Source organism: Tenrec ecaudatus, chromosome 15 (assembly GCF_050624435.1).
Source record: "Tenrec ecaudatus isolate mTenEca1 chromosome 15, mTenEca1.hap1, whole genome shotgun sequence".
NCBI lineage: Eukaryota > Metazoa > Chordata > Mammalia > Afrosoricida > Tenrecidae > Tenrec > Tenrec ecaudatus.
In genome coordinates, this window is record NC_134544.1 from 25671632 (window position 1) to 25814802 (window position 143171).

Below are 143171 nucleotides of genomic sequence, written 5' to 3' on the forward strand. Positions count from 1 at the left end.
GAGGATTTGGCCAGGAACGGGAGGGGTATTCCTGCTAGTATGTGGGAGGTGGGGAGAGCCTCTGTGGCCTCAGAATTTAGTCCTCATCACCCCATCTTGAGCACAGTTCGCTCTCCCCTCCCATCTCCACCCTCACCCTATCAGGCTTACTCCTGCTCTTTCTGATACTGCCCTTCCACGGAGGGTAGCCCTGTGGGGCAATCCAACCTTGACCACTCAGTGGAGTTTAACCGTTCACCTGTTGGGGGCCGAACGGAGCCCACGGGCTGCTGCAGCAGTGCTGAAGGTGGCCAGGGAGCCCCAAGGACCCCCCGCTGCCCTGTGCTTTGAGAACCGCGGGACGGCATGAGCCCTGTGAGCACAGCCCAGGAGTCTGCGAGGAAGGCAGGGCCTGCTCAGTTCAGACCACAGTAGACGCCTTCGACACCAGACTGATAGCACCTCACTGGACGAGCATGTGAGCGTGTTTCTTTCTTAGTCTCTTGGGTGCTGTAATCTGGTGTGTGTGTGTGTGTGTGTGTGTGTGTGTGTGAGAGAGAGAGAGAGAGAGAGAGAGAGAGAGAGAGAGAGAGAGAGAGAGAGAGAGAAATGGGTGTGTACAGGGCATATTTAAGCTGGGCTACTACAGGGAGTATATACTCCGAAATATAAACTACTTATCAAAGAGCTAGGAACCCTGGTGGCATCGTGGCTGTGACAAGGGTAGCGTTGGAAACCACCAGTCAAGATTCAGGAGAAAGACAGACAGGGACCAGCGTGAGCATCCACAGATGTCATCCTCCCCTGTCCTATAGGGTCACTGTGAGTCGGAATCGACTCCATGGCAGTGAGTTTGGATTTTGATTTTGGATCCCACCAGGACAAATCGCTCATAGCTGGAGTTACTGTTTTTTCCTTCCTCCTCCCTCCTCCCTCTCTCCGCACTTCATTTGGCAACTAAGACTTGGGCCTTGGGACTCGCTTGCTCAGACACACAGTTACATTCTTAAGAACCGCAGACTGTAGAGACCACGCTCATCGCTCACATTTCCCATCACTTCCCGAGCGCCCTCCTCTATGAAGAACTGCTGGTCTTCACTTGGGACTCCACTTAGAAGGGCTGCCCTCGGATTCTGCCCACCTGGCTGCCCTGGCATGAGCTAATGTCCCTGCTCACTATGGGGAGAGCAGGTGCTGGCCAGCTGCAGGGGGCCCCAGGCACGTGTGAGGCACTCCTCACGTCTGGGTTCATTGATCTCATTCTGAAATGATCTGATGACCTTGTGGGACAGGCCTGCTTGCCCTGGGCTCCCCTCAGGGTGAAGCCTCAAATGCAGCCACTGCCGCGCCGGAGGCAGACACTCCGGGTTTGTCTTGGGTTCTTGGACTCGCTGCCAGGAGTCCTCGTGGTACAGCGGTTAAGCGCTCAGCTCTGCACTACTGGAGTGACGTGAACGTCCCAGCAGCTCCATTCCACAGGGAAAGATGGAACAGCCAGCTTCCTCCAAACCACAGCTGCGGAAACCAGACGGTTGCCCTTGGAATCTGTCCTCAGGGCTCCATGAGTCCGAACCAATCCCTTGGCAACTGTTCGGTTCGGTTTTGGTTTTAATTAGTTGCCAAGCTGCTTGGATGGTTTAAAGGTCAGCCAAACCACTCCTTGCTGACTCACAGCGACCCCCCGTGGGGTTCTAAGACTGTAACTGTTTATGGGAGTAGAAAGTCCAGTCTAACTCTCTCAGAGCTGCTGGTGGTTTTGAATTGCTGACCATGGGGGTTGCAGCCCAACACGTAACCACTACACTGCCAAGGCTCCTCTCAAAGGTAAAGTGGTCAACAAAAACACCTATGCAGTATCTAGCTAGATAAGAGGTGGGATAAACAATCTGGAGGAGAAAACAACAGGACCGATGGTTCAGGGGGACATGGGAGAGGGAGGTGGGGAAAAGAAGTGGGTGTTAACAAACCCAAAGACAAGGGAACAAGTGATCTAAAATTGATGATGAGGAGGGTGTAGTAGGCCTGGTAGGGCTTGATCAAGGGCAATGTAACTGAGAGGAATTACTGAAACCCGAATGAAGGCCAAATATGAGGGGAAGTGCAGAGTGGAGACCCAAAGCCCATCTGTAGATAATTGGACATCCCCTTACAAAAGGGTCGAAAGAAGAGACGAGCCAGTCTCTAGATATTTAATGCTAAATCCCACCCACTATCATGATCCCAATTCTACCTTAGAAATCTGGCTAGACCAGAGCATATATATAGTACAGATAAGAGCTGGAAACACTGGGAATCCAGGACAGATACCCCCCCTGAGGACCAATAATGAGAGTAACAATTTCAGTAGGGTAAGGGGAAGATAGGGGAGAAAGGGGGAACCCATCACAATGATCTACATATAACCCCTCCCTGGGGGAAAAACAGAAAAATGGGTGAAGGGAGACATCGGTCAGTGGATGACATGAAAAAACTAATAATTTATAAATTATCAAGGGTTTGTGAGAGAGGGAGGGTGGGGGAGGGAAGGAAAAATGAGGAGCTGATACCAATGACTCAAGTAGAAAGAAATTATTCTGAAAATGCTGATGGCAACAAATGTACAAATGTGCTTGACACAACAGATGGGTGGATAAATTGATTGTGATGAGAGCTCTATGAGCCCCAATAAAATGATTAAAAAAAACCCCAACCCTATGCAGGAGCAAGCGCCCAGAGAGTTCTTGAGGCATCTGAGCAGGCAGGTCTCCAGCTGTACAACCGGCTAGGCCATCTCAGAGGGAGGGGGCCAGGTGGGGAGGTCTGGGGGATGGGGATGTATTCCATTAGGGCTTCATAGATGGAACCAGACACCTGAGACACATGGGAAACCCGTCTGTTCTCCGTCTGGTTTGTGTCAGTGGCCTGAGAGAGAAATGCTAGTTACGGCAAAGTCCGCCTGGCTCCCAGGACATCCAGGGAAGAACACAGGAGAGAGCGAGGGGCTTCTATCTGGGCTAGAAGTCCACTCTCACCTCAGAGAGGAGAGAATGAGGGGCTGGAATCGGGAGCATAATTGAGGGCCAGGGCCTTGTAGAAGGCTGAAGAAGAATCGATGCGGTTGAATTGTGGTCCAGGTGACGACTATCGAAAGTACTAGACTGTCCAAAGGACAAAGAAATCTGTCTTGGGAGAAGTACGATGTGTGAGTCTGGGTGCTTTAGAGAAACAAATCCACAGCAACTCATGTACAAGAGAGAGTTTTATATAAAGGGTAAGTGCGCATTAAGAAAACATCCCAACCCAGTGCTGCCCAAGCTCACAAGTCCAACATTACCCATGTGTTCCACACCAGTCCACAAAGTCCTTCTCCATCTCACAAAACACACGCAATGATGCCGCCGACTGCAGGGAGGAAAGCCGAGTCAGTGAATGTGTAAGCATCTCAGCGCTGGCAGGGGTTTCCACACGGCTGCTCCAGCACCCAGGGCTGCATTGGGGTAGGTCCATGTGGCTTCTCCTCGGGCTTGCTTCCCATGCCTAGCTCTGAATTTTCTGATCTACCTGCAGGTGACTACCTGCAATGCCATCTTGACTCTTCCCTCCATCTCTGTGGGGATTTGCAAGAAATCTGTTGCACGAGGAGAGGCAGGGATGCAGCTTCCCGGCAGTCAGAAAGCAAGAGGCGGGGGTTTTCAGGGCCAGATGGGAGAGCAGGGCAGGCCAGCGACCAGGTGTGGGTGGAGTGAGAGGACCCAGGACACCAGCGAGTGGGTGTGTACGGCTGAGCAAAGGCCATGCCAGCACAAGGGCCTTTCCTTTCATTGGGAGGTGTGCCAGGCTGCAGACCCCACAACGACTAGTATCCTGGCACCCTTAGCCCCACCTTCTCCAGGCCCTTCCAAGTTCAAGCACCGCCATAGCATCTTTGAGGTCATCAAATGCCCAACTCTGGGCCTCTCCCTCTCCCTCCTTTCTGATCTACCCCCACCCCCAGTCTTGCTAGTTTTCCTCTTTAACACCCCCTGATTCCCCTACCTCATGGTTTCACTTTGCTGCCAGGCTGCAGAATGAGTCCCTGCAGGACACTACACCTTCATCTGTCTCTCCCCACTGCTCCCCTGTGGGCACCAGGGGCAGCTTGCCCTCTTGTCACTACAAAGGCCGCCACCCCAGTCCCTATGGGTTTGCTCTCTCCCTGCAGTCAGCCCTCTTGTGGCCCTGTGGCCCCATGAGTCAGGGTGGCCACCTCCTCTGAGCTGTGGGAATATGTGACAAACTGCTGTCAGCTGTCTGGCCAGCTCATAGGACTGAGGGTTGAGGATCCCTGCTTGACCAGCCCGGGGAGTAGGTAGCAGTCAGGGGCCTCCTCTCGCACACAGTCAGGGGCTGCCCAGCCAGCCTCCGCTCCAGGGCACAGGAGCCCCCTCTGCCTCCCCTGCTGCACCAGCAGCTACCCACAAGATCCAAGTGGACGTGCTCAATTCCTGGCGCTTCAGTCTGGGCAGGCAGTGTCTCAGGTTAGGGAGAAGGGAGAAGATGTTGCTGAGTGGCCAGAAGAGGGCAGCATCAGCCCAGTTTTTCATCTTCTAAGCGCCAACCTCCATCAGGTCAGGGCACCCACAGGATAGCCATGCCTGACTCTGGAGTTTTGTTAAAGCTTTTGTGCTGCTGCTGGGGTGGAGAAGGAAGGGCTCACGTAGGGGTGGGGGCATTCCAAGGTGTCATCATTCCTGACATCAAAGGCAGGACATGTTCTCCCCATTCCTGCTAAAAAGGCTTTAAATAGGTATTTGTTGAAAGGTTTCTCGGTGTTTAGCTGGTTGTTGACTAAGGGGTCTCCTTGCTAGGTTATGTGAAGGGAGGAGCCTGCTTTCTCTACCTCTGGCCACAGCTGCACCTCTAGGTGTTGGCCCCCCACACCCTGCCCCACTCCCCTTGGACTGGGCTGCCCAGTCCAGGCACTGCAAGTTCAAGGGTTTCTTTGTTTCCCTAGGCAGGTCAATCCCCCAGTTTTGGCATCAGCTCAAGCCCTTCCCCTGGGTTTGTAATGCCTCCTGGGCAATTTGAAAGATGCCCTGGTGTGCTGAGGATTAGACAGAACACAAGGTCAGGGGTTCAAACCCACCAGCCGCTCAGAGGGGAGAGGAGGAGTCTGTCTACTTTCTTCCACAAAGATTTGCAAGTTCAGAAATTTTCTATGGGGTTGTTATAAATCGGAATCAGCCTGATGGCTTTGCTTGGTTTGGATGATTTGAGAGTGCTTTCTATTTTCCGACTCCTCAGTTCCTCTTCTTAAAGATGTTCTCTGTTCTTGCGCTCTTCTTCATGACCACTCTCGATGCTTTCTTTTCCTTCGGCCCACAATCAGCTCCAAGCCTTAAGGAGCTGAAGCTGCTGCTAGACTAGGAGTGGATCTTTTATAACAGCTAAAAGCAGGCATTTGGGGGAAACCAGCAGGGGCCACAGAAGCCCTACCGACAATAAATGAACTCCTTCTCCATTCTGGGTGGGAGAAGGACTTCTGGCTTCTCCACCAATACCGCAGGTATCCAGTGACGTCATCACAGACAGGGAGGCAGGCAGATTGAGTCCTGACTCCCCAACTCACTGAGGTCACCAGCACGCAAAGAGCTGGAATCTAGTCACACAGATCAAGGAAATCAACTCTGCCAACGGCCTTAATGAACTTGGAAGTGAATTTCCCCCCAGTCAAACCTCTAAATGAGAACACAGCCCAGCCAGTACTTTGATTGCAGCCCTCTGGTTCTGCTTTGGATGGCCAGCCAGAAGGTCAGCAGTTCAAATCCACTGGCTGCTCTGTGGGAGAAAGATGATATGGCAGTGGGTTTTGGAACTCGTGCCCTGGAGGTGCAATGAGTTAAGTGACAGGCTGTCAACTGCAAGTTTCAGACCCACCAGGCGCTCCTTGGAGAAAGATGTGGCAGTCCACTGACATAAAGATTTGCATATGTAAATATATGTATATATAATGAGTGGGAAACAGATCTATGTACATATATTTATATGTTAAGTATTGAGGTAGCAGACGAACATTGAGCCTCTACTGAGATACTCCCTCAACACAAGAATACTCTTCTACTAAGCTGGCATTCTGTGATGCTCGCCTTCCTGAAACGATCACAGAAGACAAATGGGTACATAAGCAAATGTGGTGAAGAAATCCGATGGTGCCTGGCTATCAAAAGATATAGTGTTTGGGGTCTTAAAGGCTTAAAGATAAACAAGTGGCCCTCTAGCTGAGAAGCAACAACGTCCACATGGAAGAAACATACCAGTCTGTGTGATCATGAGGTATCGATGGGATCAGGTATGAGGCTTCAAAGACCCAGAACGAAAAATCATATCAATGAGGGGAAGTGCAGAGTGGAGACTCAATGCCCATTTGTAGATTACTGGACATCCCCTTATAAAAGGGTCACAAAGGAGAGATGAGCCAGGCAGGGTGCAGTACAGCACTGATGAAAAATACAACTTTCCTCTAGTTCTCTAATGCTTTCCCCCCACCCCCCCCCCCGCTCCCACTATCATGATCCCAATCCTACCTTACAAATCCAGCTAGACCAGAGGATGTACACGGGTACAGATAAGAGCTGCAAACACCGGGAATCCAGGACAGATAAACCCCTCAGGACTCATAATGAGAGTAGCAATACCAGGAGGGTAAGGGGAAGGTTGGGGAGAAAGGGGTAACCAATCACAATGATCTATGTATAACCCCCTCCCGGGGGACAGACAACAGAAAAGTGGGTGAAGGAAGACATTGGCCAGTGTAAGATATAGCAAAATAATAATAATTTATAAATTATCAAGGGTTTGCGAGGGAGGACGGATGGGGAGGGAGGGGGAAAATGAAGAGTTGATACCAAAGGCTCAAGTAGAAAGAAGATGGACATGCTCATTGTGAGTTCCATAATTCTCTACATCACGTTTTACAAGCTCCGACATGGATCCAATAGTAGGCTTATGCTTCTGATGGAAAACCAGGGCTCTGGGATGAAGCCATCTGCCGGCAGGGGTTCTCGTCTGTTTGAATTGCAGGGATTCACAAAGAAACGTCTGCCTTTTGAACAGAACATAATTAAATAGCTTTTCTTGAAACCCCGTGTCAATCTGATTAGTTGATAGCAAGGGCTCGAATAGAAAGAAAATTGTGTGTGCGCCTTTCGGATTGGTTGGTTTGTCTCTCTGGGTTGTAAATATTCTCTGTCTTTTAACTCCATTTTTCCCCCCAGAAGGGATTTATGACACTAAGTGACAAAGTACTTTCGGGTTCAAATGATTTGTTTCAGAGTCTCCCTGTTAATGAAAAGCTTATCCCATCTCAAAGGGACCGGTACCTCTGAGTGTGTATTTGTGAAGTAGAGCATTCAATCTTTCAACTCCACAGACCTCACCCAAGCAATTCCAGTTCATGATTCTCTGCCTGCGACAGGATATGAAGTTTCTTCCATCCTGGTGGGGTCCCTGTGATGCAGCCTGGTGGTGAGGGAACTAATTTCCTTGCCGGGACTTCCTAGGCTAGAGCTTTGACTTGGGCCAAGGAGGGAGGACATTAACACAAGGGCCAGGGGGATGGGCGGAACCCATGAGGCTTAACTCACACCAGTAACTGCTGAGAAATGAAGATTTCCAGGTCTCAGTGCAGAGCACAGGATTCAAAGGGATCAAGAAGATGGGTTAGGGATCACTAGCCCATGGAATTCACTGGTAAAGAACAAACTAAAGAGCTGTGACACTTTTTTTGTGGGGGGAGGGGGGAGGGAGGTTCTCTTTAGTATTTGAATTTTTGTTCTTTTGAATGAAGAACATTTCATGTAACATAAAAGTCCTCTCTTTAGCCATTTCGATGTGCCCTGATGGCACCGTGATAACATCTTGGGCTGAAATTCCTAAGGCCCACAGTTGGGAAGTACCAGCCACTCGGCAGGAGAGAGACCAGGCTCTACTCCTGAAAACAGTGACAGCCTCAGAAGCTCCCCGGGGCAGTTCTACCCTGTCCTATAGGGTCACTATGAGTCGGCATTGACTCCATGTGATGGCAGTGAGTTTGGTTTTTGGAAAGTGTACAAAATCAGTGCATGTTAGTAAATTCATGATGTCTTATGACTGTCATCATGATCTAATTCCAGGACATTCTCATCCTTACTCCAAAGGCACTCTGTACCTGTTGACAGTCCCTTCTCATTCTCCTTGGTCCTGGTCACTGGCCCGCATGACCCTGCTGGCCCTGTGGTGTTGCCGTCCCTGGACAGGTTGCTGTGATGGAATCATACGCAGTGAAACTTTTGTGGCTGGCTTCTTCCACTGACCAGGGTGTTTCTACGATTCAACCGTGTTCTATCGGGACTTTGTATGCATATAGATGCGTGGCACTCCCTTTCATGGGTAGACTGCGTTAATTTATTCAGTCATTGGCTGATGAAGTCATTGAGTCTGCTCTAGCTCTTGCAACCGAGTGTGAGTGACAGAAGAGTGTCCCATTGGGCTTTCTAGGCTGTAATCGCTACAGAAGAGATGGCCAGGCCTTCCTCCCACAGCATTGCTGGGAGGGTCCCGATGGCCAGTGTTTCAGTTAGCAGCCCAGGGTTTAAACACCGGCCCCACCAGGGCTCAAGTGCATGTGTGTGTGCACACATAGGAGGGAAAGTCAAAAAGTGTTGCTACCAGCTTTCCAGCTCTTACACGCACAGGTGTATGCCAAACCACCATGTTCAAGGTCCTCTCGGCAACCCATGGATGGCTACAGACAGTTCTCTCCATCATACATTTGTCTTACTTCCATTGAGAGATGTCCCCCAAACCCAGCTCACTCTCATCACCTTGGTGCTGACTCATGGTGACCCTGCAGGACAGGGTAGAACTGCCCTGGGCGTTTCTGAGATGGCCGCTCTTTACGGGAGCAGGAAAAGTTTTACGGTTTGGGACCAATGGACAACCTCATGATAAAAGGAGCAAGAGTGATGTTGTCCAGGATTTCATTTTATTCGTTTTATTTAGATCAACAATCCATGCTCATGGAAGCAACAGTCTGAAATCCAATGGTGCATTGCACTGGGCAAATCTGCTGCACAAAACCTCTCTAAAGTGTGAAAAGAGCAAAAATGTCGATTAAGGAACAAGACGTCCCTGACCCAAGCCGTGGCCTTGTCCTTGACCACATATGCAATCAGAAGCTGGATAGGGAAGACGCGATGCACTTGAATCGCAGTGCTGACAGCGGATACCGAGTGCACCGTGGGAGGCCAGAAGAAAAACACACCCGTCTCAGAGAAAGTACAGCCAGCACGCTCCTCGGTAGCGGGACATGCTCTCAGGAGAGATCAGCCCATAGAAGGACATCGTGTGCAGTAAGCAGAGGATCCTCAAAACAGAGGAGGACTTTCCACGTGATGAGTCCACACAGCACCAAGGGGCTCGAGCACAAACGGTTGTGAGAGTGCCACAGGACCTGCGAATGTCTGTTCCTTTCCTCATTTATTTATTTCCATTGTTTCCCCGCATCATTGTATCGGAGGCTCTTTCAGCTCATAACAATCCACACATCAATTGTATCAAGCATATCTGTACATATGTTGCCATCATAATTTCCAAGATATTTTCTACTTGTGACCTTGACATAAGCTCCTCTATTCCCCCTCCCCCTCCTGTATCCTTGATCGATTATATATTATTATTGTTATTTCAGATCTTACACTGTCCTGTGTCTCCCTTCACCCACATTTACATTATTTGTCCCCTTTTACGGAGTGGGGGGCCCTGTATATCTAATCTTGTCGTGGGTTCCCCTTTTCTCACTCGTCCTCCTCCCTTACAAGCCCCCTACCCACATGATATGGTTACCCCCGTGACTGTTACTGAGTGGTTTATCTTTCTTGAATTCCCTTGTGTTGAGAGCTCTTATCTGTACCAATGTGTGTTGTTCTCCGGTCTAGCCAGATTTGTAAATTAGAACTGGCTCATGGATGTGGGGTGGAGCATTCCGGAACTAGAGGAATGATGTGTGCTTCGTCGGTGCTATACTACATTTTGGTCGAATCATCCCTTCCTTATACTACTTCTGTAGGGGGTGGGTATCCAATGATCTACTTTGGGTCTCCACTCCAGCCCCCCTCTTTTGCAACGATGTAGTTTGTTTAGATCTTTTGATACCTGTTGCCTGATCCTGTCAATGCCTCCTGGTCACACAGGCTAGTGTACTTCTTCCATGTGAGTTTATTTGCTTCCCTGCTTTTTTGACTTCAAGCTTTTAAGATCCTGGCTGTATAGCCGGGCACCATCTGCTCTCTTCACTACATTTGCTTATATGCCCGTTTTGCCTTCAGCAATTGTGTCAAGATGGTGAGTATCAAAGAGTGCCAGGTTATCAGAACACAGTGTTCTTGTGTAAGGGAGGCCTTTAGTAGAGGCCCAAAGTCCATCTGCTATCTTAATGCTTATCATGTAACTATATGTACCTTGGTCTCTATCCCTTTCATCATAAATTAATATACTTGCATATATACATGCCTATAGCTATACCTCGATAACGAGCTTCTGCCTCCTATTTCTTTCCTCTATTTCCTTTTACCTTCCTCCTATCGCACTATTATGCTCACCCTCCATTTGGCTCTCAGTTTTTCTCTCAGGTACATTGTTCTTGATCAAGCCCTACCCTGCATTAAATGCCCTCCTCACCATCAATTTTAGATCTCTTGCTCCCTTATCTCTGAGTTTGTTGGCTCCCCACTCCCCCTCTCTGCTCTATCCAGGACCTTCGCGTCGGATCTTTTTCGGAGAAGTTGGCAGTGGTACCAGGGAGCATCTAGTTCTTCTGCTCTCAGGCCTGTGGAGGCTGACGTGGGACTCACTGTTTCCATTTGTGCTGGGATTTCCATCTCCCTGGTTTCCTCTGGGGGCTAAGCCATGGCGCAGGGAGAGGATGGAAATGATGGGCGAATCAGAATGCATATGATTTGCTGAATGTAAAGCTGAGGAGCTACTCTATAACCATTCACCCGAGGCACAATAAAAACCGACGAAACGTTTCCCTAAAGAGCAACACAACAAGAAGTGTAATGTGTCACTTGGATTCAAACAGACAGGTCAGTAAGACTGTCAAAGAGCGCTTAAATGAATCTGTGAGCGCCATTTCTAAAGTGAACCATTTTGCTCCTATTGCGAGAAGAAATACGTCTTTAGCTAGGCTCCTAATGTTCAGAACACCTTTCTGTGGGTTGAGCTCATCAGAGCCAGGCAAACAATGCCATCGTGGGTTAATGAGTCTCCAAGATGATTGGGAAAATCACCTTCCTGCGACAAATGTGGCTCACAATTTCAAGTGAACACCACCACCTTCTCTGACAAACAGCCTTGCAAATGCAGTTGCGTAAAACACACACCCTGATCTCAAAACACAAGTCAAATCCCTAGAACCACGAGGGGGAAAAAAACCTACTTCAGTATTTCAGCAAAGCGTTCCCCACTTTTTAGCCACCTAGACAGGATCTCAACTCCAATGACTACATGCTAAATGTGGACCGAATTCTTGTAAGTTACTTGTTGACAGGTGTGTAAATGTTTACCGATATTTCCCTTTTCTACCCAGAAAGATTGCATGGCTGTCTTAGAACTTGTTTTCTCAAAGCACCTGCATCAATAATCTCTCATTTGATCAGGATTCTCTCTCTCTTTATTTTTTTGGCAACCACTCACTGAGGGGTGGAGCTTTTGTTTCTCTCCAAAATGTGCAGCCAAAACAGAATGAAAGAGTTTATATATGCTTGTGTATTTGTGTATTGCATACATTTATGAAAGGCGCCCTGGTGAGGCTGTGGGCCAGGTGCTGGGCTGCGAACCACCATGCCAGGGGATCCAACACGCCTTTTCCTCAGGAGGAAGATGAGGCTGTCTGCTTCTCAGTCAATATTTCTAGTCTCAGAAACGACCAGCCTCTGTGAGTTGGGATTCACGCGGTGGTCATGGGTTTGGGATTGGTGGTTGATCATCTTGGTTCCCACAACCCCGCTTGGGAGGCAGGGACTTCAACGTGCCTTGTCACCGAGATGGGGAAAGCGGCTCCAACTGCCTTTCCTGGTCTTCCAGGCTCCCGGTTGATTCCTTGTCTTGTATCTGTCAGGCAAACAGGCAGCTGAAAACCAACCACACAATCTCCTTGATTAAAAGTACTTGCTTGTTCCCTTCCAGGATAAGGGTCATTTCATACTGCGTTGATTTAGAATTGAGAACAGAGATTATGAAGCAATTCAAAACCAGCGGGTTACTTTGTATAGCTCTTGGGAATAACGTGGGCAGAGTGGGTTGTATCTTAGCATGAGCGGCCCTTACAAAGCAGAGCCTGGATGAGGGCTTTCAGGCAGGTAGCTGATTTGGGTAAAGGGTCTGAGGGACTAGGAGTGGGGAGAGGGTGCACAATGGAATTGGTTGTTGCTATGGGCAACTGAAGCACCCACCTGCTGGGTACCTCTGAGGAATGTGGTGTGTTCTTCACAGAATTGTCTCCTTTGAATTGGTAGAGGAGAGTATTTATTCTTCTTTAACTCAGAGCACCTTCTTCTTCCTTCCCGGATACAAACAGACAAGCAAGCAGACACACAACAACAACCAGTTGTCACAGAGTCATTTCCAACTCTGGTGTGAGTGGAAGTGAAAAATACATCATTAGCAGGGTTCTGGTTCCTAAAGGCACGGATTTATTGCCTTCGTGATCAGTGGATGGCCGCAGACAAGTTTTCTCATTAATGCACTTGTCAGTCTTGTTCAGGTGACTCCAAAGAAAATCTAATCAAAACAGTGGCTTCCAAGGGGGATCTGCTGGCCCAGGTCAAGTAAAGGCAGCGAGATCCACTCAGAAGGTCGTGGCGACTGTTTGGGGATCCCAAAGCAACAATTGTGATCGATTTTCTTGAAGGACACAGGATGGTCCCAGAGGTTTTTAATGAAATTTTAATAAAATTAAAAGCTGCACTGGTATGGAGAAAGGTCAAGAAAATTGTACCATGGGTCCCCTCCCCACCCATCACCAGGTTGGGTACCCTGTAAGGTTGCTATGAGTTGGCATCGACTGGCTGGAAGTGAGTCTGGTTGGTTTTGGACCAGTCCCTGAAAAAGCACATCATGGTTGGTAACAGAGTGTGAACCACAAAGAGGAAGGTTCTCAACACGAGGGATGGAGCAGGGGCTGCCACGGTGAGCTCAAACGGAGCAGCAGTCGTCCTGGGAATGGTATAGGGCCAGGCAGTGCTCTGTCCTGCTGTAGACATGGCTGCTGGAGACTGGGACCAATTCTACAGCACGGCACCTAATGACCACTGAGAGCCTAGCTATCAGGCTGGCTCCTTCCGTGTTCAGCCAAGCAGAAGCACTGGCATCACAGTGACGTGCTGGCCTGCTAGCCACCAGGCCGCCCTCTGAAATGACCAGTGGCTCAGCCGGAGGAGTTGCTCCTGTGAAGAGGAGACTCACCGGCACAGCCCAGCATTGTCCAAGAGGGTGGCTAGGCGTTGGAATCGACTGGCTGGCAGTGGGTTGGTTTTCCTTCTTGAAAACCCTGCTGGTGTAGCGCGTGATACATTGGATGGCTAACAGGAGGTCAGCAGTTCAAAACCTACTGCCACCCTGGGAGAAAGAGGGGGCTTCACAGGCTCAGAAACCTACGGGGCAGCTCTACTGCACCTTATAGTGTTGCTATGGGTTGTGATCGACACGAGGGCAGTGATTTGTTCTTTTTGTTTCTTCCTTGATTTGGTGGACACAAAAGAAGGCCCAATGTCACAGTGGGTTGAGCACCGGGCTGCTCAAACCCCCAGCCACTCTTCAGGAAGATGATGAGGTAGCTGCTTAAAAAAAAAGTTAATATATAAATCATTTTAGTGGGGGCTTTTATAGCTCTTATAATGATCCATACATCAATTGTGTCCAGCACATTTATACATATGTTGCCATCATCAATTTCAAAATATTTTCTTTCTGTTTAAGCCCTTGGTATGAGCTCCTCTTAGGGAGGCGGCTGATTTTGTAAAGGATCTACAGCCTCGGCTGTCCCTCTGGGGCAGTTCTGCTGGGGGTATAGAATCACTCTGAGCCCAGCTCCCCTCGGCCGCAGTGGGTTTGGTTTTTGGTTTGGGCGGCACAAATTGCGCTCAACCGCTAACCTGAAAGTTGGTCATTCCAACCCACCCAGTGGACCCACGGGAGAAAAGGGCTGACCAGCTGCTTCCCTTAAGATTCCAGCCGTGGGGACCCGATGGAGCCGCTCTTGGGCACCATGCGCAGCGAGTTCAGGCAGGGATGAGTTTAACTCACCCTGAAATGGGCCTGGTACATGGGGACTGCAGCCAGGAGCAGGTGGCCGGCACCCAGGGACAGGGTGCTCCTCCAGCTTGTCCCTTTGCTTTTGTTCCGTAGAGTCAGATCGCATTATCTTTCTCAGCAGGCCTCTGCAGCTGCTGCGGCTCCATGCTCCTCCGTGCTCCCCCTCCCTGCCCGCTGCCCACACCCCTGCCCCACTACTCCATGTACTTCCTGGTAATTTTATCATCAGGCACTTGATCCAATTGTGGCCCCATGGCTTCCCAGGAGTGGCAGATGGAAGATACCAGAGTCCCCAAGGGAGGGACAGATTTGGAATTCCACCTGGGTCAGACTGGGGGTGTGCAGGGTCTAGCCAGGCACAGCCTCCCTGTTGTTTTGTTGCTGGATAGGGCCAAGACAACCACACAGAGGCTTGATGTTCCTTTAACTTTGGCCACCGTTTCGCCCACTGACCCCTTTTATTTTCAGAGCAGAAGGGAGGTAAGAGGGGGCTGTGCATGGGCCACTAGGGGGTTACAGGGAGATTGTGGATGTCTGGGGCTGATGTATGCATATTGGAGGCAGGTTGGGGGGTCCCCAAGTGGAAATCTGGGTAGCTGCTCTCTGTAGAAGAAGCCCTGGTCGTGTAGTGGGGTACCCGTTGGACTAACAGCAAGGTCAGCGGTTTGAGTCCACCAGTCTCTCTGTGGGACAAAGACGAGGTTTTTTTACTCCAGTAAAGCTTTTCCAGAAACCCACAGGGCCGCTTTTACTCTGTCCTCAGAGGTCGCTATGAGCTGAAATTGATTGGCTGGCAGTGAGTTTGGTTCTGCGGGGTGGCTTCATCCTGGGGGGCTCAGCTGACCAAGTCCCACCCTTATTAGTGTATAGTGATGACATAGGCCCAGCTGACCGCCCCCCCCCACTTTCACTGGACGTTTACAGTCAGTATTAGCTTGAATTAGCCCCCTCTTCCTCTGTCCATCATTTCCCACACCCACCCTACTCCTACCCCCAGGTGAATTCACTTAGCTCTCATCTTAGCTGGTTCACAGTGATGAATTCACACAGCAGGATCCTTAACAAACCCACCTGCGTCGTAAACTTCACAGGCAACCACCCATACGCAGCAGCATTTATACAGCGTCTCTGCTGGTATAAAAGGAGACTTCGGAAAAGATCTGTTTTGACTCACAGCCACCCCTGAAATGTCCCACAGGGTGCTGGCCTTGGTGGGAGCAGGCCTTCAGGTCCTGCTCCCAAGAAGGTGGTGGGTAGGTTGCTGGTGCCACAGTCTACCGGGTGAAAGCCCAGCCAGCAGGCTGCCTCAGCCCCGGGCTCTTGGGCTGATGAGAAACCCGTCACCTAGCAGATGGTGGCACGTCAGGCACATCTGGGCCCTAGCCAGGACTGGCCGGTGGGGCTGTGGTCCTTTGGACAGGACCCAGGATGGAGTTGGTGTCAGAGAGGCTGAGACAGAGCGAGGGCTGGCCTGCTCATAGTGACATTTAGATTCGACAGCATTCCTCCCACAGGGACCTCACCCCCACCCCGGACTCCTCATCCTCCCTGGGAGGTCAGTTCCTGGGATTCCAGGCACCCGCTGGTTTGCGCAAATGAAATGTCTCCCCCAGGCTGGGCTGGAGCAGGTGAGAAAACAATCACGGAAGTCACCTGAGGTGACTGGATTTGGCCAAAGGCCACCACCAAGGGGTGTGAAAGGTCAGAGGAAAACAAATGCCACGCGTCACGTGGGTGGAGGTCCTTGGCCCATCAGGCAGGTGTGCTGGTGGTGAGAAGGCTCTGCTTGGACCTGGCCTGCGCCTCCTGCTGGGTCTCCCCGGAGGGGGTTGTGCCTGGCAGGAGGGCAGCTGGTGGTGGGCAGGTGGGAGAACCCTCCCCACAGCCAGGCCCGTGTGTACCCTCACAGGGCTTGCCCCTAGGAGCCCGTTGTGGCTAGGGGCATCAAGCCAGCTCCTGCCCATAGCGCCTCTGTCTACAGTACAACAAAGCTCCACCCAGTCCCGGCCTCCGTGCAGCCGCTGACTCGTTGCACTTGTTGACCTCAAGGTTTAGGGGTTCGGACCCGGACCACTGCAACAATGCAAATGTCACACTAGAGCAGGCCACACGAGTGCTTTGGCTTCCCGGTGCGTATAAAAGTTATGCCTGCCCTGTTCAATAGGCTACTAAATGTGCCAACGCATTATGATAATGGTTTGGAATACTGTGAGGATTACCCAAATGGGACCAGCCATGAAGCGAGCCACAACGGTGTTGGTGGAAGGGCGCCCGGAGAGTTGCCGGACGCGGGGTGGCCCCGGAGCTTCCATCTGGGAAACAAACAGACTCAGAAACAAGTGAGGTCCAGTGGCATAGTAGCTTATGCCTTGGGCTGAAAACCACAAGGTCAGCAGTTCAAAACCACCAGCTGCTCCATGGGAGAAAGAAGAGGCCTTCTGCTCCTATAAAGATCCACGGCCTCGGAAACCCACAGGTTCACCATGAATCAGGGTAGACTGGATGGCAGCAAGTCTGGTTTGGGGGTCAGCTGTTCTCCAGGGTCATGTTGTAGGCCTGGCAGCCCTGGCTAATTCTTCCTCCCATCATTCCTGGAGTGCCAGCATCCCCTTCTGTGGGCGCCAAAGAAGCCATGCTGGTCATCACATGGCTGCTACCATTTCCTGCCTTGTTAGCCCAAGCTCTGAGGGGCCATGCCTCCTATCAAGGTCAGCGGGGCCTGATATCCAAGTGTTAAGTGTCCTGGCCACAGGCGCTATAGGGAGGTGATGGTGGAGTCCCACACCTGTGGCCCCAGGGTCTCCTACACATTATATAAATACAGACATTTTACCTTGCTCTGTCATGGTCTTCTCACAGGCCTCCAGACAAGCCTTCCTTCTCCTTGGTCTCAAGGCAAGTGAGAAACAGGTCACTCCTTGGTCTTTCGATGCTTGGAAGTCAGTTGATTGAGAAGTGAAAGGGTAGGGGGCTGTTGGAGTTCGGACCACAGATAAGGAAGCCAGAGGCAGCGCAGATGTGTCTGATTGACCGTAAGGGCAAAGAATCCGTATTGACATAGAGCCCAGATGCGCCTTAGAAGTGAGGCAGGTGAGACTTGTCTCCGTCTTTTGGGCGTGTGGTGGGCAGTCCCGGAGAAGGAAGGGCAGCGTGCAGGGTGAAGCACAGGCTAAAGAAATGCTATTTGCTTTACATACAAGGCTGGCTTGGTCTTCAGGTTCTAAGACTTGGGAAATATGCAACATAGTTTTTAACAGAATTATCAACTGCTCCACTGCCAAAGGCTGAGCCCTGGGGGGCTTCAGACAGACACCAGGCCAACCCAAGGAGACAGCCTCTGAGCTGCTCAGAGTCTGCAGTGGGGATGAAGTTAAGGTCAAGCACACCCAGGCCCCACAGTCAGTGGGGTCCTGTCCAGAAAGTTCCTCCTCCCCAGCCTCCCCCAATCCACATCCTCTCCAGGTTCCTCTCCCCAGTCTGAGGGAAGGCAGGTGCCCCCCTGAGCTGAAGGAGCACGATTTTCAATCCAGGACATCAATGGTGACACCCAACACCCAGCATTCCCCCAGAGGCCTTTTGCCTTCTCTCCGCACAAAATTGCCTTCTGAGTCCACTTCAGTCTCGAGCTTCAGCACCAAGGGGCAGCGCTTCTTCCACCTGGTTTCTACCGCTTTGCTTTGGGGAAAAGTTGTCTTGCAGGCTGCACATTGCTATCTCAGCAAAATGGAGCTGATCTCAGTCCCTGGTCCCTGGGCTCTGCCCTGAATCCAGCTCAGTGGCTAAGGAGCTCAGGCCAGTGAGATGTGGCCTTCCATCCTGGCAATGTGGTTTCAGGGGAAACTCATTGTGACAGGAGAGGTTTGGCTCACCCAGTGATAGATGTTTGGTGTGGTAGTTATATAATCTGTTGTCAATTTGAGACTTAAGAGTGAAGGGGTGGAGTTTAGCCTGTTAATCAGGTCACAGCTTGATAAGGCGCTAAGGAGATAAATAGCTCACTGTAGGTGGGACACTGACTCACTCCCTGAGAGACATCCCTGTTGAGAAGCCACATGGAGAGAGGCTGATGGATCCAGCCCTCTGGACCCAGAGGAGCCACATGGAGACCCCTGCCAGCACTGAGATGCTTACACTTCCACTGGATCCACAAGACCTTCCACCCACTGGCCTGTGATCTGCCTGCATTTGGTCTCATTGCATATGTTGCGTGAGTCTGAAGAGGACTTACAGACTGGTATCAAACATATGGGCTAATATCGGACTTATGGATTTGATGTGGACTGGGCTGGGGTGTTTTCTAAATATTCAATTGCTCTTGTCTATAAAGCTCCATCCCCCAGGGAGGAGGTTATATGTAGATCTTTGTAATTGTTTCCCCCTTTCTACCCCACCCTCTCTCCACCCTCCTAGTATTGCCACTCTCACCACTGGTCCTAAAGGGATCATCCTCCCTGGATTCCCTGGGTTTCCAGTTCCTATCTGTACCAGTGTACATTTTCTGATCTAGCTAGATTTGTAAGGTACAATTTGGATCATGATAGTGATGGTGGGGTTGGGGAGGAAGTATTTAGGAACTAGAGGAAAGTTGTATGTTTCATTGTTGCTACACTGCACCCTGACTGATTGTCTTCTCCCTGAGACCCTTTTGTAAGGGGATGTCCAGTGGCCTACAGATGGGTTTGGGGTCTCCACTCCACCCCCCCTCATTCACATTGATATGATTTTTTGTTCTCACAATGCCTGATACCTGATCCCTTCGACACCTTGTGATCGTATAGGCTGGTGTGCTTCTTCCATGTGGGCATTGTTGCTTCTGAGCTCGATGACCGCTTGTTTACCTTCAAGCCTTTAAGACCTCAGAAGCTATATCTTTTGATAGCCAGGCACCATCAGCTTTCTTCACCACATTTGCTTATTCACCCGCTTTGTCTTAAGCAATTGTGTTGGGAAGGTGAGCATCATAGACTGACAGTTTAATAGAACAAAGTATTCTTGCATTGAGAGAGTACTTGAGTGGAGGCCCATTGTCCATCTGCTACCTTAATACTAAACCTATAAATATATGCACATAGATCTATTTCCCCATCCTCATATATAAATATATGTACATATGTATATGCCTTTATTTAAACCTCTATAAATGCCCTTTGCCCCCTAGCTCTTTCCTCTATTTCCTTTGACTTTCCTCTTGTCCCACTATCACGCTCAATTTTCATTTGGGCTTCAGTAATTCGTCTTGGTTACATTACCCTTGATCACACCCTACCAGATCTCCTACAACCTCCTCACCACCGATTTGTATCACTTGTTCCCTTGTTTCTGGGTTTGTTAACACCACTACCTTTCCCCCCACCTCCCCCTCTCTTACGTGCCCCCAGAACTGTCGGTCCTGTTTTTTTTCCCTCCAGATTGTTCATTCAGCCTATCTTATTTAGACAGACCTGTAGAGATAATAACATGCACAAAAACAAAATGCAGTAAAACCAAGCAACAAAATACAACAAAACAACAACAGCAAACCAATGACAAAAAAAAAACAAAACACAACAAGAAAGAAAAGCTTGTAGTTAGTTCAAGGACTGTCTGTTGGCCTTTAGGAGTGTTTTCCAGTCCAGTCTGTTGGGGCACCAAGCCCTGGTCCCAAAGTCCACCGTCAGCATTCCCTAGGGATCTCGCTGTCCCGTTCCCTTGCTGTTCTGTTCACCCCCTTAGTGTTTTACTTCAGTGTGGCGGGATCAGATTGGGTGCTATTCCCACACTGTGTCTCTGGTGTTGTCCCCTGTAGGGCTATGGGTCAGTGAGGGACGTCATGTCTCATAGTGGGGTTGGCCATGTGGTCTTCTCTGTGGACTGGCTACTCTGGGCAGGAACATCATTCTCAAGGCCTGGTGGGTCAGGATGTGCTCCACTCTCTCCTCCTCCCCCTTCATCTGCTCCCGTGTGCTCCGATCAGACATGTCCCTTTCCCGGAGCTGCAGATTCAGTGCCATCTTCTGAAATAAATTCTTCTGGAGGGTAAAGCTCTTTCTTACACACACACGAGTATCTATGAATTTTGTTTCTCTAGTCAACTCAGACAAACACACTTGGTGTAGCACAAAACAATAAAACCAAACTTCACCATCATCAAGTCGATGCCAGCACAACGGACCATTTAAGACAGAGCAGAACTGGTGCTGTCAGCTCCCTAGAGTGGAAATCTTTATGGGAGTAGAAAGCCCCCACTTTCTCCCCTGGAGCCACTAACAACTTCTGACTGCTCACCTCATCAGTGGCCCAACTCGCAAACCACTATATTGGGGTTCCAGTGTTTAGCATGAGGAGCTTACCATTGGCTACAACCCCAAAGACCCAGCCAATGGGGCCACAGAAGGTAAGGTTTGGTTCTGCCTTCATAGTGATTACAACCCAGAAAACCCGACTGAGAATATCCAGTCTGTCACACCTGGATGGAGTCTCTGTGACAGACCGGAGTGGGGAGCTTTACCCCACTCCATTGGGGGTGGCCATCCTCCCCTCACCACAGGGCTGACCCTGACTGCTCTTGTCTCAAGTCCATGAGATTCTTACGAGATTCAGTTCTGTTTCTACCACCTTCTGCACATGCAGAGCTTCACAGTCACGATACCCCTAAAGGGGTCCCCTCCATTCTGACCTCATGTGGCAGGCCTAGAGCCAGCCTCCCCAAGAGTGCAAATGCCTGGCCCCCAGTCCCCTCATTAAATCAGCGGGCACACTGGGCAGCAGTTCCTGCTCCTTTCAGACGAAGACGGAAATGTCTTCTGCATGCACAAGGCAGCCTGAGCTCATTGTCAAGTCTAATAAATAAATCACAGCCTAGAGCCACGGGACCCAAATGTAAAATGCATTGTCTGGCACCACCGGAGAGAAAGAAATCATTGTAATTCAGTAAGCAGGTCATCTTGATTCCCCGCTCTGTTCTGGAGACGTCAGTGATGGATTTTGAGTCCAAGTTCAGAATCGAATGGAGTGAAAGTGGTTGGACCCTTTGAACGGGAGGGTGAAGCCAGGCTTCCCAAGGACTTGAGCTGAGGCCCAATGAGGCCCAGGTCTGCTTCTTGCTTCAGCTTCTGAGAGATGCTCGAATATCTATTGGGTACCAATTTCCCTCAAGCAGATTCCACTCATAGCAACCCCGTGGGGGTCAGGGTGGAAATGCGCTCCCTAGGGGGTTCCGTGGTTGGTTTTCTGGAAGACGCTCCCCAAGCCTTTGTTCAAATTGCCTCTGGGTGGACTTGAACTTCCAACCTTTTGGTTAACGTCTGCCCCAGTGCCATTTTGTTGTGGTTGTTGTTTAGGGTAGCTTTAAGACACTTTGTTTACATGACGGCAGCACATGTACAAAGGTGCTTGACACTATGTATGTATGGATGGATTGTGATAAGAGCTTTAAGAGCCTTCAATAAAATGATTAGGAAAAAAAAGAGAGTTTACAAATGCTCTTTGAGACAAGAGGCCAACGCTTGTGAATGATATGATTTGAACAAAACCTGGCTCACAAGGCCTAACATCCGGAGTTCTACAGAGTTTGAGAAGGTGATCCCCTTGCTGAAATGAAACAGTAGAAAATGATTGAAGCCCTAAGGCAGCCAATAGCTACACTGTCCCATCTCCAACCTCCCTTGCCATCGCCTCATGGTAGCCCGATAGAACAGGATGGAATCGCCCTTATGAGTTTCTGAGACTGTAAATCTTTATGGGAGGAGAAAGACTCATCTTTCTTCCATGGATTAACTGGTGGTTTTGAACAGCTGACCTTGCAGTTAGCAGCCCAATACATAACCACTACGCTGCCAGAGCTTCTCATACTACTTCTCACACTATCCCATGGATATCTAAGATAAGACACATGTGTAATTTAAACTGCCTGCTTTAGCCAGCCATGTTTAAAAAAGAAATGGGTGGAACTAGTTTTAAGATACTTAATTTTACCAAACTCAAAACCAAACTCACTGCCATTGTGTTGATGCCGACTCACGGAGACCCTATAGGACCAGGTAGAACTGCCCCTGAGACTGTAACTGCTTGTGGAAGTAGAAAGCCCATCTTTTCCCCATGGCGTGGCTGGTGGTTTCGAACTGCTGATCCGTTGGGTTAGCTGCCCAATGTTTAATTACTGTACTACAGGGCTCCCACTTGATTTAACGTCACCAATCCCTCTGCTGTGGAGTCGATTCCAACTCGACAGGATCCCGCAGGCAAGGCTAGCACCACCTCACAGGGTGTCCAAAGCCGTACGTGGTTACAAAAGCTGATGGATGGCCAGATTCTCCCAGGAAGCGGCTGTGGGTTCAAACCACTGACCTTGCAGTTTGCAATGGGAGTTTTAACCACCAGGGCTCCTGTTTTAACACAGCTAGCAAGAAGATGATCATTTCAATGTGCAATCAATAGACAAGTTACGAATGAGCTGTTTTTCTCTTTTTGGCACGGTGTCTTTGCCATCTGGTGCGTACTTTGTGTACATATAGATTTCCTCAGTGATGCCGCCCTAGAATTTTCCTACAAAAGCTTTCACAAGCCACGAGGGCAGAGCGTGGCTGCAATTGCCGTGAGTCGATATGGGGAAAAAACATCCGAACATTCTCAGACTCGAAAAGTAACCTACCAAATTCTGCCAAATGACACACAAAACCTCAACACCGTGCTCACAGACCCAGCTGGAGGCTATGGTGGCTTGAAGCCAGAGGAAGGAGTTTGGGGATATGGGGACACCTCTCTGATGTCAGGTACACGCAGCTCCTCCAAACCCTTTCCTGACCCACAGGACAGATATCACCTGCTACAGCCCTGGGGCCCGTACTGCCCACCTTGAGAAGCTGCTGTCCCAGTGGTCACACAAGCTGCCCCCTGGTGGGGACTTGAATAACTGCGTGCATCAAGGCACAGGCCTTACTCCACCAATCCTTGACCACTGGGGACATGTGCGTTCCCCATCACACCCAAATTCACGCCCACTGCCATGGAGACAATTCTGGCTTATAGGGCAGTTCTAAACCACCAGCCACTCCGCAGGATAAAGATGAGATTTTTCACTCCTGGAAAGGGCTATAGTCTCAGATACCAACAGAGACAGTTCTACTCTGTCCTATAGGTGTCCCACATAATTGTCTCAGCATCCATATTACCTAAAAACATGTTTCCCCACAACTTCAGCATGCCTTCCATGACTGAAAACACGCATCAATAAAAACCATAACGAAAAACCAGAGCGTAACATAACTCAGCCCTGAAAGATCTAATGGTGGCTCGCTGCAAACACAACGCTGAATGCTAGCTTTCCTTTCCCCCTTTTTTCATCAAAATGAAACTCTTCCAATTTCCTCTGCTTCCTGTTGTTCTCAGAGAGAACAGGTCTTCCATGAAAGGGGAGTGGTGGCAAGATAACCTTGGCACAGTGGGGGGTACCTGCATCTCAGTTGGCACTGGTCACATACCAAAGGCTCAAGTCTTAGGTGCCCAGTGACCACTTACCTGGAGAGTGCAGTCTGGGAATGTCCACGAAACAGGGTTTCAAAGGGATGAGGAATTGTGATCCTGTGCCATCAAGGGGATTCCAGCTCATGGTGATCCCAAAGGACAAAGCAGAACTGAGCCAAAGAGCTTCCTGGGGGTAAACATTTTTTGAGGGCCTTTCTTTTTTGGGAAACCATTTTTTTGACACTTCATCTATATATTATGAAATTCAGTAGTTCAATCATATAAAAAAGAGTTGTACAATCTTCATCGCAATTCATTTGAGAAGAGTTTCCTCTTCCTTGTACTTACTGTCATTAGTGTAATTACTCGTTTTTAAAACTTGTTGCAAAAATATACACAACACAGCACTCTCCAGTTCAAAACTCCTCCATGCATAGCTCAATGCCATTGGTTATACTCTTGGTGTTGTGTAACTATCCTGGATCTCCATTCCCAAATTATTCTACCGCCATCAACATAAACTCAATGCCCCTAAGCAAAAACTCTTCCTCCTTCACCACTGGACAAATTTGGTTTCTTTCTTTAATTTTTTTAGTAGTTTTCTTGATATAAGAAACTATATCATACACTTTCATAGGTAAGTCATTTTAAAAAGGGTTGTATAAACATCATCACAATCAGTTCCAGTGTTTCCTGCCTGCTCTCACGTTCATTGTTTGCTCCCCAATCCCGCTCTCTTTCCCCACCCCGATAAACCATGGCATCTTGTCTCTGTGCATCTATCCTGCGATTCATAAACTGGGAAACCTAACAGAAACAATAGAAAGCAAAACCAAAACAGAGAGAAGAAAACAATAGTAATAAGATAAAAATAAAAATAGAGAGTATGAAAGAAAAGACCACCAACAATATTAAAAACAAACAAACCCAGAGAAGAAATTTCTGTCATGAACAGTGAGAAACATTGAAGCCTGGAGCAAATTCAGGTTGGGTCAAGAGGGAGGCCAAGTGACCAAGTATCATATTATACCATGGTCCAACCCACCACAATCAAGTTTACAATAGTCTGTCTCATAGTATAGCTATCTAAGGCTCCTGCCTGTGACCAGAGGCTTAATCTGACTCGATACTCTGCAGATGGATTTTAGGTTTCCACCCCCATCCCTCCCTCTGTAGCCTTCTAAAAATGGACAAATTGGGTGTTTACAATTTAAGCTCTGACATTTCTCCTTTCACTACATTTGGATTTTGTCATCATCGTCTTTGGACCACACAGACAGGTGTGCGCCCCTCGTGTGGGCCTGGTTGATGCCTCGCTTAGATGGCTGCTCGTTTGGAGACATAGGTGGCAGCCTCTATTTTTCAGGGGGCACATGCCCAGATTTTTTCTCCCGGAGAGCCACTGGTGGGTTTGAACTGCAGATCTGTGGGTTCGAAGCTGAGTGCTTACCTACTGGGCCACCAGGGCCCCTTGGGTGGAATATAGAGTGAGTCCCTTTTCATGAGAAGAGGATTGCACGGGGAGAGAACTCACCGAGATAACGGTGCGATGGAAACAAAGCATGTAGGAGCTGTTGGGTGGAAAATGAATTTGCTCTGTACACTTTCACCCCAAACACAATAAAAACACTAACCACCGTGGCAGAGGGAGATTGGTTGTCATGGAGGATCCTTGGTCCCGAGTCCGGACCTCCCCTCATGGGGAATGGCTGTGGGTATACAGCCCTGGGCCGAGAGTGTGATTCTGTAGGATTTCTGGACTGGACCTGGGACACTCTCTCGAGGTCTCGCCCATCACCGAGGCCATGCTTCCCCCCTCCCTTAAGGAGAATCAAGACCGGAGACCCTGAGGGAATGGGGCTTTTGCTTAGAAGCCTGTCTTCTCACATGCAGAGGTGAGGGGCAGGGCAGTTATTAAAGACAGGGAGGAGGCTTGCTGGAGGGACCGGTGGGGGGAGGGGCGGTGCATTCCTGAGAGGGGCAAAGTGTCAACATGGCAACAGTAGGCTGGAGAGATAGAATGGCTAGAGAATTATAGGTTAAAGACACAAAACTAATGCAAGAAGGTTTTCCCCAGGTGGCAGGAGGAGGGAGTGGGGCAAAGAACATACTAGCTGTATAGAAAGTCTGAAACAGAGCCAGGCTCTAAACTGTGGCTTGAAATTTTGGGATCTGTGTTTGAAGAAAAGTCTGATCCTCAGAACAAAAAATCCTATCATTGTGAATGAGGGGGAGTGCGGAGTGGAGACCCGAAGCCCATCTGTAGACAACTGGACATCCCCTTATGGAAGGGTTGGGAGGAGATGAGCCAGTCAGGGTCCAGTGTAGCAACAATGAAACATACAACTTTCCTCTAGTTCCTAAATGCTTCCTCCCCCCCACCGCCACTATCATGACCCCGATTCCACCTTACAAATTTGACTAGACCAGAGGATGTACACTGGTACAGATAGGAACTGGAAACACAGGGAATCCAGGACGGATGAACCCCTCAGGACCAGAGGTGAGAATGGTGATACCGGGAGGGTGGAAGGAGTGGAAATGGGGAACTGATTACAAGGATCTACATATAACCTCCTCCCTGAGGGATGGACAACAGAAAAGTGGGTGAAGGGAGACATAGGACAGTGTAAGATATGACAAAATAATAATTTATAAATTATCAAGGGTTCATGAGGGAGAGGGAGTAGGAAAATGAGGAGATGATGCCAGGGGCTTAAGTGGAGAGCAAATGTTTGAGAATGATGAGGGCAATGAATGTACAAATGTGCTTTACACAATTGATGTATGTATGGATTGTGATAAGAGTTGTATGAGCCCCTAATAAAATGATTTTTTAAAAGCCTGGTCCTTTGCCACGCCAGGCACATCGCTGGGCAGATATCTGCCTTGGGGTTAACTCATGGGTCCACGGAAACCAAACTCACTGCCATCGAGTCAATTCGGGCTCACAGGAGAGCAGTGCACTATGTCAACTCTCTACCAAGCCCCTGGGAGCCCAGATAGCCACTCCTTGGATAAGGGCAGGAAGGAGCCCAGAGAGCAGACGGATCAGGACTTCCAAATAATCCCTGCAGTCGCTGGGATCCCTTCAGCTGCAAGTAAGCGGAACTTGGAGCTGAAGACTGTGCCTTCATCGGAATGATGCCAGCTTGTTGTGCTGTGGGCTGTGGGCTGGCGGGTTGCTGTGATGCTGGAAGTGACGTCATTGGTATTTCAACCAAGAGCAGGGCCACGCCAAGTGCACAGGGTTCAGCAGAGCTTCCAGACGAAGAACAGACGATGGAGTAGTCCCTGGAGACCCGATGGTCAGCATCGGACATGTGTGCATCAGCTCGCTGTGCGTCGGGCTGACTTGGAGGCTCTTACCAACATGTGTCACCCACTGCCCCACGGCAGCTTCTAGGAGCTGGGGCTCGTTGGAGCTCCTGGGCTTGTGGATTCTCCTGCCTTCTTGGCCTTCCAACTGTATTCCCTGTGCTTGTGTCCTGTTGGTGTGTTGACGCTGCTTCTTTCAGTCACTCAGCGGGGATTCTGTTTAGGACTTAGAAAAGCCAAGAAAACCCTCTTTCCAAGTGGGATTCCATCCACATATATAGGGATTAGGAATCATCCAAAACCCCAAACCAAACTCACTGCCATCGAGTCAATTCGGATTCAGAGTAACCCTACAGGGCAGGGTAGATCTGCCCCTGCGGGCCTCATCTTTCTCTCTCAGATCAGATGGTTAGTTTGAACCGCTGACCTTCAGCTTAGCAGCCCAACAGGTTGCCCACTGTCACCGGGACTCATATTCTGAGGTGGGGGCAAGAGGAGGGCATAATTCAATTCCAAACAGACTGCTTTCTTTATCCTATCTTCCTTGTCTTTTGACATCGTGTGAAGGTTGGAGCCTGGACCATGGCTCAGCCTGCTTGTCGACACCCTCAGCTCTCAACCTTGACTCTCGCCTCATGTGACAACCCCTCTCCACTGGGCAGCTGCACAGCCAGGGAGACCCCTTGGCCACTGACTCTGAGGACCCCTGCCCTGTGATGCAGTAGAGTTCTGGGTGAGCTGGAAATGATTACTTTCAAAGACATCCATCAGGCATGTAGCACCCCAGTAAGCAGCCCCACACCGATGGAAGAAGCGGGGCGCTAGCTTGCATATCTATTGACAGGCTCAGCTAAGCAGACCCTGATTTAATAAGAAAAGTAATCTCAGGTGTTAGATTGGCTCTGCTTCCTCATGCATACCTTTATTACTGTGATATTTTACTAACACGGCATATGCCTAAAAGGGGGTGGACATGTTGTACCACATAAATTCTGGGTGATGCAGGCAGTCCCTGACTTACAACAGTCAGGATGGGATGAGCCAAGCGAATGCTGGTCAGCATGGAACCTGGAGACTGCCTCTTCTACACACAAGTTTACAGCCGAAGTCTACGCTGTGACGTCATGCTTCTGCGTGATGGTGCCAACCCCTAGCAACAAATAGGAAGCTGATTTATAATGATATTGATGATAAGAGACAAGAACGAAAGCAAACCAAAGGAAAAACAACCAAGCATTTGACTCGAAGCTGAAGGGACTTAACCAGGGGTCGCCTGAAGTGAACCGTGTCGTGAGGGGAGGACTGCCTGCCCTTGGCTGTGCTGCCTGTGTTTTGGCATGCCGTTCCTGTTAGGGTACCTGTCGTCCACAGTTACAGATTGCTAGTTGTTGTCCATGGCTGTCAGCGCCGACTCATGGAGTCCTGCCACTCTTCTCTGGTGATCCATTGGGTTTTCATTGGCTAATTTATGAAACTCGATGGTCAGGCCTTTCTTCCTTGTCTATCTTTACTCAGGAAACGCTGCTGAAACCCACGGCGGTTGACCTTGCTGTGATTTAGAATACTAGTGACAGAACTGCCAGCATCTTAGCCACACACCAGCTACCACAGTGTCGAACCATCCCACTGCCATTGCGTGAACCCTGGCTCCAGGACCACATAAGCATTGCTGAGGCTGTAGATCTTTATGGAAGCATATATTACAGCCTCAACTTTCTCCCAAGATGTGGCTGATGGGGTCAAACTGCCAACCTTGCTTACCTGATCGCGCCACCAGGGTTCCTTACAAACAGCATCACTATTGAGTAAAGGCTTCATCCAGCAGGTCCTGGTTTCTCACTGCCATTGAGTTGCCGTGACACTATTGGACAGGATAACACTGCCTCTTTATGTTTCTGAGAACTCTAATGGAGTTGAAAACCTCATTTTTCTTCCACGGAGTGGCTGGTGGTTTCAAACTGCTGACCTGGGGCTAGCAGCCCAATGTGTAAGCACTACACCACCAGGGCCCCTAGAAGGTCCTGGTTGCTCAAACCTAAAGACAGCCCTATCTTTAGGAGGTATGGCCCTTGCTTTGACCTTGGGATATAACCTCCAGCCCTTGGAATATCCTGCTTGAAGAGTAGGTCTGGTATGCCTGAGGGCCTGAGAAGAGCCAGACGGGCTGGAGATGGAGTAGCTAGTGTGACATGGGCACTCGTTCCATGCCTATGGGGCCAATTCCCTGTAAAAACCCTGGCTACCAAGACCCGAGTGAGCTTTCCTTATGGGCCATCATTCCTGGGAGTTTCCAGGTGTCTGAACTGGAGGGGACACTTGGAAGCCCCTGCCTGGTTCTCTCAGACTTGGCTGCCTTTGATCTGCATAATAAACCAGAGGTATCAGCTCAGTCCAGTGAGTGCTCCTGGTGTATCATCAAGCCCGAGTGCAGCCTTGAGGTCTTCCAGCACCCTCACTCTTCGGAGGCTCCTGGGGTGGGGACGAGTGGTGACAACGTACAATCGGGGGCGACTGAGCAAGAAACTGATCATGAAGGAGCTGCAGCTAGGCCTTGGGGGCACTCACCAACTGGGCAGCTTTTCACTTTCTACTTTCTCACGCAGGTTCTTCTTTGACCGCTGGATTCCACCGTGTGCAGTGTACTGCTAGGCACCACAGCTAGGACTTTACCCAGAGGGCGAGCATACCCACCCCAGCCGTTACACAGCTCACAGCTGTTCCCAGGAGAACTGCCATTGCCTGAATGGGTTTTGCCTCACCCCTTGAGGTAGTTAGTTTATTGTGCCAACCTGGCCGATAAACACATGTGGGGTTAATTGAAAGGCAGAGGGATAAATAGCTCAGTGAGCCTCGCCTTTCTAGTTCTCGGGTCTGTTGCTTTGTGATGGTCGGACCAGGGTGCAGCTGCTTTAATCAATTGCCTGCTTCAGCTGGCAAGGCTTATTTCCTACAAGACATCCTGAGGAGAAGTAGCATGGACCTACTCCAATGCTGCAGCCCTGGATGCTGGAACAGCCATGTGGAGACCCCTGCCAGCGCTGAGATGCTTACACGTTCACTGACTCGGCTTTCTACCTGCAGTTGGCATCATAGTGTGTGTTCTGTGAGATGGGGGAGGACTTTACGGATTGGTGTTTGATATATGGGTTAATGTTGGACTTGTGGGCTTGGGCCGCACTGGGTTGGGATGCTTTCTTCATGTTGGGATGTTTTCTTCACTTACCCTTTATATAAAACTCTCTCTTATACATGAGTTTCTGTGGATTTGTTTCTCTAAAGTATCCAGATGAACACTCCTCATCCCAACCCCGCTCAGCCGCTCAACCCCACTCGCCTGATTGACATGAGGAAACAAAAGGTCTTCCCCTTCCCCCTATTCCGGCCACCCCTCCACCCCACCCTGGTGAGATCAGCTCCAGGATGCCACTCATGCTTCGCATTGTATAGGCCCGCAGCAGGTCACAGGCTGGCTTCCCATACTCCCCTTCTTCTCAACCTGCCACCTGCCCAACAATCGCCATTCCTGGGCTGGTGGAAGGAACCAACCCCAGCCAATGAGAACCCAACTCCAGTGGCCACTGGAACGCCCACCATCTTACTTTGGAAGACCAGTGAAAAGAGCCCGAAGTAAGGGCATGTGCTTGGACCTGCCCAGACATTCCCTAGGCTTTGAAAGCTTGACCTCAGCGGAGAGCCCAGGAATGAAAGTGGAGAAGCTATACAGCTCTCTCCTCTCTCTCTCTTTTTTTGTGTCTACTGGTTGGCAACTCCGGGAGCGAGAAGAGGCAACTGGGGCAGATGAGGCTGCGCTCTTGGCCGGAGCTTTGTGCCATACGAACTCTTCTTCCTTCCTAGCAGGACTGGCTGGCTCTACACCTGCCCCCTAAGGTAAGGCGACCAGACGTCCCACTTTTGGCGGGATTGTCCCATTTTTAACAATGTTTCCCGCGTCCCGTGGCATTCTTAAAAAGTCCCGACTTTTGGAAAGAGTGCACGACAAGCTAGGGTATACGGGTTTCAGCTGCCATGTGGCTATTTCGCCAGGATATGAGTTTCATCAATAGTGTCCCGCTGGTATCCTGCTTTACCAATGTTAAAATCTGATCACCGCACGCAGGGGGCTGCTGGGATGAGTGTGCGGAAGGGCTGGACTGACCCCACGGGCAGGAATTTGATACAAGTGCCATTTACGTGGAAATGGCCTCTGTGAGGTGTGGCTCTGGCTGACTGTTCGCTCCCCCAGCTCCCACGATGTAAGTGGCCTTTTGTGACCAGAGGGGAGGACCAGCCCTGGTCCGAAGGTGGAGTTGTTCCCCAAGGATTGGATTTGAGATCCACAACATGGTCCTCAGCCCTGACCCAGAGGATTCTGACACCACTCTGATGACCAGTCGGCAGGGATTCCTCCTCTCCTCCAACCTTAAGGTCACTGGCCTTCTGTGAGGAAGCCGGACAGGCTCTGAGACTCCTGTTGCTATCCAAGGCGGGAGCCGGTGAGAAAGAAAGGAAAGGAAAGTGGCTATGTTCCAATAAAACTTTATTTGGCCTGTCCAGATCAAGCATAGTAGCCTTTGATAGATTTTTATCCCGCCTTTCAAAACATGTAACCACCATCACTTATCAAACTCCCAGTCATCCTCAGCAGCGTGTGCCTGTACCAACAAAGAGAAGCCACCCTATGAGGGCAAATGGCATGTGGGGCGGGTGGCGGAGGAAGGCAGCCTATCTTTTTTTTTTAATTGTTAGAAAATAATGAAACAAAAAACTCCCAGACACTTCCTATTTACATACTTTCTGTTTAAAAAGTGGTCAATGTGGTGAGTTCTGCGTTTTCCGAATGTAAGTGTCTACTGTGTTGCAGGTTTCCGTGTACAAACTGTAGTGAGCAGATTCAATTGAAGGTGCTGCGAGGTGAGTGGGATTTGGGAATCCTCCACTTCCGGACAGGCCAGACTTCCTGTGGGTATCTCTGGGGACTCTAGGGCAGGGTGTGTGAGAAGAGCTGAGTTCCAGTGGGGGTCATGGCAAGGTGCTCCCCTGGACTGGGTTTGGGGGACTGTTGGTGCACCCCATGCTTTCGCTGAGGGCCGGTGAAGTCCACCCCCTGCCTCCCCAGGGTCTGGGTGTGGTGGACCTCTGAGTTGTCCGACTGCAAAGCCATCTTGGCCTAAGCTGAGAGGGACAAGGCTGCTTGGCGTCCCTTCCTGTGGCCTGTGGGCCCAGGCTGGTTCCTGAGCCTGCAGGCTTTCAGGGTGGCACTCTGCCATCCCCATCTTCCTTTCTGGATTCCATGCTCCCATGTCTCTAGGTCTCCAGCACAGTTCTGTAGGGTCTTCTCTTTGCCAGGGAGATGCTTATGGGGGTGGGCTCAATGGCTGCTCCAACCAAGGGGCAGGATTCAGGAAGCACACCGGCTTCTGGGAAAGCCTTCTATGGTGGCGTGCTTCCTCCATGGAGGACACTCAGGGCTGCCATCGGCATGGGCCATTTGTGTGGAGAACAGGAGGACCCGCCCAAGGTAGGAGAGGAGCTGGGTGCATGGGGTGGTGGTGATGTATGAGGGGTCTTCGGGATTCATGGAATGGCTTGTCCTCAGACTCATCTGTGATGACCCAGGGCCGTCTCTTTGGGTATGTGTGTGTGCATGCGTGTGTGGCAGGAAAATGCACAGGACGTGCTGCAGAGCTGTGTGCCCAGGCCTGGGAGAGGCTGGCATGTACGTGGAGCCCCCAGTAGGGTCTGGCCTGAAACCAAGACTTCTGACTACATGGGGAGGGAGGCGGCAAATACGGGGGTGTGGCAGGCAAGAACATTTAAGCACTTGAGGAAACAGAAAAAAATTTTTTCTTGATGATGAGGGAGTATATCTCGTGGCTACTTGCCGGTTTCTGAAAATAAACATTGATTTGATGAAAGGCCTGTAAAACAGGCCAGGCGGGAAGGGGCAGGGAAGAGACGTCTTGGCCCTGGTTTTCAGACTGGATGGCCAGAGGGCCCTGGCAGAGGAAGACTTTGGTGCGGAGGCAGGCATTGGCCTGGTTACAAGAGACTGGGATGCCAGGCTTGCCTGGCACTGACTCACCTGCCATCTCAAAGCTGGCTGCTTTCCTACCTGGGGCCTGACTTGCTGTCTTTACTCCTTAAGCCAGGTGGCTTCAGTGCCTTGTCTGCAGGCTTCCTCTATCCCAACACCCAAGTAAGACCTGCAGAGGCCTAAGTCTCTGATTGGTCCCCGCATGTCCCCTTACAAGACACATAGGCCTTCCCTGCTGTGGGCAGCCCCCGAGGGAGGCTCCTGTTCCAAGCCGCTCCCAGAGGTTAAAGGCTAGTTATTAAGGCAGTTTAGGGAATGGACATTCCTTTCGCTCCTAGGATCCTTCACTGTGGTCTGCTAACCCCAGGGAGCAGCGAGGGGGGTCGGCTCCTGTCAGGCCCTGCTTCCCCAGGCAGTGGCCCACCCCTGGTTGGGTGGGGGACTGTGAGGAGGGACCCTCCGCCTCCAGCGCCCCCCTCACCACCTTTCTTTGGAGAAGACCTCTGTCTGCACCAGGTCACCAGGGTGCTCCGGGATGCACGCTCCGTTGAGATCGGCCAGCTTATTGTCCGGCAGGTCCTCGGGCTTGGTGCAGAGCTTCAGCGCCCTTGAGATGAACACGTCCAGGTCGAACTGGGGGCTGGCACCGCCGTCGCTGGGGGCCGGGTGGCCTGGGGGCGAGGCGGCCAGGTGGTGCCCGGGGTCGTCGGGGGGCGGGCTGGCACTCTCGGGGCAGCCCTGCGTGCTCTTGACCCACTGGGCGATCTCCAAGAAGAGGCTGGCGGGCTCCTCTTCGCGCGCCACCGCGTCCCCCGCCACCGCGGCCGTGGGGGGCGCGCCGGCCGCCTGCTTCCAGTGAGACAGGTCCAGGATGAGCTTGGGCTCGGAGTAGTGGTGCGGCTTGTCGCCGCGCCACAGCAGCTTGTCCAGGTAGGAGGGTGAGCCCACCTTGTAGTCGCAGGAGCGCCCGTGGTCGACCTCGAAGGCGCGCTCCATGGACGAGTGCGAGCGCTCCAAGAAGCGCTCCGAGCTGCTCTGCGAGTCCTTGCGGGGGTCCACCTGCACCTCCTCGGCCAGCGGCGCTGAGCCTGCGCGGGGGTCGCGCTGCACCTCGCTCGCGTCCTGGGGCCGCCATTCCAGGTCGGACGACAGGCTCACGGGGTACCTGCCACGGGACACACGGGGCGGTGATTGGACCCCCAGCGTTGGGCATTTTCATGGAGGAAGCCCAGTCCTACCCCCAAAATGAGAGGGTGATGGGACAAGGTTCCAGTGGGCATTGAGGGCTCAGAGGTGGGGGTGGGGAGGGGTGCTGGTGCTGGACTTGGTGAGGTTTCTTTTGCATTCCTTCATACAGGGGCCCGGCAAGGAGAATGCCAGGGGCAACTTCTAAATGACCCCTCACCCCAATTTTCACGATGAACACAGGTTGAAGCCCCGGCAGAAGTGTCTTGCCCTCTTACGGGCTGCTTCAGACAGGTGCCCTCCTTATTGCTGGCACCTGGAACGTCCTTCCCTGTCCCCTCTGGCACCTGCGGGGACTTGAGTGGGGTGGGGTGGGGACAGCTCCAGGCAATAGCCTGAGATGGTCCCCGTGTTTTAGGAAGAGGAGAGGAACTGCTCAGTGGAGCCCCCTTCAACCGGCCCCCAAGGCAAATGCCGTATCTTAGAGAGAGAGGCCTCTGCACACAGCCGGGCACGTGCTTATTGAACATCTACTGTGTGCCCGGCCTGGTTCTCGGCAGTCCCGCAACAAAGCAGGGATTTCCTGCTCACTGGGTGCTCCCCCCTCCCAATGCACCCAGCGTCCCTCCAGCGGCACATAGAGCAGGGTATTGCTAAAACGGGTATCTTGTGGAAATGCAGATTCTGGGTCAGTAGCTCTGTCTTTAAAAGAAGTTCCCAAGCAATGCCCATGCTGCTGGTCCTCGTTGGCAGATTAGCATCACATCCTAAACCAGACTCCCTGCCATTGAGTCCATGCTGACTCATAGTGACCCTGCAGGGCAGAATAAAACTGTCCCTGTGGGTTTCTGAGGCTGTTTATCTTTATGGGAACAGAAAGCCTCATCTTTTCCCCTTGGAGTCCCTGGTGGGTTCGAACTACTAACCTTGTGGTAAGCAGCCCCCTGAATAACTCATACCACCAGGGCACCTTTTAGCATCAGATGGAGGATATAAAATAAAATGCCTGCAATCCTAATTCTGGTTCTGCTGACCTAGGGTGGGGAGCTGGCTCACTCTGTTTTTAAACTTGCTAGATGATGCTAAGGCTCAACTTAGGCTGAGACCCCTACCCTCGTGGATCTGGCTGCGTGTCCCACAGCACCCTGTAGAGAGGCAGAGCAGGTGGAACCTGTGGGCCCAGGACCCATTATAGGCAGCTTTGGAAAAACTCAGGGGTCCTGGTGGTGTAGTGGTTATGCGTTAGGCTGCAGTCCTCCTGGTCGACAGTTCGAAACCACCAGCAGCTCCATGGGAGAAAGACTGGGCTTTATACTCCAGTAAACACTGACAGTTTTAGAAATCCACAGGGGTTCACTTGGAGTCAGCATTGACTCGATGGGAGCGACTAAGTCTTTGGAGAGGATCGGGGTCCCTGGGATTTGACTCCTGGTGGCTGTTCTGTGCCATGGAGTTCAGAGTCAACTTTTGAGGTTGTGCACTCTTGAGTGGATCCCACTCAGAGCAGTTTTACAAGACAGGAAAACTGCCCCGCACAATTTCCAAGGCTGGTGAACCTTTCTCCCATGGCGTGGCTGGTGGGCTCAAACCAGCATTTCCGTTAGAAGCTGAGTACTCTCACCACTGTCCCTGGGACTCCTAACCAGATGCAGCGAATCACTAATGGACTGTCAGCTGGGGCTAAGCCCTTCCCCCTTGGCCAGGTGCTTCACACAGAACTGAGGGGATGTAGGGAGCCCAGGGCAGGCATCAGCCAGCAGCCAGTTGGTCCCCAGACAGGCCACCTAGTGCTCACACAGGAAAACAGGTAGACAGGTCAACAGCCATTCCCTGGCCATGACTGACTGAAGCCATTAGAACAAAAATCTCTCTCCGGAGTATCTGAAAACTCCAGGGGTTTCTGGGAGGAAGAAGACCTGGGACCCTTGGCTGCTCCACGCTGTGCGTGTGCACGTGCGTGTGCGTGTGTGTGTGCACGTGCGTGTGCGTCTGCCTTAATAACCTGCCATCTTCCTAGCAATCCTGGGAGTTTGTGTCATCAGTTCTGCTTTGCCCACAGGAAACTGGGTTTCCAACAGGGCCAGTGGTTTTCCCAAAGCATCTGAGCCTGTAGGAAGGGCCTTGCTCTCTGCTGTCTCTCTCATGCAGGTGGGACAGGAAAGGGCAGGTGCTCCAGGTAAGAGAGAGCTAGCCAGGGTTGCTGGCTGGTCGGCAAAGCAACTCTGCTGAAGTTTGTGCTGGCACCGTACTGTCCCTGAGCCACTGCTGTGACCAGCTTCATTCAGATGGGGATCGGGGAGCCAGTGCTCTGGGGCCCCAATGCGGTGGAGTGGGGTGGGGAGGGGGGTGGCTTGCAGGACCCAGAGAAAAGGCCTTGAATGGAGTGGCACAAGAGAGTCTTCATTAATTTCCAACTGATGGGGCCAAGCATTCCCAACCGCCACTAACCAGCAGGCCCATCCCAAAATAGCTGTGCTGCCCTGGCCCTCCCGTGGCGCATCTTTATCAGAGAGCTATCCTCTGTCATGTGACTGAACAGAAGACACTGCTCATCTGTCATTTACGTAACTAGCTGTCACTGCCCACGGCACTGGGACTCCCACTTGGGTCCCCTCAGTGTTCTAGCTGCTGAGCCCTCCTCGGCGTCTATTTCTAGACAGCAGTTACCAGCATTGCCGCCCAGGATTCGCAGATGGGGCTGGCCCAGGATTGTGCTGCAGGATCTAAGGACGCCAGAACAGAAGGGACAGCACAATGCAGTCAGGGCCTAAGCAGAACTGTATTAGTATTCATATTTTTAAATAACGAAACCTGTCCTCTCCTCGGTCTTAATTTGTCCAGTGGTAAGACGGATTCTGAGGCTGGCGCCTGTTTGGCAGGAAAAGTAAAACACAAGCAAACTCACAGCCCCAGTGTGAGTCGATTCTGCAACCCTGCAGAACCAGGTAGAACGTCCCCATGGGGTTTCCGAAGCTGTAATGTTCGGCCGGCCGCGGCTTTCCCACTGAGCAGTTGGTGGGGTTGAACTGATGACCTTGAGATTGGCAGCCAAACACATAACCCACTATGTCACCAGGGCTCCTATCGACAGGGAAACAAATCCTATAATTGTTTACAGTGTCTGACATGGATGCAGAGGGGGGAGGGCCCCACCTGGGCCAAGAAGGACCTGTGTGATGCTGAGCAATCCCTTAACCTCTCTGAGCACTAGCTTCCCCACGTGTCAATGGGAAAATCCCCATGAAGGAGCCCTCTCGATGGCATAGTCAGGGGGTGTGCAGATGGTATAACACACGTGCAAGGGCTTTGTAATGAACAGGCAGTTTTGCTTGTGTGTGTGTGTGTTTGTGTTGCCTGGCCCCACTGCAGTTTTCTTGGCAAGGACACATTTCCAGCCTGCTCAAGGCAAATCCCCTCTGCAGGGCTCTTTGGACCCCCAGGCAGTGATTGCCAGTTGCTCTGGAGTGGTTTCCTGATCATCTTAAGTAAGGTGACCAGATGTCCCGCTTTGGCGGGACAGTACCGATTTTTAACAATTTGTCCCGCGTCCCATGGTGTTTTTAAAAAAGTCCCAATTTTTGGAAAGAATGCACAACAAGCTAGGGTAGACGGTTTTTGGCTGCCATGTGGCTATTTTGCCAGGATATGAGTTTTCTCAATGGTGTCCCACTTTACCAATGTTAAAATCTGGTCACCTTATCTTAATGGAAGGTTCCCTGGCATAGTAAGGGTTGAGTGCTCAGCTGCTGATGGGAAGGGTGCTGGGCCACCCACTATCCAAAGTTCACAGCCCTTGGGGAGAAGTTCTATTCCATCCTACAGGGTTGTCATGAACCGGAACCGACTTGATGGAATGCAACAACCATCCGTGATAGGTAGGTTTACTGTGCCAACCTGGCCTATAGGAATATGTGGGATTAAGAAGGTCACAGTTTGATTGGAGGGCAAAGAGATTAAATGGTTCAGCAAACCCAGTCTCTCTTTCTCTTGCTTTCTGGCGTTCAGACCAGCGTGTGGCTGCCTTAGTGAGTTCTCTGCCTCAACTTGTGAGCTACACTACCTGTGGGACAGTCAATCCGAGGATAGTGTCCCTAAAGCTTGAGGTTCCTTCGAGACCTGCTTCACCACGCTGTGCTGTGGACATTGCTTGAGCTTGAGGCTGGTGGGGTTTGTCTTCTTGCTGAACTGTTGGTGACCCGCCCTGCTGTGTGTTGTTTGTGGCTGGACTGTCTGCATTGTCCTACAGAAGACTCAGCTGTCTGCTTCCCGGACAGCTTGGACCCAGTGGCCCTCGTGAGTTGAAGGACTTCCAGTGTATTAGCTGTCTCGCAGAAGTGAGTTGAACTGAGCCCTCTGTACTGCTGTGTGGACTAATTAGCTGTTATATTTCTTCCTGCTTTATCTATCTATCTGACTATATATGTATGATTATAAGTGTCTTGTTTCTGTTTCTCTAGAGAACCCTGTCTCACACAGCATCTAGCATCTAAAGAGGCAGGTTGCCAGGTGCTTTCTTCTTGCTGGGTGGGTTTACATGGACACCCCTTAGGGGAGTGTAGGTAGCATAGTTATGCATGGGGCTGCTGAACCACACGGTCACCAGTGCAAAACCACCAGATGCCCCACTGGAGAAAGACGAGGCTTTCTACTCCTGTAAAGCGTTACAGCCTTGGACGCCCACAGGGGCAGCTCTGCTCTGCCCTGTCGGGTCACCATGTGTCAGAACTGACCAGATGGCAATCAGTGTGGAGTGTTTGGCGTCCTGGTGGTACAGTAGGTTATGTGTTGTGTGGGCAGTTAACTGTAAGGTCAGTGGTCAGGCCCACCAGCTACTCCTCAGGTGGAAAATGAAGCTGTTTGTTGCCATAGAGATGTACCACCTCAAAAATGCAATAGGAGAAGTTCTATACAGTCCTACAGGGCCCCTATGAGCCAGGATTGACTCGGGGGCACCGGGTGTTGGCTTCGTATGCACGGTAGAGGAACCTCGGTGACACAGTGGTTAAAGCACAGTGGTTAGCAGCCTCTCAGCAGAAGATCGGTGGGTAGAGCCCATGAGTCCTCCTGTAGGAGAAGCACGTGGCAGTGTGCTTGCTTCAAGACTCACAGCCTGGGAAACTCAAGGGGCCAGTTCTACTCTGTCTTCCTGGATCGCTGCGAAGGCTTTCAGGAAGTGGGTTTGGGTCAGATAGAGGAGGTGCTCATTTAAAGCCTGCTCAATGCTGTATCTAGTCTTGTGCTCAGCCCACTGGTGGGGGCTGTGTGCAGACAGGAAGGACCCTGACCTACATAGGCGAGGCCCAGCTGGGCACACTGGGGTTTGACTCTTTACTGGGTGGGTGTGGGGGCAGGAGAGAGAAGCTCAGGAAGCCAAGTTGGAGTAAGCACCCAAGGGACTATGAGCGTGGAGGACAGAAGGACTGGTCGCAGAGACAAAGAAGAGGAGGGAAGGTGGGGGTGGGGGCTGGAGCCAGCAGGCCCGGGGCCCCTGGAGCCACACCTGTCCCAGGCGGAGAGCTGGCTCTGGTTGGAGGCCATCAGTAGGATGTCGTCAATCTCGTCCTCAATGCGGAAGGGGTGGCGTGAGGTGGGCTCATCCTCGGGACACGAGTAGGGGCTCATGTAAGGGTGCCGCAGCCCCATCTCGGCAGTTAAGCGATCCATGGGGTTAAAGGTGAGGATCTTCTCCAGAAAGTCGATGGCTGTGGGGGCCAGAGGGGGACAGGCAGGTCAGTCGCAATCCTGCCAGGCTGAGAACAAGACTCCCGAGCATGGGGACCACCCAGTGTGCACTGCTGTCTGTTAGTCCAGCTAGTGGTGGAGGCAGCATCGACACTACTGTGCAACTTCCCAGATCAATAACCAGGGGCCCAGAGGGGAGGATGCCACCATGGGTGGTGGGGGGTGGGGTGGGGGACCAGGACAGGTACCGTGCCTTGGGTTGAGTTTTCTAGAGACAGAAGGCGAACAAGGATATGGGGCTGATTGTTCACCTGGCGGGTGACCTGGGAAGCACAGGGCGGGGGAGCAGGGAAGAAGCCATTCCAATGACCAGTCCTCTCCCTGCAGACACTCCAGACCCGGTGCAGTTCAATGGGCACTGAGGGGTGGTCTCACGGACCAGCCCAGGTCAGAATAAGGAAGGGTGTGGGGGCTGGTACGTGCGGCACAATGACCAGAGGGTAGCTGGGCTCTGGGGCCCTCTGAAGACAAGCTGTCCCTTGAGGACGAGGCAGCTGGGGTACTGGTAGACCTGTTTCCTTTGGTCTGGGGTTGAGGGTGCTGGGTAGGGCCGTGCATGTGTGTGTGTGTTTCTAGGAAGCAAAGCCCTTGGGGCAGAAAGTCAGGTGCCTCAGGGACAGGGCTCATTCTACTTGGTGCTGCTTACCCTCCTTCCCTGCTGGTCTTGATGTCAAATCCCCAGCTTGATGTAAAAATATTTCACAGGCAGGGGAAACCAGGCCCTGAGGGCCCCCTATTTAGTAGCTTATCAGTGGGTAGTTGTGGGTAGCTGGGACCTGGGGAAGGGCAGGGACACTCTGGAACCTGTAGCACAGTGGTCCCTGGGCAGCCCACTGGAAGGCATTTCAGGATGTCAGCAGCCAACAGGTTGTGGCGGGAGTGTGTTGGCCTGATAGGTACTGGGACCTGTCACCTCTGAGCAGCAGTGGGGGCCTGACTGTCCTGTGAGCTTGGGCCTGGAGACCTGTGTGTTTCCCAATGCTGGAGTTTCTTGAGGGTCATGACATCATGCCATGCTAATCATGTTACAGCCCACATGAAGTACGAAATGGAGCCAGCTCAGTCCCAGGCTGCTGCTTTTGCCCCCTCCCCTGGTGGGCCTTCGCCGGCACTAAGAACCTGCCCCGGGCTCTCTGCAGAATAATTCATCAATGATTCAGGAAATCATTGGGTCTAGAAAGTCACTAGACTCACAGGAGGCTGAGATGGAAAGGTGAGCAAAGCTACAGGAACCCTGGCAGGCCCACCCTTCTGCCACCCTCTGCCGAGGGGGCCCGGGGTCCAGGATGGAGGGACAGGAAGAGGATCAGCCTCCTTCTCACCAGGATCCAGCAGAGCCTGCTACTCTAGGGCAGGGCCTAGTTCCTCACCAGGGGTCATCCCTCCCTCTGTGGGCTCTCTCGGTCCCACCCCACTGCACTAGTCATTTCTATCAAGCAAGACAAAGGTCAAAGTTGGACACACTGGTTGGCTCCATCAGCCTCATGCTGGCTGGCCTCTAGTCACTGGACAGACACTCCGTGTCCTGTCTCCCCTCACCCCCAATACTTCACTGATGCCTCATTGTCCCGACTGGGAGGTGACTGGGGTCCCTGTTCAAGGCAGAGAGCTCTGCTTAACGAGGGAAACATAAACTGGGCTTCAGCGCACATCTGTCCAGATTCAGGAGCTGGGCAACCAAAGGCCTGCAGCTTATCACTCCGCCTCACCTCTGCAGTGTCACCTTCTACAAGCGAGCTGTGACCCATCCTGCCAGGGGCCACCTTCCCCTGCACCTTGTCTAGGCTAAGCCAGATTCACTTCTCCCAGAATCCTACTCATCTCTGCTGAATAGCCCATCTTCCATGCTAGACTAGGCTGCCTGTCATCTAAGTTCCCAGCCCTAGCACATCTCTCTGCCCTCTGGTGGTTCATACCTGTGGTCGGTACATAATCTGTTGTCAACTTGAGATTATTAAGCGTGAATGGGGTGGAGTGTAGCTTGTCAGTCAGGTCACTGCTTGATGACCTCATTGGGTGGTGCTAAGGAGATAAAGAGCTCACTGGAGACAGAAGACACACACTCTCCCTGCAAGACATTCCTATTGACAAGACACACGGAGCTACGCTAGAGCCCTGGAGCTGGAGGAGCCATGTGGAGACCCACACCAGTGTTGAGATGTTTCTACTGCCACTGGATCCACAAGACTTTCTACCCACTGGCCTGTGATCTTTCTGCAATTGGTGTCATTGCATGTGTTGCATGAGTCTGAAGAGGACTTTATAGATTGGTATTGGACATATGGGCCAATATTGGATTTATGGATTTGATCTGGACTGGGCTGGGATGTTTTCTTATTGTCCAATTACTCTGGTGTAAAGTTTTCGCTTATACATATGAGTGTCTATGAATTTGTTTCTCTAGTCTATCTAGACAAGCACACTCCCCATGGCTGGGGGTGGGAGCACAGCGAGAGGGATGGGGCAACTCAGCATTGCCGGGACCTTCTCCAGCTTCAAGACCAGCCTGTGGGAGGGGTAGGAGGTCCATATTCAGTGAAGAAAAAGGAGATTCAGGAAGGTTGGTGACTTTCTCAAGGAGACACACCTAGTCATTGGCAGAACTGGATTTGACCCCAGGCCTGTCTCTTGAACGCGTGAAGTTCATGTTCTTTGCATACACTATACCATGTCCTCCAAAAGGAAACATCAAGGAGGTGGGGTAGGGAATGGGAGAGGGCAAGACAGGAAGAGGAAGGAACGAGGCAGGAGAACAGGATGGGCCACAAAGGGATGCTCTGAGAGGCATCTAATGGCAACTGTAGCACCTGGTGCCAGGGGGCCTCCTCGCCCACATCTGGGGCCTGGGCTTTCCTCCTCCCACAGGGAGCTCCACCTGCCCGTCTGCCCCGTCCTTGGAGGTACGGCCGGTAGCTACCTTCGCTGTCCACTTCCGGGAGCAGCTTGCGCAGCGGCCTCTTCACCTCCCAGGTGCTGCTGACGAACGAGGGCATCACCCGGAGCAGCTCGTCCCTGTCCTCCTCCCGGATCACAGGGATGGTCTCCAGGATGAGCTGCATCTGCTCCAGCTCGTGAGCCCCTGGGGAGATAGACGGGGCGGTCACGGTGCTGCCCAAGCGAGGGCTGGCTGGGCACACGTCCCCACAGCAGCACCCCGTGGCCTGGGAGGGGCCGCTCGCTGGGCACACTGGCCTGGGCAGAGGGGACTCACGTTAGGGCCTCCACCCTGTCACCCTGTCGCTACCTTGCTACGTGACTGTGAGGCAGGGGCTTGTCACATGGAGGGGTGGATCAGGCCATTTTGGAGGCCGCACTCCCAACAGTCTGGGACTGGGGCTGATGGGCCAGCTTGAGGAAGACCGAGTCAGCCACAGCTGAAGGGACAGGGACAGACCAAACTCAAACTCTCTGCCTTCGAGAACTCCAACGAACAGAGAGACTGCAGGACAGAGTAGGACGTCCCTGTGGGTCTGCAAGACTTTATGGGAGTAGAAAGCCTTGCCTTTATCTCAGAAGGGGCAGGGACAGGTCTGGCCCAGAGCTTTCCAAGGGTGCGTGCCCGCGCCTCTGTGCCCACCCTGTAACAGGCCAGGGCAGGGAGCGATGTTAAGGCTGGGAAGCTGCTTTGTCCTTTCGTCTCCATGAGATTTGGAAGTCCCGCAAGAGAAAGACAGTTAAGAGGAGCAGGTTTAGTTGCAATGTGGCTTGGTCAACGGAGGTGACACCCAGCAGAGACAGCTGCTTTGCTCCTTGGGGCACAGGGAGGGGCCAGGCCAGGCCTGGGGGAGAAGGATCAAGGACACACACACACACACACTCCCTTTCTCTCATTCATTCAACAGCTATTTATCTACTGAACACTGTCTCCAAGCTGAGCCTCCTGCTGGATGCTGGGAAGGCACAAGACCTAGGTCTCACCCTTGAGACACTGGAAACAGTGTGTATCTCAGCAACTCATCTCGTCCTACCTTCCGCCCCCAAAGCCATTTCTCAGAGTGTCCGCAGGGCCATTCTGACGTGCATTTTCTCTTTGCTTCAGTAGCTTATCCGTTTCTCTCCCTGAGGTCAAATCCTCCACCAATCCTCTCCTTTCTCACGCAGCCTCCTGGGTCCCCACACTGTACCTCGGCCTTAGCACCGACTCTCATGGGGCTCCAGTCTATCCGGAGCTGGTGGCCCAGGATGGGGACGCCATCCTTCCCATCTCCCATGCCCTGACCCCCAAATCCCTGCACGGCACTGTGCATGTGTGCATGCCATGGATGCCACGGAGTCAGGATCTTCCCCCAAGGTGTCACCTGGACCGTGCTCCGAGGTGGGCTCCGGGAGGAGGGTCAGTCCAGGGACTCTGGGAGCCCTCAGTGGGATAGCCTCTCTAAATGAACCATCCAGATTCCCCACCAAGGAGAGGTAGGTCCGTGGCTTCCACAGCCACAGGGACACTCCTTACGGAGCCGCCTGGGGGCGAGGGAGGTGGGCAGCCCTCAGGTCAGGGTAGTAGGCAAATTAGGCAAGTCAGTCACCACACAGTCCAGAGGGATGCGCGAAACTGGGCAGAGGGGAGGCTGGGACATGGGGCCAGAGTCCTCCGTGTGGGGCCTGACGAGGACACTGGTGGGTGTGGGCACAATGAGGATGGACGAGGCGGGGACAAGGAGAGGCCATCTGGCTGGCATGTGTCACAGAGAAGGGCTGGTCTATGAATAGCCCTGTGGTGACAGTGAGCGTGGAGGACGTGGGCTTGCAGCCTCTGCAGACTCAGCTTGAGAGGAGCATTGAGGAGGGGCATGGAGCTGGGCGAGGCCCCAGCGGGGGGTGGGGGTGAGGGTGAGGGGTGGTGCCAAGCAGGGGTGGGGGTGGAGAGAGCTGGTGCTGAGGAAGCAGGACCAGTAGAGGTCAGAAGCCATTGAAGGAGATGCACCTCGAGGCCAGGAGCAGGGTGCAAGGCCAGGGACTGAGAAGGAGGGGCTGATCCTTACTGATCAGAGACCCTAGGTGGGGACCACCACGGGCCCTAGGGCCCAGACTGGATGAAGAGCAAGGGGCTGGGGCAGGCGCTTCGATGGGAGGGAAGCTGTAGGGGCGACTGCGGAGGAGTGAGTGGGGAAGCAGCAACACAGACAGCGAGTATACAGACTTCTCTTCCCAGGAAGAACACACACATACACATGCGCGCGCATGGATATGCAGGGAATCCACACCCTAGGGACTTGGAGAAGGAAGGCATCCCTAAGGGCAAGGCCTATGCTGGGGTTTGAAGATTCTGTAGGAGTTTTCCAGGCAGTGTGGGAACCTTGGGCCAAAGTAAAGAAAAACGGGAGAGGTATGAGGCCCTCACAGGGGAATGGTGTGACAGCAGGGAAGGTGGAGGGGCTGGAGAAGGGAGGGAAGAGGGGCTGAAGCTGCAGGGTGGGTGTCTTCGTGTTCCATCTCATGGTATTGGGATCAAGTCATTACGCGATTTCGAAAGCTCTGTGCTCCCAAAGTACTGTCTGGCAGGGTGCCTGGAGCACACCAACACGGTGCCACAGAGCCCCGGGGCCATTGCAAAGATCAGGGAGTGGGCTTTGTGGCCAGCGTGGTCTGGCTTGTGGTTCTCCCCTCTGTAAGAGGCCCAGGCAGGAGCAGGGGCAGTGTGGCTCGGCACTCACCGGCAAAGAGCATCCTCCCTGACAGCATCTCTGCCAGGATGCAGCCGGCAGCCCACATGTCGATGGCTTTGGTGTAGTTGTTAGGGGAGAGGAGCAGGCGCGGGGAGCGGTACCACTTGGTCACCAGCCCTTCTGACAGGTAACCCTGAAAGACAAAACACCCCATTTCCAAGTGTCCCTCATTTGCAGACGCCTCACCAGCCGCTCTGCGGGAGGAAGGGGAGGGAGGCTTTCTGTTCCCATTAAGAGTTACAGGCTGGGGAACCCTGGAGCAGCCCCACCCTGCCCCATTGGGCTGCTAGGAGTCTGCAGGTGGGCACTGAGTTGGAGTTTTCCATCATGGATGGAATTGTGTGCCCCCCCGAAGATATGCCGAACCCCTCTTCTCACTTGTATACTGTGAATGGGACCCTTACCTTGTAGACTCTATCTTTCATTAGGGTGGACCCCAGTAGGGTGGCTTATAACAAGGAGAAACAAAGAGATACCCACCCAGGGGGCAAAGGTCATAGCCAGGACTGCCAAGTGCCCGGAGCTGCCGATGTGGACAGGCCTTCAGACCTTCACCTAGACCCAGTGCCCGATTTGGACTTTTGCTTCTCCAAACTCTGAAACAATCCTTTGTCTTCCTTAAAGTCACACCTGTTGTGGTAATTTGTTACGGCAGCCCTGCTGTCGTTGTTAACTGCCACTGAGTCTGTTCTGACCCACAGCACCGTGTACACCACAAGCAAAATGCCGCCTGATCCTGTGCCACCCTCACTGGTGTTCCTGTGCCTAAGCCCATGACACAGCCTCTGCGTCCAGCCATCTCGCCTGGGGTCTTCCTTGCTTTATTTTACAAGCACGAGGTCCTTCTCCAGGGCCCGGGCTCTCCAAGGATGCCAGAGGAAGCCTTCTTCCAAGGCAGAGCGGGTTGTCCTTTTAGCACTCGATGGTATTTCAATACTCAGCGCTAGAGATAGCCCCAGGGGACCCAAAGGCGCTCTGATGTTGAAGTGGGTGACTAATCACAGGGGTGGCATTTCAAACTCACCAGCTGCTCTCTGGGAAGAAGGTCAGGCTGCCTGCTCCTATAAAGATGTTCAGCCTTGAACCCCCACCGGGGCAGCTCTGCTTTGCCCTTTAGCTGGGAGTCAGGACTGTCTTGATGGCGGTGAGGTTTGGCGGGGCCCAAGATGGTCTTTCCCTTCCTCCCTCCAACCCCCTCCTCACCCTGTTTTCCCTCAGGGGGTGACAGGACCCACTTTACGCTGGTTCTTTCCTGTGGGTCTTGAAGGAGCCTTTGTGGAGAGAGGTGTGGTTCTAGGGGGTGGGGTCAAGTTTGGTGAGGGTCTTACTAAGCCCTGGAGCTCTCCTTTGTAGAGCAGAGAACTATAGATACGGGCCATAGATGCGGCAAAAGGAAAGATTTCCTACCTCGACTCCCTGTAACGATGTGTGTCACATAAATCTGGACTCATCAGAAGATGGACAAATGGAAGTTCATTACCACCATCCACAGTGACTGAATCTCAGAAATAGCTACATACTTGGCTGGGTCTTACTAGTTGCTTTGGCCACAGTCATTGGAATGGCTGGTCTCTGAAGCCAGCCATCAGGCCCGTGTTGAGGACCAAGAAGCCCATCTATCCCGGCGGGGTAGGTCAATGGAGCATCAAACAGCAGAGATGGGTTCGTGACGGCTGGTCCAGAGGAGGAGAGGTGTTTGACCTCATTCTCTTTGGGGGAAGTAGATGTTTCTGCCGAGTCGAGCCGAGCCGCTGCTCAGTGACCTGAGGTCTGGGATGGAGTCCCTCGCGCCAGCCTCGAGTGAGGGGACAGGCGTGTCAGTGATGAGGAGCATGCATCGAGGAACCGTTTTCGATGACATGCAGAAAGCCGGCTCTACAGCGCCACTCGGAAGGAAGGCATCCTTCTGGAATGCCTTCAGCAAGCAGCCTCTCTCAAGTGAGAAAACAGGCCAGTGTGAGGTGAAGGGGGCCCAAGGCTGACTCTGAGGGGACCCGACATGAGATGCCCCGGATGATGGACACAGTCGTCATTCCCAGCTTAGCCTCTGGTTTTCCTCTCTATGGATGTAAAAAGGCAACACCACAACAAACAACAAACTAACCCACGGAGAACCCTAACTCCCAAGACGCTTTTGGCCAAGGAGTCTGGCCTCCTCCTTTTGCTGGACGGCTTCAAGCTTAGCAACATTCATGAGGACAGCGCAGGACCAGCAGCTTCCCTGCTGGTGTTGAATGGGAGCTGGAGTCCCCACACCTGACAGCAGTGACGGCGACAACCCCCCCTGAGAGCCCAGCCCTGTTGAGCATGGTCCCTTTCGCCAAGTTGTAGTCCATCCCTCTTCCGGGCAGGACCTCAGCCTAGCACCAAGATTAAGGTGACCAGACGTCCTGCTTTTGGTGGGACAGTCCTGATATTTAACAAATTTTCCCACGTCCCAAGGCGTTTTTAAAAAGTCCTGATTTTTGGAAAGAATGCACGACAAGCTAGGGTATATGGTTTTCGGCTGCCATGTGGCTATTTCGCCAGGATATGAGTTTTCTCAATGGTGTCCCGCTTTACCAATGTTAAAATCTGGTCACCTTAACCAAGACGGAAGGGAGACACACCATGGCTGAAAACGACCACAGGGGACCTAGTCTCCAGCTGGGACCTCACTGCTCTAGCGCCAGCTAACTCCTTCCTATGTGTTCAGCAGGGGCCCTCTTTGCCTCTACTTTGGGCCATTGCGGGTAGACATTCCAACGGTGGAGGGCCACCGCATCCATGGCCGGGCCACGTCACCGCAGGCCAGCCTCCTCTGGGCAGGCTGGACTCCTGGGATGGGGTTAGAGGCTGTCCGTGGTGCCTCGGCTCTTGAATTGGCATGGCTGCTTCTTCACTTCTCTGTCGCAGCGCTCACCCGTGCCCACGCCCTCAGTCGATGATAAGCCCCTCCTGAGCAACCGCTGAATCTCCTCCACCCTATTTCCACCCTGCCCGGCGCTCAGCTGCCTCCCAGGAGGAGTTCAAGGACCACAGCTGCATCAACTAAGGGCTGAATGAGTCAGAAGCATCTCAAATGGTCTGATCCTCCTTCCAATCCCTCCTCCCTCCTTCGGTAGGGACACCGGCACTCCTCTTTGTCACCTTTGACTCGATGGCAAATTCCAATTCTTACTTTCGAAAGTGGGAGAGGCATTCATGTTCTCCGAGGGATTGGCAACTGGGATTTTTGAGTTTCCTCTGTATAAAGCAGGGTTTGCTGTATCATTGGCACTCAGTGCAACCCACCCCCTTTGACCGTACAGTTCTAGGAGCTTGGACAGATGTGCAGAATCGTGTCCACAACCTCGCCCTCAAGATTCATGAAAAATTCTATCAATTCCCTGTGTAGGCCATGCCTGCCTGTCCCTGAGCACCCTCTGATCTGTTCTCGGGCCTCCTCTAGTTTGGCCGTTTCTAGAGTGTCGCTCAGTCAGAGTGGACTTGGTGGCTGTGAGGGTCTCATGTAAACGGAAGGGCAGTGTGTTGCTTTTCAAGGCTGACTTCCTTCACCCGGCAAGATGCATGTGAGCCTCGTCCAGGTGGCTGGGTGGACAGTAGTTGGTTAAGAGTTTATGTTTGGTTCTTAAAAGAAACTTAGAGGTAAGCCAAGGCAGCTGCAGAAGTTCACACCCCAGTGGCTTCGCTAGAAATCATGGCAGAAAAATAAAGAAAAAAGACAGGAAAGGGGTGAGATGGTCAGGGACAGTCTTGAGCAAAGCAAACCCCAAAGGCAGGTGTCAGGAGAGGAGTTTTCTTGGATAGACATGTGGACAGTCTTTTATGAAAAAGAATCCATAAAACCATATCAAAGCTATCGAGTCGATCTTGACCATAGTGACCCCCACAGGACAGGGTAGAACTGCCCCCTGGGAATTTCAGGAGCAGAAAGCCCAGTCTTTCTCTCTTGGAGCTGCTGGTGGTTTCGAAGTGCTGACCATGTGGATCGCAGCCCAATGCGTAACTACTACTCCACCCGGGCTCCTTTTATGTCTTGGTGATCTGCTCCATGGAGAGTCCAGTTCAGGACATGACAGGAGCCAGTTCTAGCCTGTCACCTATGGTCCCTGTGAGTACCAGTGGGCTTAATAGCATCAAAAGGGCTTTGTTGATGTGTTTCTGGATCACAGGAGATTGCAGTCACAGAAGGCCCAGGGGAGCGGAGCTAGGACCCAAAGGAGCCCCCATCCTTGGGTCTGTGTGGCCCTGCTGTCAGCTGAGATGAGTCTTGAATGTCTGAGTGGGAGACCTGCTGGGGCCACATATGAAAGTAGGGATCTGAATTCAAGAGAGAAGTTTGAGTTGAACAGAGAAGTCAAAAGTCAAAACTTTCTAGAATGGGAAAAAAATAAGTCTTCCAAGAATCCCCCCAAGTAGAGACCCAATCTTATCGGAACAGCTCAGAACCAACAAACATTGACCCAAAGGCAACCTTCAAATGGCCTTTCTGCCTGAGCCTGCAGGGCGAGGGTGGCTGCACCCTGAACAGGGACAGTCAACGAGAAGTGAACTCACGATGTACCACATCTGGTCGACAGGGGTCAGGTGTGGGGTGTGGGCTTACAGTGGTGGTGGGTGGGGGCACCCTGGGCCCATGCATTCAGGACTCGCAGGCCAGCGGGGCCAGGTTCTGTGTCAATGTGGAGCATCTAGCCTCTGAGGGAGCCTGCAATCCCTGATGGCAACCCGTCAGCACTCACGAAGCAGGACTGGAGCTGCCTCCTCCCACTTGTCCCCTCCCTCCTGCTACCTCGGGGCTCAAGGCAGTGAAGTTGGCTCTTAAGGGGCCACCAGGAGGCAGCAGCATATGGTTTCCAGTCAAACCTCTTCCTGGAGACCAGCTACTGTTCCAGGGCTGGTTCCCAGTGGGCCACCCTGCCAACCTTTGGTCACGGAGCGCCAAAGGGAGCCTTTGGCTCAGAAAGCGTGCGAGGTGTTTGGGAAATAACGTAGCAGCAGCTGTCCGGTGAAAAGGATAATTAGGGGCCCCTAACTGATGCAAAGGGAAGGCGTCATTATGTGCTGCCCGAGCTTTGAGGCTGCACAAGACAAGGCACTGTCCCAGCTGCAGCAGACAATTCAGAACCACCTCCACCAGACTGGCTGTGGAAGGTGGTGCCAGCTTTGTTCCAGAGCCACCACGCCTCTGTGCCTGCCCCCTCAATGCCACCTGTCCTTCCCCCAGCCCCTTGCCCCCAGTCTGATCCCATGGGATGGGGGTGGGCAAGTGTGATCTCATAGACCGCTTACTCTCCCGCTCTGACGAACTTGTAGGAGGAAAGTGAGGCTTTTTCCTCCTGTAAAGATGTACAGACTTGGCAGCCCCCAGGGCCCATCCTACCGATGGGGTCGTCACTAGGAGTTGGCTTCCTCTCCATGGAAGCGAGGGGAGAGTTGAGCTGTCTAATGAAAACGTGTCCCTCCAGGTGGGTGAATGTAAGTGGGGACAATATTCCCCCAAGAGTCAAATCCCAGCCAACTGAAGTTCGCCGTGTGTGTTGTACGTCCCTGTGTGTTGCAGGTGTTGTAGGTTGTGGGTATTGTGTGTGCATCTGTGGTATATGGGAATTGTGCACAGCCCTGTGTGTGCTGTGTTGTGTGCATGGTACGGATGTGTGCTATGTATATTTTGTGTGAGCATGGCGTGGGTGGGAGGGCCGCCTCCCCACGAGGTGCTGCTCACAGTTGCCCCTAATCCCAGACCGGTGGTGGGGCCCTAACCTCCTCAGCTTCCCACCCTGATGCTTCCAGTGTGTGTCCTGGGAGCCCCGGATGACTCAGTGCCCACATAGAGGGCACCGAGTGGACAGAGGTCTTCAAAGAGCCTGTAATGGGGTCAGAGAGGGGCACATCCACCGTGGAAAGATGATCCAGGAACCGAAGCTGGCCAACATGGACAGAGGACTTCTGTTCAGTAAGGTTCCCTCTAGCTGGGAATGCCCACACTGGGCACTGGGCAGGGCCCTCAGCTGCCCGAGGAGCTGACGGTAGATGGAGCCTGAGAACTCCATTGAGATTCCAAGTCTCCAGCTCTGACCATCTGACGTCTCACAAACATGCCTCCGGAGTGGACGTGCAGGTCTTCGGGTCACACTTTGGGCAACACTGAATTTCAAATCTCACTTCCACCAAGGCTTATCTAACCCGCCTCAGGGAAAAATAGAGCCCCCCCCCAAAAAAACACACCCTCCAGGCCACCACTCATCTGATCGCCTGTTGTACAGCAGTGACTCGTGTGCATCTGGGAGGCTGGACTCTGTGTTGCCAAAATTTCAAATACCAGCAGGGGCATCCATGGCGGACAGGTTTCAATGGAGCTTCCAGACTAAGACAGACTAGTAAAAAGGGCTGGCAACCCACTTCCGAAGAATAGCCAACAAGAACCCTGTGGATCGCGAAATCATCGTGTCTACCATATTGTTGGGAGGCGTGCCCCAAAGTGGGAAGTGGTGGCAACAATGGACATGCCAACAATCTTGAAGGTGGCACAGGGGCGGCCAGTGATCTGCTCTATTGGATGTGGGTCAGAGGCAGCTCAAGGGATTTTGGGAGAGGCAGAGGTTCTAAACACAGAATGGAAAACCTCATGGAGCGATAGGGGATCCTTCCCCCCACAATTGTGACCCTGTTCTACCTTACAAGTCCTGTTAGACTGGAGCATGTACACTGGTACAGATAAGAGCTCTTGACACATGGAAACCAGGACAGATAAACCCTTCAGGACCAATGAGAGTAGCAATACCATGGTGGTAGGGGAAAGGTGGGGGAAGAAAAGGGGAACCAATTGTAATGATCAACATACGACCCCCCCCCACACACACAAGAAACATAAACATGAGTGAAGGGAGACAGCTGATGGTGTAAAACATGAAAATAAAAATAATTAATAAATTATCAAGGGTTTATGAGGGTGGGAGGGTAAGGGAGGTTAGGGAAAAAGGAAGAGCTGATACCAAGGGCTCAAGTAGAACGAAAATGTTTTGGAAATGATGGTGGCAAAAAATGTACAAATGTGCCAGATACAATTGATGTATGGATTGTGATAAGAGCCCAAATAAAGTGATTTATGAGAGAGAGAGAGAGAGAGAGAGAGAGAGAGAGAGAGAGAGAGAGAGAGAGAGAGAGAGAGAGAAGTCCCTCTCCACCTGGAAGATGCCCCAGAACACCGATTCTCCAACACTGGTGTGCAGTCAGCCACTTGGGGGTCTTGGCTGATTCAATGCTGTGCTTACTGGTCCATTTGACAAGGGGATGCTGATGCTGCAGGTCGGAGGTCCACCCTAGCAGGTCTAGAGGACCTTCAGTCTCTTCACCTGCCCAGAGACTTTTAGACCCGCCTTGTTAGGGTAGGCAGCTTTGCGGGTTTCTCAGACGGGGCAGCAGTCTGACCTGCAATCAGGTTAATTCTTCCTCTAGAGACACGCATTACAAGCTCATTTAGAAAACACCACCCTCCCAGAGGCCTGGTTTAAGTAGAAATGGATGACCTCCCTCTCCAAAGTCGTCCCCGTCGGAAGGTATCATTCTCACTGTGCCAACATATATGCATTTGGCAAGGAGAATTCTTTACCAAAAAGGAAATATACCACAGCCAAATACCACTTCTTCTGGCTGATTCCCAAACGCATCCTACTAAACTCCTTCTCTTGAAAATAGGCAGCAAGGAAGCTCTGCCATCGAACACACGGCTGTGAAAGTCCAGCCCACACCACAAGCCTGGCTGAGTCCTCTGGACACATTGTTTATGCAGCTAAAATGAATGCAAGGAGAGAGTACGGCTACCCTCACCAGTTACTGCTGAGCTGGCCCCAACTCAGGGCGGCCCACCTGGGTGAGCAGAGCTGAGGTTTCTCTGGCTGGTTCCTGGCAATAGATCGCCAAGCCTTTCTTCCACGGTGAATCTGGATGGATTCCATCCTCTCACCTTTCGGTTAGCAGCTGAGTTTGTTAACCATCAGCACTACCCAAGGACTGCGGGCTCACCCCGAAGGTGTCCTCAATGGGGATCAGCTGGCCTCTTGGTCAGGGGCAATGCCCTTTCCCAGCTCCACGCATGGGGGAGCCTGGTCAGTGAAGTTTACCATCTCTACCCATGTGTTCATGGCTATCAACCAGTTTCTTATCTGCCTACAGACCTTGGTAGAGGCCTCTGGTCCTATGGTCACCTTCTTTGTTTGTTAATCAGCAGGGGCATGGGAGCAATACAGGTGGGCTCCTATTGAAACAAAACAAAACACCCTTGACTGTTTTCTGATTCAATGAAAGATCATGGTCACAAAAGAAAACAGCCATTTCTTCACGGGTCCACATCATGGTCTGACTCCTGTTGAAGTTCAAGGAAACAACGAGCTGTTGTTTATTTAGAAAGGCACCCTGATAGGCATGTTACCACCAACATCATGGCATGCCAGGTAATTAGAACAAAGTGTGCTTGCATTGAGGGAGTGCTTGAGTAGAGACCCACTGCCTGCCTGCTACCTTAATGCTTAACATTTAAACATATGTACATATGTACATAGACCTATATCCCTATCATTATATATTAAGCCATTTACATATATGCATGCCTAAATGGATGCCTCTATAAATGTCTGGGCTGGTTAGGGTGGATGAAGGGAAGGCTTGGTTCAGCTGCTCCAGCCTCAGTTTCCCCTCTGGTCTCTGTTCAGTTTTGAGGGGCCCCGGGCTTTCCTTTCAGTGTTGCTGCATGCCAATCTAGAGCCCAGAAAACTCCACCCATGATTCCGATTTGTCGCCACGCATGGGGACCGGTGTCCTACATATCTTTCATTCATGCACTTTGGAAAGGCAGGCTGCGTTTTCGCTGGTCCCCAGTCAGCGCATGGTTCTATTGCTGGCTCTCCACAAGTGGCATTTTGACACGAACCCTTGAGTAGCCATCGAAGGAACGCTGATTCATGGAGAGTAAATGTGGATGGGAAACGAGCCAATAATAAAAGCTCACTTACTGTGTGTTAGGCACTGTGCCAAAGTGCTGTTTTATGTATTAGCGCTTTGAATTATCAAATTGACCCCATGAAAACGAAAAAGGTACAGAGAGGCTAGTCACACGACGAAGGTCATGTTAGGTAATCATTAGCAGAGCTGAGTTCAGACCAGCAGAATCAAGGCCGCACAGTCATGCGCTTTACATTATTTTAGCTGAATGAACCACAACTTGGAACTGGTTTGAAATGGTTCCGTCCTGGTTGAAGCAGCGACACTGGGATGAACCAGAATCTGCAAGGCGTTGAGTGTTTCTGGAATGAAAACCCAAACAGGGAAAACTTGTGAGGCGAAGCATAGGCCTGGGAGGGAGACTCAGAGGAGACACGGGGAGCTCTTCCGGGAGCTCGATGGGGGAAACTGAGCCATTGTCGGGACTGCGGCAGTGACACATGGCCGCCATCTTTGAGCAGGGCACCGGTGTTTCTAATTCTGCTGGGCAAGAGATGCGGTTGTTGTGCTGTGCAAACACTCCTCTTGTTTTCTAGGAGGGAAGTTACGTTTCTGGCAAGGCAGCGACCCCTGCCTTTCTCTGTCCCTGTTGTTGTCCCAATTCTGGTCTGTCCCAGCTTCACTTTGTCGGCCAGGACGTAGCCAGGGAGGACTGATTTGGAGACCCGCAAAAAACCCATCTCTGGGAAGTCTCAGGAGCCCTGGGCGGCACTGTGGTGAAAGTGCGAGTCTGCTCCCAGAAAGGCTGGTGGTTCAAATCCACCTGATGCCCCACACGAGTGATGTGGCAACCCGCTCCCATAGAGATGGCTGCTGTGGAAGCCCCAGGGGGCAGGTCCCCTCTGCTCCCAGGATTGCTATGGGTTTTATGACTTTAGAAAACTTAAATGGCTTTACAATATGTCCAGCGATCCATCGAGTGCTAGGAACGAAAGTGCAACCGGGAGCTAGAGTGAGAGGTTGGCATGATAAGAGGGTATTAGAACAGAGAGCAGAGGGCAGGGAGGATCCCAAGTCTTCCCCTCTGCCCCCGCCCCCACGGGAGGGCAGCGTGCTCCCCTTTCTCCTGTCACCCAACAAAGCCTTCTCCCGGAGCCCTTGTCACCAAGCAGGGATAACTAACAGGCAATCCGGCAAGCAGAGGAAGAAAGTAGTATTTGTTGTGTAACCTACTATGCACAAGGGATTTTGCTAGCATTGGCTTAGCTGATCATATGACAGCCCTTGCAAGCTAATCCTTCTTTAAAATGTTACATCCCAAGAAATTGCTGAAGGGCCCGCTGGCTAGGCTGAGCTGGCAAGGCTTCTGTCCACTCAGCAGCCTGGACTCCTTTACCCCCCAGTTCACACCTGGGCAGGAGGGGAACAGCCTGGAAGCGAGGCCGGCAGTTCTCTCTGTTTCTCAGTGCCCTGGGACAGCATAAGGGGCCATTACCTACTGGCCAAACAGAAAGAAGAAAAACCGTAAGCTAAAGGAATGCTTGCAAGGCCCAAGGTGGAATTTCAGGCTCTGATCACCAGTCAAGATGGAATCACCTTGACATTTGCTGGCCGCGTTAACATCCTAGGCTAGAAGGAGCCTCAGTCGATGGAGAAGCGCGGGCCTCTGAAATCCTTCTGTTTCCTCGGGCACGCAGTATGGCTGGGAACTTCTACTTAACATTCTCTTAACACTGGCGAGGGGAAGGGGACCCCTTGGTCTGCTAATCTTGCCCATGGCCAGCTTCTGTGATAGGACTGCATCCGCCCTCCACCCTCACAAAGAAAGGCCCGCTCCACCCCAAAACACCCGTGAGTCATTGTACCAGATGATAACGAATCTGTGAAGTTTAACTATGCCTCGGTTGAAGGGCATTGGAAGTGCCACGGACTTCTAAGAGAACTGCCAAATCTCTCTTGCAAGAAGGAGAGCCAGGAGGCTCCAGGCTGGGCAGGCTTCACCTCACGTACTCTGGATGTCTGATCAGAAAAGACCAGACCCTGGAGGAGGAAAGGACATGGTGCTTGGTGAAGTACAAGGGCAGCGAGAAAGAGCAAGGCCCGTGGAGTAACCGATGGACACAGTGGATGAAATGATGATATTGCGTGTAACAAGAAGGAGGAGGCTGAAGCTGGCATTGGTGGGGGGCCGGGGGGTGTCGGGGGTGTTTCTTTCTGTTGTACATTGGGTGCTGTGAGCCTCATTGACTCGACGGCACCTACCAACCACAGCGAGTGTGTCTATCAGGCGTTCCCCATGTGCGAAGGTGCCTGATGCGGCCGTGCTTAAGTTCTCGCCTGCTAAACAGCAAGAAAGGGTGGGGACCAGCTGCTCTGCAGGAGGAAGAGGCCATCTGCTTCTGTACAGACGACAGCCAGGGGCTGGCAGGAAACGGGGCGTTCACAACAGGGAGCACAAGGAAGGAGGAAAGCCCTGGAATTGATTACAGTGACGGTCCTATGAATGGGACTGAACTGTTGAGATGTCCGAGAGATGTATGTCGGTGAAATGGTTAAAGATAAGCAAACTAAAGCATTACACGTTTTAAAAAGGGCACAGCGGTAGAAACGCGGCAGGGCAGTTCTGCGCTGTCTTCTAGGGTTGCTGTGAGTCAGAATTGGGTTGAGTTTGGGTTTGGGCTCCCCATGTACTTGGTAAGCTCTTCACATAGTCCCTTCACTCAAATGGGGTGCTATGATTGTGCCTCCTCTACTCACGAGTAGACCCAGGGGCCACAGGTTCCCCACGGGATAGTTCAGACGGGAGTCCTCTCCTCCTACCCTCTGCCTCATTTCTGCTCTCTTCTCAGCCTTGCCACAGCTGCTCCCACCCCCTCAGCTCACCAGAGGATGAATAGTCACCCCTATTTCTTTTTCACAGACCACTCAACATAAAAGGGGCTTCCCTGGGGCTCCCCCTCCTCAGAGGGCTTGAGGTATAAGCAACGCAAATGAAATCAGTAGACTTAAGTGAGGGGACAGATGCAGCAGAAGCAAAATACACCCTGCATGTAGCCTTTTGCCTTCCTTGGAAAAAGAGCTTGAGTGATTTTTTTTCTTCAACTCCTCAGGCATCTGTAAACAACTTGGTTTAATACGTTTCTGGTTGGCCTTAGGCTGCAGCCTGCCCTGTGATGGGTATACACCTGGCAGGGAATTGGATGATAGACTATGCAAATGAAGTGACAATAGACAACTACGCAAATAAAGTGCCTGTGGCCGATGGAGAAGGGATTGGTCCATTTGTGCCCTTCTCCCTGGCTGAGAGGGGACTAATCTTTGAAACAGGCAATGAGTTGGCTCGCTCTGCAGCTGACCCACAGAGGTTTCTCAGACAAAGAGAAGCAGAAGAAAGAGAGAGAAGGAATCGGAGTGAGAGAGGTGGCAGGTACGACCTATAGATCTCTCTATAGACCTCAACAGGCCAAGGGCTATAATAGAGGCCCAGTGGCATGCCTAGGAGGGGCCCCGTGGCAGTGGCAGTGGTGACAGAAGGCTGAGTGACAAGGAACCTTCTCCAGGGGCTGAGAGAAGCCATGTGAATTGGCCTGCACCGACGCAGGGCGACTTTGCCTTCCTGCTTCCTCATCGTGAGGGTGGCCTGTGGATCCCAGTCCCAAGTACCCTGTTCCTTCCTGATTCTGGGCCAATGGACCTCATGTGGAACTCCCACTTGTCGGCCAGGGGAGGCTTGCAATCTGCTGTGAGGGTGAGCAGATTTTAGGGGAGTGTCCAGACCAAGAAAAATCCCCAGTGACTCCTGGTACAAAACCGGCCAGTGAAAACCTGACAGGTCACTGTGGTCATCGTGGGGATGGCCCAGGAGCCGGCGGCATGGTGTTCGGCTGTGCGTGGGGTCAGCCAACAGGAGCTAAGAATAAGGCAGCAGTGAAGAATGATGAGAGATGGCCTTGGGGCTCTTCTGCCTCCCTCCCTGATAGGGTGGGGGTTCACATGGCTGTTAAATGCCAGGTCGGCAATTACAACCCCCAGCCACTCCACTTGAGAAAGACAGGGCTTTCTACAGTCTCAGAAACCCACGGGGGCAGTTCTACTCTGTCCTATAGGGTCACTAGGAGTCACATCGAGTCGATGGCAGTAAGTTTGGGCTTTGGTTTTCCTCTCTCTTAGCACTCTATCACCACCCCAGCTTCCTGCCCTCCTCCCCTTACCCAGCCTCGCCATTCCCACCCCAAACACCCCAATTCCTTTTCCTTGGGGCAGAGCTCTGTGAAGGGAGAGCAGTTGACATTTCCCATGACGTGTGTATCATGTGACCATCATGGGTGTCAGTGTGCAGGCCTCCGGCACCACGTCAGTCGATTCCTGCACTCAGGATTGAGTTATAAGTGGGAAGGCAGTGTGAGTATCCACCCACCCAGAGCAGGCCTCAGTAAGTGCCACTGTATCAAGCTAGCCTTTGCCACTGTCAGAACACACAAGAGTGGGGCTAACAGGTTACTATCCTCCCCTCTCAGGTGCCATATTTACATGTCAGAGGGACCCTCTACAGACCATGTTCAGCATTGACTAGTTGGTTCCCAAGATACACCTATGGGCAGAGAGATTGGGCCAGTCCTTTGGATTAACTATTTCCTTGAGTCTTTGATTTCTCCCAGCTCTCCTTGGTTCTTTTTACAGAAAGAGACCAATATTTGCACTTAGATGACTGCTTGCAAGCTATGAAGACCCCAGTTGCTACTCACCAAAGTAGGATGTAGAAGGTTGTCTTTAGGGGCTATACTATATTAATTGACCTAGGGGTCCCCTGAGTCTTCAAGTCCAGAGACAGTCCCTCAAGGCAACTGGCTCTGGCGAAGGATTTTGCATAACATTGTCAGCTGTATGTTCTACTATGGACCTGGATATATTTACAGTGCATACAAATATGTCTATAGAAATATTCTCTCCCAAACCTATACATGCTTGTGGGCATCCTTCCTTCCATAAGTCAACCCACACCTTTTCAGCTTCCATGTCTAAGGAACATTTATTTTTAATTGGAAATGCAACTGGAGCAAATTACAATTTATAAAGAGCTGGCAAATACCACAAACATCACAAAGTACCATTTTCACTAATTAACTGCTTGGTAAAGCTGTGTAATCCCTCCCTCTGTGGGAAACTATGCAGGGCCTTTATTTTCCACACCTTTTTTTTTTAAAGCAACGAAAGAGGCAGAGGACTCCCTGGGTAGACCAAACTGTTAATTCATACACTAGGTTGCTAGCCAAAAAGGTTAGTGGGCCTTGGAAGAAAGGCCTATTAAAGTCATTCTCCATGGTGGGATCTTCTGTAATATAAATCATCTCCACGATGAGATCCATTCTGAGCAGCCAATCAATTGAAGGAGGAGTTTCCTTGGGGGGTGTGGCCTGCTTCCAATATATGTGGACATTCTGGGGACGCTTGCTTGCTTTTTTGCTGGGTCTGGATCCTGCATCTGGCTTAGCACCTGACCTTTGGTTCTTCAGCATTATCAGCTGCTGCCATCTTGCCTGTTGACCTTGGATTCACTCACCTGTGTAGCCTGAAGCCCTGTCTGATCTGCTGATCTTGCGTTCATTAGCCTCTCCAGCTATGTGAGTCAGAGGAAGCCTCTAACCTAGCATCTGACTGTGTGAGTCATTTTCTTGAGATAAACCTATTTCTCTCTCTCTCCATATATATATAATATATAGAAATATTTTTCTATATATGTATAGAAAAAGTGATATATATATAACTCGCTGGTTTTGCTTCTCTAATAAAACTAGTCTAAGACAACATACAAACGACATATGGTGAAATTTCACCATCTTCAATTTTAAGTAACTTTTATTTCTATGCTTTTATTTTTTTCTTTTCTCTGCTTCCCATCATAAATGGTATAAATTTAACATTATTTTCTGCTTTCAGCTAGTGTATGGAAATGAATTTTTTTTGGATTGACTTTCTAATCAGGAACACTGCTAAAGACTTTTATGAAGCCTATTAATTTTGTCTGTAGATTGGGCTCTGGTTAGACAATCAGATCACCTGCGAATAATCACAGTCTTATCTTGTTTTGCTCTCCAGAATGCTAAATATAAGTGCAGGGAGGAGCAGACATGATGCTGGGAGCAATCTTAGTGTGCTCCGAGTTTTAAGAAAAATCTCTTAACATTCCATCGTTAAGGATAACGTCACTGAAGGTTTTTCATAGCAACCGCTTTGGAGAGAAGGACCAACCCCCAAACCAAACTCACGGCCCTTGTAAACCTTCATGGGAGTAGAAAGCCTCACCTTTCCCCCGTTGAGCAGCTGGTTGGGTTTGAACTTCAGATTGACCGTGCAGTTAGCAGCCCGACACGGACCTGCTACATCACCAGGGCTCCTTGGGGGGAAGGAAGTGCTCTTTCATTTCAAGTTGGCACAAGTTCCTATTATTCACAGATATTGAATGTTCTAGATTGCTGCTCCTGCATCCAATGAGATAATCAAGGAAGGAGTCCTGGTGGGATTGAGGGTCATGGGTTGGGTGCTAACCACAAGGTCAGTAGCCCGAACCCACCATTCCTTGGGGGAAAGAGGAGGCTTTCAGGTCCCACTGTGATGGAAAGGCCCCCGGAATTATATAGATAGGGCTGTTAGGAGTAGGAGTGGAATTTCCAGCAGCAGGTTTGGTTCTGGTTTAGTGAGAAGAGCATGTGTTCTTTTTCCTTCTCATCTCATCTCTTCCCAATTAAAACAATAAATTTTCTGACGCAAAACCAACTTTATACTTCTGGGATGAACGCAAAGCTTAGAACGTAATAATGGCAAACCAGATTTAGCAATATATAAAAAAATGTGTCATGCTAAATTGAGTTCAACCCAGAAGTAACGATGCGCACACATCCGACAGGCCTGTAATTTTCCTTTCCCGTCTTACCCTTGTCAGATGTCGGTACCAGAATTACCATGTTGGGGAGTATTTCCTCTTTTATCCTTCTCTAGAAAAGTTTGATAAGATGAGATTTATTTGTCACATAAAGGTTTGGTTAAAGTTGCTTGTAAAACTATTGGGCCCAGGAAACACAGGGAATCCAGGACAGATGATCCCTTCAGGACCAGTGGTGAGAGTGGCGATACTGGGAGGGTGGAGGGAAGGTGAGGGAGAAAGGGGGAACTGATTACAAGGATCTACATATACCCTCCTCCCTGGGGACGGACAGCGGAGAAGTGGGTGAAGGCCAGGAGACATCAGACAGTATAAGAAATGACAAAATAATAATAATTTATAAATTATCAAGGGTTCATGAGGGAGCGGGAGGGGGGAATGAGGAGCTGATACCAAGGGCTCAAGTAGAAAGCAGGCTTTTTAGAATGATGATGGCAACAAATGTACAAATGTGCTTGACACAATGGATGGATGTATGGATTGTGATAAGAATTGTAAGAGCCCCCAATAAAATGATTAAAAAAAAGAAACAACTATTAGGCCCGAAGGGTTCCTTCTGAGATTTTTCATGACTGGCTCACTTCCTTGGATAGCGACCAAGCTTCTCTCTTTTGGAGCAGAAGTTCGTAAAATAATATTTTAAAATAATGTATGCATTCCCTAGTATCATTTAATAAAATATTCCACACTAGTTTGTTAATACTGTGTTGAGCTTAAATTCTGAGCACCCCAGCTCGCACAAAGCTCAGGATGGCAGTGACCATCCAAAATCCATGTGTAGGGTCTCCAGATTAGGCCTCCCTTGACTTCTTTCCGATCATCAACTGAGGTTGCAGACAATCTTGCCCTTGGGTAAGAGTGCCTTGGGAAGTAGATTACCTCCACCCCTCTCCAGCCAGCCCAGGGTCGGGGCAGTCTCGCCTGGGTATGTCCTTGATGGAGATCAAAATGCTGCAGACAGTTTGGGGGGGGGCGGTCCCCACAATCAGTCTCTCCTTGACTGCCTCGGTCGGGAGGCCTTGGACCCTTCCCGCAATCATGTTACTGTTCCCGCTTCTGTCGGCCCATCAGTAATGTGATGTGCTGATCTGCCACCAATCATGTTTTCGTGCCGGTGGTCTTTGCCCTCCCATGCCTTTTAAAAAGCAGTGTAGCTCAGCAAACCCTCAGGCACCATTTCCCCCTCCTGTTACTGACCTCCCTCATGTGGATGATGTGTCCGCCTGTGTCTTTGTCTTTGAAGATGTAATGCAAGTTCTCCTTACATTGTATTTGAGATGGGGGTCTCTTCTGTATTCTAAAACAGTGCACAAAAGTTTCCAAGCATAGAGCTTACAGCAGCCCCTTAGTTTGGGCATCTGCTCAAAAACTTAGTTAGGCTCCTTGGTACTTGAGGGCTGTCTGAGCAGCCCAGCTGGCCAGCCTGCGGAGGGGGGTGATGCCATGGAAGATGACTGGCTCCCGGCGTCCTTTCTCATACTGATTCAAAGCAGTCCCCGCACAAGAGTGTTTGGGGAAGGCACCTCCCCACCCCAAATGTCATGGCGTCCATGACTGGACGTCATGATTCATTTCTTCCGAGGATAAACGTCACATCCAGCTCTCATTCTTATTCTCAGGTCAGTGTTGGCTTACCGCCAGAAGCAAGGTGAGTTTTGTATTTCCTGACCCACAGGGGCTGATTTCACCATTTCCCCACGACACCCACGATTCTGCTCCAAGGTCTGACAGGCATCTGCCTCTCTCCCAGGCCCACCTCACCCTCCTGCAGAATCAAAGCCTCTTCTCCAGTTGACAATCCTGACAGGGTTGGAGTCCCCGGTAAGCCAGGTAAACACAAGCTTACTTCGGCTCACTGATCTTTACTGAACAGGTCCATTTTTTTTTCCCACCCAAGATGAGGTTAAAAAAACCCAACAGGAATCCAAACCACATGAAATTGTTCAGTGAAGATTAACAAGTGAGCTGTGTTTCCCTGGCTTACTGGGTAGCCCACTGCTGCCTGGGGTGGAATCTTGCTGTCGCTGTGGGAGCCGGCCGGTGTGATCTTACTGTGGTCGAGTAGTTCCTAGAAACCCAGACCACGATGGGGTATCTCGAATTGGACGGAGGCAAGAAGGCCGTGATGAGCCCTTTTTCCAGGCAGCTTGGGAACACTGCTCCTTAGGCAGGGCCAGGAACGGTGCTAAGAGCAGGTCCCCACAGGACTCAGCTGACAGGAGCGGCTTGGGTTCCTGAGACACCCAGGCAACTCCGAGAACCGCTGAGCTCTCTCCATATGGGTGAGAACAGTTCTGTTGTGGGTGGGCTCAAGGCTCGGATAGGATAGCAAGCGTAGTTAGAGAACTCTGTTCAGGGGAACATTGCTGACTGTTGCCCTGTGCCCCTTAGACCCTTTCCCCTCTCCATATAGACATCCCGAGTTACGCCTAGATGCCTCAGCAGCAGTGTCTGACCCAAGAGACTTGACAGGCCACCAGGGCTTGTGTAAATGTCACTTTGTGGGCCCATCCCCAGGCTCTCTGATCCAGGAGGTGGGGTTCAAGAACCTCCATTTCTACCCAGTGCCCTGGAGATGCTGCTGACTTGGGGGCCCGGTACTTACAGTGCCCTGTCCAAACATGGACGCACTGCTCCTTCCACACTCTACTTCATTCTTCCTCATGCACCCCTGAGGGGGTGCAATCCCCCAGCACCTGTACCCCACCACCATCCCCCATCTGTGCCTATGTGCATAATTACCCCAATTAAGCAGGTGCTCATTTACAATCCACGTAAACAAGTAACATTGCTAACAAGGGCTGTGATGCACCTGATTTCTCTTGTTGCATTACAGTGCGGGGGCGCGCACACATGCACACGCACACACTCATTCACAGGAGCTGCGGCTACGCTGGCTCCCAGTGAGTGCAGAGGGGATTCTCTGGACTCGGGGAAGACAACGGGATGGACCCTGGAGCGGAACAGTCTTTCAGACTGAGTGCTGCTGAGCCCCATTCTCTCGGAGCTGCGCATACAGATGACAGAGGGATGGTACCAGTACCACAGCTTTGCCTGCAACTAGTCCTGGCTCCAGACACGCTCACTCCCTTGACAACCCACCAGAGTCACTCCCTTCACAAGGTTCGCAGTCCCTGCTGAACCCCTCTAGACAAGGCCTGAGAATGATAAGCACTCATTTCACACAGCAAGGACCCCTGGTGGCATAGTGGGGTACGTACTGGACTGCTCACCACAAAGTCATACGATTTCTAGTCTCCGTATTCCCCAGGGAGTCGTTCTGCGGTGTCCTATTAGATCACTGTGGTAGTTACATCATCTATTGTCAACTTGAGACTTACGAGTGAAGGGGTGGAGTTTCGCCTGTCAATCAGGTTGCAGCTTGATGACCTCATTAGGAGGTGCTAAGGAGATAAACAGCTCGCTGGGGGCAGGATACACACTCACTCCCTATGAGCTATTCCTGCTGACAAGACACATGGAGCTATGTTGATAGCAGCCATAGCCCTGGAGCTGGAGGAGCCAGCGGAGACCCACACCAGCTCTTAGATTCTTCTACCACCACTGGATCCACAAGACTTTCTACCCACTGGCCTGTGATCTTCCTGCATCCAACATCATTGCATGTCTTGTATGAGTCTGAAGAGGAACTTACAGACCGGTATTGAACATATGGGCTAATATCAGACTTATAGACTAGATCTGGACTGGGCTGGGATGTTTTCTTAATATACAATCACTCTTTGATGTAAAACCCTTTCTTATTCACACACGTGTGTCAATGAATTTGTTTCTCTAGTCCACCCAGACTGACAGTCACTATGAGTCAGAAGCACCTCGATGGCAGTGGGTTTGGAGTTTTCTACTTGACAAAGGGATGCTGCAGGCTTGCAAGACAGGCAAGCCCTTCACCGGTGGATGAGGGGCTCTGGCAGATTGGGCCTTTCCCTTGTCTGGGCATTGAAGATACACTGTGTTTGCATATAGGGAATTCTGTACATTCCCGGACTAGGGTTTAAACATAACATGCCCCAGAATGTAAGCGGAATGGCCCAGGCCTCCATAACCCTCCTCTTCCACCTAAAAGCAAAAAAAAAAGATCCCATTAAATGGATCCCAAGTCGTGTTCTTCCTCAGATGTTGTGGAGGGAGGTCATTTTCTTAACCTCCCCTCCCCGCAACAAGCTTTACCTCTTTTCCAGTTTCGTTCCAGAAACTTCCTTTCGTGGCCTTGTAGGACAAGCTAAAGACCAACAGGCACTCCAGTATTTCTCTTTAGATTTGCATTTTCTTTGTAATTGCGAGATGTCAATCCCACTGAGTTAAACTAAGATTCACAGCAGCCCTCCAGGGCAGAGCAGACCTGCCCCACGGGGCTTCCAGGGCTGAAATGATGACCTCATCTTTCTCCTGAGCAGGAGTGGTGTGGAGTAGCTGGTGGGTTTGAACCACTGGTTTTTGGTTAGCAGCTGAGTCTTCCATCACATGATCATGTTGGAAACCCCTAGCATTGGTGAAGTAAATTTAAAAGTCCTTAAGACATCGCCATAGACAGGGTACAACTAGGGAATTAAAATCAACATAGGTGTGTACATATGTAAATATATTAATTCATAAAAATAGAGGTATCGGCCTATATACATATATTTATATGGCATTACATTGAGGAAGTGGATGGACTTTGGGCATCTGCTCAAGCGCTCCCTCAATGTAAGAACACTTTGTTTTAACAACGTGGAATTCTCTAATGCTCACCCTCCTGACATGATTGCTGAAGACAAAGCAGGTGCATACGCAAATGTAGCAAAGAAAACTGATGGTGTCTGGCTATCAAATGATATAGCACCTGGGGTCTTAAAGGCTTGAAGTTAAATAAGCAGCCATCTAGCAGAGAAGCAACAAGCCCACATGGAAGAAGCACACCAGCCTGTGTGATCATAAGATGTGGATGGGTTCTGGTAACAGATATCAGAAGACCCAAAACAAACAAACAAAAAATATTGCTGAGAATGAGGGGGCGGGGGCAGAGAGGATACCCCAAACCCATCTGTAAACAGTGGGGCATCCCATCACAGAAGGGTCACAAGGAAGGGATAAGTCAACAGAGCACGGTATGGCACTGATGAAGCACACCGATTCCTCTGGCTCTTTGAGGCTCCCTCACCCCCCATCATCATGACCCCAGTCCTACCTTTCAGTTCGGGCTAGACCGTAGCATGTGCACTGGTACAGCTCAGAGCTCACAACACGGAACCCAGGTCAGAAAAATCCCTCAGACACAGGAACTTCAGTACTCAATACCAGGAGTGTAGGAAGAATGTGGGGGTGGGGGCAGGATATGAAAGAGGAACTGATCACAATGATCAACACCCAATGCCCCCAACCCCACCCAAGGGGGACGAACAACAGAAACCATGAGGGAAGACAGCATGGCATAAGATATGAAAATAATACTTTATAATTGATCAAGGGGTCATGACGGTGGGAGGGAGGGAAAAAAAGAGGAGCCGATACCAAGGGCTCAAATAGAAACTCAATGTTTCGAACATAATGATGGCAACATATGTACAAAGATGCTTGATAAGAGGCCCCATAAAATGATCTTAAAGAGAGCAAGTTCTCAAGATAGCCTAAGCACCTGTCTAAGAGGGTCACAATTTAGTGTTGAGTGTCGTCGGCTCGATTCCGACTCATAGCATCCTGATGTACAAACCGAGGAGGCACTGCCTGGTCCTGTGCCGTCCACGTGGGGAGACCACGTGGAGCTCACTGTGTCACCACTGAGGGCCTTCCTCTTTCCTGCTGTCCTGCTACTCTGCCAAGGATGCTGTCCTTCAGGGCCTGGTTCCTCCTGAGAACACGTCCCAAGGACGGGAGAGCACGTTTTGCTGGCCTCCCTTCGAGGAAGCCCCCCCAGCCTTGCCTCACACAGATCGGCCCCTTCCTCAGCAGTCAATGTCCACGCAGCATGTTAAGACACCATCATTCGAAAGCATCGGCAGCTCAGGGTAAGGTGACCGAAAATAGCACTGCTTGGCTCCGATCAACCTGAATCGCAGAGACGTCTTTGCTTCCTAACACTTTGGATGGGCCCAGCACAATGCTCCAGCTGTTTCCTTGACTGCGGCCTCCCCAGTGTGGATTCAAGTGAAAGGAATCTGACAGCTTCATCTTTTCTGTCTCTCCTGATGTTGCCTCTTGGTCTGGCGGAAGACTGTCTATTCTCATTTCTTTAGCGTAATTCCAGTGTTTCTTCCCTCCTCCTCCCCCGCCCTTCATGTGCGCACACGTATCTTTGCCCTCCCCCAGACGCCCTCGTTCTATCCTACTTCACCTGACTTCTCCACTTCCTCTATTACACCCACCTTCTCACACTGATCTATAAAGGGCCCCCCACCCCATGCTTTTCTAACCACGTAGTACAGCATCCTCTTGTTCAAAAAACGTTTGTGCTCAAAGCTCTTTACATTTTTATCCCCACAGCCCCGTTCTCTTTATGAGTCGGGGTCCTCTCAGACATCTGCAGGCTCCATGAGCTCGCTGTGTGGGGCTGTTGTTAGGAGCAACCTGTTCTTCTGAGAAGGAGCTGATGATCGTTGGCATATCAACTCACACCTGGATCAAAAAATAGTCTGAGTGGGAGCAGCTCAGAGCCGTACAAGATCAGCTGGAAAATGTCACTTGAAAGTAGGGGAGACAGCCACTGTTCTCCTTTCCTTTTAGACAGGGGGTCCTCAAACTTTTTAAACAGGGGGCCAGCTCACTGTCCCTCAGACCCGCTGGAGGGCCGGGCTATAGTTAAAAAAATCTGTGAACAAATTCCTGTGCACACTGTACATTTCTCATTTTGAAGTAAAAAACAAAATGGGGCAAAAACACACGGCGGGCTGCATGTGGCCCGCAGGCCGTAGTTTGAGGACCCCTGCTTTTAGTTATAAAGGAGTACAAGAGTGCACAAATGGTTAACACGCTCCGTTGCTAATTGAGAGGGTGGTGGTTCGAGTCCAGCCAAAGGCATGTTGGAAGAAAGGCCTGGCTATCTACTCCCCTGCCCAAGCCAGCCATAGCCAACCTCTGGGGCTCAGTTCTTCTTAGATGTATGTGGGGGGTCACTGTGAGTTGGGGTTACTCAATGGAAACCCAAACCAATCGAGTCATAGCCACCCTACAGGACAAGGTAGCATTTTTGAGACTATAACCTTTGACTGTAGCACAAAGACCATCTTTCTCCTGTGGAACGAACGGCTGGTGGTTTCAAACTGCTGACCTTGCAGATCACAACCTAATGCAGAACCACTGTGCCACCAGGACTCTTTTTCCATGGCAAGAGCTACTATTGATTTTTAAAGGCTCTGGAGGGAATCCAGGGGAGAGTGGCCAGCTGGGAGATTATTTCAAGGGGCTACACTGATGAGGAGGGTAGAGAGGACGGGGGTGGGGGGGGGGTGGGGGGGGGAGGGAAAGCCCAAGCTAGAGAGAGCAGCCTTTCAGGGAACCAGCTCAGACAATCAGCAGGTGAGGACACCCATCCCTCTTCCTGCCTGCTCGTCCCCACCTCTCGCACCAACACAGCCAGGTCCATAGCTGCTTAGCATGTTCATGTGAGCACACCGCAGACCCCTTCCTAAAGGAGACCAGCCCCAAGCCCCTCAGTACACATGCCACTCCCATTTCTTCCATCGGTTCAAGCTGAGCAGATGGAACCTACGCCTTTCTTGATGCCCTCTAGGGACATCAGCCTCCGGACTCTCACTTCATACAGAAGATGCATCCCTGAAAATCTGGGCCCCCACTGGGAGGAGGATCCTGATTGTTTAACATACACACGTCTAAAGGGAACTTGCTGAACATCTCTTAGCAAAAGAACCAGTAGTTTTGTGATGCGACCCAATGTCCCTTAGTTAGCTACCCAGCCTGTACTCAGGTGGATTTGGTGAGCTTGAATCAAGAGTTACATCTCAGGAGCAAATCCACCCAAAGGCTACGATGTGGGCAGAGCCGCAGTGCTGTGGAGGAGGTAGTTTGGTGTTCTGGCTAAGCAATGTTTAAGCCGAAAAAACAACAACACCCCAACAACCCCCAACACACCCAAGACGTTTTGTTCCAACAGTGGCAGCCGAGACTATTTCTACAATGTCCTTGCTCAATTTCCTGCCTTCACACATCGTGCCCAACGATCAGAACTTAATTTCTGATGCGGCTTCCTCAGTTCCTGCATCGCTCTGGATTATGGTCTGCTATGGTGCGAGGCTGCAGGTCAAAAAGGAGCAGCCATGGGGAAGGTAGGCGCTCGGTCTATAGCATGTTCAACCAGGAACGAATCTGGAAGCAAAATCAGAGAAGAATGAAAAATGCCCGCCATGATGGGGTTGTCTTTTGCTTTAGATCTCAAAGCCACATCCAGATCCTACCTCCCACATATCATTGTTCCCCAAGGTCTCTCCAGGTGGAAGCTGTTGTCAGCTGCCACTGGGTAGTCTCAAAGCACAATGGACTAAAACACTGCCCTGTCCTATGCCATCTTCAACATCCGCAGTGGATCAGACTATTATGACTTATAGGGTTTTATGATTTTTAAATTTTTTTAGGTTTTATGACTTTTAGCTGATATTCAGAAGTAGATCACCAGGCCTTTCTTCCTCGTCTGTCTTACCCTGGAAGCTCCACTGAAACCTGTTTGGGCTCATAGAAACATACAAGCCTCGATGGCCTCATCTGACGACACATTTTGGTTTTTTTAAATCAGCGATGCTGGCGAAGTCCCAGGAGACAATGTTCAGACGTAAGAGATAAGACTCTGCAACAGAACAAGGATCCAAAGGGCTGGCATCAGGCCCAACAGTTGCCTGAAGCTGAGAAGATGAACTCAACTGGGGATAAAATAAAGCCCTGAACTTAAGTTAAAAAAAGAAAATCAGCCGCATCAATGTAAAATGGAGAACACCGAGCTTAACAGGGGCTCGCTCCTGCGCGGTCATTGTTAGTACATTAAGAGATCATGAGGGTGCCTAAAACACCCCAAACAAACAACTCATGGGCAGCATGGAGAGGGTATCATTTCCAGAGCAGAGCTGTCACACTCCCGCGGGTACCAGGCTGGTGAAGCCACAGAGCGGCTCAGGAGGACACATTAGGCAGGGGGCTGATGAAGAGGAGGTCACCAAGGAGAGGGTCCACCCTGGAAAGAGCCAACCCATGGGGAGCGTGGTCCCTGCAAACCTGCCCTCGGAGGGTGCGGCTGGGCACCGAGAGCCGATTCTGCTATCTACTAGCTGGGTGCCGGTGGGCCCCGTTACTCTCTGTCCTTCAATGTCGCACCTGTAAAATGGGACAACAGCCCTGGTCACACACGGTGGTCATGATGATGAAAGTGGTGCGACTTGGGGCAGTGCCTGGACCTCATGGCGTAAGACGGGTGTTCCAGCCTGCAGGCATTTAGAGACAAACCGATGATGTCAGGTATTTGAAAGAGGCCTGCAGGGAGAGAAGCCATGCTTTCTCCTGGAAGGCTCTTGAAGACAAGACTCAAAGCAGATGGAAAAGGAGAGGTGTGGTATCTTCCTTAGTTAGGAAGCGTTCAATGAGTCAGACCTTGTGAAAAAGATGAATGAGCTGCACAACCCCTTAGGGGTCCTGTGGCAGGTAATCAAATAATCACAATGGTGTGGGGATGGGTGCATTGGGCACCCCGAGGAAGGTGTGAAGCACCCAGAGGAAAGCTTCACCAAGGTGGGGCATTTGAGCAGGGGCTTTAGGAACAAGGAGGAGTTGAGGGAACCGCATGGAATCAGAGATGTCTCCAGGTATGGTATTTTCCAGAGAAAAGATGGCTGCGGTACAAGGTGACTGGTGTGTGTGTTGGCAGGCGGGGGGTGGGTGGGGGGTGGAGCGAATGAAGCCAAAGGTAGAGACTGATGGAGAACATAGCCGTGTGACCCAGAATACCCACAGCAACATGACACGGGTCTCTGAGCCTTCCAGTTCCCCAAGCCATTTCTCAATGTTGACCACAGAAATGGCTGAGTGAGAATATGATTCCATCCTGTTTTCTAATCGGCCTTCTTATGTGTGCACGCAGGTCTAACCTGCCTACAGGATGGGAGAATGTCATATTCCTGAGACATATATGACGTGGAGTGCTGAAGTGGAGACTCGAACAAGGACTGGTGATTGGGGTCCTCCCCACCGAGCCCTAAGATCCTTTCTGGGAGGGAGTCCTTTCCAGAACTGGCTCAAGTCTGAAGGGACAGAGATGCACATTACCCAACCCTCATACGGAGGTGCTCCCGCTGACTATACCTAAGGACACCCGTGAAGGACCTTCTTTGGAGTCCCAGGCTCAGGGAACGCGCAGAAGAGTGCTTCCCTTCGAGGTGCTGGCCATCTAGGTGTGACTATACAGGTAAGCCTTTGCCCTGTGTATTTCCAAGATCACTGACCACACAAAACATCCCCTCCCTGGATGTTAGGGCTCATCATTTCTGGCCATCAGGGAGTAACTGGTCAGCTGATTCTAACTCATACCAACCCTGTCGGCTGGAGAACCGTTGCTCTGGCACTTTTGAGCCTACAGAACTTTACGGGTGCAGACAGCCTCACTTTTCTGTCCCAGAATGGTTGGTAGGTTTGAACTACAGGCTTCGTAGTTAGCAGCCTGATGCTTAATCCACCGCACCACTCCTGCCATAAGCAACTGAAAAACTGCTACATGTGTAGCAGGCACTGCACAACAGGCTGCAGAGGAACGCTGAGAGAAGGCAAGCAACTGCAGGGAGCCGAGGGTTCACCCTGGCATCTGTGTGGGTAGATATCCCCTCACAGCCCAGAGCAGCAGAAACATGTAGAACATGGTGACCTCTAGACTTGGGCAAGTGGAGACTGAGTCAGGGGTTGCCGATGTGTCTGGAGCTGAAGGGACAGAGTAGAGGGCCAGAAATTTGGGTGGATGTTTCCATAGATTTTTGGCTAAGCACTGCATTATCTATAAAGTGAGATTTGGGCAATGTGTCAGAGAGTAGCTTCTTTGGAATGGAGGACAACAGAGATAGTAGAGATAGCAGGGTGCTGGGGGGCCCTGTCATCGAAGTCTAGTCCTTGCTAACATTCCAAGCATTTAGATGAAGCATCAGAGGGACCAAATTGGAGGAGTAAGAACTCTACTCTTCACCTGCCTAATACCAAAGCCCAACACCAGCTCTGCCTTATGAAAGCCTAACACCAGCCCTACCAGCACCAAGTAGAACCAGCAACAAATAAAACGTCTGCTAGGACAAAATGCAGCGGTAATCAAAAGCAGACAGTACATTTCAGAGCATCAGCTGCAGTGTCAAATACGCAACCAAAAATTACTAGAAATTTTGGAGGAACAGGAAACGTGACCCAGATTCAAGAGAAAAAACAGGCAGTCAATAAAAAACAGACCCTGAGATTTCCCAGATGGGAAAAATTAGTCAAGACTTCACAAGCAGCTGTTTGAAATATGGCCAAGGACTTACAGGAAAATATGGCCTGAATGAGGAAACAGATGGAGCCTCTCGGTGCACAAATGGAGGCTCTTGAAAAACAAAAGAAAACTGGGAATTCTAGAACCGAGAAGCACATCATCTAAAATGAAAACTTCATCCAAGGAGCTTAACAGCAAATGAGCGACGGCAGAAGAAAGGGTCTGTGAAGTTGAAGGAAAAGCCAGGGAAACGATCCATTCTGGAAAATAAGTGTAAGAAAAGATTAGGCAATCTTTGGGGGACAATATCAAGTTAACATATGTATAATAGCATTTCAGAAGGAGAAGAGAGAGAAAGGTAGGGGGCAGGGGAAACAACAACATAGGTTGAACTTGACCAATGTTTGGTGAGAGAGAAAAAAAACCCAACTTGGCTATAGACTCAAGAAACTCACCAAAAACTCACGGCCCTTGAGTTGATGCTGACTCACAGTGATCCTACAGGACAGGGTAGAACTGCCCCTGTGGGTTTCTGAGACTGTAACCCTTGACAGGAGTAGAAAGCCCCATCTTTCTCCCAAGGCGAGGCTGGCGGTTTTGAACTGCTGACCTTGCAGTTAGCAGCCTAACACATAACCATTACAGACCAGTGAGCCCCAAATGGGATAAAGAGATGGGAAACCAGGCCCGGGCATATCACAGTCACACTGCGGAGAAGCAAAGAACAAGAAGATCAGAGGCATCCAGAGAGAAAAGACGCATTCCATCCAGGGGAGCCGGGGGTACACGCAGAGCTCAAGACGGACAACTTCAGAAACAGCGTTGTGTGCCTTCCAGTCGATGCTGATGCCTAGCGGCCCTGTAACAGGGCAGGGGTGAACCCACCAGGGCTCTGCAGGGCATGTGCCCCCTTAAGATCACAGCTGAGGAAGCTCTGAGCTGATGCCATGCCTGGTGCTGCAGATCCCTTGGGATCTCCTTGGCTGAAGTCTTTATGGAAGAGGTTGCCAGGCCTTTCTCCTGTGGAGACCTGGGTGGGTTTGAACCATCAGCCTTTGACATAGTGGAGCTTGTGCTGATCCAGGGCCAATGCGTGGGACCTCTGACTACTTCTCTGCTGATTGGCAGGGGCCTGGGTCTGGCCAGTGGTTAAGGATTTCAAATATCACCCTGAGGCGAAGGGAGGGGTTTTCTAAGGGTCTGGGGGGACACAGAGTGAAGGTCCGGCAGTGGGACGAAGCCCAGAGGCACAGAAAGTCAGGAAACTAGCTTTCCATGTTTGAAGGTTTGGGGACACCTGACTCTGTAGCACCGACAGCCTCTGTTCTAATCTTCTGGGTCATGCTTTCCCCCCTTAAACAGGGATATTTCATAGGCTTTTACATACACCTTTCAGCTCCACTGATTTGGAATAATGTGCTTAGTGGTTTAAGGAGAGAGTGACCTTGCCTGCTAGCTGGGCATTCAGTAGCTTGTCCTCTCAGGAGCCTTTCTTCCTGAAGCCCCTGTCTCTGTGGAGGGCTGGGCCCCTGCCAGCACCAGCACTGTGGCCCTGCATCGTAGTGGGAGGTCCTGGGAAAACCTAGCGGTGCATGCGTCAGGGAGAGGCTACTCAGGAAAGGAAGCCCACTTGCAAAGGCCCCGTTTGAGCCATTGAGAGGAGCATCCATCTTTTGGGGGTCAGTCTCAATGAAATGTGTCAGTTAAGAACGTGTGCTATGCGTCTGACCAAGCAGCAAGGGAGAGGGCATCTAGTGGGGATGGTATCTGGGTAGGGCATCCGGAGGGAGGGTGTCTAGGACAAGGAGGAGGCTGTCTGGTGGGGCAGGGTATCTAGCGGGGAGGGTATCTACTCTGGGGGCGGCGTCCAGTCCAAGGGGAGGGGGTGGGGGAAGGTGTTTAGTAGGGGCGTGGGTCTGAGCCATCAGAGGCAGGCAGAGCGGCCCGGAAAGGGAGCAGGGTGGTACAGCAGTGTGTTTGGGGGCAGGGCCTTTGTCAGGGGCTCTGTGTGCAGCATCACAACGCCCTCCCTGCACCCCAATCTGTGGCCTGGAGCACCCATAGTCTGCTGAGCCCTCCACCAGACTCTCCACTTCCCTCCTCCGTGAAGCCAATGGCACAGGTTTGAAATAGCCCGAATCAGGATTGACTTGGCAGCAACGGGGCGAGTGAAGTCGTTGATACCAGAAAAGTGTGTGGCCCCCCAAACCATCACCTGAGATCACGTAACCCCTGTTAGAAACCAACCCCAACCAGAACTAGCATCGCTGCTGGGTTTGGGCCCCGGTGTGTGCTGTGCTCCCTGGAGCCCGTGTGAAGATGGGATGGCTGGATGGGAGATTCCATTGCGATGTGGCTGAGGGACCACAGTCATCCTGCCCGAAACCTTCCCCAGAATCCCACTGGACCCTTCCTGGTGTCCCCAGCAGCTCCCAGTGTCCCAGCGGCTCCCATTCCGAGTTAGGGGCAGTACATGGCCTGTCACCCTGCGGACGGGATAGGTGAGAACCGCAGCTCAGAGGTCTCAGCAACACCGTGGGGGCGGGGAGGGGGTGAATCTGGCTTTCTGCTGATTGGGGGGGGGGGCACTCCTTAAAGAACCACTCCTTCAAGTTAGCATCAGGACAATCGGGAGGGGGCCTGGCTGGAACACAGATGGCTGGCACCCTCCCCCCTCCCCCCCACTGCCCCGACTCCTGACCAGTGGGTCTAAAATGGGCCCAGAGATGTAAGGGGAGAAGGAGAATGTGCTCAGCTGCTAACTGGAAGGTTGGAGGTTCAAGCTCCCTCAGAGGTACCTCAGCAGAAAGGCCTGGTGGTCTCCCTCCGACAAAGCAGCCGTTCGAAAACCTCACCGAGCACAGTTCTGCTCTGAGCCACCCGGGATTGTGGGGAGTCTGAACTGCATCACCCGCACTGGGTGCGCTGGCACGATGGGGCCTCAGAGCATGCCTTGCCAGCCAGTTCCCCGGCAAGGCGCAGGGGAGGCCCAGGCCCAGGCACTGAGACTTGTTGATTTTTCCGGACTTTTCAGAGAGGCTGTTGTCACTTTAGGGGGAAGCTTTCTGATGACGAATGAGGGAAGAGCAAGGCGGGCGGGGGTGGGGGTGGGGCTGCTATGAAGCAGGGGACGCCAGAATAAAACCGATTTTGCAGAGGACCCACCAACATGCCTGAGCCTCTGGATGCCCGAACCCCCACAGGCCCCAGCCTCTTTCTCTCCCTCAGTATTACTGCCCTGTTGCCTCTGATGGGAAGGCAGGGGTCCTTCCTGGGCCCAGGCCTCCCCCCTCCCCCAGCAGCCCCTCCTGGGAGTGAGGATCGCCCCCACCCCCACCCCCCACCTCTGCCAGATTGTGGTCTGTGAGCCTCTGTAAACTCCCCAGGGATTCCAGTGTTTCTTAGAATTTACACAGGGCTCGGGCAAGTCTTAAACAGACTAGCCCTCCTTTCCTGAGCTCTTTCTGCCGCGTAATAAGATCAGTTCCAGAGGAAACACGCTCTGATCTCCAGCAGCCATATTTTCTGAGCCTCCAGCAGCAAGGGGCTCATTAGGGGCCTGGGCCCAGAGTGGCAGAGGGTGGGGAGGACTTGGTGCTGGGCCACAGGCCACGTTGCCCTGCCCTGGGGTTGGGGAAGCCTCCATCGTGTCTGCAAATGGCCCCCTCACCCTGGAGGGGACAGTGACACCTGGGGGTCTGCCTGGGGTTGCCCCGGCACCCGACTAGGCAAGAAGGCCTGTGAGTGCTTCCTGCCTGCTGGAGCAGAGGGCGCTTGAATAGCGAGGACTTGCATGTGATGCTCTGAATAAACAGGAGGGGACAGTCACGCCCAGGCAGGTAGGACCATGGAGGCGCAGATGGAAATGGTGGACGTAGAGTCAAACCCCGTGAGCTGTCTGTCCTCTTCCCTCTGCCACTCACGGTGGGGGGTGCTTAGGAAGCTCTCCTGTCATGCTAGCCCCATCCCCCCACCCCCGTTCCATCATCTATGAAGTGAAGGAGATGAGGGAACATGTCCTTTCCCAGATGAGCTACCCAAGGGGCAGAATCTGCCCGAGGTCAGGGAGTGGTACGGCAGAAGAAAGTCCTGGAGCTCTGCTTCCACGAAGGGTACAGCCAAGGAGCTAATACCAAGTGCTCAATACAAAATACCGTACATACTCGAGTAGAAGCCGAGTTTTTCAGTGCATATTTAATGCGGTTTTCGTGGTAAAATTAGGACCTTCGGCTGATATTCGGGTTGGTTTATACTCGAGTATATACAGTAATTGTCTAGAAAAGAATGATGGCAACATATGTACAAATATGCCTGATACGACTGATGTATGGATTGTAATAGGAGTTGTAAGAGCCCCCAATAAAATGATCTTTTAATAAAAAATAGTCTGGCCAAGACAGCCCAAGGGAGCGACTCTACCGATAGGTCACCATGAGGAGGATCTCACTTGATGACAATGAGGTTATTATTATTTTTTCAGATCTTGAGTGAGGCAAGGGCTAATGACCGCAGGCTGATGTCTCCCATGACGTCTCTGCCCAGAGTGTCCTACCCCTGCCACCCACTGCCCATTCCCCTCCCCCAAGCTGTGCAGCCTACAGGGATGTCAAGTCACCCTCTGCACCCCACAAAGGCCTGCGGAGGACGTGTGGGAGAGTGACGCACCCAGAGAGTCGCTTGAAATTCCAAAGTCGCTTGAAATTGGTGCTTACGGGCGACTCAGCCCCTTGCTGTGGTCAATTCTGACTCAACATGACCCTGGAGGACAGAAATGAACTTCCCCGGGGGGTTCCCAAGGCTGTCCCCTTTATGGACGTGCACTGTCATGTTGTTCTCCTGTGGGCTCGGACTGCGGGTCTCTCGGCTGGTAACCGAAGGTTTTAGGCACCCGTGGTTTCAAACTTCTGATCTTGTGGTTAGCAGCCCAGTGCAGAACCACAATGATGTCAAGCTAACAGCAAAAAGTGGAGGAGGGAGGCCACAGGGTGAGGGCACGTGACTCCTGAGCTCACACAGAGGGACAGGGGTGGCAGGGACACCTACGGGACCCCCAACTGGGTCCTATGATCTTGGAGCCAGTCTGAGAAGTGCCTCTGTCGCGAAGCAGACAGCTGTGGCTGCAGCAGAGCTTTTCCACCCCAGGTAACAGGTTCCCAACTACGGGCCCCCGCACACCATCCTGGGAGCCTCTGTGACCCCATGCTGCTGTCCCGCTATGGGGTGTCCTCTCGTGGCTCCAGCGCCAGACTGGCTCGGGCTGAGCTCAGCAAGTGCTCTCTGGTGGCTTCGGTGCTGCCTGCCATGCTGGCTGGACAGCCACGGTCCCTTTGGATCTGACACCACAGAGTGGAGCTGCCAGGACACACATCCCTGCTCCTGCCAAAGACGAGGAAATAGAGGCCCCAGAAGGTGAGCGATGGGCCATGCCCAAAACTTGCAGTGTCGCAGGAAGCTGAGACTCCCCACACTCCGGCCCCTCCTTCCACGATGCCTTCTCCTGAGTTTTATCACAATACCCAGTCTTTGCCACCAGATCTTTTTTTGTTGTTGCAGACTTTACTGAAGGCCTGGTACTAATCCCACCCTGTCATCCACTCCCACCCAGCAGAAGAGGTCCTGTTACTATTCCCAAAATGCACTGGCTTGGTTCATTCCCACCCAGAAGGTAGGCTGTGTACATCCTGGGACTAAGACCATCCTGGATCCCTGGTCCACTGGTCCTCCAGAGGGAGAGAAGGTGGAAGCACAGGGGACATCAGGGGGACCCAGGGCACTGCTTTTTCACCAAGCACAGGCTTGCTGACAGACGGCCTGGCCGTCAGGACGAGGCGCAGAGGACAAGCTCATGGTCCAGGTGGCTGAGGCGTGTGGCACAAGAAGCCACAGACAGCTAGGCTGGAGCCAGGAGCCTCACCCCTTGCTTTTCCAGGTGCCCACCTGGAGCAGCTGCCCAGCAGGATCAGTGCCTCTCCATGTGCTGTGACCTTCAGCAGCCAGCACAGAGAATGTGGCGCTTCCAGGGACAGCTGAAGAGCATTCATGGTCAGGGCCCCAGGCCCCTTCTCTAGCCCTTGACCAATAGCAGTTTTCCAGGTGCCTACTCCCTGGCAGGGAAGGACTGGGAGGAAGACAACTGTCAGTCGACCAGATGGGAAGGGATGGGGCCCTGCAGGTAAACCCCAGTGCCCAGGTTTGTGGCAGCTGGAGCTTGCAGTCCCTCAGGTCAGGCTGCAGTAGTACCATCCCAATAACTGTCATGTTGGTGTCACTGTGAGGGATCAGGGCATGCTGGAGCCAGAGTCCCCGCCCCCACTAGAAAATGCACTGTGAGGACTACTGGGTTAAATGCTGTGCCCACCACTGAGAACAAGACCTGAATGGGTATGCTCTGAGGAGAGAGGACCAGGGTATGAAAGTCTGCTCTGATGGCGAGATGCCTCCTGGGGAGTCCCGAGCAGAGGACAGTGATGAGAGAGTTAGGAGGACAGTGAGGAGAGAGAGAGAGAGAGAGAGAGAGAGAGAGAGAGAGAGAGAGAGAGAGAACAGGGAGAGAAGAAAAAGAGAACAAAGAAGAGAATCAAGAGGAGGAGGGGAAAGAAGAGAAAGAGGAAGAAAGGAATAGGAGGAGGAGGAAGAGGAGGGGAGAAAGAGGAAGGAGAAAGAAAGGGGACAGCAGCTAGATGCATAGCCACCAACTACTGCAGGCTAAAGCCACAGAGCATGGGAGTTGGAAGAAATCTTAGCGGTCATTTGGTCCAAACCCCTCGTTAAAGAGCCAGTTATTGACTGTGGCCAGTGGCTGAGCCAAGACCAAGACTGTATTCTCGCCCACCCCTGTTCACCCCACCAACAACTTTGCATGTCAGTGACATTTCAACCTTCTTGCAGTCTCCCCCATAGACTGACCTGATGACCCCCCTCCCTATGCCTGGTTCCTCTGGGATACCATGGACCTCCCGGGGTTCCACAGACACCCCAGTGGGCGGTGGGGTGGGGTGGAGGGTGGGCGCTCCAACCAGACTCACCTTGTGTGAATAATGCTGGTCGACTATCCTGGCCAAGCCGAAATCGCCGATCTTGAGCACGAGGTCTTCAGTGCTGATGAAGATGTTGGCTGGCTTGAGGTCCCGGTGCAGCACGTTGGCCGAGTGGATGTACTTGAGGCCGCGCAGCAGCTGGTACATGAACAGCTTGGCGTGCTCCTGGCTCAGCGTGCCCTGCTCCAGCAGCCGGGCCAGGTCTGTCTCCATGGATTCCTGGATGAGGTAGGCCACGCTGAACTTGAAGAGCTCCCCCTGCAGGTCGGTGCCCCGGGGCCCCAGGACCTCGTGAACCTTCACGATGTTGTCATGGTCCAGGCGCCGGATGATCTTGATCTCCCGGAGTGCGTGCTTCATGCTACGGGCGTCACTTAGGGTGATCTTCTTCACGGCCACCTTCTGGCAGGTCCTGCTGTCCACGGCCGACAGCACCAGCCCATTCGCGCCGAAGCCCAGGGGCTGGAAGTCCACGAAACGCCCGCCAAGGTCGTACCCGTAGACGCTGGCAATGCAGTCGTCCTTCCCGGCCATCGTTGGCTCACTAGCGCCGGGCTGCGTGCTCGGTGAAGGAGCAGTTGGGGGAGGCCAGGTCCCGGCTGGTGGCTTGCTCAGCACACCTCATTCTGTCAAGTCCCCAAGCAGAGGAACCCTGTTCCTCCTGGAAATGTCACTGCCACCAGGTGTCTGGGGACAGGAAGGGTGTATGTCCATGCTTGCTGAGCTGCAGGCACTGGAGGATCAGAGTCTCCCTTTAGCCCCGCAGGGGATGGCTGCCCAGCACCTCCTACATACCCCAAAGGCTCCTGGAAGCTTGTAATGGCTCATGCTGCTTTCAACGGGTGCATCTTTGGAATGCTCATTATCTAGGCGAATGTAAAGTTTTTCTAGCCTCATGGAGTTCACGGTAAAAGATGCAGAAAATGCTCCCCTTCCAACTCTCTGTTAGAGGAGCTGTCTGAATCGCAGGCACTGCAGGCTGAGCTGCGCTCGGTTACCTTGAGATGGTCCAGAGCTCAGCTGTCCCAAAGCCGCCAGCTGCTGGGCAGCCGCTCTCTGCATCCCGAGCAGGTCAGAGGTGTGGGATCCTAGGGGCTTTGAGCTACCTCTGCCAGCTGCCCTTAGAGTCTGAAAGCCAAGCCAGCCTGGTGAGCCTGGGCGAAGAAAGCTGCAGAAGCAATCACGTTCAACTCGCACTGGAGCCTCTGTCCCAGGGGAGCTCAGCGGCCAGACCAGGGTCCTCCAGAGGGGTCAGGCGTGGACTGCCTCCTCTTGCATTCCCTCATCCACGCCGCCTGGTGCGAGACCAGGGTCCGCCGGACCCAGAGAGGCACCAGGAGCAGAGCATCTTCCGGACCGAGCCTCCTTCCCTGTCAATGAAAGAACGCCGGGTAAATTTCCACACTGTGGCTTCCAACACCTTCCCACTCGCCTGTCTTTTGTTAACCAGCCCAAGTGTTATTCGATCCGTCCAGCCAGCTGAAACACTGCTTGCTCAGGGGATTCCGAGCTTGGCACTGCCCGGCCACCCACCCGCTGCACGCAGTGCTGCCCTGCACAGAGCGAGAAGACGGAGCAATTTGATAAGACCTGCAGAGGCGCACCTTCAGGCAAGCGCCTGCTGGAGAAAGCCTGGGAGCGGACGCTGGGGGTGGGTGATTGCCAGCTCCGACCTTTGTGAAATTCACCCACCCTTGCAGGGTGGGTGAGAGTGGAACATAACCAGCTGCAGGCAGAAAAGCAAGGCTCCATCGTCCTGTTTTCCCACATGGGCCCTGTCCTTTGGTGTGCCAAGGCCTGAATATTTTACAAGTGAATTTGCCAGGGGCTGAGATTTGTTCACATTCATATCTCTTCTTTAGCGGAAAGGTGGCACACACACGCATGCAAACCAAACTACAAGGGAATTATATTGCCACCCAAAAAAAATAAGAGAGAGAGAGAGAGAGAGAGACACTTTGGCCTACCAAAGCAACGAACAGACAGCACCCCACTGGGAAGACATGAACTGTCCTGGGAAAGATCAGGTGCCCAGCTGGTTAAAGCTTCGCTTCCCCTGGTGGCTGCTGACGTAAATTGCAGGGATAGGATCCACAAGAGGAGAATGCAAACTCACTCAAAAACTCACTGCTGTGGAATTGATGCCAACACAGTGACCCTGTGGCTTTCAAAGACTGTAATTCTCTATGGGAGCAGGAAGCCTCATCCTGCTCCCGAGGAGCAGCTGGTGGCTTGGAACCGCTGACCTTACGCTTAGCACTTGTAAACGGCTACATCACCCCTGGGGCGCCAGGTAAATTCAGACTCTGTAAGGGAAGGCCAGGTCACAGCTTCTGTGGCTACTGTGATGAATCGGGCGACCCCTGTGAAAGGGTCGCTCGACTCCCAAAGGGGTCGCGACCCCCAGGTTGAGAGCCGCTGCTCTAGAACATAGGGATCACTCAACAGATGTAACCTGCTGCTGCTTCCACTGATGTCAACACCCCCCCCTGATTTACATGTAGATAAGAAGGACCTGGAAGCCTGATAAAAAGCCACGTTTTCAGCAATTCTCCTCTGTGTTCTCTCAGTGCATTACACCCAGCCGCAAAATGATCATTAAAACAAGCCTCACTGAGCCTCCAGCCGACGTCTGTTCCTAGCAGTGCTCTAGGGCGGAGGAGTAGAACTGCCCATGTGGGTTTCTGAGGCAGCAGATCTTTACGAAAGTAGAAAGTTTCATCCTTTTTCCTCAGACTGATGTCCTTGAGCTTAGCAGTCCAACCCTGAACCCACTACACCACCAGGGCTCCTGCAAAGTGTTTATAGACTTAGAAAAGTTCAGACCGGGGAGCAATCGTACAAGCCGAACAGTACTGCCCTCCTTGGCTCATTGAGTGGAGGGCCACGAGTGATTTCACACAGGCCGAAGAAGAATCAGTACACCGGAGTTATGGTGCTGGGGAAGAATACTGAACATACAACCGACGGACTGCCAAGAACAAACAGACCTGTCCTGGCAGAAGTACAGCCAGAATGCTCGTAAGGGGCGAGGATGGCGAGATGTCGCTTCATGTACTGTGGACGTGTTGTTGGAAGAGACCAGGCCCTGGAGAAGCCCATAGTGCTTGGTAAAGTAGAGCGGCAGCCAAAAAAGGGGTAGGTTCTTGACAAGAAGGGTTGATCTGCTGCAAGCATGGCTCAGCCACAAGGACCCTGGTGAGGACGGGGAGATGTTTCACTCTGCTTCGCACAGCGTTGCTACGAGCCAGACGGGACTAGATGGCACCTCACAACAACAACAACAACCTTCAGTGGGGAGGGTCAGACGTTCAGGCACCCTGCCCCAAACCCCTTGCGTAAATGGGGGACCGCCCTTTTATGAAATAAGTGGGGTCTCCCCCTCCCCGTTCTCAAAATAAGTGTTGGAATGCTGACTCCTCTGCCCGTAGCTGTAATTCTGCTTGGGAACAGGGCTCTCTTTGTTACGGTCACCAGGAGGACGGGTTCTAAGTCAAGTCACTTCTGCCTTGCACCCGCAGCAGCTACGACACAGAGACACATGCAGGAGAAGACAGGCGCCACGTGAGCCTCGAGGCTTGGAGCCAAGGAACCCTGGGAGGCTGCCGGCCAGGCAGGACTCTCCGTGGCCAAGACCCTGACTTGGACCACTACCCTCCAGACCAATGAGAACATAGGTTTCTGATCTTCAAAGCTACCGCTTGTAGTGTTTCTGTCACACCGGGGCGCAGCCCGCATGCCAGCTACACTTCTGATAAAAACACAATTGTGGTCGAGCTGCTCCTGCTGCAGATGCGGACCACTGAGGCTCACAGAGCTTTCTGGGTCCGGGGAGTGAATGGGCAGAAAGAAAGACCACCCACTCTGTCTGAGACAGCTCTGGCACCACGGGCCATCCGGTGCGGGTGAAGACCACCCCCCTCCACCACCACCCACAGCCACACACACACCCAGCCACAGTCGGGAAAGGCAGTTAGCCTTCCGATGCTCACACCTCCTCCCACCCCTCCCCCGCTCCAAGCGTCAACCGAGACAGAGCCAAGCACCCAGTCCCTCAGAGGATGACATCACCGGCAAGCTGGGGGCCGGATTTGCCGGAGATAAGCTGCAGCACAATGCATCTGTGCATAATTAAGAAGGGATTTATTTATTTAAAAACTCTTTTTCCTTTGTTGGGGGAGGGACAGTCTGCCTTTGAGAATGAGTGTGTCTATGTGTCTGCGTGTGTATGTGGTGGTGTGCATGTGTGTATGCATGTGTATCTGTGTATATCTGTGTATGTGTATGTCTGTTGCGTGTGTGTCTGCGTGTGTGTCTGTCTGTGTCTGCGTGTGTGTGTGTGTGTGTGTGTGTGTCCGTCCATCTCCTCTAGGGCCTTCCTCTTTCTCCCTGCCCCTCCATGTTACCAAGCAGGTGTCCTCCTCCAAGGGCTGGTCAAAGGGTGTAAGACGAAGTCTTACCATCTTTGCCTCTAAAGAGCATTCTGGCTGCTACTTCTTCCCAGACAGATCTGCTTATCTTTTTGGAAGTCCAGGGCACTTTCAGTATTTGCCGCCAGCACACAATTTACTCAATTTGGACGCTTATGGACTGAGTTGTGTCCCCTTCCAAATTGTGTGCTGCAAATCCTAACGTCTGTGTCGGTGGTTCTAATCCCACTGGGGAACGGCCAGTAGGCAGCATCTGCACAGGGTGTGTGTAAACCGGTCCCTTCTCTGAGCTAGGAAAGAGATGAAACAAGCCAGGACAGAAGCCCAACATGTGACACACTAGGCCAACTGGGTTCCCAAAAGGAGTAAGCTCATTACGTGTGTGACCAGGATGGCCCGAGAAAGATGTCATAACTGTCCAAATGGCCCTTGGCAGAAAAACGTTACCCACCCTGCCACAGGGGAGCAGATGATGAAACCCTCTCTGCCTGTGGCGCTGCAGCTGTGACCGCCCAGTGGTGCAACGAGGCAAACTCTGGCCGTCTTCTCCGGGAAGGATTAAAACCACTGCTGCACAGCCAAACCTGCACGGCCGAAAGCCCTGCTCCCAAGGCGTCTCCGAGGCAGCAAATCCCCATCAAAGCAGACTGCCTCATCTGCCTCAGGGCAGTGGCTGGTGGGATTGAGCCGTTCCGTTGCTTTTTAAAAACCCATTCTATTCCCACACCAAGCCATCAGGATCCCCGCCAGTCCTAGCTGGAAGCACAGCTCAGTTAATTCTAAAATAGGGAAGCACACGGGCCACGGACAGTTACGTGCCACAGGTGGGCTGTGGATGGGTGTGTGCGGTGACCACAGACAACACCCCTGGCATGTTGAAGGGACACACTTCCCCGCCCTGTCCAGGGAGCACCATGCCACCTACCCACCCGGTTCCGTTCACAAGTCCTCGGTTTCCTAGAGAATGGCGTGTGTGTGTGTGTGTGTGTGTGCGCGCGCGCTGCTACGTGGGGAACTGGTGGGGGCACCCTGTGCCTCCATCACCCCAAGTGGGGTACAGAGGTGAGAAACCAGCAAGGACAGGGACTGTCGGCACATTGCAGGCACTCTGGGTCTGGGCTCTGCTTTTCCCGCAGTTACGTAACCAGCCAGGGGGACAGACACCTCAGCGGGCTCCTGACAGATGAAAATAGCCCTGAGAGAAATCCTGGCTGTCTCACTGGAGCTCAGGCCCACACGTCCCCCCGTGGGGGGACGCAGGAGAAGGGGAGCAGCTGGGGGGAAGCCTGGGGTTCCAGTTGCCACGGAGACAGCCTGGCGCTCAGAAGGGTGTGCGCGTGCCCAGCTGAAACCTGGCTGCTGCCTGAGGACTCCTGCGATAGTTGACTTTTTTAGGGACAAGGGGAAGCCCGCCCTTCCTCCCTCCCTCCACGGGCTCTTTGTGAAGGAAGGAGACCAGGATTGCAGATGCCCTCACGTTTTAACCAGAGTAGGTCTGACCAGGCGTTCCATCCAGTGGTGTGGTAGTTACATAATCTGTTGTCAACTTGAGAATATTAATAGTGAAGGGGTGGAGTCCAGCCTGTCAGTCAGGTCGAAGCTTGATGACCTCATTTAGAGGAGCTAAGGAGATAATGCACTGGAGCTGAAGGAGCCACGTGGAGACCCACACCAATGCTCAGATGCTTACAATGCTACTGGATCCACCAGACTTCTCACCCACTGGCCTGTGATCTTCCTCCACTCAGTGTCATTGCATGTGTTTTGTGAGTCTGAAGAGGACTTTATAGATTGCTATCAGACATATGGGCTTAGATTGGACTTATGGACTTGATCTGGACTGGGCTGGAATGTTTTCTCAATGTTCAATTTCCCTTTCATATACACATATGACTGTCAATGAATTTGTTTCTCTAGTCTACCCAGACTAACAAAAGTGGGGTCCCCTTTGGAGTCCTGTGGTGTTTTCCTGGGTTTGGAAGAGGGCAGAGACCCCCCACCCGAAGGCTGCGCTGCTTGGGGTTCGAACATCCATTCTCCTGAGCGTGCTTCAGCACCCACAGCCCACTGTGTCTTCCCTGGATCTGACAATGCCTCTCTGTCCCCACAACTCTCAGAAAGCATGATGGGAAAGCAAGTTGTCATCGGCATTAGACGAGTACCTACTTTCCTTGGCCTTGATCTTTCCTTGGTCTTGCCCTCAACCCCATTCACAGGACCACTTACTCCCACCTGCAGACCAGCCTGTGGAGGGATGCCTGAGGAGTCCTGGTTTGTGGCAGAAGATGAATTGTGGTGAGTCATCTTGCTTTTAGACCGGATATCACAAGGAGGGATCGGGTGTGTGGCAGTGACCCCATTTGCAGCCCTGGGGGATGTTGTTGACAGAGCGTCACCTGTCTTCCCTGATGAGCCAGTACGATCAGATCCTCTCTCACACATCGCTCTAGAGCAGTGATTCTCAAACTGTGGGTTGCGACCCTTTTGGTGGCCAAATGACCCTTTCCCAGGGGTCACCCGATTCATCACAGTAGCAAAGTTACAGTGATGAAGTAGCAACGAAATAATTTTATGGTTGGGGTCACCACAACATGAGGAACTGTATTCAAGGGTCGTAGCATAAGGAAGGTTGAGAACCACTGCTCTAGAGGGCCTTGGCCACTTGCCTAGGGTGGTCACTCAGGGTGAGATGGGTTGAACCACATGACCCCTTCCCCAAATCTGTCATAAATCCTCACCTCTAGGCCTGAAGTGGGAATGCCATTGGGGAATGGGCTGTCTCTGTGATGTGAATGAGATGCGATTGGTAATGGAAATTGTGTCTTCAGTGAACGTTTACACAGCAGATTAGGTTTTCATTTAGCAATTTCTTTGAACAACTTCTTCAATGACATTGGTGATATATTTTTTCAAACCAAAATAAAGCAGAAAATAATAAAAAATAGAACAAATGAAGAGGAGAGTTAAAAAGGAAAAGGAAAGATAAAATGGTGCATTTTAAGCTAACGATATTGCAATAATCCATTTTCTGATGTACTCTGCCTGTGGGCAGGGCTTTTCATGTCTCTGGTCAGTGATCTGAGGCTTATTCCCCACGGGTCTCACTGCAAATGAATTTAGGGCATTCATTGTCATCGATAGTCTTCTGCAACCAGGCGCTCAGAATTAAGCTCGAATACACTGCCCTCCTCTGATCTTGGGTTTTGTTATATACAATCCTTGGATCACACAGGCTGGTGTGCTTCTTTTGCGCGGGCTTCGCTGTCATTGAATCAATCTCTTACAAGATAAGAAAGGAGCTGATTCAGAGAGCAGAGATGGGGGAAGAAGGTAGATGCCAAGCCACGTGGGGATCTCTGAGGAACCAGGAAACAGAAGCTGAGGAGACAAGGACTTTATCCCAGAGCCCACAAGGGAGAGGACGCCTTTCCCCGGAGCCAGTGCTCTGAGTTCAGACTCCCGGTCTTTTTACCCCGAGTGAACACATTTCTGATGAAAGCCACCCACCTGTGTTATTTCTGCGCTAGCAGTGCATTTGCATCCCTGAGCTCGACTCCCTGAATGTACTGTGCCATCGGCACAATGGGACTATTCTTGTACCAGGGACCAAGCCCTGTCCCAGGCACCCAACGTGGCTCAGCGGGGATTTACTGACTCTCCACAGTGGCCAGCTCTGATTGTACGCTGACACCCTAAGTAAGCGTGGCAAACAAAGAGGGTAGGTGCTGCCCCCTTGCAGCTTTTCAGTGACTCGCTCAAGGTCACCTACTAGAGTGGAAGCCCTGGATTCCTAACCCAGGCTGTGCTCTCTGCTGTGTCCTGCGGTGCCTTCCTGTTTGGGAATCACACCAGCCCCCTTCCCACTTGGACTGAGGACTTGCCTCTGTTTCCCTGGCTTTCCCAGTCTCTTGGAGATGACGGCAGCCTTACCTCTGGGAAGCCTTCACTGCAGTTTTCTTTCCTACCCAGATAAGCTGACCCGCCCTGTCTGCATCCTTCATCTCCCTCTCCAGACAGCCCGTGCCCCTGGAAGGTCCAGCTCTGTGGGTCAGGGTCGGAGGGGAAGTGTGAATGTCATGGTGCTCCAAGTGCCCCACTCAGTAATGACCCAGATTTGGGTAAGACAATGCATGATGAAAAGCCCTCTCCCAGACCACTATCTTCACATTCAAGTTTGCATTAACTGCTTCTTTCCTTTCCTCTCTCCCTTTTCTCCTCCCTCTCCACACCACAAGATGCCAACCACTGGTGATGAAAAGTTGTCAGGTCCTGGCTGCTTCAAATTCGGAGCTCAGTCCCTTTAAATGTCGTAGAGTTCTGGATGTCCTGTCTCTGGTCACTCTGGCCCATGCTCCAGCTAATGCAAGCACGTGGCTTGCTCCGCGATTCTCATGGAGGCTAATCATTGGCAGGGCCATGCCCCAAGGCGAAGAGGCATCATTCCTAGAGCAGAAAGAACCATTCCCTCACCTGGTCACCGCGCTGCCCATGTTCCCCAGTCACAGAAGAAGTGGTATCTGGGCAGCTCGGGTGACACAATCCCCACCCCCCACCCCAGGACCACAGTGCAGCCAGGTGGCTACCTCTGGTCCTGACATTGCCTGCACAGGGGCAGTCTCGTCTGGGCAGGGCCATGCGGGGCCCCAAATACACTGCAAAGCAAGAAGCCCACATGGAGACAGGCAGAAGCAAGGCCCGGTCCTTCGAACGTGCGCCACAAAGCAACAAAGCTGACCGCCATCAAGTCCATTTGGACTCCTGGCAGCCCTCTGGGCAGGGGAGAGCTGGCCCTGCAGGTTTCTGAGACGGTCACTCTTTATTTTTAACAGTTTTATGGGCACTTAATCCACATGTCACATGATCCAGTAGTTCAGTCACATCAAGAAGAGTTGAACAATTCTTAACTCAATCAATTTTAGAACACGGTCTTCCCCCACCTCCACCCCCTCATGGTTAAAGCACTCGAAAAATGAGTTGTGGAATCACCATCTGTTCTAGAGCATGCTCCCCAAACCCCCTCACCCTCCCCGTCTCCCACCCCCACCCCTACCTCTCTATAAACCCTCAGTTCTTATCTCTATATCTCTCTCTCTCTCCTGCATGCGGAGCAGCTGATGGCTTGAAACTACCAACCTTGCAGCTAGAAGCCTATGTAAACACCATGCCATAAGGGTTCCTCGCTAAAACGCCCACTCCCCTAACATGAACACCTTCTATCGTGACAGACTGTGCACCCACTGGGCTCTTGGTGGGTGCTGTGGAGCCTTCCCTGGCTGGTGGCGACCCTGACGTAGGGCAGCCTCATGCACACCATGGCCAGCCCTGCTCGGCTCGACTCCATCCTGTGACTAGTTGCTTCTTGAGCTGCGGAGGTCTGTAGGGCTTTTACTGGCTGATCTTTGGAAGGCCATCCTAGCCTGCCTTGGTCTGGAAGTTCTTCTGAAAGTTGTGCAGTATCCTAACCACAGGCAAGCCTCCCCTGACAGATGGGTGGTGGGTGCCCATAAGGAGCAGGGGCAGGAAACCCAACCCAGATCTTCCCCCACCCCCCCTGACCTGAGAAGGCACAAATGCCACCCCAGACCCCACCTGGCTCTAAACCCAATGCCATCAAGTTGAACGAGCCCCTTTAGGGCAGAGTGAAATGGCCCCGTTGGTTTTCCCAGGCCGTGATCCTTGTGGAAGCAGATTGCCCCATCTTCCTGCTGTGCAGTGATTGAGGGGTTCCAATGCCAACTCTACAGGTAGCAGGTGAGCCTTAACCACTGTGCCACCAGCACTCCAGAATGGGCATCATAGGGTAACACGGTGAGCTGCTAACCGCAAGATCAGCAGTTTGAAGCCACCAGCCGCTCCTGGGGAGAAAGATGAGGCTTTGTACTCCTGTAATGAATTAGTCTCAGAAACTCACAGGGCCAGTTTCACTCTGTCCAACAGGGTCGCTGTGAGTCTGAATCAAATTGATGGCAGTGAGTTTGTTTGGGTTTTTCTTGGAGGGGGTTGGATATGGGTGTCAAGTCTTTTGGGCCATGAACAGGTGGAGAGAATTTTGGACTAAAGCATTCTCCTGTGGTGCAGCATGCACCCAACTTGGGGGTGTGGGGGTGGGGTGCCTAGGAAGAGGACAGGTCTCACCCACCAGCGGGCGTAAGCAGAATCTCACTAGCTCTGCCCTAACGTCCCTTTCTCTGCTGCCATGCGCCAGACAGGCTTCCTGCTCCTGCCGAGGAGGCTCCTTCAGAGAGGTGACAGACGCTGAGCGTAGAGTGTGCCGGGCATCAAGAGGCAGGAAGGTGAGCTGAGGGGGAGGAGGTGGGCTCCCTCACCTTCCCCCCTGCTCTCGTTGCAGAGCGCCCAGGATCTGCAGGGACCCTGACCCCCACCCTGAGGTCATCCACAGCCCTGGCCCTGGACACGGGGAGGGCAAGTCCCTAGAAGCAGAAGACAGGGGCAGTGGCCCCAGAGCCGTGGAGAGGAACCAGGGAGGTGGATGCTGGACAGATGAACCCTCCCTCCCCTGCCGGGAGCTTCTTAGGAAGCTGAGGCCAAGACTAGGTTATGACACAGGTGTCCTGTCAGCTGGCACGTACGTGCTCCTGGCTGGCTTGGGCTCATGTGGAGAAAGCCGGCCATCCTGGCGCTCAGGACCGAGGGCAGTGCCAGCTACTTCACACAGTACAGACTGAGAGTCCTGCCCTGGTGGGGCAGGAAATGGGGGTCCTGAAAAGGGAAGGGGCACTCCCCAGGCTACCTGTTCTGGGGGTCCGTGCAGCTGGAGGGTGGGCCCCTTGGCCAACCTGCAGCAGGAGGCGACCTTGTGCTGCCCTCCAGCAAGTGGGCACAGGGCTCCGGACCCAGCTGGCAGAGTGCAGTGTGTGGCAATGACTGGCTGGCTGCCAAGGAGCTGCTCCTTTTCCTCCTTAAACCACCAGGGCTTTACTGCTGGGAGGGGCGCAGGGGGTTCCAATCCGCACCACATGGCAGCAGCTCTCAGCATTCCCAATGGGGGGCCATCTTCCTTAACTGAGAACAGAGCTGGGGGCAGAGGAGAGGGGACAGGGAGGTGGGCACTGACCCCACCTTGGGGCTGTTTTGTCTGTGTGGGGGCTAAGCCAGGGTTTGCAGAGTGAGGGCAGCTGGGCTCCCCAAAAGGCCAGGAGCCAATAATGCCTCTGTCCACCCAAGTGTGCCCAGGACAGAGCAGGACAATGTGGCGTGTGGGGGCAGGGAGCCAGCACTCAGAATCCCGATGACAAGAGCCAGGTGCGGGCCCAGGTGCAGGGAAGGACAGGGTGGAAGAAAAGGGTTGGGGGGGGGGGGTGGAGAGAGGGGAGATGAAAAGGGGGTGGGACAAGGAAGAAGAGGGGGAGAGAAGGGAGAACCCTGCGGGAGGAAGGAGGGCAGGAGAGACGGTCAGGGGGGTCCCAGCCTCCACAGCGGCTGCTGTCCTCCTCCTGAGCAGCCCCAGCCAGCCTGAGCTCTGGGCACACAGAGCCGTCTCTGCTGCCCGGGAGCCTTGGACACACACAGAGATGATGTCCCCAGTGCTGGAACCGCAGCCACAGGCACAGCAGCAGCAAGGCCGTCACAGCAGTGTGCTAACTTCACAAGGGCGCAGACCTGCGTTTCACCTGCCCAGCGGGGTGGGGTTCGCCCAGAGCACAGCGCAGGCTGGCCCTGCTGCCAGGTGGGTGTGGGGGCTTGGCCGGCAGTGGCTGGGTGGTGACGCAGGCAAACATTCCTGTGTGCCTCCCCATCTCCACACACTGCAGGGTTTACCAAGGCCCGAGAAACCGGCACGAACCAGGGCTGCCAGGCGCCGAGCTGCCCTCTGGGAAGCAGGGTACTTGTGGGTACTGGTCTCCTTCCAGTGCCCACAAGGCCAATGGAACTGTAAGGAGCAGGTGAGGCAGCTGGCTTCACGGAAGGCAGAGGGGCAGGCTGGATGGGGAGAAGGCTTAGAGGAGGCTGTGCCCTGGGCAGAAGCCAGGGCTTGGAGAATTGGCAGGCCTGCTCACAGCAGGTGGTGAGAGGGGACAGCCTCCTACTCTCTAGGGCTGACCTTCTAAGCAGGGTGGAGGTTTGTTGGAGAGCAAGGCTTTCTACTGCCCCAATCTCCCTCCTCCTTTTATTTTAAAATTCAAGGCACAATGTAAATTGTTTATAGCTCTGAATTGGTTTCAGCAACCAAGAGTGCACATTAGGGTCCTGAGGACAGACATGGAGTCTTGGGGCAACGTGGGGAGCAGGTGACAGGGCAGTGGCTGGTTCACACTCCTATCTCAGTCCTGCCCAGTTCCCAGCCTGCTGCAGGCATCCAAGGAGACATTCGCAAACCAACGAGGATTCAGGAGTGGGAGTGAGGCTAGGAATTTGAAAGTGGGAAAAGAGTGGAAGACTGCTGAAGGCCAGATGGGCGGCCTTGGCCAGGAGGGGCTGACTCCGCCGGGGGCCCTGTCACCAGCTGTCCTGGACAAGTGAATGATGTCTCAGGGTAGAGCAAAACAAAGGGAGCAGGGGGAGTCACGAAGCATGGAAAACTCGGGGCCCTCTGACTACCACGGGATGGCATCCACAAGTGTGGACCACTGCGGGGTCAGGGGACAGGGCACGGGAGGATGTGGACAAGGTGCGGGAGTGTGGGTGAGAGCCCAGGGTCCTGGGGTCAGAGAAGGAACTTTGCAGGTAGCGACATGTTCTCGTGGGCATCACACCAATGCAGGCGTTACAGGCCTGGGTGGAAACAGACGAAGCCAGGCGAGATGGATCTATCTGCAAGAGCATCCCAGAGCCCCACCCCTGGCTCGGCTGCGCTGGGGATTCCTCTGGGCGTTCAGATCACCGTGCCAACAAGCTTGGGGTGCTCCATCCAGGCTGTTTACCAAGACTGGAGTCAACGCCACCCTTGGGCTCAGTCCCCTGTTTCCCTCCTTCAGTGACAACCACCTCCCCTCACAAGAGGCAGTAGAGCAGCTGAAACTTCTGGCTGCTTCTCCCGGAAGCCTCAGCTGCTGGAGACGCCTCTTTTGTGGCTTTGTAGCCCGTGCATTGTGCTAACAGATGCCACAAGAACACATCTGCCCAGCAAGTTTCCACTGTCCAACGCATGCCCATACCACACAAGTGGATGTCGACTCCTCCCATGCCCTATTCATCGGGACTCATGGTGGAGCAAGCACTCGGGGGTGAGGGTGGGGGACCCAGGAGCACGCACAGCAGATGCATCACTTGCCCCTGCGGTCCAGGGAGTGGGACATGTGTGGTACACCAAGGTGTGATGACAGCTGGGATCCCCGTGGGAAGGCCTGGTACAGTATACTAGGAGCAGGGGGCCACCAAGAGACAGGGACTTTGGGGGGAAGGGTAGACCTCCCCCAAGAACTGACAATTCCATTGAAACTTGTGTTGGTGGGAACTGTCCAGGAGGGGTGGGTGCGTGCTGGGCAGGGATCCGTCTCACAGGGCCCCAGTAAGTCTGATGCTGGAGGCCTAGGGGGAGGGTCAGGACTATGAGTCCCGGTGATGGCATCAGGGGGTTGGGGAGGAAGATGGGCCACCAGGAGTGCCATTCTCATCTGACCTATGAGGAGGATGGACACCAGGGTCCCCCGCTCCCAATGCCTTCCCAGTCTGAGCATGAAGTCATTCAAAGGCTGGGAGAGGGGCCAGGCCCATTGCTCTGACCGCTCTCACACAAACCCGACCTAGACATGCTCAGGGGGCATGAGCTGGCTCAAGGACTTGGTGACTCTGAGGGCCCTCTCTGTTCCATTCCACGCTTTCCCTGGGATCTTGCATTCTGAGCAGCCATGCCCCAGGGGTGGGGCTGGCATAGGTGAGAGAGGACACCGCTCGGGCAGAGCAAGGCCACCCTGAGTACCAGCACAGCCCAGGGTAGAGGACTGCTGGGACACTCCCAGGCTGGAGGACACACCTGTGGGGCCTTCTTTTCCATGAAGAGTTACAGGCTGAGAAACCCATGTCCCCAACCATTAGGCTATGCAACCTGACTAGATTAAATGCCACGGGCCAGCAGCCGCCCCGGCCACACACTCAGGGACACATGGCATTGCCATCAACACGCTGTGTGGCCCTTGACAAGGGATGGCCCTTCTTCTGCAGCTGTTTCCTCCTGCTCAGCCCACAGCGCAGGGACAGCAATCAGCTTAATGGGCTCGCGGCAGGAAGGACCACGGAAGACAGCGGTGGCCCCTGCTGCTTGTCTCACTAGCTATAAATAGTGCCTAATAATCACATTGGCAGCCAGGGCCCACGCCGCGTCCCACGGCCCCATCGCTCTCTCTACTCCCACGCCGTGAAGAACGCCACTGCCAACTCAAAGCTCCCTTTCTAAGGCCACTCTGGATGACACTCAGCCGCTTGGTCCTCACCTTCAAAGCCATCACTTCAGAGGCTCGGGGGAAAATTCTCTCGCCTTCCACCATTCGTCTCCCCCTTGCTCACGCTCCCCCATCCCCTCCCTGCGCCCCCAGTCTCCCTGTCTCTCCCACGGCTCCCAGCCTCCCTCCAAAGGCTCCATCCTTGCCAATCTGTGCCCCACTTCTATTCCCCGGCAACTCTGGATGGGAATGGGGATGTGGGCGCAGGGTGGAGGACAGAAGAACGAGGGAAGACACATCCACGTGTCTTCACATGCCTGATCCCCCAAGTCACATCTTCTCTTTCTCTGACGTTTCCTCCGGCTTCCTCTCACGCACCCAGAAGTGTCTCTTCGGGGCCCACTGAGTCCCACCGTCTGTCCTTTTTGGGGGATAAGAGGCCGGACCCTCTCCCAGGGGGTCTGCCTTTCAAGCGTTATCTCCGATGGTGAAATGAAAACCCAGGCGGCCCGTTTCTCATATTCTTGGCGTCACTGTAGCTATCTTAGAAGAGGGATGCTGGGGGCCCTATGTGAGCGAAAGGACAGAGCGGAGACACGGGGGCTCTCTGAGCAGTGGGGAGAAGGATAATGTTGCCAAGTTGGACCTCTCCCCTCCTCTAGGTAACCCCTTGCTCTTGGGGCGTCTGACTGTGCACATACCAATGGCAGGGAGGACTTTGTTCCCAGCTATGGTTGGATCCTTGCCACTCGGCAGATTCAATCTTGTGATCACCTTCCATTCCCCTACCCCCAGCTCAGGCCCAGCCAGGCCTGTGGACCGCAGACCTCCCCAGGTGTTACCTGCAGGGGGAGGCTGTTGTCAAGGCAACCAAGGTGGGCATTGTTTGCCAAGATCCCATTGCGCCCTGCTTTTCCTTCTCTCTCCAATGGCAAAGTTACCTAAGCAGGGTCTGCAGGCCTCTCCCTGACAGAGGCCCCAAACTCTTGGGCTCAGTCTCTATCAGGAGCAGCTGCAGAAGGGGGTGGGTGTGTTGGGGGTGGAGGCTGGACTCAGGCATGGTCCTGGGGGTGCTAGAGGACCAGGCAGCCTTCAAGTCCTCTCCCTCTGAGAGAGCAGGAAGGGACATTTCTGAAAGGCTGGAGGGCCCCAGAGGGCCCCAGCCCACAGTGAACAGTGAGGATGGAGGTGGGGGCACAGGCCAGAGGAGAACATCCATCAGTCCATTACCACCTGGAAAGGCTCCAGGTTGAGGCCCACGAGAGCAGTGGCCAGCAGGTGAGAGGGCTCTAACACGCTGAAAGGTGGCAGAGGGAGCAGCCACACGTGTAGAGAGGCAGCCAAGTCCCACCTCCTCAGCTGCCCACTCTCCTCCTCTGCTTTGGATCCAAGTGGCAGTTCCTGGGGGGACCTTGTTCAGAGCTTCAGGCTTGTTGATGCTGCCTTTCGATTACAGGGCCCAGGGGCTCCTGAAGACCACTTCCTGGCTGTCCCCACTCCTTGCGCTGAGGTCATTTCATGGGGGTTTCCGCCACTCAATATACTAGGGCGGTCCCTTTGTAAAATAAGGGGAAGGCAGCAAAATGAACACACCCGCGATGTTTTCCTAAACCGAGCCTGGAGTCAGTGTGCAGTCATTTAATTTAGGGTGGTCAGTGACGCAATTGGCCCCAATCTAGTCCCTAAGCTCCCTCGGGGTACAGTTCTTTAGCCGGCCATCCGGGGAACTGCTCCCCGCCCCCAACAGACAGTAAAGGGTTTCAGCCGGCAGCCACACAGCAGCCAGGACCACTACGCAGCGAATTCGCTCATTAGGGTACTGCATCCACTTCTACCACACCATCCCTTGCTTCTCTACATTCCAATCCCCTCGTTTTAATGAGCACGATCAGTGATCATTAGAATATGCTATAAGGAACCCTGGTGAGGCGATGATTAAGAGCCCAGCTGATCGCCCAAAGGTTGGCGGTTCAAACCCGTCAGCTGCTTCATGGTTGAGAACACTGCACAGAAGACAAGACCCCTAATCTGCTCCAGGACCTGTTTCAGCCGACTCACCGCCATTGCGCTGATTCTGATGCACCGCAAACCATGACACAGGACACAGGACAAGGTGGCAGTGCCCCTGTGGGTCACTTTTTATTCAAGAAGAACGTTTCCTCTTTCTCCCAAGGAACGGCTGGTAGTTTCGAACGGCTGACCTTGGCACTAACAAACTAATTCATCACCACCACATGACCAGGACTCCTACTCAACCTTAGGGGCAGTTGGACTCGGTCCTAGAGTGGTGCCATGAGTTGGAACAGACTTGACAGCCCACCCCACCCCACTAGGATGTGCTGTCTTGCTCGGAGGGCCGCAAATGGGCTTCATGTTAGAGGTGAAAATGTAGTTCACACGGAACACGAAGTCTGAAGGTGTCCCAGGGGCACTGGGGCAGCAGCACAGCACATTTTTAAAAAACACAAAGTCTGACGTGAAATCAAACGATAAAACGATAATAATCACTGAACGTTTACTATGAGGCAGATACGGTGTTAGGTGACTTCATATAAATTTAGTCCATTTCGGTATCGATCTGGGCCATTGAATTATTAAGACGATCCATGGAAACACAGGTCCTGGTTCGGTGGCGCACTGACCCTCATCCTCCCGCGCTGTGTCTAGTTAGAGAGAATGCAGAAGATCTTGATCTCATAAGTGACAGTAAATGCACTAGCCATTCTGTTTTATAAACAGTTACATTGACAATCTTGCATCATTTTCAAGTTTTAAAGAGATGGCAGAATAAGCTGTGGTGAGCTGAAATCAAATGAGCACAACGAGGGCTTTCAATATGCTGAAATTTGGCCACACATCTGTGTGTGCATTCTGTGTTTTAATTTTTAAAAGAAACGAGGTACATTTTTTAAAAGTTCAGTTCAGATTAAACATTCAGGAGACACCAAGCAAAAACCCAAACCGAACTGTCATCAAATTGATTCTGACTCAGGGCAAGCCTAGAGGATAGGGTAGAACTGCTCCGGGGCATTTCTGAGACTGTAAATTTAACAGGAACAGAAAGCCTCATCTTTCACTTATGATGCAGCTAGTGGTTTTGAACTGCTGACCTAGAGATTAGTAGCCCAATGCAGAACCCACGATGCCACAAAGGTTTCCTCAGGAAGCACCAAAGAATTTTCAAATGTAAGTTTAAAACTACAAATCTGCAAGAATATTAAACAAACAAACAGCACACACACAAAAAAAAAAACCCAACCAGATGTGGCCCAAAATTGCTGAACTATTTTTCCAAACTCCACACAGGCAGTAAGGTGAGATTTGAACCTGTTTCTCCTGACTCTTGGAGCCTTGATGGTGCTGTGAGTTAAGTATTGGGCTCCTAACAACAAGGTTGGCCGTTCAAACTCACCCTTCACTCCGAGGGTGAAAGATGAGGCTGTCTGTTCTAAAGACTTCCAGTGTTAGAAACCCTAAGGAGCAGTTCTACAATGTCCCACTGGGTCACAACAGACTCATGGGTCTTCTCCAGACAAGCAGTCTGAGCCATGGCTTAAGCTCCTCCGATCAGGGTAGAAGTGCTTTCTGGGGGGTTTGCACCTGTGGCTGCCCCTACTAGCTCCCTTTCACTGACGCGAAGACAAGCAATGGCGTCTGCTTCTCTGGGTCACAAACGGCACCTGCCACACAGCTCCACTCCAGTTACACACGGTTCTCCTGAAAGTGACAAATCACGCCTTTCTGATAACACCAAAGTAAAAACACAAAGAGGTGTGGACTTGCCAGGTTTTTTTTCCCCCATGGAACACAAACCTTTCTTTATTTCTATGGCTATATGAAGGGCCTCCACCTCTTCTCTCAGTTTGTCATGCTGTGGTGGCTGGTGTGTTGCTGGGATGCTGGAAGCGATGCCATTTCCAATGGCAGCAGGGTCACCTAAAGGGTACACGTTTTAGAGGGGCTTCCAGACACAGAACAGACAACGAAGCAGGGGTTGGCTCCCCACTTTTGAGGAAGGAGTCACTGAAAGCCTAGGCAGGGCTTTAAGATATGGGCAGATTCTGAGGGACTGGTGAATGGAAGCAGAGACCATGACAGAGGATGGGCCCTCGGATGGGAGAGCGCCGGAATTGTGACTGAGGAGGAGCTGATTTCTCAGAGTGGAGTTGACCATGGGGAGGTGAGTCAGGAAAAGCCTGCGGGAGTGGAGACTTCAGGCTCTCCATTTGCTGCTGGGGCATGACTCAAGGGAAGGAGAAACAGCTGCCAACATCTGTTAGCGATTGGAACTCAGGATGTGCTGAGTATGAACCTAGGAAAATTGGAAATCATCAAAAATGGAATGAATCAAGATTTATATCTTAGGCATTAGTCAGCTGAAATGGACTGGAACTGGCTGGCTACTTTGAATCAGAAAATCCTATGGTTTACTCTGCTGGGAATAACACAAGAGGATTGACATTGCATTCATTGTCCAAAAGGACATTCCAAAATCCATTGTACAGAAGTTCAGTGCTGTCTGTGATAGGATTATATCTCTCTGCCTTCAAGGAAATTCAATCACGACAACTGTTATTCAAATTTAAACACCAACCACGGAAGCTAGTGATAAAAATATTGAAGACTTCTACCAACCACTTTTGTATGAAATAGATCAACCATATCATCAAGATTCATTGATAGTTACTGGACCTTGGCATGCCAAAGTTGGAAACAAAGAAGAAGAAACATGCTGGAAAATATGGACTTGGTGATATTAACAAAGCTGGAGGTCAAGGATAGAGTTTTGCGAAACCACGGCCTTGTTCACAGCAAATACCTTTTGCAGACAACACACTTGGACTGCCCCAGGAACAGACAGAAATCAACTTGAGTACCACTGCAGGAAAAGATGATGGAGAAGCTCAATATCAGCAGCTTACAGACCATCAATTGCTCATACGTAAGTTCAGGCTAAAGTTGAAGAAAATTTTTTAAAGTGCTTGAGAGTCAAAATGCAACCTTGAGTCTAGCCTACCTGAATTTCGAGAATGTTTCAAGGAGAGATGTGATGCACTGAACAGTAATGACAGACTTGAGCTGTGGGAGCACATCAAGAACAACACTGAAAGGTCAAAGTCAATGTCAGAACTCTGAAACTTGCTCTTAATCATAGAGTAGCTAAAGCAAGTGGAAGAAATCATGAAGTCAAAGAGCTGAGTAGAAAACTTCAAAGGGCACCTCAAGAAGACAAAGCCAAATACTATAATGAAATGTGCTAAGACCTAGAAATTAGAAAATTAAAAGGGAAGAACAAGCTCAGAATATCTGAAACTGAAAGAACTCAAAAGGAAAAATTCAAGCCTAGAGTTGCAATATTGGGAGATTCTTTGGGCAAAGTCTTGATGACGCAGGAATCATCAAAAGAAGATAGAAAGAATCCACAGTCATTGTACCTAAAAGATCTAGTTGGCTTCCCACCATTTTAGGACGTCGTATATGAACGAGGAGCAATGGTGCTGAAGGAAGATGTTCAAACTGCACTGAAAGCATTAGCCGAAAGAAAGAAAGAAAGAAAGAAAGAAAGAAAGAAAGAAAGAAAGAAAGAAAAAAAGAAAGAAAGAAAGAAAGAAAGAAAGAAAGAAAGAAAGAAAGAAAGAAAGCTCCAGGAATTGATGGAATACCCATGAAATGTTTCAATAAACTGATGAAGCACTGGAAGCACTCACTTGTCTAGGCCAGGAAATTTGGAAGACAGCTACTTGGCCAACTGACTGGAAGACATCCATATTTTCACTTATTTCAAATAAAGATGACCCCACAGAAAGCTCAAATTATAGAACCATATCATTGATATCACATGCAAGTAAAATTTTGCTGAAGATCATCCAGCAACGTTGTAGTAATACATTGACAGGCAACTGCCAGCGTTTCAGGCCGGATTCAGTGATATTGTTAGGTAGCTTAGCCTAGGGAATTGGGAAGTCCATTTACGCATGCCCAGGAGAGCCAGCAAAAGACAAAAGCTGGACTTTCCCGCCGGTGGGCTTGGATGGGCATTACACCTGGAGCAGCCCACCTGGGCCAGGTGATTGCAATTCAGCCAATGGGATTGACCTGGGGTCGTTCACCACACCTCCCCCGGGAACCCTTGAAAAGGCAGGGACCGGAAGGGAGAGCTCTCTTGGGCTCTTGGGCGCCTGGTCTCTTGGGCTTGTCTTGCTTGGTGGTCTGGTCGTCTTCGTGGGAGGAGAGAGATCCTTGCGTGACCTGGGGCAGTCTCTGCCAGGCCGCATGGTCAAAGGAATCCTATGGGTGCCGCGTAAAACCTGATGCTTCTTTGAACTTTCATTAAATTCACTTGGATCACGAGCCCGGCTTCGGCGTGAAATCTTTCTTGCGTGGAGCTAAGGACCGAGGCTGAGATTTAGGCCGGAGAGAGAAACCTAACAATATCATTGCTGATGTCAGATGGATCTTGGTTGAAAGCAGTGAATACCTGAAAGATGTTGACTTGTGTTTTAGTGACTAGGCAAAGGCACTTAGCTGTGTGGATCATAACAAACTGTGGATGACCTTGAGAAGATTGGGAATTCCAGAACACTTCATTCATTGTGCTCATGTGGAAACTGTATGTGGATCAAGAGGTGTCAGGGTAACCAGCCCCTGCCAATATCACGGGTCCGTAGGCGCAATTGTACAGCAATAATATATAAAGATTATAGTAAAGTCATAAAGAATAAGAGAAATAGGAGAGAGAGTAAAATGAAGGAGTCAGACATATTTCATGGTAGCATGATCCCCTCCCAGAGGGCCATGAGCTCAGCAGCCAGGTCCTCACAGAGAGCTGGAGGAGGTAGGACGAGAGACAGAGGGAGAGTTTATTTTTAACCAAGGCTTATTATACTTGGGGGCATGCAAGGCCTCCAGATTATAGGTAACCACATACATCACAGGAAGGAGTTGTACCATAGGCAATACAGCAATAGGAGGGGGATGGTCTAGGGGTGTACACACAATAGGAAGAGGACGGATTAGGAGTACACATGTGACAAGATGGGCAGATCCTAGATTCAAGATGGCAGCCTAACCTTGAACGTCCTTCAGCTACACCAGTTCTCTGGGCTCTCCTCCAGGAAAGCAATCCACTGTCCTTATCAGCAGGGAGTGAGGCCTACCTATGGTGGGACAGACAATAGGGTCTGATGGCTCTGGATGGCTGATGCCTGAGACAGCAAGCTTCTAAGCAGCTGTACTCACAATGTGTTGGTGAGGTTAGAATTGGGGGAGGCCAGCACCCCACTACTAATCACAGGTTCAGTAAGCACAATTGTACGGTTGAGATGCATAAGTATTATATTAAAGTCATCGAGAGCATGAGAGATAGAAGAGAGTCAAACAATGGAGTCAGACACATTTCATGTTAGCAATGCTCACCTCAGCCCTGCTTGATGGTCCATGTGGAAAGAGGGGGAAGAGAAGGAGGGCAAGGGGAAAGGGAACAGGGGAGGAGAGGAAGCCAATGAGAGGTCAGGGGAGGAGCCGAGAGAGAGGGAGAGCGATCTCTATTGCTAACCCAGGCCTATATACCTTTGGGGGGCATGCAAGCCCACTAAATACAGGTAAAGACACAAAAAGGGGTTGCACTGTAGGGGTTGCAGCAATGAGAGGGGGTAGCCTAGGGACATACACGCAATAGGAAGAGGAGGGTTTGTTGGGTATACATGTGACAAGATGGGTGGGTCCTAGAGTCAGGATGGCAGTTTAACTTTGGCTGTCCGGGATTGGGTTTGATCTGTTCTCTGGATCTCCATAGGAATCATTATCAGTAGGATGTGCACTCCGGCTCCAGCAACCAAATCCATGACTGCAGGCCTGCCCATTGTCCTTAACAGCAGTGGGAGGGGCCCACTGCAGTCTGGCAACTGGTCACCCTCAGGGAAGATGCCTGCAAGAGTCTGACCTCCCCCCACATGCTGGCAAACAGTGCGACAACCTAGGGACAACCTTTTCGTATCCCACAAAGAGGCAGTTGTGGGAACAGAACAAGGGAATACTGTGTGGTTTAAAATCAGGAAAAGTGTGCGACAGGGTTGTATCTCACAATCATTCAATCTGTATGCTGAGCAAATTATCAGAGAAGCCGGATTAGATGAAGAAGAATCGGATTGGAAGGTTTTGAAAGCAAGGAGCACTTGAAGCATTTGTTGATGAAGATCAAAGATTGCAGCCTTCACCATGGATTACATTTCCATGTAAAGACCCAAATCCTTACAACTGGACCAATGAGTAGCATCATGATCAATGGAGAAAAGGCTGGAGTTGTCAAGGATTGTGTCTTGCTGGGATCCACAGTCAGTGCTCAAGGAAGCAGCAGTCAGGAGATCAAGCAACCCATTGCATTGGGTAAATCTGCTGCACGTGACCTCTTTTGAGTATTGAAAAGCAAAGAAGTGTCTTTAAGGACTAAGGTGCACCTGACCCAGGCCATGGTATTTTCCATTGCCTCATATGCATGGTTGGACATTGAATAAAAAGACTGAAGAGGATCGATGCACTTGACTGGAGAAGAATATTGAAAGGACTCTAGACTGTTACAAGGACAAGCTGATCTATCTCGGAAGAAGTCGCACCAGTGTGCCTTAGAGACAAGGATGGCGAGACTCGTCTTCCACACTCTGGACGTGTTGTCAGGAGAGACCAGTCCCTGGAGAAGGACATCGTGTTTGGTAAAGTAGAGGGGCAGCGAAAGGGAGGAAGGCCCTCAAGGAGATGGAGGGACAGTGGCTGCCACGAAGGCATCAAGCACGGGAACAATTGTGAGATTGGTGCAGGACCAGGCAGTGTTTTGTTCTGTTGTACATAAGGCCTTCATGGGCCAGTACTGACTCGATGGCACCTAACATCAATGATAACATGAAGGGCTTCCATAAGTTCGTGGCAAAATCCCATTATCTTTTCATCCCACTTTTTCCCGTGAACTTTCTGAAGTCTCCTCGAATAAGGGTAAATCAAAGACACTGCGACGGGAGTTCTAGTTCATATGTGCATGGGTTTACTCCAAACAAACATGCCCAACTCCTCCACCAAGCCAGTGGCTTCCAAGGGGATACCTTTAAGGCAGAGAGGTCAGCTCAGATTTGGGGGACACAGGACGATCATGAGGTTTGTTATGAAGTTTTAGGAAAATGGAAAACTGCATTGGTGAGAATAAGGTCACCGAAGTTATACCAAGGAATGTATTCCCGGCCCAACAACGCCTGTGCTCATTGTTTGAGGGAGTAGCCTGGGCCCTCCTATGAGCATGTGATTGGGAAGCCTGACCCCGCCCACCCTCCAGCCCTGATCTAGCCCCTTCACACTTCTCTGGTCCCCCAAGTAAGGGAACATTGACAAGGAACACAATTTCAGTTGTGCCCAAACTGGTGTCGATTGAAGGGCCCAGTTGGGGCTATAAACTTTAAAAAGATGGAACTATCACCTTCAAAGTATGTAGTTTGGGAAGGAAGTTATGCCAGGAATAATCACTTCACATTTCGATAGCTTTGTTTCATAAAGATTCCTTTGGTTTTGTAAGCCAGGCTAGCCAGGTACATAGAAGGCTGCTCTATCAGTCTGTAAGTTGTCCCCTTATCTCTTCCCCTGGGCTGTCCATCCACTAAACACATCTGTGTGTGTGTGTTTGTGTGTGTGTCCGTGGACAAAGGAAGGATTAAAGCAGTCACCCTCCTGCTTCCTCTGCAAGATCACAGCAGGTGACTTTTGTTCTGGGAACCACAGTCAGCTGAGATGGGCTCCAAGCCCAGGTTTTCTTGGTAGGTTTGACACCCAGAGAAGGTGACAGAATGTGGCCCTTAAATGGCCGTGGTGCTGATGAAGCATGTCTCTCCTTATCAATTTCCATCACAATACCTCATTGCTACAGGAAACTGTTCGTTCCCAGTGTGTGTAGATGAGGATCATGCACACATCGGCGGCAGGAGCAGATGAACCAGTTATGCCCAGTGTATGCCCCAGTTTACAGCGAGCAAGGTACACCTGGGCTTAACTGTGTTTACTCATAAATCTGAAGTGATCGATTTCACCTGGGTTTCGCTGCCCAGGTGCAAGTGTCCACTGCAGATTAGTAAGCAAACACCACTAAGTCCCTGGGCCCTGTGCTTATTGGGTAATCCGTCCCTAAGAGGGGCGCCTGTGCATGGCGGTGCGTACCTAACGTATGGGCTGCTGCCTCCGGGGTCCCCAGGATGAGCCATCTTTCTGTAATGGTCTCCTCTAGAACAAACAGGTCTGTCACGAATCGATCTGTTTCCTTTGAGGAGAAGAGAATTATGGGAGGCAGCTATGAAGGCTGGGTGCTGACACCAGTTCAGTTCTCTGGCTGCTTGGGACTTGAGTTAAAGTAACAGAGCAACGTGTGGATAAGGAGTAGGGACTTCCCCAGACAGAGATACCAGCTCTGTGAGCTGAGCTTCCTAGAGGCCTCCCATCTGAGTGCAGGACTCCCAATGATCCTAACGTCCGACAGGGAAGAGTCATTAGATTATGGTCCACCACATGGTGGGGACAAATGCTATCCCAAGAGCACAAGGGAAGCACATTTCCATTAGAACCTGCACACCCAACAGTCCTAGTGATGAATAGTTCCAGAAGGAAGCACAGCATGGCTCCTCCTTTTAAAAAGGATACACATGGGCCCTAGGAGGGCAATCCTTTAACATGCTGATGGCTATCTGTGAGGGGTGCAGATGATTGGTATACTTTGATTGTAATGTTTATTTCCACCTCCCCCCATTTTTTCCAATCACCAAATATAACTTTTATGGCAAGAAAAGAAAAGAGCTTCAACATTAAGATTATAGCTTTTCTCCACTTCTTTTAGTAATATGCGAAACTTTCAGTGGCCATTCAAATAAACAAGTAATGCCTACTGTGGGATTGAAATATTTTAGGGTGTAAACCACACACGATCTGACTGCTACCTTACAGATCTTAACTAGTATGGCTGGGTGGGTAGGGAAGGAATGATGGAGGAAGAGAAATACAAATTGGCACATGGACGATGGGTAGCTAGACCAATGGGTGAACTGATGGATGGTTATGGATGGATGGATGGGTAGATGGATGGATGATGGATGATGAGTGATGGGAGATAGATGGATGTATACATGTATGGATGGGTAGATGGGTAGGTGAGTGGATAGATGAATGAAGGGTAGATGGATGGTTGAGTGACTGGATAGAGGGGTTGGTGCGTGGGTGGATGTTGAGTGGATGGATGGATGGATGATGAGTGAGTTGGTGGTTGGGTGGCTGGATGATACAGATGATTGGTAGATGAATGGTTGAATAGGTGGATGGATGATGAGTGGATGATGGATAACAGATGATTGGTGGATGGATGGGTGGGTGGCTAAGTGGGTGGATGGGTTGGTGGGTGGGTGGATGAATGGGTTGACAGATGCTTTCTCAGTTCGTTTTCATTTCTAGTCATCAAGCTTGGCATCAGCCCTTGGGACATTACTTTTCTTTCAAGGTCAACTGTGCTTTTCATTGAATCCCTCAATGGAACAGCAAGATCATTTCATGCCTGTGCTCCAGGGTCTGACCAAGGGATGTACCTGTTCTCTCTTATCCACCTAGTGGCTTCATGCTGTCCCTAGGGTGTGTCCAGAGATGAGCAGGCCTGTCTTTGCATGTTGTGGGACTTCGGGCAAGTTGTTCCACATCCTTGAGTCTCAACAGGGACCACTGAACCTACTTCTCGGGGCAGATGGAGCCAGGTAACGTGTATTATAGTAGGAGGTCTGCTCAGTGCCTGGCATCTAGCACACAGTCAATGCAGCTGCCATTGTATTATGGCGCTGCCCATGACTCCCTGTTCTTTTTCACCAGCATGTAATTTCTCTCCAAAAGGCACTCACGTTTCTTTTCATTTGCACTTTACAAAGTTTCTTTTCATTTGCACTTAACTCAGCAGCACAGAATTATCATCGACCCCCCTGACATCCCTGGGGATGTTCACCTCTCACCTTCAATGACGCTGGCAAGGTGAGCTCCCAGGAGGGAAAATGAAACCCAGCAATAAACAGGAGAACCTTCAGGCACCGCAGGGCTTGGCCATTGTGAAACACCTGTTGCTGTTTGTATTCCAATTGCTTGTGCCTCGGCTCTTCAGCTGCACCCGGGCAGAGGCTCACTTCACCTTTTCTGTAAAGCGAGTTAGCTTCCTTGGATAAAACACACCGGCAAGTCTGAAGGCTTGCCAGTTACCATAATATGTTTCTTAAGGCCTCCGGTGTAAACTTTGGGACTGCGCAACACGCCTAAATGATCTAAGATGAGGGGGAGGGTTTGGTTCCCCCACTCTAGACCTGGATGCCAAGCAGACAGATCCCACCCAGTGCTGCTCACTGCCAACAGGGCACTGCCTCTGGCCATGGCCCAGGAATCAAAGGGTGGGCACACAGGTAGAACTGGCAGTAAGAGGAGAAGGACCCGCTCTAACCAAGCCCCTGCAGTGTGTCGGCAATTCGTATATATGGCGTCACAGGAGGTGCACACAAGCCCCAAGGTAGGTAGTAGTTTAATTTTACAAGTGGGGACCCAGGTACACAGAAGCAGCCTGTGTGGGGTCATGCGGCTGACCGAAGTTGATCTGTTAGACTCCACAGCCTGGCTCTGTCCTCTACACTAGCGGATGAGGAGTGGGGGTGGAAGGGTTCTAGGGTTTGAATCCTGGCTCTGCCACTGGCTGGCTCTATGCCTTTGGGCAAGTTGCTTACCCTCACTGAGCCTGTGAAACAGGGCTATGAAAATGCCTACTCTGCGTCCTCCAGAGGCCCCTGGGTGGTGCAAGTGGTTAAGCATCTGAGTCCCTAATTGTAAGGCTGGTGCCTTGCCTTGCACTAAACCAGAGGTGCCTCAGAAGAAGGCCTGGTGATATGCTTCCCAAAGGTCACAGCCTGGGACCCTCGGGGGCACCTGGGTCCACTTTGCCGCCATGGGTGTGCATGGAGTCTGAGTCGGCCTGCCAGCAACTGGGCTTTGTTTTTGTTTGTTTTGGGTTTATATGCTCATAGCGAGGATTAAAGGATTAAACTGTGAGTGACTACATAATGCAATACTTCGTGTTTGGCCCCCGTGGAATGCTTAACGAATATCTGCTAATCCGGTGACATTTCTGCATATCAGACCTTGAGCAGACTGCTCGGATCTTCCCGTTCCCGGAAGTGTTCTACCTTGGACAGGGTGCGGACTTACGGCTTTTCTATCGCTCGCTTTAGGGGAAATCCTGGGGTTTCCCTTCGTAGGCCGGTTCCCACATTACACAGGTCCCAGCCTTTGCAGTCTTGAGGTTCCATTCTGTGTGAGTTATCTTTATTTTCACCAGTGAGGACTTCTCAAGTTCACGGTCAGCCCAGGGGAAGCCCAGAGATGGGAAACGGTTTAGAAAGGTTAGGGATGCAGGTAATTGAGGTCTAGCTCAACACACTCGCACCGTCTGGGAAAGCTCAAAGGCAAATATTTGTGCACAGCATTCAGCTTCTCGTGGCTTTTGAGCCGAGGGGAGTATGTGCGGGGGAGCCGGTCAGGAGAGCGCGAGCTGGGCCTCAAGGTCCCCGCCTATAAATGGAGAGAAGCTCGCACACTTGGCCCACTGCCCCGGGGACCACCAGTGATGTGGGAAAGCACTTGAACATCACAAGACACCATGACACCCGCTGGAGAATCCAGGGGGTGAGGATGCTGCATCCCTAAGATCGTAGACTTGGGAAAATTGGAGGGAGATCAAGCAGGACCCATCCAAAGACTCCCCTGAGGAGACTCATAGCAACCCCAGGGAAGAGGGACGTGGGTATTGATAGCTCTCTGGGAGGTTGCTGAAAACATGGCAAAGAAAATGGGTGATGTTTTGCATAACGGGCATGGTGGGAACTGTCAGGGGCTCGGGCAGGACAGAGAGGCAGTGGGAGGCACCGCCTGGTCACAGAGCTCTGTGGAAACCTCCAGTGGGTTGCTCAGTGGACAAATATTGATGGAGAATTGTCTAGGCTTTGCTTTGCACTGGGGATAGAAATGAGCCCAAGCACAAACAGCCTGGGCAGCTTCAGTCAGGTGGGGCAGAGAGACGGGAGTAATCTATTCACCTGAGTAGGCTACTGAGGGACAAGTTGAGGGCACTCCTTAGTGGGGATATGACAAAGGCCTCTTTGGCCAGGGTCCGAGGAGACCAGAGGGGCCAGTAATGAAACCAGGCCACCACAGAGAGGGACCGTTCCAGAGAGCTGCTAGGTGCTGTCAACTGGTAGCAACTCTATGCACGGCAGAACAAAACACTCCCTGGTCCTGCCCCTGCTCACAGTTGTTCTTCTGCTTGAGCCCGGGGTGGCAGCCAGGGTGCCAGCCCATCTTGTCCCAGGCCTTCCTGGAGTTCACTTCCAGACAGAGGGCAATGGCGAGGCAAAGGGCCGGAGGCAGACAGGAAGACAATCCAATCCAAGGAGTTTGAGCCAAGCTGGGAGAGAAAAATGCTAAGGCTGAGAATGGAGGACATTGACTGGAGTCCTGGCGGCCTAGTGGGGTCACAGCCTCGGGCTGGTGACCTCAAGGTCAGCCATCGGAAGCCCCCAGCCCCTCCACAGAAGAAAGGCGACTTTGAACACCTGTCAAGAGTTACACTGGGCTGGATGGCAGAGCGTTTGGGTTTTTTGAGCATGGAGAACCGATAGTCCTTCATGCACCAGCTCGGGCTTTTGATAGCGCAGAATGGTGCTGCAAGCCATCCCGGGCTGTGATCTATCTGTACAGGAGCGGATCCCCAGTTCTTTCTCTTGGGGAGTCCCGACGAAGCCTACGCACCCACATCGCCGCTAGCAGTGGAGTGCTTTACTTCACCATGAGGCCTCCGACAACACCAAGAACCCCCCCACCAGGCACATCTGCACTCTCACAACTGGCGTTGTGATGGCGCCCACCAACAGCGTCAGCACAACTTCGAGTTGCCTTAGCTACTCTGGAGAGAGAAGGGTGCCTGAGATCCCTGCCCTCCCCTAGCCCCCACTCAGCTGGGTGTGCCTGGGGCTCACGGGGGAGCTCCGAGAGCAGATTTTCATTGAATTCGTCGGGTGAGCAGCCTGGGTGCCAACCAGGTGACTCCAATGCATTGTCAGGTTTGAGAACTGCCGCTCTGCGGCCTGCCGGGCCCGGTGTGGTCTGTGTCTAATCAAAGAAAACAAAACCAAACCTACTGCCACGGAGTCAATGCTGACCCACAGCCATTCTGTGGGACGACGTAGAGCTACCCCGCGGGTTTCTAAGACTATGCCTCTCTACGGGAGCAGGAAGCCTCGCTGTAGAAAGCCCAGTACACACCCCCTGCATCACCAGCATCCCATTAATCAAGGAGCAAGGGTAGGAGCAAAATGACTTGTAAGATTTTAGTCCTTAAGAATTTAGGGCAGAATTACTAAAGCCTATGGGCATAAGGGGAATCCTATCAGTTGGATATTAAACCAATATATTTTCACCCACGGTAATCCTTGGTCCCTGGGTGTTCTGCAGGTTGCTTATTAAGCTCTGAGCCTGGCTGTCTCCAATCATAAAGAGTCTTCCAAGATCTATAGTAATATTTCAAAATGGATGACAGAGTTGATACGCTCAATTGCAGATATATGTCAAACGTCTAACATTTAGCCCCAAGATCAAACCCACTGCCATCAGCTCGATTCCCACTCCTACTGGCCCTACACTGGGTTTTTGAGGCTACACAGCTCCATGAGAGCAGATGGTTTCATCTTTCACTCCCCAGAGTGGCCAGTTGGTTTGAACCACTAACCTTGTGGCGAGTAGTTCAATGATTACCCAACCATGCGGGGAGGGTTCCTTACATATAACATTAGGCAAGATGTAATATGCATGCCCATGATAAACACTGTCAAGTTCACTGTGACTCACTGCAAACCAACCTACGTACAGCCGAGTGGAACGGTATGTCGCGGGTTTTCAAAGGCGGGTTTTTCAGAAGTAGATCACCAGACTTCTCTTCTGAGGCATCTCAAGGTGGATTCCAACCACCAACCTGTCAGCCATGTGTACCACCCAGGGAGTCCACCCACAGCCAAGGAACAACATGAATGCCGACGAGTTTCAGAGAAGTGAGAGGCAAGGGACAACTCAGACTCCTCCCTTGCCCTTGAACGTGTTCGCCATAGTGGTGTTGAGTTGGGTTACTCACAGTAAGGCCAGCAGTTCAAAACCACCTGCTACTCCTTGGGAGACAGGGCTTTCTACTCCCATAAAGAGTGGGTTTCACCGGGGGTAGTTCTACCCTGTCTTATAGGGTCACCCTGAGTCATATCAACTCAATGGCATTGAGTCTGGTTTTGCCCTTGAACCCAACCTGGCATTCCACATTTTCTCAATGTTCCCGGGAAGCAGGAAAAATACACAACAAAACCCGACAGTCATGCTGTTGGAAGGTTACCAGCCAAGCACACGGATCTCAGCCCCGGGGCCAGTGCTGGTGTGGAGCGCTCTTGAGAAGCGCCGAGCCCCACCCCGCCCTGCACCCGCATTCTGCCTTGCTGTGGGCTGGTAGAAAGGGAGTGGAGGTGGGGGTTCATTAAGCCTGTTGAAGAGCGGGGGAAACAATGCACCTTGGAGATAGAAAAAGACTTGCCAAGGACCTTGGAAAAACATTCCACACGCCTGGCCTTTGAAGCAAAACGTTCGCCAGGTTCCCCTGCGAGATTCAAATGGTCCCTCTCTTGCATGGCACTCCTGGACTTCTTCCTAGTGTCCCGCTATTATAAGCAACTCAGCACAGCGCCACAAAAGCCTGGACGTGGCAGGCCGGTGTGTTTTACTTTAGGAGAAGAAACGAGTGACCAGTGGACCACTCTAGTCTCATGATCATCCAGCTGTGACCATGGTGTCAAGGGTCAAGGAGCTTGGCTGCTCATAGGTAGAGTTAGAGATCTGCTTCCCACACCTGGACCACGGGGAACCCTGTGGAGCCCAGGTGGACTCTGAAAGACACGAGGTGGAGGTGGCCAGGAGTCAGAAGCCACTGGATGGCTTTCTGGTTTTCTGGATCACTGAGAAAATGCAGCCGCCATCTCTGGCTTCACAGTCGCCGAGGGCAGCCTTCCTGGGGAGCAGCAAGCGGTGTTCTCCTGCCCAGGAGTGTGCTGCAAGCAGACCAGCCTGGGTCCCTTCCTGTGAAGTCCTTTAAGGTTTCTGAGTGTTCTCACCAAAGTGTCACTGTGAGATGAACCCAGCAGCAGGGTGCCCAAGTGACCCAGCTGCAGAAGGCAACGTGCCGAGAGCGGTCCTAGCCCACCGGCTAGCCCTCAGAAGCCTACGGTGTTCCCAGCACACCGGGCAGGCTAGAGACAGAATTTGGGAGGATATTTCAGTCGACCAGGCCTAACTGCTAACTCTATGGGGTGCCGGGCCTCCTCAACATTCCCAGCCACAAGAGCCCAGGGCCCGGACTGCTCTAACCAGGCCTGGGCGGGGTCTTGTTCCCCAGCAATCCTCCCGGATGTCCACTTTCTCCAAATGATTTCCAGCAACAGGGGCTCCCCTGTCCACCAAGGAGCACCGTCCACTCCAGGGGCTCCCCCATGTATCCTCTACAATCTGTCATATGCCAACCAGCCTCTTCTCACACGGTCATGTAGGGAAGCCCAAGCCTAACCTAATCTGTGGGCGAGCACATTCCGACTCATCCAGAGAGCAGAACTGAGACAGATTACCAGGGCTATAATCTGCTAGTATGGTAGCAGACAAGACTGCTGCATCCTCCCGAGGACCAGCAGGTGGATTTGAACTGCTCACCATTCGGTGAGCCACTCGGCTTAACCACTGCGCCTCCAGAGGTCCTGTGGAGGACAGTAGAGCTAAGCTGCCTCTTCCCTGTCCCACCGACACATCTGTGTCCAATGGGCAGTGTGAGGTGGACGCTGCTCCCTCATTGATATAGCCTCAGACAGACAAGGGGGCTTCAAGACATTCATGGAAAAATGGAATTGAGAGAGAACAGAATTGTCCCATGAACTTTTTGAAGCCAGCGCTCATAGGACCCTTAACTTTTGTTAAGACTTTCATTAAATTAATGAATTCCTTTGATCAACGATGATGATAATATTCATAATGCAGCTTTAACCTTCTGGGCATTGTTGGAGACATAGTGGTGCATACAAAATGTGAAGCAGGCTCCGTCTTTGACCTTGGGCATGATTAAAGTCCAGAAGCTGTTTAGAAGCATTCACAGATGTCCTTAGTAAGAGGCAGACCATGAGCGAGCTCAAGAGAACAGACGGAGGGAGAGACGGTGGGCAGAGAGGAGGCCAGGGTGACTCATTCCAAGGGGCACATTGGGGACGGTGTCTAGACAGGGTGACAGTTGACTGGGGCCCTGGCCTGATAGATTCTGACAAAACACTGATGAGAAAACCTAGCAAATCTAATGATTCGGAAATTCAATAACAACAAGGAAACTGACTCCCACGGTGTGAAGGTGAGAAGAAACACAAGTTCTCTCTCTCTCTCTCTCTCTCTCTCTCTCTCTCTCTCTCTCTCTCTCTCTCCCCTGAGTTCTCTGGAAACCTTTCAGTGACTGGGTGGTGGAGACCCGTCCCTGACGCTGGGCTGAGATGGGACGCAGCACTTTTAAGCAGGCAAGCCCCCAGGGCATCCAACTGAGGTGGGGGCACCTAAAACCTCCCTTTCTCCTCTCAGCATCTCTACCCACATGCCGGGGTTGCCTCCCAAGGCTCTCCAAGCCAAACCTGGGACACCCCCACGCCCCGGCCGGGAGATCAAATCAGGCCCCTGCTGGTGTCCCTTTCCCCAGGGTCACCTGCAGATGTCAACAGCAACCAGCACCTGGCACTCAGCGTGACCTCCACGTTCTCTCCCTGCTGATGCAAACATGGCTGCTTCCCCAACAGCCCGCAGGCATAGATGCTGTGAAGCGTCTCTCACTGATGAGGGTTCTGCAGTATGACTGCCGACTGTGCCCGGTACATTGGGCTCCATGTGGGTCTTCAGCCCCACCCCCACCCCACCCCCGCGCCCCCCTGGTAAGGACTCTGTGGAGGCTGATGGCCTGGTGCCCTAGAAGGACTCACTGGCTCTCTGCAGTGGGGGGCGGTGTCCACCCCAGGGACAGAGGCTGAAGGGGCAGATGCCAGTACAAAATGAACTCACAAGACAGAGGAAGCCAGGCTGGCCCGGCCCAGGCCAGAAGCTGCCAAGGCCTGGGAGGCTCTGAGTGCCTACTGGCAGGGGGCCTGGCATTTAAAAATATTTCTACCTTGTTTCAGGAGGACCAACCCTATAGGGCAGGGCTGAACTGCCCCTATGGTTTCCGAGACTGGAACTCTCTATGGGAGTAGAAAGTCTCAACTGTCTCCCTTAGAGCGCTTGGTGGTTTCAAACTGCTGCCCTGGAGGTTAGCAGGCATGAGTAAGCACAGCCTAAGAACCAACTCGACGGCAGTGAATTTGGGTTGGTATTCAGGAGTAGAGAGAGGCGGTCCAGTAGAACAGCACTGTGGAATGAAACTGAAGCTGCCAAGGTGGGATGCTGGGGGCTGGGGTGATGGGGAGGGGAGCACTGTGCAGGCTGATGATGGGGAGACAAAGCGGTCCCATGCCAAGATGTCACTTGTATGTGTGTGGGGGGGGGGACGGGGGAATGAGGAGAAGCTAGATTTGACAACCGCCCCCTGGGGGGGAGGGCTGAGAATGTTAGAATGAGGAGCTTGACCTCTGTGAATCTGGTGGCCAGGAAACACCCGTCTTTGCTGGGAGTCAATTCCAGCTCCTGGCGACCCCCTGCGGTGGGGGTTTTCTTGGCTGTGATGTTTGGAGAGGCAGACTGCCAGACCTTTCTCGGGAGGCACCGCTGGGTCGGTCCCAGCTGTCCACTGGCTGTGTGTGTTGCTGTGGAGGGCAAACCGATGGGGCCGCCTTGGGGCCTTACATGATGGGAGGAGGGCGGACTCTCAGGGTCCCGGAGGATGGGTCAGATGAGGAGGGTGCTGTAGGCAGGCGGCAGGTTTCAGGCCAGCACCTGACAGCTGGTCACTGCTGGGTCCATGGGCTGGTGCTGAGAGGCTGGTGCAGGAGAGCAGTGGCCTTGGTGTTGGGTGACCCCCAAGTCTGTCTCTGTGGTGAGGGCTGGCCAAACGCCCCCAAGGGGATGATGGTCTACCCCTTCCAAGCTCCAACACACTTGGTCCCACCGCCCTGTAACTGTGTGTTAGTCTCTCCCAGCACACTGTCCCCATGTCAGATTACCTGTCTGTCTCTTTGGCGAATGCTCATTAAAGTCCTACTGTGTCCGGACACCGAGTCTGCTAATGACATGTCGTTAACCTCAGCTCCGGATAAGAAACAGACAAGGTGAGATGGTGCTCTAAAACCCACAGTCATGCAGTTGATGTCAGGGCCATTGGCCTTCCTCATGGCCTCCATGGCCTCTTCCTGCTCACTCCTAAGGCCCCAGGCTTTGGACAGACATGTCTTACCTCCCAGGCGAGGCGCTGGTTTCTGCCGGGGGCACGAAGCACCAGGCCCAGAGCTTTGGTCCTCAAATGATTTCTGCCCAGCACTAGTTTTCAGGGCATCGCAGAACATGAGGCCCAGTTCAGAAGGGACTCTGGCTCAGAGCTCAAATCCCTCCAGCCGCTGTCCTGAAATTCTCAATCCTTGAAGAACAGGAGGCCCACAGCTTCCCCCAGCTCGGCCTCCAAGCAGCACAGCCCGTCCTGCGTCAGCCTCCCTCCGCCTCCCTCTCCCGCAGGGTCCTTGGTCCCCTGTCAAATTCGAGGGCAGGAGACAAGTCTGTGCAAGTAGTAAGGGCCTCGCTGAAAACTTTCCATCCCACGTCAACAGGTGCATTTCCATTCTGGTGTTGGGACCCGCTAATGCGTGCAACTTAATCACATGTTGTTTGTTCAGTTCAGCTTTACACTGTGTCAACGCCGTCCTCCTGGGAGCGTTCTGCTATAGGCTGGGGAATTAACTGCACGTCAGGCAGCCTCCTTACGGGGAGCTCCCAGACGGCTGCTCGCCAAATCGCTAAGCCTGCAGGCACGGCCGGCAGCCCTGCACAATGCCACTGCCACATTAGAGAACGGGACACACAGGTCGGAAACACCAAGGCGAGCAACGAATCTAATCTCACAGGCCCAGGGATGGGTCAGCGGTGGGTTTCTCTGGAGGCAGAAGACCCAGGTTGGACTCCCAGCCAGACTCCTGGCCAATGCACCCATCTGCCATTGGAAGCTTGCCTGTTGCTATCATACTGAATGGGCTTCACCAAAGCTTCTGGATTAAGACTAAGAAGAAAGGCATGGCGATCTACTTCCGACGAACAGCCAATGTAAATCCCACGGATCACAACTGTTTGATCTCCATGCATGGGATTAGCAGGGGGCTGACTCAATGGCACTGAGCAAGAACTAAACCCCAAACAACCTGCATGGCCAGCCGGTCAGTTCTGACTCAATTCTACCCAGTGCAGGTTTTCTGAGACCGTGAATATTTACAGGAGCAGATGGCCTCATCTTTCTCCCATGGAGCAACTGGTGGGTTTGATCCGCCAACTTCAGCAGCCCAATGAGAAGTGCTGTAGGCAAATGACCAAAGCCCAAACCGAACTCTCTGCCATCGAGTCGCTGTCGATGCAGAACGACTCTACACAAGTCCCCAAACCTCTTTCCAGAAAATACATCCAGGAGAACAGGAGACTGGATACTGTGTCCCTCCTGGCTCTAGCCAGGATGTAAAATGGAATGTCCCACTCATTCACTGACATCAAGTGGACTCCAGCTCACAGCGACCCTATAGGTCAGGGCAGAACTGCCCCTGGGGGCTTCCAAGACTGTCAGTCTTTCCTGGAATAGGAAGCCTCATCTTTCTCCCATGGAACAGCCTGGTGGTTTCCATTGACTGACTTGAGGTCAGTGGCCCGAAAGTAGAATCAACAAATAACCAAATGGGTCTAAGTCTTAGTTTATTAATTACACAAATGGGTTGGACAAGCTTATCTAAATCTTATGAACGCCATGGCCAAAGAGCACCCCAGTTGACTGTCACCCATGAGAAGTTATATACCGACATAGAGCACAATGGAGAGAGTCCCCCAAAAGGGAGAGAGAAAGAGAGAGAGAGAGAGCAAGAGAGAGAGAGAGAGAGAGAGAGAGAGAGAGAGAGAGAGAGAGGCGGGGGCAGGACCCACTGGCTCTGGAAGCTGGGTTTCTCCATCACTTCACTCTGGGGTTTGACTTCTACCTCTGACCAATATTAAGATGAAAATATCTGGTGACAGTGAAATGAAATTAAAAACAAACAAACAAAAAACATTCAGATTCACAGGGACCCCGTAGGACAGAGTAGAGCTGTCAGCATGTTTCTGAGGCTGTAATTCTTTACAGGAGCAGAACACCTCATTGTTCTCCCTGACCTTGTGGTCAGCAGCTCAAGGGGGACCCCACTACATGGCCAGGGGTCCTCTCCAATAAGATAAGGAGTGAAAACAAAACCATTTAGCGACGACCATAAGCTTTACTCTAAATCAGGAGCTATTACTGGGACAAGATGCTGCTCAGGACTGGGGGGCCTTAGAGGGCCCACCTGTGATTCAGACAGGTCCCATGGTGACTGCCAGGACACTGGAAGGGTTTCAAGGGAGCCCACGCCCCCAGGAGGCCAGGATGTAATGGAAAGAATGCCTGTTCCCTGGGCCTGCCAGCCCTCGGCGTTGAGAGCACTCAGATGCTGGATTTGGAAACAGCCAACCCAATAGGATTCTTCACACTTCTAATTACTTCTTGATTTGTACATATTTTGGTGGTTGCTTCAAGGCTTGGGGATTAATTCACAGATTTCACTATTTTTGCTTCTCCTTTTCTTGCCAATTAGCTGAGCTAGCTGCAACTTGGCATTTGGGAGAGTTAACAATTAGAACCAGGCTGCCCTCCTGGCCAGTGCCGCCCCTCCCCACCCAGGAACCTCTTCACACCACGTGTCAGAAGTCACCGTGGGGAACTCGTGGGTGGGGGTGGCCCGAAAGGAGCTTACTCCCTGGCAACAGAATCGCTGCTTTCCAGTTTGAGAGAACATTCTAGCCTGCCAAGGCTGCACAGCGCACACTCCCAGGCCCTGTATGTGCACATGCAGAAGCTAACCCATCCACTAGAATGTGTGGTCACTCATCATTTCATTAACCCCACGACAACTGCCCCACTGGGCAGGGAGGAATTAGAGCCGGGTCTCGTGGGGTGGGCGCACTGCAGATGCCCCCCCAACTCACAGTCAAGGGCAACCCTGCCTACACACCTGCTCCAGGCCAAGGGTCAGGGGGTGTCCTGAGTCCTAGGGCTGATTTTGTAGGGACGCCTGATCGCAGACTTTACCTCACTTCCTAAAGCGGGGGTGCTAAGCTCTGAACCCCTCACCAGGGCACACCCCGGGGACAGCTGCCTCTCAGGTTCCTATCAAGGGCATCCATCTGTGGACAGATGTGTGTCAGGTCCCGGGGCTCAAGGACTGCTTATGTTCTTCAGGGGAGAGTGGGGGTGGGGGGGTGGCAGAGAAGACGCAGCTACCCCCACACACAGTGTTTACAGTTTAATTACAGGGGAGACATAACCTCGCGGCAAGAGAAAGCCAAAGACGCAGAGCTCAGGGTAGACACTGCAGGAGCAACGGCCAGGCTAGATGCATGCTGTGTGAGGTCTGAAGCTTATCCAGTAGTGTGGGCTTCGCAGCAGAGGAGAGAGAGGGCAAGGCTGGGTCCCTCTCAGGACTCTCTTGCAAGTGAGGATCCCTCAATGTAAGCTTCATTCAACAAACAGTCAAACCAACGAAGCAGTCAAGTTTGACTCGGTGACTCTAGGGGCAGGGTAGAACTGCACCCATGGGTTTCTGAGACTGTAGCTCTCTACAGGGGACAGTGTCTCCTCTTTCTCCCAAGGAGCAGCTGAGTGGGTCCAAACCCCCGACCTTGTGGTTAGCAGCTCAATGCATAATCCATGATATGCCACCAAGGTTCATTAAAAACCAACAACAATAACAAAAAGCTCATCGCTATCGAGTCTATGCTAAACCACAGCGAGCCTGTAGGACAGGACAGAACTGTCCCTGTGGGTTTCTGAGACTACAGCTCCTGTTGAAAGTCATAAACCTCATTTTTCTCCCAAGGAGCAGCTGGTGGTTTCGAACTCCTGGCCTTGCAGTTAGCCACCAGGGCTTCTTGGCAGGGTTCCCTGGTGTCTGGTGAATCCACCTCTGCACATGGGGGCAGTGACAAAGCAGGCTGAGCACTCTACATGCCAGAGGAGCTAAGACTGAGAAGACACTAGCTCTCATGACAATGCCACGGTGATGCTTCAGAGAGAGGATCACTATGAAGAACTGGTGTGTGTGAGAGCTGGGGGGATACTGCCTTCAGTGCTGGTGGCTCCCTCCCTCCTGCCTGCTGGCTGCCCCTAGTGTTCTCAGGACGGGCACAGTGTGTGTGTGTGGGGGGGGGGCTCCCCCCACGCCAACCCCCTTGCCACCACACCTTCCCCACCACTTCAGAGCCCACAGGGTTTGTGGGACAGGGTGCATGTTGCCCCCACCCGTGGATGGGGACCCAGGCTTCTTGTCTTTGGCTTTCTCTTGTGTCTCCCCTGTAAAGAAACTGTAAGTTCTGTGAGGGGGGCTGCAATCCCTACGCCCCAGGGCCCAGCGCACATCTGTGCACAGGATGCATGGGCTGGGCTCCTGTGGGTCTAATGAGGAAAACAAAACACACTCGCTGCCATCCAGTGGGTTCTTCCTGCTGGGGACTCTACAGGACAGAGCGGAACTGGCCCTGTGGGGTTCTTGAGACTGTCACTTTGTGGAGCGTGTTCAAAGCATTGTGCTGAGAGTCCAGAGAGGAGAGGAAGAAAGGGCTGGCTCTCCCCAGACCCAGTGTTTCACCTCCCTTGCTGTTGTTGGCTGCGTGGTGTCGGCCAGGACACACAGTGATCAAGACCATTGCCCTGTCCTGCACCATCCCCGTGGTCGGCTCCACATTGAGGCTGTTGTGTGCTGCAGAGTTTTTGCTGGTTGATTTTGGAAAGTAGATTGCCAGGTATTTCTGCCTGGTCTTTCTTAGTCTGGAAGCTCAGCATGACAGCAACACCCATGCCTCCACGGACAGATGTTAAGAGGCTGTGTTGGAGCTGCACTGACTGGGAGTTGGCCCTCCAGGCATTCTACCGCCAGATCACCACCATGCTCTTGTGATTCCAAGGATTTCTGTCTCTTGAGGTCACCAAGGCTAGCCCATCCCCGAAGCGACCATGTATTTTCCAGGGCCAGTCCTCTAGATGGGCACCGGCTTCAACACTTCCCCAAGCACTGAGTCAACTCAGAGGAAGAATGAAGCTGGCCGGTTTGCAGGGCAGCCTGAGCGCCAGCTTCCCCAGGTCGGTGTCCAGGGCCAGGGCGGGTCAGCCAAGATGAGTCTCATTTCCATGTGCGTGCTATCTTCCAGGGACTCCAGAGAGGAAATTAGAATCGCAGTCAGGGACGCCAGCTGAGGACAGAGTCCGGGCGCCAGGCCTCCCTGTGGGCACTGTCAAAGCTCACAGCTGACTCAACACTAAGCTTGCCATGGGGTGCTCTCGGGTGTCACCATCTGAACACATTCCGTTCTCGACAGACTCTGCGGCAGCCAGCACGGCCCAGGCACCTCACCATGACCGTGTACCAGACGAGGCTTTTCTGGACGGGAGGCTGCATATCGTAGAAAAGATTTCTCTTAAAATGAAGGAGCCCTGGCAGGGCCGTGGGTGAAGCACTGAACTGCTTACCGCTAGGTCAGTGGTTCAAACCCACCAGCCCCTGCTCAGGAAAAAGAGCAAGCTGTCTGCCCCCATGAAGATTTACATTCTCGGATCAGAGACCCTGCAGAGCAGTTCTAGAGAGTCCTACAGGGTCCTTATGAGTCAAAGTCAATTCCAAAGAAGTGAGGGGGTCTTAAAAAACAACAACAATACAATATTATATCACCGTGACAACCCTACCGCCATCCCCAAACACCCGGCTCAGAATCTACTTATAAACAGCAAACCCACCCTCAGTCCATAAACATTGGGATTTAGGCAAACATCATGATCATCTTTTACTCCCCCAAAGGATTCACTGTTGGTTTTGTTTAAAGGACAACTGCTGCTTTCTTACTGAAAATTCGCCATCTAATAATGAGATAACATCACAGGTGTCATGGACTTGTAGCACACAGAGCGGCTCAAGCAGGCAGGCTCGCCCCAGCAAACATCCTGGTATTTCCCTTCGACCCTTTTCTGTAGGAGCGCAGGTGGCCCGGTGTATGACCCGCTGTGCTGCTAACTTAGAGGTCTGCACTTTGAAACCACCAGCCACTCTGTGGGAGAAAGATGACACTTTCTACTCCCGTTAGAGTCACATTGGACCCCTGGTGGCATCCGGGTTACATAATGGGCCAATAATGGCAAGAACCGCAGTTGGGAGAAAGATGGGGCTTTCTACTCCCATGAGGAATTTCACTCTCAGAAACTCACAGAGGCAGTTCCACCGTGTCCTACAGGGTCACTTTGCGTTGGCATTGATCTGATGGCAGTGAGTTTGGTGGTGGTTTGTGGGGTTAAGATTTCTTGGAAAACCACAGGGGCAGTCCCACCCTGTCCTACAGGGTTGCTACTGTGAGCATCGACTCAATGGTAGTGAGTTTGAATTTCTTGTTACCCTTTTCTGTGCTCATATAATATTTTAAAAATCAGGAATAGGCTCGTGCTGTACGGACGGCTTTGACGGCAATATACTAACTTTAAAAAGTAACCCTGTGACCAGGAAGACTGCCACGCCATGAACCAGCTCCTCTAGCATGCTCACGAAGTACCGCCCTTCCCTCCTGGGTTGATGCCCTGTAAACCAGAGGTTCTCAACCTGTGGGTCAAGACCCCTTTGGGAGTCAAACCACCCTTTCACAGGGGTCGCCTGATTCATAGCAGATCACAGGGATCTACATATAACACCCTCCCTGCTGACCTTGCATAACACAGCCCAACACATAACCCCTACACCGCCAGCACTCCTCGTTATTTTGCCTGACTGACTGGATGCTTATGCAGCGGTCACAAAGGTGGGAGGTCTGGGGTGGGGGCAGGTGCAGAGGAGTCTAAGGAGTGTCCTGGGAGAGCAACATACGTCTCCATACAAATGCTGGCAGTTCTACTGAGAGCCAGCCCGTCTGGCTCCAAGGAAGTTGTTGCTTCAGGCGCTGAGATCTGGTCGACCAGGTTCTGGTTCTGGTTCGAGGAATTTGCCTCACCCTGCTGTGTTTTCCCACCACCTCGGATAAAGCACACAATAAATCCCACCTTCTCACCTCCTGCAGCTCTTTTACAGGGTGATGAACGAGGCCCACAGATGGAGTTCAGTTCTTGGGAAGGAAGCATGCTATAAATTACTTTGTTTCCTCAGCTGTCTTCTGCATTGACCAGCAGTGTGTACACAAGGAGATATTTATCTTACTCCCTGGGCTCTCTCTCTGCGGGTGTGTGTGGGGCGGGGGGAGTCTTTGGAGGACAGTATCTGAAATGATACCATTTATCTGACGACGCAGGTCTCTAGCTCCTCCCCAGCCATCATTAACTGGCTCCAGCAAGTGACCATTCACTTTCATTATGAAGGATGCCCTGGAACATAGTCTGAGGCCTGTGGCGGCAGTTTGTGGTGGCGGAGATGCAACCATTTACAAAATGGCAAGTGATTGCTTACTTAAACAAATGCTGTGGTTCTGAGCCTATTCTACCTAAGGCAGAGAAAGAGAACGTGTGTTGGGTGGGGGGCAGGGACAGAATGAGCCATCCAGACCCCTCAGGAAGGAAGGACACGATGCCCCAGATTCTCAGCCCTCAGCAATCAGTCTCATCTCCATCAGAACTGCCGTAGCTGGAAAGACTCCTAGTCGAAGGTCACACTACCTGGACCATCCACCTCCAGACAAACTGGCACAAGGGTATAGAAGCCCTCCAGCTTGGACAGCTCTGAAGAACCCTTTTAGCTTCAGCAATCCCTGGAGGGTCAAGTGAGGTCACCATGAAAACTTCATCATAGCCCAGCATCTCCCCAATTCAGCATCCTTCTTGCCACATCGGCCCAAAGAGTATAGGCGGCAAGTTCCCTTCATGCAAGTATTTGTATTAGAGTCGGTTTCCCAGGGAAACAAGAGACTGGCTAGAAGGTGAGTGTCCCAGGGCCGCCCTCCTGGGACTTCTCAGTCATCCTCCTGAAAGGTTCCCTTTGCATCTGCCTTCTCCAGCACGCAAAACTGAAAACCCCACCACCTTGGAGCCGCTTCTGATTGATGACCGCAGTCCCATACGGGTTTTCTAAGACTATAAATCTCTATGGGAGCAAATAGCCTCATTGTTCTCTCACGGAACAGCTGATGGGTTTGAACTGCCGACCTTGAGGTTTGCCACCCAAGGCTTATTCCATAGTGCCACCAGGGTTTCTTACTCTAGCAAGGGCATCTCTAGCTATCCAGGCACGCATGGTCTCATGCCTACTTCTCCTGCTAGTCGGGGCACCTAAACAGAACAGCTTTACTGGGATATAATTCTCATACTAAGCAATTCAAGCCATCTAAATTGTAGAATGCAATGAGCTGAAAATGTCAAATATTTTGTTTGAAATAACTAAAAGGAACCACAGAACTCATCGCCGTCGATTTGACATATGCATCTCGATGTGTGGGTGCATGTGTGTATCATCATGGTAAATGGAGAAAAGTCTGAAGTTCTCAAGGATTCATCTTGCCTGGATCCATAAACAATGCTCATGGAAGCAGCAGTCAAGACACCAAACTACACATTGCATTGGGTAAATCTGCACAAGATCTCTTCAAAGTGTGGAAAAGCAAAAATGCCACTCTGAGGACTAAGGAGTGCCTGACCCAAGTCATGGTGTGCTCGGTGACTCCGTACTCGTGTGAAAGCTAGACGATGCATTTGAATTATGGTGCTGGTGACGTATACTGAAAGTACCACGGACTGCCAAAAGAACAAATAAATCTGTCCTAGAAGAAGTACAGCCAGCATGCTCCCCAGAGGCAAGGATGGCGAGACTTCATCTCACATACTTTGGACATGTCAAAAGAGAGCAGTCCCCGGAGCAGGAGCATATACTTGAGAAGCCAGTCAGGCAGCGAGGAAGAAGACCTTGGACAAGGTGGAGTGAAACAGTCATGCAAACCTGAGAGCAACTGTCAGGAGGGCACAGGACGTGAGGTGTTTGGTTCTCATCTTCACAGGGTCGACGTGAGCCAGAACTGACCCAACAGCACCTCACAACAGCATGCAGAACTTCATTGTTTCCAAAGCTATGTATTTAAATATTTTTATTTTTTACAAAACAACTCTATGGCCTTCAAAGTACTCTCCATTACACTTAGTACATTTGTCAAACCTGCGATTCCATTCTTGGAAACTTTTCTCTAATTCATCTGTTTGGTTGACTGACAGCCCTTCCCTCGATTTTTTCCTTCACCTCATCTACGTCATCAAATCGCTGTCCTTTCACATCCCTCTGCACCCACGGAAACAAAAAGAAGTCGCATGGAGTGAGGTCCAGTGAGTCAGGTGTGGGGCAAGAGCGGTATCCTGGTTTTTTGTCCAATATTGGTGCACTGAGATGGCTGTGTGAGCAGGTGCATTGTCATGGTGGCAAATCCAGTTCCCCGTCTGCCACAAATCAGGCCTCTTTTGGTCACACACTGTTATGCAATCTTTTCAGAACCTCTAAATCTTGATTAACAGTCTGACCTGGTGGAATGAACACCAATGCACTACCCCCCTCACATCACATCGGGGTTTTTTGCGGGGAGCCCGCTCGTATATACCTCACTGTCATGCAGCTGATGCCAACTCCTGGCAACCCTTAGAGGGCAGAGGAGAACTGCCCTGTGGGCTTCTGACCCCGCAACTCTTTACCAGAGCAGAAAGCCTCCTCGTTCTCCCACGGATGGCTGGTGGTGGTTTCAAAGTGCTGAACCTGAAATTAGCAGCCCAATGCATAGTCACTACACTGCTCAGGCTGTATACACAGGCACACACACACACACACACACACACACACACACATACATACTCAAGCACACACAGGAAGCTTCACAACGTGTGGAGACACTCCATTATCTTTCAATTCCATTTTCCCATGGACTTTTTGAAGCCACCGTGTACGTCCACATGTACGGTGTTGGGTGCTGTCGACTTGACTCCCAGACAGCCTGTGTCCCAGAGAACACACCCCATCCTGCACCAGTCTCTCAACTGTTATGTTTGAGCCGATTGTTGCAGATATTGTAGGAATCCATCTCCTCTCTCTACTTTTCACTCTCCTTCTACTGTACCAAGTGTGATGTCTGTCTGTCTATCTATCTATCTATCTATCTATCTATCTATCTATCTATCTATCTATCTATCTAACCAAATTCAGTGTCATCAAGTCGATCCTGACTCATAGCAACCCTATAAGACAGGGTAGAACTGCCCGTGTGGGTTTCTGAGACTGTAATTCTTTACAGGAGTAGAAAAGCTTTATCTTTCCCCCCGGGTGCTGCTGATGGTTTTGAACTGCTGACCTTGGGGTTAGCAGCCCAATGTCTAACCTACTATGCCACCAAGATGGGATATGCATATGTATACGTATATGTGCATACTACATCTATATGTATATGGTTTGGGTGGAAGCTTACAGAGAAAATTCCTCTTCCATTCAACAATCTAGCCCCATTTTGTTCCTTAGCTTTAGTTGCAATCCCCTCAAGGTAAATGACTCTTTCCACTTCCTCCCTGGGCTCCCTATGTCCATCCGTCTTTCTTTCCTGCCCCGTCCTGTCTGCCGTGCTTTGTTGTGAGATCGGTGTGGCCCTGGTTCTCCTACCCATTCCTCATGAGGCTGACTGTCCACTTTATAGGCCTGTCTGGAGTTTGGCTGAAAGGTGAAGCCCCCGGAAATGGGTTCGGTTCCAGGTTTGGAGAGAATCTGAGGGTCACAGTCTTGGGGTTCTGCCTGTCTCTATCAGACAAGTAAGTCTGTTTTTAATGATTTTAAATTTTGTTCTACATTTTTCCCATCCTGTTTATGACTTTCTGTGTGCCCAACTACTATTAAATATAGCTCTACCACCCAACCCACCTCCCCCGAAATTCTGAAGACGTTTGTGGTTTTCAGTATATTCGCAGATACATGCGCCCACCACTCTAGTCAATTTTGAAGCATTTTCACCACCTCAAGGGGAAACTCAAGGTCCTGCAGTTGGAACAGCTTCTTCCCACCTGCCTCCCACCTTGAAGCAGCCATGAATTGACTTCCTGTCTATAGCTCCTATTCTGGACGATTTCTATACATGAAACACTGTGTGATCTTTTGGGTGCACCGACTGTCTCTTAGCCTAACATTTTCAAGGTTTATCAGAACATCCTTTTTTACAGCAGAGCAATATTGTATTGTGTAAACAAAACACATTTTTTTTCTCCATTATCAGGCCATGGACATTGGACTTGTTTCGACATTTGATTATTGTGAATAGCGCTGCTATGGAAATGTGTCTCTGCTTGAAGACCTGGTTTCAATTCTTCTGGGCGTTCAGTTCCACCTCACTGAGGAGGAGCATTGCCAGATCAAATCGTAGCTGGGTCACCACTTGTCTGTCCGTTTGTGGTATTGGTGGTACCATGAATGTTGTCGCGCCGCTGGTCTTTTTCAGATTCTGCAGTGCCACCCACAGTGGAAAGGTTTCAGCATAACGCCCACACAATGACAAACTGGGGATAAGGAAGAGGCAGTCCACTTCTGGGGGTGTGTGGCAAAATTGGCCACTGAAAACCCTATGAATAACCCATGATATCGTGCCTGAAAACGAGCCTCGCCGGTTGGAAGGCACTAGAGATACAACTGGGGAAGAATGGCCTCCTCGAAGCAGAGCTGACCTTACGGACATGGATGAGCAAAGCCTTCAGGACCTTAGCTTGCTGATGGGGCAGGACTCCAAATAAGAAGAAACCACTGCAAACATCACCTAGGATTCAGAATTTATAGCATATTAACAGAGAAATAAATGGAAGTTGTAAAAAATGAAATGGGTTGCACAAAGATAGACGCCCTAGGCATGAGTGAGCTGAAATGGACTGTCTTGGTCACCTGGACTCACAGAATCTAGGTCAGAAGGATAAATGGAAGAGAAGCAGCAGGCTCTATCCTGAAGAACAACACAGTCAGCGAGAGGATTAGTGTCCATATGTCTACAAGGAAGACCACTCAATGTCACTATTTTTCAAATCAACACAAAAACGAGTCAAGCCCAAGTAGAAATAGAAGGTTTCCCCCTGCTTCTGCAATCCCAAATCAACCCAACACAGAACCAAGGTGCACTGATGTTTACTGGTGGTTGGAATACAAAAGCAGAAACAAAGAAGGATTCGTAGTTGGAAAATACGGCCTTGGTGACCGAAATGACACCAGGGATTGCAGATGGTTCTGGGCCGAGAGCAGATGAGACCAGAAAGACATTTGCCTGGATTGCATTGGCTGTGAAAAGGCAATAGACTGCGTGAGTCATCATAAAGTATGGAAAACATTGAGAAGAATCGTTAATTATGCTCACTCAATCTACATCTGAACAAACACTGCAAGAAGGTGGGCCGGATGAAAAAGAACAAGGCACCCGGGTGGGAGAAAATCTCATTAACACCCTGCGAGCGCAGGACGACACAACTTGCTGGATGAAAGCCAGGAGGGTTGAAGCGTGCACTGATGAAGGTCAGAGACCTATAAGGATCACAGGTACTCCACACAAAGGAAGCAAAAATGCTCACCGCTGGACCCTTCGGCAACGTCTGAGGAGTGAAGACAAGACTGACGTTGTCCAGGATGTCACTTAACTTAGATCCACAGTCAAGGCCCATGGAAACAGCCGTCTAAAACTCCAAGGACAAACTGCATGGGGCAAAGGAGCTGCAAGCAGTCCCCTGGAAATATTTTTTTGTTAAAACCAAATCCAAAGATGTCACTTGAAGTCCTCCAGTGTGCTTGGCCCGAGCCGTGGTATTTAATCATCTCATATGGATGGGAAAGCTGGACACTGAATAAAAGAAAACTGGGGAAAACGGATGCCTTTCAGAATTCAAAGAAACAGAAAGTAAATTCTGGAGAGGACGTGGAGAGATAGGCACGCTCCTACATTGCTGGTGGGGCTGTAGCACCGCCCAACCACCATGGAAATCAGCGTGGCACTTCCCTAAACAAATGCAAATCCAAGTACCTTATGATCCTGCAATCTCTCCACTGGGTATGTACCCGAAAGAGATGAACACTGTAACACGCACAGCCATGCGCACCGCTAGGCTGATTGCAGCAGTTTCCACAATAGCAAAAACACGGGAACAAGCAAAATCCCCAAACTCTAGAGAAACAGATAAATAAGCTCTGGCACATTCGTACTATGGAATTTTATGCATCCATTAAGAACCCTCAATGTTATGCATAAAAAGAGCATCCATGAAAAACATTTTTTTAAAAAACCTCTTAAACACCGCAGGACCTGAGCAAACTTAGAGAACCTGATGCTTCGCAAACCCAGCCAATCTTATGGAGATAAATGTTTAATATCGCCATTGATGTAAGGAAAAACAAAGAAGAAGCAATGTGGTTTGCGCACCAGTAGACGGGACTCTGATGGCTACGAGGAGGCCAAGGACGAGGGTGGGGCCAGATTGAGGGGGAAAGGGGCCAAAAAGAGAGAGGAGGGTTTAACAGGCTAAATAAATAAATGAAATGAAAAGCCCTCCCGATTCCTTGTCCCTCAGATCGAAATACTGGTCCGAGTGGCTAAAAGGGAGGAACAATAAAAGTGAAGTGGACTTGGGGTCTTGAGTGACCTGCAAGTTCATGTCAAAACCTATGGAAAAAAAGAATGCCTTTGAATGATAGTGTTGGTGAAGAATATTAAATTGACTGCCGGAGGAACGAAGAAATCTGTTTGGAAGAAGTACAGTCAGAATGCTCTTTGGACCGACGGTAGTGAAGCTTTGTCTCGCACACTTTGGACGTTATCAGGAGGATCCGGTCCCTGGAGAAGGGCATCACGTTGGAAGTAGAAGGTCAGCGAAAAGAGAACTGATTTGCTGGATTGACACGGCGGCTGCGACAGTGGGCTGGGCACAGCAACGATTCTGAGAGTGGCACCGCATCGGGCAAAGTTTACGTCTGTGGTGCCCACGGTCGGTGGTAACTGGAACCCACTCCACAACACCTAGCAGCCGCAGGGTAGTATCTGGGCACTTGTGCTGCGTGCTCCCGCATGGTGGCCCGCGCCCTGCCTCTCTCTATTATCAAGTCCACTGAGACCACAGCAGAGGATAAGCACTACTGACGGACATTGCGGATGTCTCCTGTCTCCCCTGACAGGTGGCAAACACCCAGTGGCAGGGCCTTAAGACGCCTCTGTTGGGCCTAGCACAGGGTCCCACCTAAGGGAGGAATGTCGGTCCCCATCACTGACGGCCAGCAGTAGCACATGAAATGATGCCGCCTGCTAGCACTACGTATCCAAATAACAGCCCAGCTAGAAAAGTAGTTTGGATACTTGAAGAAGGGCGGATTAAAGGAACATGAGAAAGACTACAAGGAAAGCTCCTACGATAACTCTGTCTGGTGAAGACGGTGAGCTCATTTCTGGGAAAGCATCTCGCTCCTGGCAGACTTAGAAGTGGGTTCTCCTGATCATCGGCTCTTTCTCCTGGCACCTGGGTGTGTTAGTCTGGTTACTTTAGAGAAACAAATCCACAGAAACTCATGTATAAGACAGAGTTTTATATAAAAGTTACGTGCACATCAAGAAAACATCCCAACCCAGTGCTACCCAAGCCCACAAATCCATTAACCCATATGTCCAACACCAATCCACAAAGTCCTCCTCCATCTCACTAAACACACACACACTGTGATACCGACTGAGGAGGAAAGCCGAGTCAGTGAATGTATAAACATCTCAGCGCTGGCAGGGGTCTCCACACGGCTGCTCCAGCACCCAGGGCTGCATCGGGGTAGGTCCATGTGGCTTCTCCTCAGGGATGTCTTGCAGGAAGTGAGCCTTGCCAGCTGAAGCAGGGAACTGGCTAAGGGAGTTGCACCCTGGTACGACCATCAGAAAGCTAGAGACCCGAGAACTAGAAAGGCAAGGCTCACCGAGCCATTAATCCCTCCGTCCTTCAATTAACCCCACATGTGTTTATCGGCCAGGTTGGCACAATAAACTTTAACTGTATCACTGGGTCCTACCTGGGCTCTGAAAGAAGAGTCAAGCATATACTCTTCAATGGCTCTGACAAAGGGACTGGTTGGGACGTCGGTCAACATTGACGCGGGGTCCCTGGCAGGTTAGGTCTCTGACTCTTGGTAGCAACTTCTGTTGGTAGGAGATGGCCCCCTTTGACTCACTGGCCTTCAAGGGTTCCAGTTCTCGGACATGGTTTCCAGCTCGTACTCACTGCACTGTACACACCTGCTGTTATTTTTCTCTAGTTGTTTCCTGTGTAGGTCCCCTTTCCTCACACAGGTGAGCGCCCGATGGCCAGGCCCCTCATCTCTGTCTGCATGAGTGTGGGGAAAGAAGGCAGTGTGATGATGGGGCAGGGCACCAGCTTAGGACTCAGAGACACGGACTCTGGGAACGAGGCAGACACTAGGTGCTTTCCCAGCCTGAGTCTCCTCACCTGACAAATGGGAATAGCAGCATCTCCTTCTGAAATCTGAGGTGGGCATAGAACACTCAGCGTGGTGGCCTGGAATGTCTCAAATGCTCAGTAAGGTCAAACAGAAGCCCCCTCTCCTTAAGAGCCTTCAAAGCACGTGCCCGGGCAAAGCCGTGGATTGCATGTTAGGCTGTTACCCGCAAGGTCAGCAGTTTGAAACCACCAGCCGTTCTGAGAAAGATGGGACTTTCTCCTAAAGCGTTACAGTTCCGGAAACCCAGAGGGACAGTTCTACCCAGTCCTATCGGATCAGTATGAGTCAGAACGGACTCCAGGGTAGTGAGTTTGGCTTGGGGGTTTAAGAGCCTTCAGAAGCCCCTTTCCTTAGCAAGTCAAGTAGCCAAGAGGCCACGTTGATGAGCAGAAGTGAAATGAGAATAACATAACGATCAGGCTGAGAGTTGCCTACATGCAGAGAACGCTGCTGCTGCTGCTGCTAGGTATGAGCGAATTTCACTTCGACTCCCAGTGACCCTGGGTGGCAGCGGAACAGGGTCAGGAACAGGATCTGCTTGCCTGGAGTCTTCACAGGTGCTGGGTGGATCTAGGGATCAATCTTTCGGGCCACCAGGCTCGATGCCTGGGACACCGCTCCAAAGGAGGAAGGCAAAGGCAGGAGGGACTTGGATGGGGATCCGAGTAGCGTGTGGATTGCTTCTTCTTCTATTTCTTCTTCCTTCTGCAAGTTGCTTTGTTGTCATAGCACGGCCTCCATGCTGTAATTACGTGTCTGCGGGGTGAGAACCAGTGCAGTAGCACTTGCTGAAGAAAGTAGATGTCAACACATCCAAGGCTGCTAGTGCCTTCAGGGCCCCGCAGCTCAGGGCCCATAAGCCACCCAGGACATGTCGCCTAGAGAGGCAGGTTGTACAGGTAGCTTCCACACTGAAATTTCTGGAAGATGGGCACTTCCTAAGTCTGTCCCCCGAGGGAATGACATGCTTCTAACAGATTGAGCGCCGGTGGAGTAGTCTCTACGCATGCATTGGGCTGCAATTGACAAGGTTGGCAGTTTGAAACCACCAGCTGCTCCTTGGGAGAAAGAAGAGGCTTTTTACTTCCATAAAGAGGTAAAACCGTCTGAGAAACTGTCCCACAAGGGGGCAGTTCTACCCTGTCCTCTAGGGTTGCTATGAGTCAGAATCCACTTGATGGCAGTGGGTCCACGTTTGAGAGATCCTGGTCTAGGGGGGTGGGGGAGGAAGCACACAGATTTAGTCAGAAGCTTCAAGTGTGGTTGTAATTCTGCTGCATAGAATGTCATGGGTCCTCTTGGGGTCCCGTTGTGCTCTTCTAGAATGCTCCCAACCCAGAGAAGGGGTCGACCGAGCTCCTCACTGGGAACCTCTGGCCAACGAAGGAAAGCTGGCCTGGATTCCGGAGGAGAGCTACATGGTCTTTGGGGCAAATAAATATTCAGCAAGTGATGGGGCCTCAGCACAAGTACAGCGCATGCCTGTTGCCGCCAACCCAAATAAAGAAATTGCAAAGCGAGCATTTTCTGGGGAGAGCTGGGATCCTATTTCTGTCCAGGGCTAGCCTCTCAGCAATGCCGTCCCTCGTCCCTGCCCACCAACCTCCCAGGACTCGGCTGAGGTTGTGCCCCTGCTCAACAGCACTGCACAGAAAGAGGTGGGGGTGGTGGGGATACCTGTCCATTGGGGTTCTTGTGCTCAGCTCTGAAAAAAGGCGACCTGGTTAAAAATACTGCTTCAAAAGGTATGGGGTCCAGGTAAGAGCAAAACACAGGGAGAAAGAAGCCACATCAGCGATACTAAGGTTTGCTCATCTCACGGAGGAACTCAAGGCCTCCTGAATTTCCACGAGGCAGTCCATGCGCGGGACACATCAGAATGACCCCCCCCCCAAACCAACCGTGGCTGATGATTTACATTTTTCCTGATGAGGGAATGACGGGTTTCAAAATGACTCCAGGACTAACGAGTAGATAACACCAGGAACACCGTACACCTTAAGTCAGACTCTGTGCCTGGATCGGGTTCGTCCACGTTTATAGACAGTTGAGTCTTCCCCACATTGCCCCACCTTGCTCTTGCTCTTTGCAGTGAGGTGTCGTCATGAAAAGGAGGCATGTGGCTGCTGCTGTGGTTTATGCCCACCTTCTAGCATAAGTAACGTGTCACAGCCGTCACTGGAGTCCCACGGTGGTGTGAAGGGAACGGTTAATAAGACTGACGGCTGCCTGAAAGGGTGGAGGTTCGAATCCACTGTGAGGTGCCTCAGAGTCAAGGTCTCGCAATCTATACCTGAACAAGTAGCCACTGAAAGCCAGCCTGGGTGGCGAGGACTCAACTCTAACCGTATTAGTGATGCCCGAGCCAGTTGGTATTATAGACAGACAGGCTATGGACAGGCAGTTAGCGAGTCCAGGTTCCTAAGTCTTAGAGGGGTGAACCGGCCAACGTATCAACTTGTAGATAGTACAAAGTAGGGCCATAGTCTCTCCTTTTCTCTTTAGGGTTGGGGTAGTTTTATATATCCTGATCTATATCCCTTAAAACAACTGTCCCCAGATGGGGCTCACGCCATTGTGGCGACTACGCCCGCGCCAAGAGAGCAAATGCTTTCTCATTAGGCTTGCCCAGGTGCCTAACTGTTCGTAACAATGGGCCCAGGCATGGGAGCAATGGTGAGGATGGCACAGAACCGGGCTGTGCTTTGTTCTGTGCTGCACAGGGTCGCTATGGGTCTCAATCACCTAGACGGCACCTAACAACAACCACGACTGTTCACAGTTTCTCACGCTTCTAAAGATAGAACTAGACACAAGCAGTACCCTGACACGTCTTAGAGATCTTTCCCAAGCTCCAGCATCCTCAACGTCCACGGAGGCTTAGTGGGGACAAATCAAAGAGTCAGCATTGATGCAACTGTCAGGTAAAGACCTGTAAAGGAAGGACCACTGGGAAAGTCTGTGGATGGTGGGCATCTCAGACCTACATCTGACTCATCGTGACGCAACTAGGCCTACTCATCTTGAGACAGAAAATTATGAAGAGATAACAGAACTCACGGCCTCTCTGTAGTCTTCCTCTTGATGTTCCCAGCATGCCTTGAACTAGTCTGACGGATAGCACATACGTGTTCAAAGCAACATGGGGAGAACCGGACCAGTCATCATGAGGGTCAGTGTGGGTACAGGAACTGGTTTGGGTTACCCACTTTCACAAACATACTTTGGACACCGCCCACCCCCCCAATGAGGAAGCACCAAGTTAATGGCCAAGCAGAGGAGGGGGATTAAAATGGCGACTTATCAGAGACCATGGTGTGGCACGTTAGACCTGGAGGTAGGTGTGGGTTTGCTTCAAACACTGGGAAGACCGCCCATGGGAGGGGGAGGAGATTTATATGGAGTCGGTTGAAAAGGGTAAAGAGAAAAAAGCCACATATACGCATACATCTATAGTATCAGAAAAGCTGCTGCCCAGCAAAATAAGATAGCTTTCAAATAAGTTAATGCTCCCCTACCAAGGAATGGCTGAGTCTCCTGACATAAAGCAGGGGCCCTGCTGGTGTAGTAGCTACAAGCCGGGCAGTGACCCGCACGGTCAGCAGCTTTGAAACCTCCAGCAGCGTCTCAGGAGAAAGACTGGGCTTTCTACCCCCATAAGCAGTGGCACTCTTGGAAACCCACAGGGGGTCGCTGTGAGTCAGCGTTGACTCAGTGGCAGCGAGTAGTTTTTTTGGCCTGGCCCAGGTCTCTTCCAAGAGTTGGACACTTCAGGTTTGAATAGATTGATAGATGGATAGATGGTAAGTGGATAGGTGGATGGGTGGGTGGGTGGATGGACAGACAGGCAGACGGCCTGTGCGACAGAAAGCAGTGCAGGGCTGCAGTAAGACACTTTGTTCCATACCATCTCACTGAGTTGTCTTCGGTTTTCCCATTAATTAAAAACCGGAACTGTGTGATATTGAGGAAAAGACGCATATATTAATGAGCATTTTGTAATGATTCCATTTGAATGACGTTCAAATCCAGACCAAACCAATCAAGGTCAGAACGGAAGGGGGCAGGGGCGAGTTCGCTTCTTAGGAGGAGGTATGAGGAAGGGTCCTAGGGCTCTAGCAATAACCTATGCCTTATCTGGTGACAGGATGTCTACCTGAGTTTAAAAAGTAAGTAAGTAAATAAATATAAAAACGATCAAGCTGGACACATGAGCTTTACTCTATAGACCTCTCCTCCAAATGTCAAAAGGTAAGTTTAAAAAGAGGAGGCAGGAGGTGTAGCTGAGAGCCTGCAGGGGGAGTTGAATTCTTCTCCGGGGAGTGGTGTCAACACTGCAATGATCCCCAAGGATCCAGATCAGAGTCCGTCCCCGGGGCTTCACCTAGTGTTCCCGCCGCGGGCTGACGTGGGCAGGCACCTCCAGAGGACCGCACTCTTTGCTTCTGGGTCACGTTCTCTCTTTCCACCTTGTAGAGCAAATGCTGCCTCATCAATGACTCCCCGCAGCATTCTGTGGGGCCAGAGAAGAATTCCCCATCTGGCAGCAAGGGCCATTCCCTTGGGGTGGCATGGGCACAGCTACACTTGGGCCCAAACCTGGTTAAGGAGTCCAGTGACCCCTTCTAGCAAAAGGTCTGCTCTGCCCACATATTTGGTGGAGGTCTGGGAGGATGTCACATAGGCAGCGGACACCAAGGGAGGACGTCACATAGGCAGCGGACACCAAGGGAGGACGTCACATAGGCAGCGGACACCAAGCGCGCTTTCTGCTGCAGCTTTTCTGCACGTACCAATGAGTAACCCTGCGGGGCAGGCTCTGGATGTTAAATCAATCTTTCCCTTTTAAACCCTAAGGAAACCCCCAAAAGCCAAACTCATGGTGACCCTATAGGCCAGGGTAGAACTGCTCCTGTGGGTTTCCCAGACTCACTCTTCACAGGAGTAGAAAGCCCTGTCTTTCTCCCGAGGAATGGCAGGTGGCTTTGAACTGCCGACTCTGCAGTTGGCAGCCCAACCCATAACCGCTGCACCCCCGGGGCTCCCATTTTAAAGTGTAGGAAACTGCAAACGACTGGGGCTCCTGGTGGCAAAGATGGGGCCTAAGACAAGCGCCACCAGGGAAGAAGCTTTCCGGGGCGAACGCACTGTTTGGGAAACTGCATCTCCAACTCAGCACACCGGATGTTGGGAAGAAGCCACTTCCTCTTGAAAACATGCAAGTGGTGTGGATCTTTCTCCTTTCCCGGAACCTACCAGTGAGCCGGCCTGAACTGACCGACACTTGAGACCCTCCTTCAGCTAAGTAAAAAGTACAGAAAAACCACAACAGCTGTTGTTTGCTTACTGCGTCTCTCCCCGCCCCAACAAGAGTCATGGCTCATTCGTCGCCAGCCCGTGTGTGATGCACACCCTGCTTCCACACAGGCCGTGTCCCGGGGCGGGCGCTCCGTGAAGGCTTGCTGACTCGCACACACGTTGACATTCCTCAGTGAGAGAATTCCAGGGATGAGTGGCACTCGCCAAGCACTGTCCTTGGCAATAGATACGGAAGGAGAAGAACAGGGAACTGTCAGGTCTCCAGCTGCTCGGTGCCAGGTCAGGAGAGGTGCAGGGAAGAGGGAGGAGTTGACAGGCTGCACTTTTCCCTGTGAGAGGAGCTCAGGAGAAGGGGGAATGGAGTGCCAGGCACCCTCTAGACTCCATCTGTTCAAGCTCATCGCTTGATGACGGAGAAGTAGAAGGGGAGAAGGTGTGCTCGTCGCCGCGCCCTGTCTCTCAGCTTCGACCCACTTCTGCCCTCTCTCCCGGACGCTGGAAATCAGCATTTCTCCTTCGGCAGCTGCCTCTGACAATTTCTGCCAACAGCAGACCTAAAGGGGGGGGGCTGCCCAGCAAGAGGAGGTTCCTGGCAGGTGACCCCAGCAATGGCCCTTCACCCTGGCATCGGAGGTTGGTTCGAGTTTCCCAGTTCCCTACCCTCCCAGAACCAGCCTCAAAGCACCCTCATTATCAGCAGGTTCTGCAAGATCCAAATCCGGTTCTGACAAGCTTCTCTCCAGCCTTTTCTTCTCTCCTAGGTTCCCTCGGCTCTGGCGGCGGCACCATGTTACTCAGGTTCTTCCATCTCACTCAGATTGCGTTTGCCTTTGCAAGACTTCCATGCCTGTTGAACCAACTCCCTCTATTACATTCTTCCTGTAAAAATCACTGGTGTGAGTCTATTCTTCTAACTAGATCTTGGTTGGAAGGGAGCTAGGTGACCTACCCGATAGCTCTTGGCTTCTCAGTAACAGAACTGGGACAAAGACCCAGGGTCCAAGTTCGAAAGGCATTGATTTTGCTGCCCCACTCTATCTACACAAGAATGTGGGCAAAGAGGGCAGCGTAGCGTTTGAGAGGGTTTTTAAGCCAAGTCATCTGGAGTCAAATTGTGCCTCGACCCCTTATGAGCTGTGTGACATTATGGCAAGTTGCTTAGCTGCTCTGTGCCTCAGCTTCCCCAGAAACAACATACAGGCGGGAACAGAGCTTACCAGGACACATGTTATCTTTTCACATTTCCCAAGAGCCCCTGCAACACAGGGGAAGAACAATTGGCATCACTGGCATCAATGAAAGGGGCAGTTCTGTCACAAATTTGGATTCACATCTTGGTTCTGCCTCTTATGAGCCCAGTGTCTTTGGCGAGTTGCGTTACCTACATAACCTAAGTCTTCTCGTGTGTGAAATGGGTGTGTAGATGAGCAAACTCAACTGGATTCCATCGAGTCAGTGCCGACTCGCAGCGACTCTATAGCACAGGGTCGAACTGGCACCGTGAGTTTCCAAAGCCTGTCACTCTATGGGAGTAGAAAGTCCTGTCTTTCTCCCTTGGAGCTGCTGGAGGGTTTGAACTGCTGACCTTGCAGTTAGCTGACCTTGCAGTCGGTGGTTCAAACCACTCTGCAACCACGATGCCACCAGAGCTCCACAGAAAGTACAACAGAGCATACAAAAAATGAATACGATGACCTGCATGCAATGTTGAATCAAAGACCCCTGCTGTTGTTACGACTTGTATCAAGGCCACAGAACTATCAAATCTCCTTCCAGCTCACTTGTCCGTCCATGTACAAGTTACAAACTCAAAAACTCACTGCCATCAAGTTGATTCCGACTCATCATGACCCTGGAGGACAGGACAGAAATACTTCGGTGGGTTTCTGAGACTGTAACTCTTTACACAGCAGAAAGCTTTGTCTTTTTCTACCGTAATTGGTAGAGTAATTGGTGCTTTTGAACTGCAGACCTTGCAGTTAGCAGCCCAACATGTAACTACCAAGCCAGCAAGCCTACCCTGAATTGTCTTCATAGAAAAAGAAATAAATCTGTATTTTCAAGAGATCCCAAACTCTGATGAGTACACGCCTATTGCTGTTAGGGATCATCAAGTCAGTTCCGCCTCACAACGACCCCATGTACAACAGAATGTGTGGTAGTGACATCATTTGGTGTCAATTTGAGACAAGAGTGAAGGGGTGGAGTTTAGCCTGTCAATGAGGATACAGCTTGATGGCCTCATTTGGAGGCGCTAAGGAGATAAATAGCTCAGTGGAGGCAGGACACATGCTCACTCCCTGGGAGATATTGCAGCTGACAGGACACATGAAGCTACGCTACAGCCCGGGAGCTGAAGTAGCCATGTGGAGACCCCTGCCAGCACTGAGATGCCTCTATTGCCACTGGATCCACAAGACTTCCCACCCACTGGCCTGTGATTGTCCTGCATTCTGCATCATTGCATATGTTTTGTGGGTCTGAAGAGGACTTGATAGATTGGTATCAGACATATGGGCTAGTACTGGACTTATGGGCTTGATCTGGACTGGGCTGGGATGTTTTCTCAATGTTCAATTGCTCTTGTACATAAAGCTCTTTCTTACACACATATAAGTGTCTATGAATTTGTTTCTCTCGTCTATCCAGACTAACACAGAATAAAACACCAGCCTCATAATTGTTCTTACGATGGAGCCCATTGGGGCAGCTGCGGTGTCCATCTTGCTGAGGGCCCTCCTCTTTTTTGCTGCCCCTCTCCTTTACCGAGCATGGTGCCCACACTCTTAGATGACATAAACATAAACCTCACTGGAGCCTGGCAACCACTAGCACTGGATCTGCACGACTCACTGGCTGACTATAACCCGGTCAAGTAAGTTTATGTCTCATGCACTATCATTTACATTGGATCTACTTCCAATGGCTCTTAGTAGCCTACGATAGAATGTCACACAATTATACAATTAAAGTCAGAAATGGAGACCTGAACCCACAAGAGAGAAGAAGGCGGGAGGACATGGTTGATGATACTCTATCACAGTCCTGAATCAAAATAGTTATGATCCTCGAGCATTCAAACAAACCACTGTGCTTCCCAATAGCCAAGGTAAAGAAGGCAGTAAATATGCCTTTGCTTTGATTCTGGGAGTGTGAGATTTCAACGAGAGAAGATTTTCCGTGGCTCCGACTAGAGAAATGAACTAACCACTGAGAACCTTGACAGAACCAGGCAGCCTATCTTTCTCCCATGGAGCAGCTGCTGGGCTCCACCTGCCAACAGTTAAACTGTGTCACCAACGGAACTTTAGAGGAGACACTGCAGAGGGTAAGGCTGAGTGTCTTAGTGGCGGCCCTGGAGAAGCGGCAAGGACTCGTCATCTGGCTTCCTATCGTGTGGTGAACTAAGCTGTAGGCTGTTGCCACACATGACAGTGAACTATCCGTAAAACCATCATTCATGACAGTCAGAGCTGGCTGAGTGCATCTCCAGGCCACCGAGGGGAGGAATGCGGTTGCTTAGAACAATTCTCATATATGTAAAACACATATTATACACACATATATATATATTCTATATGTACATATCTGTATATGATATATATATATATATATATATATATATATATATATATATATATATATATCTCAGGACAGCTAGAAAAACACACCGATATAGCTTTTCCTTTCAAGAACATGGCAGAATGGAGAGACTCCAGTCTTGGAGCGAGTGATGGAGATGCAGGGTCGCAGGACTGAGAGAGCTTCCGAAGTATCTGCCCTCCAGTGTGGTCACCTTCCTCTGTGTGGCTCTGGTGCCAGCCCAGGTCCCCCTCCGGCTATTTTCAATCTGTGGCTGTGTTGGCCCTATACCAGCACAGGGGAGTGGCTGCCACAGAGGCAAGAGGGGCCACGGAGCCAAACTTATTTTCTCTCTGGTTTTTTAAGAAAAAGGGTTTGCCAGCTGGGCGGAGGGTGGGGGGTGGGGGTGCTCGGCACAGCCCTACCACGTTCCTGGCCGGCGGAGAACTCATCTGGCACACAGCATGAAACACTCCCACAGCTATTCGAACCAGACAATCGAAACCCAAACCCACGCCAGACCTGCCATTGAGTCTGTCACATAGGACCCGATAGGACAGGGCAGGACCTCCCCATGGGCTTTCCAAGGCTGCATGTCTTTATGGAAAGGTTCTGCCACGTCCTGCTCCCACAGCGCCAGAGGGTGACTTCCAAGGGCAGGTTCCCAGCCGAGCACTTCACCGGCCCTGCCAGAGCCCCTTAGGCTACCAAGAAGGCAGCAGTGCAGCTGTTTTCCCAGGCGTAGGCATAAGTTTGAAGTGCGCCTAACCCCTTGAGGCTAATTTCACTCAGGCTCGACTAGCCTTGTTCCCATGCCCCTGCCTGATATACCAGACTCTCAAAAAGCCAGCCCGCTTCCTGCTTCCTTACAATCCCTCACCTAGCAGCCATTGACCTGCCTGTTACCCTAAAGGCTGGTATTCGAATCCACCGGTGGCTCCAGAGAGAACGGTCCCGGCAATCTCCTCCTACGGACAGAGCCCACGGCCTAGGAGCGAGGCCTCTGGGGCAGCTCCACCGGGCCTGACGGCATCCCACCTTAGCAGTGAGTGCAGGAGGGGTGTGGATGGTGGAGCACTTGACAACTCCCCGAAAAGCTAGCAGCTCAAAGACACTGGAGGTGCCTCGGGAGACGGGCTGAGGGATCTGGCTAGAAACCCCTCCTGTGTGCACATGGACCTGCCAAGCCTCCGAGCGACTCAGCAGCGACTGGCAAGAACTCCTGGCCTGTATTGACTTTCTTCTGTCTCTCTACTCTCCCTTCAAAATCGGGACGTGTGTCCCAGGCCGGTCACACAGTGAGGGGCAGATAGGACTCGCCTGCGTCTGTCTGCCTCCCAGATAGCCTCTTCCCCTCTGCGGTGCTCCTGTTTGCTACCTGCTACCTGTTTCCTCCTCTTCTTCCCTTGGACCCCAGGAGAAGCAGGGCTCATTGTCTGCTCCAACCCAGACCTCCCTGGGGTTCAGGGCACCTTCCCAGACCCTGGGGACTCCGAGGTAACCTGACTTCACTTCTCTCTCCTTGAGAGTTATGGTCCCACTACCCTCCAAGCTTCCCCTCTCCACCCCACGCCGACTCCATTCATGTGAGGGCCGCAAAGGCAGAGCCAGGAATGCTGGCTGGAGGCAGCTGAGCTCCCTGGGGATTGAGGGCAGTAGCTGAGGTGTCCAGAGGAAGCAGAGGAGTGAAGTACACCCCCCCCCCCACCTCTTCCAAGGGCAGGCTCCCTATGATAGGCTCCCCCCATCCAGAAAGAAGCTCAGGCTGCTGGTCCTAGTCCCCCCACCTCCTGCCGCTTCTCCTCTGGGAGAAATGACAGCTCCTGCGGATCTCCGGAGTCCGATAATCAAACTGCCCAGTAAGAGGCGGCCTGGCAAGAGCCCCTGAGGAGGGCACACTGAGCTTGGCAGCTGGGGGAGAAAGTGCTTCCCTACCCGGTGAGGGTGGGATGCGCTGGCTGTTGCTGAGGGGAGCCCACCTCCAGGAGAAGTGTGGGAACCATCCCCGAGTCTGGCATTTCTCCCTCAGAGAAGGCCCTGCACACTCTCGGGGCACGGGGAAGTGTAGGGGGGATCTTCTTCGGCTCTTTCCTCCACCAAAGGTCAGTCTGGTCCCAGGAAGAAGGAGATTGCCCCCAGGGGCCAGCTAGTGAATAAAAGCATGACCCTTGCAGGAAGATGGGTCTGGTTTTCTACTGTCCCCCCCAGCTCTGTGTGACCTGGCACAAGTCACTGAACCTCTCCGAGCCTGAGTGCCTCATTCTATAAAATAATCGCCACCTTATGGGGCCTCATTCTATAAAATAATCGCCAGCCTGTGGGACTGAGCGAAGGCGTTAATATGTGCACAGCACCTGGCATAAGTAAGAGCTCAGTCCGTGGCAGCAAGTGAGGCAGTCACGTCAGGTTGGAAATGCCATCCCCTGCCCCTACAGTAGAGGAACCCTGAAGGCATAGTGGTTACGTGTTGGGCTGCTAGCCCTAAGGTCTGCAGTTTGAAACCACCAGCAGCTCTTCGGAGAAAGACAGGGCTTTCTACTCCCATCAAGAGTTCCGGTCTCGGAAACTCACAGGGCCAGTTTCTCTTGTGTCCTCTAGGGTGGCTCTGAGCCCACCAGTCGATGGCAGGGAGTTTGGTTTGGGGTGAGATGAGGCTGTCCAGTAACTTACGACTCTGTCTTTTGTCACAGACCTTGAAATCCCTTGCTTATCAACCAACATACATACTCCTGCAGAAGACAGCCAGGCGATTCAGACTGGACCCAACCCTAGTCAACTGGTGGACAAGGGCCCATTCTACCAGCACTCCCTGCCCCCCCTTCCTGCCCCCCAGAAGCTAGAGAAGACTCACAAACAACGGCCCAGGGATGTCTCTGCTGGGCCCCTTTAAAACACGTCTCTACACAGAGCACAGCAAAGCAGAGCATCAAGGTCCGCTGAAAGAGCATAAAACGATCACAACTAGAAGGAAGCCCAAAAGGGGATGCTTGGTCTTCAGGATCCAGGCCGCTTCCTCAGCTCCGTCCTGACCGCCACGTCCATGTGTCCTCTGAGTAGAGTCAGAGTGGGCAGCTGTTGGGCTGAACTTCACGTAGCATAGGGGGGATTGGGTAAATGTGAATGGCTTCTACCACGTACTGTGATGCCGTTTGTCCAGCATGACCCGGGGACTGTGGTGTTACATAAACGGCCTCCATGAGCAACACTTCCAGATCAAAACTGCGACGCCCGCCACTTTGCCGGCCGTTCTACAGGGGATTAGGCACTGCAGCCCTGGGGAAGCAGAGCAGGCGGGCACCTCTCAGTCACTCCGGGCCATCCCTGTCAATGCAACCCATGGCACAGGGCTCTGGAACGGTGACTGCGGAGGGATGGACTCTTAAAGACAGACACCCTGCCATCCAGTCGACCCCGGCCCATAGCGACCCTATCCGACAGGGTAGAACTGCCTGCTGTGAGTTTCCGGGGCTGTGACTCTTTATGGGAGGAAAGGCTGGTGGTTTTAACCGCGGACCTGGCGGTTAGCAGCCCAATGCATAACATCGCCAGGGCTCCTTCCAGGGAACCAGGCAGGTTACGCTCAAGCACACCCAGGTGCTTCAGAAGAAAGGCCTGGGGACGAACTTCCCAGAACGAAGTGGTTGAAAACCGTGTGGAGCGCAGTCACCGTGAGTGAGCG

General features: G+C 51.8%; 1 protein-coding gene across 2 annotated transcripts; it reads right to left on the bottom strand.

Moving 5' to 3' along the window:
- Positions 1 to 33559: 33559 nt before the first annotated feature.
- MAPK4 (mitogen-activated protein kinase 4) lies at positions 33560 to 80554 on the bottom strand. Of its 2 annotated transcripts, none has more exons than XM_075533035.1 (5): positions 80003 to 80554; positions 45661 to 45805; positions 42927 to 43088; positions 39768 to 39969; positions 33560 to 34247 (listed from the first exon to the last, which is right to left on the bottom strand). In XM_075533035.1, exons 1-5 carry the CDS (start codon positions 80546 to 80548, stop codon positions 33560 to 33562), a joined length of 1743 nt encoding a protein of 580 aa, XP_075389150.1. In that variant the 5' UTR covers positions 80549 to 80554. The 2 variants fall into 2 exon arrangements, with proteins under 2 accessions (XP_075389150.1, XP_075389149.1); XM_075533034.1 differs by having other exon boundaries at positions 39747 to 39969; positions 80003 to 80548.
- Positions 80555 to 143171: the final 62617 nt, after the last annotated feature.

Excerpts from the sequence above, each read along its gene's own strand:
- MAPK4 (XM_075533034.1), bottom strand. The coding sequence starts at position 80,548 with ATGGCCGGGAAGGACGACTGCATTGCCAGCGTCTACGGGTACGACCTT. Across the intron at positions 39,970-42,926 it reads CCCGGAAGTGGACAGCGAAG|CCATCGACTTTCTGGAGAAG; the intron begins GTAGCTACCGGC and ends TGGCCCCCACAG. Across the intron at positions 34,248-39,746 it reads TGTGGCTCCAGGGGCCCCGG|GTACCCCGTGAGCCTGTCGT; the intron begins GCCTGCTGGCTC and ends GTCCCGTGGCAG.